The sequence below is a fragment of the Syzygium oleosum genome, unplaced genomic scaffold, assembly GCF_021117445.2.
Source record: "Syzygium oleosum isolate NSW1041296 unplaced genomic scaffold, Sole_v2.1 Sole_v2.11, whole genome shotgun sequence".
Lineage (NCBI taxonomy): Eukaryota > Viridiplantae > Streptophyta > Magnoliopsida > Myrtales > Myrtaceae > Syzygium > Syzygium oleosum.
Genome location: NW_026607495.1, coordinates 4,807,933 through 4,952,111, shown reverse-complemented (window position 1 = coordinate 4,952,111; position 144,179 = coordinate 4,807,933). Strand labels below are relative to the sequence as shown.

The 144,179-nt window shown below is 40.6% G+C and overlaps 7 protein-coding genes, 2 long non-coding RNA genes and 4 pseudogenes across 14 annotated transcripts in view; 9 read left to right on the top strand and 4 right to left on the bottom strand.

Annotated features, from left to right (window-relative positions):
* LOC130139362 (G-type lectin S-receptor-like serine/threonine-protein kinase RKS1) overlaps positions 1-3,747 on the top strand; it is a 4,167-nt gene extending 420 nt beyond the window's left edge. Inside the window, exons 1-7 of the mRNA XM_056316167.1 lie at positions 1-929; positions 1,057-1,182; positions 1,384-1,526; positions 1,594-1,816; positions 1,936-2,173; positions 2,278-2,428; positions 2,975-3,747. The exon at positions 1-929 is cut by the window's left edge and continues 420 nt beyond it. Of these exons, the coding sequence (XP_056172142.1) occupies positions 1-929; positions 1,057-1,182; positions 1,384-1,526; positions 1,594-1,816; positions 1,936-2,173; positions 2,278-2,428; positions 2,975-3,274 (2,110 nt within the window). The 3' untranslated portion in view covers positions 3,275-3,747. The remainder of the gene's footprint in view (positions 930-1,056; positions 1,183-1,383; positions 1,527-1,593; positions 1,817-1,935; positions 2,174-2,277; positions 2,429-2,974) is intronic.
* A 10,789-nt stretch (positions 3,748-14,536) lies between these two features.
* On the top strand, positions 14,537-30,364 carry LOC115673805 (G-type lectin S-receptor-like serine/threonine-protein kinase RKS1). Of its 3 annotated transcripts, none has more exons than XM_056315739.1 (7): positions 14,537-15,869; positions 15,997-16,122; positions 16,282-16,424; positions 28,986-29,196; positions 29,310-29,547; positions 29,655-29,805; positions 29,914-30,364. In XM_056315739.1, exons 1-7 carry the CDS (start codon positions 14,606-14,608, stop codon positions 30,211-30,213), a joined length of 2,433 nt encoding a protein of 810 aa, XP_056171714.1. In that variant the 5' UTR covers positions 14,537-14,605; the 3' UTR covers positions 30,214-30,364. The 3 variants fall into 3 exon arrangements, with proteins under 3 accessions (XP_056171714.1, XP_030451920.2, XP_030451917.1); XM_030596057.2 differs by lacking the exons at positions 14,537-15,869; positions 15,997-16,122; positions 16,282-16,424 and adding exons at positions 26,652-28,197; positions 28,325-28,450; positions 28,658-28,800; XM_030596060.2 differs by lacking the exons at positions 14,537-15,869; positions 15,997-16,122; positions 16,282-16,424; positions 29,655-29,805; positions 29,914-30,364 and adding exons at positions 26,651-28,197; positions 28,325-28,450; positions 28,658-28,800 and having other exon boundaries at positions 29,310-29,548.
* Positions 30,365-34,317: 3,953 nt separating this feature from the next.
* On the top strand, positions 34,318-36,204 carry LOC130139361 (S-locus-specific glycoprotein S13-like; annotated as a pseudogene).
* Positions 36,205-36,307: 103 nt separating this feature from the next.
* LOC130139360 (G-type lectin S-receptor-like serine/threonine-protein kinase SD1-1) lies at positions 36,308-40,275 on the top strand (annotated as a pseudogene).
* A 6,302-nt stretch (positions 40,276-46,577) lies between these two features.
* Positions 46,578-50,121, top strand: LOC130134551 (G-type lectin S-receptor-like serine/threonine-protein kinase RKS1). Its single transcript, XM_056315740.1, has 7 exons — positions 46,578-47,943; positions 48,071-48,196; positions 48,405-48,547; positions 48,733-48,943; positions 49,063-49,300; positions 49,406-49,556; positions 49,669-50,121. Exons 1-7 carry the CDS (start codon positions 46,662-46,664, stop codon positions 49,966-49,968), a joined length of 2,451 nt encoding a protein of 816 aa, XP_056171715.1. The 5' UTR covers positions 46,578-46,661; the 3' UTR covers positions 49,969-50,121.
* A 1,269-nt stretch (positions 50,122-51,390) lies between these two features.
* Positions 51,391-53,715, bottom strand: LOC115664417 (uncharacterized). 2 transcript variants are annotated; one of them, XR_008817424.1, is made up of 4 exons: positions 53,618-53,715; positions 53,530-53,564; positions 52,218-52,283; positions 51,391-51,497 (listed from the first exon to the last, which is right to left on the bottom strand). It is a non-coding gene; the product is annotated as an uncharacterized LOC115664417 (long non-coding RNA). The 2 variants fall into 2 exon arrangements; XR_004003592.2 differs by lacking the exons at positions 51,391-51,497; positions 53,530-53,564; positions 53,618-53,715 and adding exons at positions 52,016-52,141; positions 52,741-53,523.
* A 6,273-nt stretch (positions 53,716-59,988) lies between these two features.
* Positions 59,989-63,292, bottom strand: LOC115664418 (transcription factor bHLH112-like). Its single transcript, XM_030586350.2, has 7 exons — positions 62,720-63,292; positions 61,894-62,479; positions 61,679-61,792; positions 61,453-61,518; positions 61,271-61,336; positions 61,090-61,140; positions 59,989-60,724 (listed from the first exon to the last, which is right to left on the bottom strand). Exons 1-7 carry the CDS (start codon positions 63,067-63,069, stop codon positions 60,569-60,571), a joined length of 1,389 nt encoding a protein of 462 aa, XP_030442210.1. The 5' UTR covers positions 63,070-63,292; the 3' UTR covers positions 59,989-60,568.
* A 19,027-nt stretch (positions 63,293-82,319) lies between these two features.
* LOC115673840 (multiple organellar RNA editing factor 9, chloroplastic) lies at positions 82,320-87,288 on the top strand. 3 transcript variants are annotated; one of them, XM_056316210.1, is made up of 5 exons: positions 82,320-82,798; positions 83,509-83,606; positions 83,705-83,770; positions 83,895-84,071; positions 86,972-87,288. In XM_056316210.1, exons 1-4 carry the CDS (start codon positions 82,401-82,403, stop codon positions 84,068-84,070), a joined length of 738 nt encoding a protein of 245 aa, XP_056172185.1. In that variant the 5' UTR covers positions 82,320-82,400; the 3' UTR covers position 84,071; positions 86,972-87,288. The 3 variants fall into 3 exon arrangements, with proteins under 3 accessions (XP_056172185.1, XP_056172184.1, XP_056172183.1); XM_056316209.1 differs by lacking the exon at positions 86,972-87,288 and adding an exon at positions 84,337-84,497; XM_056316208.1 differs by lacking the exon at positions 86,972-87,288 and adding an exon at positions 84,238-84,497.
* Positions 87,289-88,167: 879 nt separating this feature from the next.
* On the top strand, positions 88,168-89,949 carry LOC115673881 (uncharacterized). Its single transcript, XM_056315837.1, has 2 exons — positions 88,168-89,470; positions 89,666-89,949. Exon 1 carries the CDS (start codon positions 88,348-88,350, stop codon positions 89,455-89,457), a length of 1,110 nt encoding a protein of 369 aa, XP_056171812.1. The 5' UTR covers positions 88,168-88,347; the 3' UTR covers positions 89,458-89,470; positions 89,666-89,949.
* Positions 89,950-90,087: 138 nt separating this feature from the next.
* Positions 90,088-92,457, top strand: LOC115673879 (pentatricopeptide repeat-containing protein At1g55890, mitochondrial-like; annotated as a pseudogene).
* A 3,562-nt stretch (positions 92,458-96,019) lies between these two features.
* On the bottom strand, positions 96,020-125,671 carry LOC115661452 ((3S,6E)-nerolidol synthase 1-like; annotated as a pseudogene).
* On the bottom strand, positions 98,088-100,493 carry LOC130139263 (uncharacterized). Its single transcript, XR_008817437.1, has 4 exons — positions 100,276-100,493; positions 100,104-100,205; positions 98,393-99,949; positions 98,088-98,226 (listed from the first exon to the last, which is right to left on the bottom strand). It is a non-coding gene; the product is annotated as an uncharacterized LOC130139263 (long non-coding RNA).
* Positions 125,672-138,256: 12,585 nt separating the features above from the next.
* Positions 138,257-139,711, top strand: LOC115661453 (uncharacterized). The gene has a single exon (XM_030583727.2). It carries the CDS (start codon positions 138,257-138,259, stop codon positions 139,709-139,711), a length of 1,455 nt encoding a protein of 484 aa, XP_030439587.2.
* Positions 139,712-144,179: the final 4,468 nt, after the last annotated feature.

The following is a 144,179-nucleotide window of genomic DNA, read 5'->3' as shown; positions in this document are numbered from 1 at the left end:
TTCAGTGGTGAGTGACTGTGTAGCTCAAGTTTTGGATTCGGGTAATCTCGTTCTGTTTCAGGATGGCAAGAAAAGTTCAGTCCTTTGGCAGAGTTTCGACCATCCAACAAATACTTTGCTCCCCTCCATGAAACTCGGGCTCAACCGCACCAGTGGCCTAAATAGAATCCTCACGTCTTGGAAGTCTCAGGATGACCCCGGAATGGGAACGACTTATTACATGATCAACCCCAGTGGTTTCCCGCACTTCACCTTGTACAAAAATCAGGTTCCGTTGTGGCGACCGAACCCCTATAACGGAATCAAATTGATTGGGATTCCCGCTGAAGACCAGTCCTCATTTTTCAACTTAAGCTTCGTAATTGATGCTGATGAGGTCGTATTGGTGTCAAATGTTTTTAACTCAGCGATCCTCGTGAGGGTAGTGGTTCAAGAGTCTGGGATTGTGCAACAGTTCACTTGGGTCGAAAACAAATGGGTCAATTTTTTAACCAAACCAGAGGAACCGTGTGACTCCTATGGGCATTGTGGTGTCAATGGAAACTGTGATTCTAGTAGCATGGACCAAATTGGTTGCAAGTGCCTACCCGGGTTTTCCCCTAAGTCCCCGAACAATTGGCGCATGAGAGATAGTTCAGGTGGGTGCGTGAGGAAGAATCAAGAATCAGTTTGCCGGAATGGTGAAGGGTTTGTAAACGTACCTGACGTAAAACTGCCAGACACTTCGGTCGCATCTTTTGACAGGAATAGGACTTTGAGGGAGTGTGAAAGTGAATGCCTGAGGAATTGTTCATGCACGGCCTATGCAGATGCAGATTTTACAAGAGGAGGAAGTGGATGCTTGATGTGGTACGGAGACTTGATGGATACAAGAGAGATCTCAGGCGGAGGACGAGACTTATATGTGCGCGTGGATGCACTTGTATTAGGTAATCCTAAAAATGGGAAAATCAGTAGGAGATTCTAATTTGCTCATATTTTTGTCACTAATATGTTGTGATTGCAGTTGCACAGTCAGTCTTATTTGATAGATAAACTAAGAGTTTCTCCTATCAGCTGAGTTTCAGAAGAAAGGATTTTTTTCGAGGAAAAAGGTGTTGGCAACCTTCATAGGGTTAGTTTCTGCTGCAGCAATAATCTTTCTTGCGGTGTCTATCGTGCTCATGAAAAAGAAAAGAAACGGTAAGAATTATCTGCATGTTTCTTGGACTGTCTACACTACAGTCCCTTCTTTTGCTGCTTTTAAAACCAGAAATATACATGTATCGCACTAAAGTTCTGGCGCTTATAGCGACTCTAGGATTTGGGTCTAGTGATGCCACAGATTCTTGTCACGAAAATTAGTGTTGACTCATACTGATTCGTAGTTCTTTTGTGTGATAGGCTCTGAGGATGGAGAAGAGCTAGATGGAACAACAAAAGATCAAGAGTTACCTCTCTTTGATATCACCACAATTAAAGCTGGCACAGACAATTTTGCCTCAACGAACAAGCTTGGACAAGGAGGATTCGGTCCAGTCTACAAGGTACTATACCATGTCCTAACACTAAAAGTTTTTTGATCTCCCTTTCATGGATATGTCTTAAGGCGAGGCGATATTTCAAGGGCGCTTGACCAGTGGACAGGAAGTAGCTGTGAAGAGGTTATCGAAGAGTTCAGGACAAGGGAGTCAAGAATTCAAGAACGAAGTCATGCTTATAGCCAAACTCCAACACAGGAATCTCGTGAGGCTTTTGGGCTGTTGCATCAGTCAGGACGAGAGGATGTTAATCTATGAGTACTTGCCTAACAAAAGTTTGGACTGCTTCATTTTCAGTATGGCCTCACCTTCTTTTTCCTCTTCATGTTAATCTAATTGCTGAAACGCCTCACCATTGGCATCGATTTCATGACATAACGGGCCGTGAATTCCTTTTTCTGGTTTTGGGTCACAGATGAAGAAAAAAGGACAACCCTTGATTGGAACCAACGTTTCAAAATTATTCTTGGAATTGCCCGAGGAGTTTTATATCTTCACCAAGATTCAAGACTTAAAATCATACATCGAGATCTCAAAGCGAGTAACGTCCTCCTCGATGCTGCAATGAATCCGAAAATTTCCGATTTTGGGATGGCTAAAATGTTTGGAGAAGATCAGATCCAAGCGAATACCAACAGGGTGGTCGGAAAATAGTAAGCTATTCTACACTGTCTAATCAAGTCAATTAATGCACTAAGGGAAGAGATACAAATTGACTATATGTCCAGTGATATTAATGTTGTCCAATTTTGTGTAGTGGTTACATGTCTCCTGAATACGCAATGCAAGGACTATACTCAATCAAATCCGATGTTTTCAGCTTCGGTGTCATATTATTAGAAATAGTTAGTGGCAAGAGGAATACTGATTTCAACAATGACAGTTCATATCTCAATCTAATAGCACAGGTAAGAACATAGAAGAGATAATGTCACAAATAGTTCCTGAAGTTTGGCTCAATGTGCAATTTGATCCCTAAACTTTTAATTCGTTCAATGTAGTCCCTGAACTTTAACCTAATGTTCAATGTGGTCCCTGAACTTTTAATTGGTTTAATGTGGTCCTTGAACTTTTGGTACATGTTCAATTTAGTCCTTAAACTATATGAAAATGTACAATATAATCCCTGAACTTGAATTAATGGAAGGACTATATTTAACATTTTTATAAAGTTCGGGGACTATATTGAACATGTACCAAAACTTCATGGGCTACATTGAACAAATTGAAAGTTCAGGGACCACATTGAACACTGGGTTAAAGTTCAATGACTACATTAAACAAATTAAAAGTTCAGGGATCAAATTGCACATTAAGTCAAAGTTCAGGGACTATATGTGTCATTTTCCCAACATAGAATGAAAAATTCCTTCACCCCGATTTACCTTCAACTGCTTCTTGAAATCAAATTTCATTGCTTAATCTCTAAAAGTCGTTACCTTCAACTTTTGTAGGTTTGGAGCTTATGGAAAGAAGGAAAATCATTAGACATAGTTGATTCATTGATGGCCCAACCCTACAACTCTAGTCAGGTTTCGAGAAGCATCCAAATTGGCCTATTGTGCGTACAAGAATGCGCGGCAGACCGGCCAAGCATGATGGACATTGTCTTAATGTTGGGTAACGAGGCAGCTCTTGCGTCTCCTAACAGGCCTGCATTCATTTTGAACGGAAGCGGCAATACTCTCGACCTTCCACTGATTGCAGCAGCTTCTACAACCAAGGTAACCATAACCGAGCTCGACGGTCGATGATTGCACTGGATGTGACCATTGTTTTATATTTCTATGTTTCGAATCAGATAAAGCATTCCCATGTAGCCAAAAAAAATAATACTAAGAGTGCTCCTTTAGAGGTTACCAGGACAGGATTGTAACAACTGCCAAAATGGAGTTCAACTATCTAAATGCAGAATTCCAGGCAACAAAGACGGATCAACAGCTTGTATCAAGAGATTAGACATTAGTAATAGGAGATGCAGGACGATTCTGTTGCTCTGTGCCCGAAATAACGAACTGTCCTTGTCTGGTTAAACTCATTATCATTAACTTATTTTTATCTTGATTGCACGAAAAATCCCCAATGTAGCTTCTAACTAGACAGATTCCGAAGCACGTGACATTACATCCATAAATGCTCACCTTCTGTAATAGTGAAACAGCAAGCACAGCTCTTTTCCCTCCAACAAAAGTTTCAATTTGACTTAGAATCTTTTTTATTCATCTAATTATTGGAAATCTAGCTTACGACTTTTGAATATCATCAATTAGGAAAACAACATGCTGACTATTTTAGTCCTTTGCCTCGTGCAACTCAAGGTGCTTGAAGATTTCGTCATATAGACATTTGAACTCAAATCCTGGGCGAAATTGGGACAAATGATAATTGTATGGGGTTGAGCAAGACAACTCTACACATATAAGTGGGTAAAATGTAATTTCTGTAACAAGCGATGATGATGATTGTTCACATAAGTTAATTTTACCAAATGTTATCGAATCGTGTGAGCATAAGTCTGAACGCCAATTAGTTAATTTTAGATTAATCTGTCAATGATGTACATGTAAGCTTACCAATTGGAAACAAGACTCTGGTGAATCCCATGGAACTTGGTTTAATGGTCTAAGGAATGACCACTCGATGTGTGGTTTAGGTGTACGATACAAATTGGATTCTTGGTATGTCAACGAAATGCAAATACTTTTCGTATATATTTGGGAAAATACCACCAAAAATCTCAAACTATGCCATTTGTGACAAATTTACCCTGAACTTTTTTTTGTGATACGAAAAATCCCAAACTATGCCACCTGTGATACATTTACCCCACAATACTTTGGCCATGGGTATTTTCGTCTTTTTCCTTTCTCTTTTTTTTTTCCTTTTTTTTTCTTTTCTTCTCTCTGCAGGCGTCAGGCTACCCTCACCGGCGTCGGGCTACCCTCGCCGGTGTTGGGCAACCCTTGCCGGCGTTGAGCGAGGGTCGCTCTCGCTTGGGCGGGCGAGTCGGGCTACCCTCGCCGGCGTTGGGCAACCCTCGCCGGCGTTGGGCAACCCTCGCCGGCGTTGGGCGAGGGTCGCTCTCGCTTGGGCGGGCGAGGGCTGCCCTCGCCGAATCTGGCGAGGGCGACCCTCGCCAGTGTAGGGCAAGGGTTGCCCTCGCCCACCTAGGCGAGGGCGACCCTCGCCGTCATCAGGCGAGGGCTACGCTTGCCCGACACCGGTGAGGGAAGCCCTCGCCCGACGCCGGCGAGGGTCACCCTCGCCGGCAGAGAGAAGAAAAGAAAAAAAAAGGAAAAAAAATAGAAAAAGGAAAAAGACGAAATGCCCATGGCCAAAGTATTGTGGGGTAAATGTGTCACAGGTGATATAGTTTGATTTTTCGTATCACAAAAAAAAGTTCAGGGTAAATTTGTCATAAGTGACATAGTTTGGAGTTTTGGGTGATATTTTCCCTATATATTTAAGCTATTTACCCTGAGTTTTCTCTTATCTCGACAAAAACTATGATGTAAGGGCAATCTATATTTGGTTTCAGAACTACCCCACTTGAGGTGAGGTTGGTTATCTCATCATAAAAAGAAAGAGAAGAGAGCTTTAAAGAATCTTTTCTTGTAGCCAAGGCCTTTTTTAAGCATGACAGGTGTTTCGAAATGGGCGGGCTTGTGATCTTTTCTTATACAATAATCTGGAAGTTTTGAACCCAAAGGATGTAGCTATCGACAAATCGAGTACTGAACCAAGGGCACAAAGTATTTTAGGTATCAGGAAGGAGAAGTTATTTAGTGCGTGTATTAGATATACTAAACCGAATCCTGATCGTCCAATCTAATGCATTCACGTGGAACCCACATAGGGCCTATCAGACTGGATGATCGAGATTTAATCGAGCATATATGTTGCACTCAATGGATACTTGCTCATCCCATTCAAAACTGATACTCTATAACGAGTTAATCATCATATTCGTGTTGCATGATTCTCACCAACTTTGCAATTAAATTTTAAATAGTCATGCCTTTTATAGTTTCATCTATTTACCGGTCATTGTCGCATGATTTAATATAACTTTTTCTTAATGGATGTTCTTGTAGGATCAAAGTCCCATATGAAATTTGAGGTAAATGTGGCACAGTGTATTTATTTGAGATTTTTTGTGACATAAAAATTAGTTTGGATTAAATGTGGCACGAGTATACCAGTTTGAGATTTTGTTTGTATTAAACCTAAATTAAAAACAGGGCCGAGAACTTCCTAAATGTGATACGTTTGGTTTTGAATTGGGCTCCATTGGCACATTCTTTCTCAATGACAACTGAACGATAAGCCCAAGCCCCATTACTTGCTTTTTTTTTTTTTTGGTCAGAAACTATTACTTGCTTGATTGGAATGCTTTCGCTTTTTTTCTGCTTTTGCTAATTTGGGTGTTTCAATCGCATTCGTTTTAATGAATGGTGTGAATTTTATTTTGACTTGAATTTTCTATTTTGAACGGTTCAACTGATGGACTTTTATTTTCATGAGGAGGAATTCTGTTTGACTTGAATTTTATTTCATTGCGAGTGCCCAAAACTTTTAGGAAGTAATATTTGGAGGACAATTCATCACATTATCGCTATTTTAAGAATTACTATCTCATTTCATGGCTAATTTCGCTTCCAGGAGGGGAAAAAGAATGGAAAAAAAGAGAGTACAGAAATGTAGAGAAGGATGCACCATTGAAGCTCGACAGAGAGCCGGTGAGGATTTACGAAAGGGACAACCGAGATGAGGGTCGCGGAGGAGGTGAGGAGATGAGGAGCTTTATGAGAAAGAAGGCAATGAGTGCAAGTAAAGTTGGGCGAGGGCACGGCCTAGCCGGCCACAAGAGAGGTTATCGGCCACAAGAGAATAGGAGTTGATGGTAAAGGAGAGGAGGCGCTAAAACTCAAATCTGGGTTTAAGGTCGAAGACGAAAAGAAAAAAACGTAAAGAAAAAAGAGAAAAATTAAAAAGAAATAAAAAATTGCAAAATATCGTCCAAGCCAGCATCGGTTGTGTCATGTAAGACGGTCAATGTAGACTAGACGGTCATGTCAAGGATTTCTAGCCAAATTTGACCGTAAGAATTATATTGGAAAATCATCAAAAGGTTTAAGATTAAATTTGTCATATTAAAAAGTGTAAGACTATGTTGCCCGCCGTATGATAAATTTAGGATTTTTTGAATAATTTTTCCTCTAAAACACGTGACATATTTCAAATCATTGCTTTGATCTTTTCACGTATGTATAGTCATCTTCCGATCTCAACGATGCACATTCACACTTTGAGAAGGTACAAATTTCGTCCATTCTTTGCCGTGACTCTATTGCTTTGAAAACTAAATAAACACAATAAATACTCCACGATGACAACGGACGAAATCAGTGACTGATTTGTTTGTGTCAAGGACTGTAGTTGAGCTTAACTACTTTTCTAAGGTTTAATAACCACAACACAAGGTCATTCTCTTTGACTGCCTCTAAGAATTTGCATAGCTACCTCAATGGTCACTTCAGGAAGGTGAAAGTCGCCGGTCAATTCTCTCTCGTGAGTTCAAGAGATAATGGCGAGTCAACTGCGGCAACAACGGTCGTCCTGGAACATCTGTCTGCTTCTGGGATAAGTCCTGCCCATAGACTAACTCTTACTGCTAATTTGCGTATTCTTGAGCCCGAAACCTGTCAAAGGGAAACAACAAAAGGACCTCGGAACATTCACAAGAAAAATCTGACGCTTGTATAATGCTACACATACATTACCTCTGGTTGGGTGCTGCTTCGACTGCATACCTGGTACGAGTTCGAAGCCCCTCTAGGCAATTCCCCGATCTCACTTGGGTTATGGATGGTGCACGTTCCACTCGCAATTATGAAAAGATTATGGGTTCACAAATCATTCGTCAAATGATTTAGCATACTTTGTTTTGAGTACTAAAATGCCATATTCTTTTTATTTTAATAAGCAACTATTCATCGTGCACATCACTTTCCAAATCAATTTTGTAAATCTCATAGCATTAACTATTTATAGCTTCTAGCAAAGGCATACATATGTTCATGTTTAGGTTAAATACTTGCTGTCTTTTTCATGCAACCATTTTTCTAAAGTTTGACATCCTATTACAGGGCCAACTTTCAGCAACCATTAGGAAATTTTTTTAAGGCCTAATTTCAAAACGTAGGATGGAGATTGTTAGACGTGACATATGTGTCACACAATTGACTCGTGCCAATTACTCCCCATCTGTATTGTCTGCGTTGACTCACACGGGGGAAGACTCAGTCGAATACAATTGTGGGTGGTTCTAATTTCAACATAAACTTAGCCGTCAATTTTTTGAATTTGTCGTAATTTGTTTGAAATAGTCGAAAGGTTGGTCATATTTATAGGTAGCAATTTAACTTTACAAATCATAATTGACTTGTAACCGTCATAACTCATTTGCATTTATAACTAGTAATATACCTTTATGGACGGTAATCTGATTAAAGAGTTTGTAACATGAAAATGCCTCAAATTTCATTAAGTTATGATACCTGTATATAGTAATTTTCGTTGATAATTGTAATTTTTTGGTAAGTCATTGTAATTGACAATTTAATAACCATCTTTGACATTCAATCATTGTTTTAAAGTCTCAGGTTGAATATCCTAGCATTTATAACTTTCTATGAAAAATTGTAATTAACCTAAACTTATAGTGGATTGGTTTTTCTAATCTTAGTAACTTATGTCGATTATTATAATATTCTTTTGCAGTTTGTAAACTTAAAGTCCCTATCAGTGCATTACTATTTTCATGTGTTGTAATTTTTCTCAATAAATAATGGCACCGGCAATCTTACCGTCAATAATATTTCTTAAATGTCAGTGAGTAGCTATCTTTGCAAAATCAATCAATAGTCGAAATTTAATCTTTCTTAATCTAAAGACCCTTATTGTGCTACCATGTTGATGGATTTTCAATTGGAAAGGCCGCTCATCTATCCTCCATGTGTGTACGCATGGACTACAGGGGCTGTACGTTTGGAATTGTGAAAGCTGATGGGTGACATTACAGGAGGTGGATTTGTCAGAGTCAAAGTCAGAGAAGGCGGAATGATGCAAGAAATGTCAAATGTCCTATTAGATGGAGTCCCTCTCTAACGTTTTCATTCCAAGCAACTATTTCCTTTTGGGAAAAAGGATAAAAGAGTCTTAAGTCTATCATATTAATATCAATTTAGTCATCAAACTTTCAAATAAATTAATTTAGTTTTAAATCTTTTATATTTATACCAATTGAATTTATCTAGTCAATTTTGGCCAAAAATTACTTATGTGAACTCCGGTCGTCCTACATGGCACGATTGGCGCTGACGTGAATATTTTTATATAATTTTTTATTTTATATTTTTAATATTTTGTTGCTTTTTTGTTTTTTCTTTCTTTTTTTCCTTTCATTTTGGCCAGATAGACTCAATTGACACAAATGTAAAATTTTTAGGACTAATTGGTATCAATGTAATAAGTCTAGCACTTTTTGGGTACTTTCCCTATTTCTTTTTTGTCTTTACAACGAGAAACTTCTATGAACTACTCAAGTAATAGAATCAATCAATTTGATTTGAAGTCTTCTGCACATAAGAGGCTGTCGCGAAACTAGATAGGGTTGGGATGAGTCCAGAAATGAAGTTTTGTTGATTGCGAGACTTCAATATCGAAATCTTGTCGAGCTGTCGAGATGCTAGTATATGAATATATGTCAAATGGAAGCCTCGATTCATTAATATTTGGTCTGTTCCTAGCACCTCAACTTAGTCTGAAAATGTAGTTGATAACTATGAACTTTTCTTTTCGGGTAGGATTGGTCCTGTTTTAAGTTAGCTTACGAGTTTTGATTGTGAATAACTTCCAATGGTTGATTTGGCCCCAAAAAACTTGCAGGTAATTCTCTTGTGTGGAGGTGGCGGTCAGATATCATTGTGGGTGTTGCCAGGGGACTTCTATATTTGCATCGCGACTCAAGATTGAGAATAATCATCAGGATCTAAAAGCTAGTAATGCGTTGCCGGGGGACTTCTATATGTGAATGTATTCCTATTTTGAGAATAATAAAGGGAATTTAAGATACACATTGTTGAGAAAAAATATTGGGAATTTCTTTAAGATAAAAAATGAATATTACATATTTCCTCAAAATATCCAGTTACTCTTTTTGTGATGCACTATCATGGATAAAGAGACATCCATGAACTCTTGCCATAAGGAAAATAACACGACATCATATGGTATCGAAAAGGAAAAGGAAGAATTTCCATAAACAGAAGTACATGAAATTAGAAGATGATCTTAAACAAATCACTTGTAAATGGACACGAGAAAACAAATCATTTTACTCTCGAGAATATTTTACACAAATTAACTAGCTAACTTTTTCCAAACCAAGTCGAGGGCTTAAATGTGAAGATTCAAACAAATGCAAGAAAAATATCATTTGTCTTTTTTTTTAATCGGAGGATAAACCTACATGATAGAGTATAGATTTACTTTTACATAAAGATCCACATAATCTTTATTAGAGAATTTTATCAATGCGAATAATTTATTTTGTGATAATTTTTTGCATGGGATTTCTCACACAAAAATTCATGTTGATACCTACATTTAGAACAACACGACAAATATAATCTTCAACCCGTGCAACATATGGGCATTTTGCTAGTAATTGCATAAAAACCTTCCTTGTTATTTCACAAATAAAAATACTCACATTTGCGAAACCATGCGAGACTTATCAATTGTACTCCCATAATCGATGATATTAAAGAAAAATAATAGATGTGATCTTTCATATAGATAAGAGGACGAACACATTTAGGCATATTAATTACATTGGATTGCGGATAATGCATAATTCAAAGCAATGTATGTGCATTGTTAATTGTGAATTATCTTGTTTTTAACATCTCGAGTGCCTATTGTACTTTAGCACATATCTAGAATAATAGAACGAAAGGCAATAAGACTTAGAAATTCAGGGGAAAATAGTGCAAGAGAATATATTACACAATAGAATAATTACTAAATTTCTTTATTGTAACTAAGGGCTATCATTATGAGTTATCTACATTTAGCCTCTAGATTTAATCTTAGCTTTTTCCAATATATGACAAAACGATAGATTATTATGAACTAAAAATGAAAAAGTGATGATCACTTTACTCCTCCAAAAATAGATTAGTAGGTGTAACAAATCAATAACAATTATCGCCCCCAATCAGAATCCTAAAAAGTAGAGCAATAAGAGGTGATAATTTACTATTCTCAAGCAAACTCCTTGCATGGGAACATATCGGTGTTGTTAGAGATAATTAAGATATTTCCTTTGATTTTCCACATCTCTCTTAATTAGGCATATGTCTCTCTTGACTATACATATCTCCAATTGGTTATAATTTATATTATATTTATCTTGTCATCTAGTAACCACTAGGGACTTGCCCTAGTGGTCACCATTCCTACGTGAGAATGTGGAGGTGGGGTTCGAAATTCCCCTTCTCCGGATAGGAGGTTTATGAATTCTTGAGATTTCCCCAAGTGGGCCCACTAGGGGCCAGCCAAGCTCCTCGTTGGGGAGCTCCATAGTCAAGAATACACGTGGCAGACAAAAAAAAAAAGAAGCCTATTGTTCATGTACTCTTCATTATGACACACAGAAATATTAGATTTTACACAATTCTGTGTATTTCCTTTTTGGTTTGGTGCTCTTGTTCCTCAACGTTTTTGTCTTTTACAGAAAAAGTTTTAGTTAGAGCTAGAAAAAATTGTCCAAAAAGTCTTAAATCTATTGTAAGGCGGTCAATTTAGTCATAAAACCTTTCAATTATACCAATTTAGTCCTAAATCTATTGATAAGTTGCCAATTTAGTTCTTAATCCTTTAATTGTGTTAATTTAGCCCTAAACTTTTTGATAATTTGTCAATTTGATTCTAAAATTTTTTATGATTTATCAATTTAATCATTCCAGCTAAAATTGTCCGAAAATCATTGATGTAGGGGTCTAGTCAGTGCTGGCTGTCCTACATGGCACGACCGGCATTGACAACCCAGCGAGGGCTGCCCTTGCCAGCCTCAAGTAGGGACGCCCGCTCCTAGGTTAGCGAGGGCGACCCACTTGGGCCGGCATGAACCGCCCTCGTCTTGGCTGGTGAGGGTGCCAAATTTGGTTAGGGCCACCCTCACCCTCATCAGCCTACACAAGGGTGGCCCTCGCTTGAGGCTGAGCGATGGCCAACGGAAGGAAAAAAGAAATGAAAAGGAAAAAAAGAAAAAATCATAAATTTAGAATATTCCAAAAATTGTCCATGTCAGCACTGACCCTACCAATAAGATAGTCGGCATTGACTAGATCTTCATGTTAGCGATTTTTGACAAGAAATGGCCGGAATGACTAAATTGTCAAATTATTAAAATGTGTAGGAGTATGTTAGCAAATTATCCAAAGGTTTATGACTAATTTAGCATAATTGAAAGGTTTAGAACTAAAGTGGCAAGTTGTCAGAAGGTTTAGGATAAATTGGCACAATTGAAAGAATTAGTACTAAATTGGCTGCTATACAATATATTTATGACTTTTTGGATAATTTTCCTATTAGAGTTAGCTCCAGATCTTTTGAAGTGATGAAAATAAGAAGACAAGTGGAAAATCAGAAAAAGGAATTTGGCATTTGTTTGCTAATTGAACATAAAATCAGGGTAATGATTATCCAGCTTAAAAGCGTTGCTGCTATGAAGTTTCGCCTAGAGAAGTCTAAGGAAACAACTTCTATGTTGACTAATAATAAAAATCCAAATTATGAAATCTAATATAGAAGCTATTTCTTATGTGTCAATATATATATATATATATATATATATATATATATATATATGCGTGTGTTAAAAGAAGTTATGCAACATATAAAGGGTTGCAACAAAGATCCATAATCTATCTACTATTATATTGTATCTATAAGGGTGAATTAGCAATACTTCTTTACATATTACATCAAACAATTTTGAAATATTCTTTTGTAAAATCAATGTTAGATAAGTGGAATAATATCTAAGCTTTTTTTTTTATCTAAGTAATTTAAAGGGAAGTGGAAGGAAATGGAGCTTTTGTGATTGACTTGACTCAACCACAAACCTCTATTCTAACCGACTTTCTTATCATTTGTTTATAGATTATTTTGGTGTAGTTTTGTCATTGGGCTGAGATGAAGGAAGCGCCGTAGTAGACTCGAGAATATTCAATGCCTGACTGCACCTTTTTTGTCCGAAACCTCCTTGGTTGTTATCTTCTATGACTCAGTAAACTGAAGAAGACCCCCGGTTGGCGGGTCAATGAAGCTATGTGAAGCGATACCTTGTTGGAACAAGTTGTCTGGAGTTCAAAGTCTTAGGAACCAAAGAAAGTGACATGAACTACGACACTTGCCGTTGCTGAAAATACTGCATTACATTATTTTCGTCGGGAAATTCACAATCACAGAACGTCTGTACCATTCAACCCCGGGGTGGCTCAATTTAGCTAGGACGAGAAGTGCTCTGTTACAATCTTGTCCCAAGTTGAAATGTGTGGAGCCAAAGAGAAGCCATCAAAATTGACAATAATGAAAAAGAAAAAAAACGCACTCCTAGAGGTCCACACGAAAAAAGCCAAATAAAGTCAATCCTACAGAAGCTGCTGAGTAATGAGTAAGTGAAATCATCATCTTATACTGGAAAAAAAAAAGCAATTGATAAAAAAATAGAAAAATGCACCAAAAATCTCAAACTGTCACTTGTGACAAATTTACCCTAAACTTTTTTTGTGACACGAAAAATCCCAAACTATATTACTTGTGACAAATTTATTCTGAACTTTTTTTTGTGACACGAAAAACTCTAAACTATGCTACTTGTAACACATTTACCCCACAATACTTTAGCCTATGGGCATTTCGTTTTTTCCTTTTTCTATTTTTTTTCGGTTTTTTTTTTCTTTTCTTTTCTTTTCCCTCCACCGGCCATGGCGGAGGGAAGCCAGCGAGGGCGGCCCTCCCCGGCGCTGGGTGGGGCGAGGGCCGCCCTCGCCGACGCTGGGTGGGGCGAGGGCCGCCCTCGCCGGCGTCAGGTGGGGCGAGGGCAGCCCTCGCTTGAGTCGAGGGAGGGTTACCCTCCCCCGCCCAGCCGAGGGTGACCCTCGCCCGATGTCGGCGAGGGCTGCCCACCCTCGCCAGCGTCAGGCGAGAGTCACCCTAGCCCGACTCAGGCGAGGGCTGCCCTCGCCTGATGTCGGCGAGGGTCGCTCTCTTCAGATTCGACGAGGGCAGCCCTCGCCCAACCCCAGCACCGGCGAGGGCCGCCCTCGCCGGCTTCCCTCAGCCATGGCCGGCAGAGGGAAGAGAGAAGAAAAGAAAAAAAAAGGAAAAAAAAATAGAAAAAGGAAAATAACGAAAATGCCCATAGGCCAAAGTATTATAGGGTAAATGTGTCACAAGTGGCATAGTTTGGAGTTTTTCGTGTTACAAAAAAAAGTTCAGGGTAAATTTGTCACAAGTGGCATAATTTGAGGTTTTTCATGTCACAAAAAAAGTTCAAGATAAATTTGTCACAAGTGATATAGTTTAGGGTTTTTTGTGGTATTTTCCCTAAAAAAAATTAAACGACTTAACTTTTTCAGGAAAGGTAGATTCAACGAGATACGAAATAGGCTAAATCACTTGGTTATTTATCAATTGCTTTTTTTTTTTAACTCCAAACATCGAATGTGAGTTTCTCCTTCCTTTCACTCTTCTCCCATGAACTTGACAATTCCCTCCCGGGCGTGGCGGGTCAAAGAAGCTATGTCAATGTTACCTTACGATAATTACAAGTTTTACTGGAGTGAACAAATATTCCAGGAGGTCAACATTTTAATGCGTCAAATAGTTTCTTTTTCCCAATTTGCTTCTCTTATATAAGGGGAAGACCCATTAGAAGAGAGGGCAAGAAATAGCGAAATCCCTATCCAGTGCTGCATTTTGATTCATGCTATTGTCTACTTCTCATATTCATGAATTGGCCTAGCAATCTTCTCAACTTAATTATATCATCAGTTCTTTACAGAGTGTGCATTTCCACCGACCTGATTACAAGAGAGAGTTCTATCGGAGATGGTGATGTGTTAATCTCCAGTGGTGGAGATTTTGCTCTTGGCTTCTTTAGCCCTGGCAATTCTAGCCATAGTTACTTGGGGATTTGGTACAATAAAATTCCAGGAAAAACAGTCGTGTGGGTCGCCAACCGAGACAACCCCGTCAAAGATACTTCAGGACGTCTTGGTATCGACAATCTGAGGAATCTCATACTCTACGACACAAAGAGAAGAATCTCTGTTTGGGGCAGCAATCTTTCGTTATCGTCGGTGGCAAGTGACTGCGTAGCTCAACTTTGGGATTCGGGTAATCTTGTTCTGTTTCAGGATAGCAAGAAAAGTTCAGTCCTTTGGCAGAGTTTCGACCATCCGACTGATACTTGTCTCCCCTCCATGAAACTCGGGCTCAACCGCACCAGTGGCCTAAATAGAATCCTTAAATCTGGGAAGTCTCAGGATGACCCCGGAACAGGAACTGTTTATTACATGATCAACCCCAGTGGTTTCCCGCACTTAACCTTGTACAAGAATCAGATTCCGTTGTGGCAACCGAGCCCCTATATTGGAGTCCGATGGAATTGGATCTCATTGTTCAACTTAAGCTTCACAATTGATGCTGATGAGATCGTCCTGGCGTCAAATGTTTTTAACTCGTCGATCTTTGTGAGGGTAGTAATTCAAGAGTCCGGGAGTAAGCAACTGTCCATGTGGGTCGAAAATAAGAGCGAGTGGGTCAATTATTTCACCAAACCAGAGGACCCATGTGACTTCTACGGGCATTGTGGTGTCAATGGAAACTGTCATTCTGATAGCGCGGACCAAAATGAGTGCAAGTGCCTACCCGGGTTTACCCCTAAGTCCCCAAACAATTGGAGCTTGAGAGACGGTTCAGGTGGGTGCATAAGGAAGAATCAAATGTCAGTTTGTCGGAACGGTGAAGGGTTCGTAAAAGTAGCTGACGTAAAAGTGCCAGACACTTCAGTCGCATCTTTCGACATGAATATGACTTTGAGGGAGTGCAAAAGTGAATGCCTGAGGAATTGTTCATGCACGGCCTATGCAGATGCAGGTTTTACGAGAGGAGGAAGTGGATGCTTGATGTGGTACGGAAACTTGATGGATACAAGAGTGATCTCAGGTGGAGGACGAGACTTATATGTGCGTGTGGATGCACTTGTATTAGGTAATCCTAAAAAAAGGAAAATCGGTAGGAGATTCGAATTTGCTTAAATTTTTATCACTACTATGTTGTGGTTGCAGGTGCACCGTCAGTCTTATTTGATAGATAAACTAAGAGTTTCTCCTCTCAGCTGAGTTTCAGAAGAAAGGATTTCTTTCGAGGAGAAAGGTGTTGGCAACCTTGATAGTGTTAGTTTCTGCTGCAGCAATAATCTTTCTTGCGGTGTCTATTGTACTCGTGAAAAAGAAAAGAAAAGGTAAGAATTATCTTCATGTTTATTGGACTGTCTACGCTACAGTCCTTTTTCTGCTTTTAGCAACTCGAGGAATTGGGTCTTGTGAAGCCACAGATGCTTGTCCCGACAAATGACAATCAGTGCTCCCTCATACTGATTTGTACTTCTTTTGTGTGATAGGCTCTGAGGTTGGAAAGGAGCTAGATGGAACAACAAAAGATCAAGAATTACCTCTCTTCGATATCACCACAATTAAAGCTGCCACAGATGATTTCGCCTCAACGAACAAGCTTGGACAAGGAGGATTCGGTCCAGTCTACAAGGTACTATTCCATGTCCTAACACTAAAATCCTTTGATCTCCCTTTCTGCTTTAGTCTCCGTTGTTCAAGATGTTTGATGTATAAGTATGAGGTCAACAATTAGGTTTCCTTAAGGAAGCCTGAACTAAGAAACAAGGTAACAAAGTAGTTTTCATAGATATGTCTTAAGGCGAGACGATATTTCAGGGGCGCTTGGCCAGTGGACAAGAAGTAGCTGTGAAGAGGTTATCGAAGAGTTCAAGACAAGGGAGTCAAGAATTCAAGAACGAAGTCATGGTTATAGCCAAACTCCAACACAGGAATCTCGTGAGGCTTTTGGGCTGTTGCATCAGTCAAGACGAGAGGATGCTAATCTACGAGTACTCGCCTAACAAAAGTTTGGATTGCTTCATTTTCGATATGGCCTCACCTTCTTTTTCTTTTTTGTGTTAATTTAATCACTAAAACGCTTTGCCATTGGTATCGATTTCATGATATAACGAGCGGCGAATTCTTTTTTCCAACTTGGCGTCACAGATGAAGTAAAAAGGATAACCCTTGATTGGAACCAACGTTTCAAAATTATTCTTGGAATTGCCCGAGGAGTTTTATATCTTCACCAAGATTCAAGACTTAAAATCATACATCGAGATCTCAAAGCGAGCAATATCCTTCTCGATGCTGCAATGAATCCAAAAATTTCCGATTTTGGGATGGCTAAAATGTTTGGAGAAGACCAAATCCAAGCAAATACCAACAGGGTGGTTGGAACATAGTAAGTTATTCCACACTGTCTAATCAAGTCAATTAATGCACTAAGGGAAGAGATACAAATTGACTATATGTCCTGAGATATTAATGTCGTCCAATTTTGTGTAGTGGTTACATGTCTCCAGAATACGCAATGCAAGGACTATACTCAATCAAATCCGATGTTTTCAGCTTCGGTGTCATATTACTAGAAATAGTTAGTGGCAAGAGGAACACCGATTTCAACAATGACAGTTCATATCTCAATCTAATAGCAAAGGTAAGAACATAGAATGAAAAATTCCCTCACCCCGATTTACCTTCAACTGCTTCTTGAAATCAGATTTCATTGCTTAATCTCTAAAAGTTGTTACCTTCAACTTTTGTAGGTTTGGAACTTATGGAAAGAAGGAAAATCGTTAGACATAGTTGATTCATTGATGGCCCAACCCTGCAACTCTAGTCAGGTTTCGAGAAGCATCCAAATCGGCCTATTGTGCGTACAAGAATGCGCAGTAGACCGGCCAAGCATGATGGACATTGTCTTAATGTTGGGTAACGAGGTAGCTCTTGCGTCTCCTAATAAGCCTGCATTCATTTTGAACAGTAGCGGCAACATTCTCTACCTTCCACAGATAGCAAGAGCATCTGCAAATGAGGTAACCATAACCGAGCTCAATGGTCGATAATTGGACTCGATGTGACCATTGTTTCATCTTCCTATGTTTCAAATCAGATAAAGCACTACCCACCCATCGGTGGCCGCGTTGGTTTGCGCTCAGTTCCTTTCACGAGAGGTCCTGAGCTCAAAACTCGCCCATCGGTGATTTAAGTGGGGGGTCGTGGCGGTGGGATGCTGCGCTAGCCCCCCTCGAGGACTAGTTGGGCATCACCGCTGGTTTGAGCCCTAGCTCGCCGGCCGCGCGGACACCTCGATTATCAAAAAAAAAAAAAATCAGATAAAGCATTCCCATGTAGCCAAAAAAAATAATACTAGGAGTGCTCCAGAAGCTACCACGTCAGTATTGTAACTTCTGCTAAAATGGAGTTCAACTATCTAAATGCAGAATTCTAGGGAAGAAAGAGCGATCAACAACTTGTATCAAAATATTAGACATTTGTAATAAGAGATGCAGGACGATTCTGTTGCTCTGTGCCCAAAATAACGAACTGTCCGTGCCTAGTTAAACTCATTATCATTAACTTATTTTTATCTTGATTGCACAAAAAATCCCAAATTTAGCTTCTAACTTGACAGATTCCAAAGCACGTGACATTACATGAATTAATGCTCACCTTCTGTAATAGTAAAACAGCAAGCACAGTTCTTTTCCCTCCAACAAAAGTTTCAATTTGACTTAGAATCTTCTTTTATTCATCTAATTATTGGAAATCCAGCGTACGATTTTTGAATATCATCAATTAGGGAAACGACATGCTGACTATTTTAGTCCTTTGCCTCGTGCGACTCAAGGTGCTTGAAGATTTCATTATGCAGACATTGGAACAATGATTCTGGGCCAAATTGGGACAAATAATATTTTTATGGAGTTGAGTAAGGCAACTCGGCATATATATGAGGGTAATGTGTAATCTCCGTAACGAGAGATGATGATGACTATTCACAAAATTTAATTTTATTAAATGTTATCGAATCATGTGAACATAAGTCAGAACACCAATTAGTTAACTTTAGATTAGTATGTCAGTGATGTACATGTAAGCTTACCAATTAGAAACAAGACTTTGGTGAATCCCATGGAACTTGGTTTAATGGTCTAAGGAATGGCCTCTCGATGTGTGGTTTAGGTGTACGATACAAATTCAATTTCTGGTGTATCAAAGAAATGCAAATACTTTTTCGTATATATTTAAGCTATTTACCTATACTAAATTGAATCCCAATCTTCAGAGTTAATGGATCCATGTGGAAACCCACATAGGACCCATAAGATTGGATGGTCGAGATTTAATCTAGCATATATGTTGCACTCATTGGATACTTGCTCATCACGTACATAACCGATGCGGCATAACGAATCAATGATCATGTTCGTGTTACACGATTCTCACCGACTTTGCAATTAAATTTTCAATAATCATGCCTTTTATTGTTTAATCTTTTTACTTGTCATTGTCACATTATTAATAGAACTTTTTCTTGTTGGATGTTCCGGTAGGATCAAAGTCTCATATGGAATTTGGGATAAATGTGGTATATGTATATGAGTTTGAAATTTTTTATCACATGAACATTTATTTGGAGTAAACGTAGCATAGATGTACTTATTTGAGATTTTTTGTGATCCGAAAATTAGTTTTGATTAAATATGGCACGGATGTATCAGTTTGGGATTTTTGGTGTTATTAAACCTAACTTAGAAACAGGGTCAAGAGCTTTCAAATACATGTGATTATGTGAGAGTGAAGACAAACTTCATGATTAACCAATTTAAATATAATACGTTTGGGTTTGAATTGGGCTCCATTGGCGCATTCTTAATGACAACCGAACCAGAAGCCCAAGCCCTATTACTTGCTTGATTGGAATGTCTTCTATTTTTTCCCCCTTTTGCTAATTTGGGTGTTCCAATCGCATTCGTTTTAATAAATGGTGTGAATTTTATTTTGACTTGAATTTTCTATTTTGAAAATTCAACTGATAGAATTTTATTTTCATAAGGAGGAATTCTATTTGACTTGAATTTTATTTCATTTGAGTGCCCAAAACTTTTAAGTAGTATTTAGAGGATAATTCATCCCATTATTGTTATTTTAAGAAGTAATATTTTATTCCATGGCTTTTTTCGCTTCTTTGATGGAAAAAAGAAAGGAAAAAAAATGAGCGATTACCTAAATGAAGACAGGGATACACCATTGAAGCTCGCCATAGAGCCGGCGAGGATTTACGAAAGAAATGACTGAGACAAGGGTTGCAGAGGAGGTGAGGAGATCAGGAGCTTCATGAGGAAGAAGGCATTGAAGTGCAGGCAACGTTGTTCCACAAGCGAGGTTACCGTTCACAAGAGGAGTTGATGGCGGAGGAGAGAGGCGCTAAACCTAGATCCGGGTTTAAGGATGGAGACAAACGGTAGAGGAAAACTAGAAAAAAGAAAAGAAAAGAGTGAAAAAATTCAGAAATTTAAAAAAAAATTGCAAAATCATCAACATCAATACCGGTCGTGTCACATAGGATGACCAGCAGCCGATGTAGACAGACCGCTATATCAGCAATTTCCGATCAAAATTGACCGGAAAAATTATATTAGAAAATCGACAAAAAAGTTAATACTAAATTGGCTAATTTGAAAAGTGTAAGACCAAATTGGTCGCCGTACAATAGGTTTAAGACATTTTCAACAATTTTCCCTCTAAAACATGTGACATATTTCAATTCATTGTTTGATCTTTTCACATATGTATAGTCGTCTTCTGATCTCAACAATGCACCTTCACACTTTGAGGAGATATGAATTTTGTCCACTCTTTGCTGTCAACCATTAGTTTGAAAAGTAAATAAATATAATAAACACATAGCGATTACAGCGGACAAAATTGCGGACATTGAATATCACTTATTTGTTGTGTCAATGACTATACTTGAGCTGAACAGAAACTTTTCTAAGGTTTAGTATCTTGTTTTGACTCTTACTAACCACAAAGTCATTCTCTTTAACTGCCTCTAAAGATTTCATAGCTACCTCCGTGTTCAGAATCTCATCTACTGGAATTATCCTCAAAAGAGGCAAAATTTGTCTGATTTTGGGAAGGTACTGGTCTTAGACGGATTCTCATTGCTAATATACGCATTCTTGAGCCTGAAACACGTTAAAGAAAAACAACATGCATTGTCTCAGCAGTTGGGTGCTACTTCGACTGCCTACCCGGTGCGAGTTCAAAGGCCTCCCAGGCAATGCCCCAATCTCACTGGGGTTATAGACGGCATGGATTCCCCTCACAATTATAAAGAAATATGGGTTCACGAATCACTCGTAAAATGATGTGGCATAACTTGTTTTGAGTATTGAAATATCTTCCTCCTTTTTAATAAGCGACTATTTAGGGAAAAGTGTCAAAAAAGTCCTAGACCTTTTGTATTGGTGATAATTTAGTCCTAAACCTTTTTTTTTGTGCCGATTCAGTCCTAAGCCTTTTGTATTTGTGCTAATTTAGTCCTTTGACACCTAAATAGCTATTAGCCGGAAGGACCGAATTGACATTAATGCAAAAGGTTTAGGATTGAATTGGCACAAATGCAAAAGGTTTAGGACTAAATTGGCACAAATGTAAAATATTTAAGACTGAATTGGCACAAAAAAAAAGGCTTAGGACTGAATTGGCACCAATGCGAAAGGTTTAAGATTGAATTGGCACAATGCAAAAGGTTTCAGATTGAATTGGCACAAAAAAAATATTTAGGACTGAATTGGCTCCAATGTAAAAGGTTTAGGACCGAATTGACACCAAAAAAAGATTTATGACTAAATTGGTACAAATGTAAAAAGTTTAGAACGTTTTTGACACTTTTCTCCAACTCTTTGTCACACACATACTTTCTGAATCAATTTTATAAATCAATCGGTCATCAACTAATTATAACTTCTGGCAAAAACATACATATATTTATGTTTAGGTTAAATACCGGCTGTCTTTTTCATGCAACCAGTTTCCTATTGTTTCACCACCTTTTTACAGGGGCAATTTTTGGCAATTATATAATTAGGGGGTTATTCTAAGGCCTAATTTCAAAATGTAGGATGGAGATTGTTAGAAGTGACATATGTGTCAAGATAGTGGAGCATTTCCTCAAGCGTGTTGGGTCAATACCCCTTTTTGACTCGTGCCAATTACTCCAATATTGTCTGCGATTGATCCACACGGTGGAAGACTTAGTCGTTCACAATTGAAAGGGCTTCTAGGGTCCATGGGGCGTGGGCGAGAAAAGGGAACCGATCTTCGCCATCAAGTTTTTGAACTATTTAATACCACCCAAAGTCTCAAACTCATACATTCGTGTCACGTTTATTTCGAATTAATTCTTGTATTGCAAAAACTCCTGAACTGGTATAACAGTACCACATTTATCCAAAATTAATTTTTATTTTACAAAAATTCTCAAACTGGTACATTCATACTACATTTACTCCAAACTAATACACATATACCTTATTGACCCCCCCCCCCCCCCCCCCAAAAAATCCTAAGTTTACCACAATTTGATGGTAAATGTGGCACGGGTATATGACACGTATACCCATTTGTGATTTTTTATGATACAAAAATTAGTTTAGGGTAAATATGGCATAAGTACATAAATTTGAGGTTTTCAGTGGTATTAGACCTTTTTGAATTTGTGGTAATTTGTTTGAAATCATCTAGTCATATTTATAGGCAGCAATTTAACTTTATAGATCGTAATTGGCTTGTAACAGTAGTAACTTGTTTGCACTTATAGCTAGTAATTTACCTTTATGGACGGTAATTTAGAATTCGAAACATGAAAATGCTAACACATAGTAATTAACCAATAGAATTGTAACATGCCTCAAATTTCCGTAAGTTATGATACCTATACTTGGTAATTTTCCTCAATAATTGTAATTTTTAAGTAAGTCAGTGTAATTGACAAGTTAATAATTATCTTTCACATGCAATCATTACTTTAAAGTCTCGTAAGGTTAAATATCCTAGCATTTGTAACTTTCTATGGAAAATTGTAAACAAATTCTTACCAAGATAATTACAAGTTCCAACTAATACGAATGTTAGCCTAAATCTATGGTAGATATGTTTTTTTGATCTTAGTAACTTATCTCAATAATTATAACATTCTTTTGCATTTTGTAATTGTTTTCATATGTCGTAATTTTTCTTAATCAATAGCGACACTGACAATCTTACAATCAATAATTTTCATTAATCATCCTTAAGTATCTATCTTTACAAAATCATCCAACAGTCGAAATTTATTCTTTCTTAAACTAGCTACTCATATTGTGCTACACGGGACCTAAGAATTTCCTATGATGTTTGATGGATTTTTAATTGGAATGGCCACTCATTTATCCTCCATGAGTGTACCCATGGACTAGAGGGGCTATATGTTGGAATTTTGAAAGCTGACAATGGACAGGTTTGTCAAAGTTAAAAGTATGAGACGACAGCACGATGCAATAACCGTCAAACATCCTATTGGATGGAGTCCCTCGAGAACATTTTCGTTCACAGCAACTATTTCTTTTTTGTCTTTACAACGAGAAACTTCTGTGAACTACCCGAGTAATCAAATCAATCGAATAAGATGTAAATCATGATGTAGTTAGCAAGAATTGTTTAAGGGGGATGAATAGGTGATCTAAGACTTTTTGATCAATTTTTTAAAGTGGAAACAAATGATCAATCTTAAAGTCTGATAAACAATCAGATTCTAATAAGACTTTGTAACAAATGTGCTAGTGTGCAGTATAAAGGATAGAATAAGAGTTTAGGGATAGAAAAATTGTACACAGAAGATTATAGTGGTTTGACTTAGATCAAGCCTACGTCCAGTCTCCCATACTGACAGCCTACTGGCTGTATTCCACTATATGATAAAAAAGGATTACAAGTTCTGAGCGATATCACTCTGTGAATAATAGAATTTTCTATCTCACACAATCACTCTTACAAAATGTCCCTTAAGATCTTAATGTTTGGCTTAGGAAAGACAAGTAGTAGAATCGAAGTATGCTCAGACTCTGTACTTGTTGATTCTTGATTTCGTTCTCTACTTTCTGCTCCTCGTTAATCTTCTTTTATACTCCTCCACTTCCAAACACTTTGAATAATCAAACACAAAGGCAAAAACACTTTGAAATTCAAGGGAAAATAGTGCAAGAGCATACATTACACCAATAGAATAATTACTAAATTTCTTTATTGTAAATTAGGGCTATTATTATGAGTTATCTACTTTCTCCCTCTAAATTAATCTTAACATTTTCCAATATATGAAAAAACAATGCATTATTGTAAGAAAACCCACTAGGCACACAATCCAATGATAACTAAATTGAGTGGGGGAGGCAAACTAAAAATATGAGAGATCAGAGTTAGAGTAGGAGAGACAAAAATAATACACTATTGTGAACTGAAAAAGAAAAAGAGGTGATCACTTTACTCCTCCCAAAATAGATTAGTAGGCGTAACAAATCAATAACGAATATCGGCCCCCAATTAATATCCTAAAAATCGCGGGAATAAGAGATGATAAATTACGGTTCTCAAGCAAAACTCCTTGCATGGGAACAAATCAGTGTTGTTAGAGATAATTAGGATATCTTATTTGATTTTCCACATCTCTTTTAATTATGCATATATCTCTCTTGATTATGCATATCTCCGATTAATTATAATCAATATTATATTTATATTGTCATCCAATAAAACCTATTGCTCATGCACTCTACATTATAGCACACAAAAATATACAAATATCACACAATTCTCCCTTCCGCATATTTCTTAACTAGTGAAGTGTTCCCGTGCCCCGACTTTTTTGTCTTCTACCAGAGAAGGTATGGTTAGAGATAACTCCCGATCCACTAAAGTGAAGAAAATAAGAAGACGAGTGGAAATAAGATGATGAAGGAATGTGGCGTTTGTTCGCTAATTGAACATAAAATCAGGGCGTTGATTATCCAACTTATAGGCGTTGCTCCTTTGAAGTTTCACCTAGAGAAGTCTAAAGGACACAACTTGTTGAGAAAAGCAATGACAAGAACAAGCGGACCATATTTGGAACATGAACCAACCCATTACCCAAAATCATCTTTAATTGTCATTATTTATTGTCGAAATCAAATTACACAACACCCTTATTCTTCCTCATCTCCAATGAACATCATTGATGTACATATATTTATATTTGTATTTACATTATACTGATACTCAAGAAATAGCTTCTGTATTAAAAGATTTCACAATTTATTTATATTATTAGTCAACATATATAGTTAATTAGCAATGACTTCTTTCCATATTACATCAAGCAATTTTAAATTATTCTTTTGTAAAATCAATGTTAGATAAGTGGAATAACATTTAAGCTTTTTGTTTATCTAATTGGGGTAAAAGGTGATGGTCTCTAAATAATGCAAAGAGAAGTGGGAGGAAATGGAGCTTTGTGATGACTTGACTCGACCAAAAACCTTTATTCTATCCAACTTTCGTATCACTTGTCTGATTGCCTAGCTTCACGCGGTTGGGCAACCAGCACATTTTTTCTCCAAAACCTCCCAAATTGGAATCTTCTATTACTCTTTATATGCGAACTGAAGAATTTCCCCAGCTGGCGGGTCAATGAAGCCATGTGAAGCGCTACTTTGGACTCTTCACCCACTTGTTAGTTGGGACGAGTTATCTGGAGTTCAAAGCATAAGGACCAAAGAAAATGACATTGGACAAAGTCATTTGCTGTTGCTGAAAATCCGGGATGAAGTAGATAATCATCTAGTTCTGTCGGTGCAGGGCATTATGTTCGTCAAGAAATTCGCAATCACTGAGTGTTTATCGACTTTAGATCTATGCTTTACCTGGAAGACCTGCAGTTGCAAAGCTAATCACAAGTCTGGAGTCATCTTATGTCAACTATGTCTGCTCGCAGATAAATCCATGAAGTGTCCTGAACAGGCAAGACAAAAACCTAGAAAAAGACTATAATCAGCAAAAAGACGTCCACATTTGAGCTGGGGCTACACCGCAAAATATCCTTCCAGAGAATCCACAAAGTATCATTTACATCAGGAACTTATGGAGTTTTGTTCTATGAAGGAAACACGTCCACGGACCTCATTCCCCACGTAAAAACTCATCCAAAAATTACGCTTGTTCAGTACAGTGAATCAATGAAAAAAGAACAACGCGCAAAGATGTAAACAGATTCGACAGAGGACAAAGACAAAGCATGGATAATGATGCTTACTATGGCTTCAGAAATTTTGGGCAGATTGATTTGGTATAGATTCAAAGCCGACAGGTCGGTGCTGAACAAATCATCCAGCATTGTCTTGTTTCATTGTATTATTGACCCCCGGGGCGGGTCAATTTAGCTTTGATGAGAAGTGCTCTGTTACAATCGTGTCCCACGCATGTTACGCGTGGAGCCCAAGACAAGCCATCAAGATTGACAATAATGAAAAGCATTCCTGTAGGTCAACACGAAAAACACCAGAGATAAAGTAAATTCTATAGGTGAAATCCTCATCTTATTCTGCAAATATTTCATCTTATTTTACTGCCCTCGCTCATGAGAATGCTTTTGATCTCTAAGAAAGTTTTGCTGTTGTTGTTGATCAGAGCCCAATACCTGGGGAGCCTCAACACAGTAAAAAAATATAACCCATTTAGTATCTAGTTAAACCTACCTTCACTGAAAAAGTAAAGTCATTCAATTATTGTCAATTGCTTCTTCTGTAATGCAGACATCAAATGTAAGTTTCTTTCTTTCACTCTTCACCCGTGAACTTAAAAATTCCCTCCCTGGCGTGGCGGGAAAAAGAAGCAATGTAAGAGCCACCTTACAATAATTACGAGATTGACTGCAGTGAAAAAATATTCCAGGAGGTCAACACTTCGATGCATCAAATAGTTTCTTCTTCCCAATTTGCTTCTCTTACAAAAGTGAACATCCATTAGAAGATGGGCAAGAAAAAGCAGCCAGAAATAGCAAAATCCCCATTTAGTACTGCAGTTTGCCATATGCTATTGTCTACTTTTCATACTCATGAATTGGCCTAGCAATCTTCTCAATTTAATTATATCATCAGTTCTTTTTAGAGCGTGCATTTCCACTGACCTGATTACTAGAGAAAGCTCAATCAGAGATGGTGATGTGTTGATCTCCAGTGGGGGAGATTTTGCTCTTGGCTTCTTTAGCCCTGGCAATTCTGGCCATCGGTACTTAGGGATTTGGTACAATAAAATTCCAGGGAAAACGGTCGTGTGGGTCGCCAACCGGGACAACCCCATCAAAGATACTTCGGGACGTCTCGGTATCGACAATCTGGGGAATCTCATACTCTACGACACAAAGAGAAGAATCTCTGTTTGGAGCAGCAATCTTTCATCATCTTCGGTGGCGAGTAACTGCGTAGCTCAACTTTTGGATTCAGGTAATCTTGTTCTGTTTCAGGATGGCAAGAAAAGTTCAGTCCTTTGGCAGGGTTTCGACTATCCGACCGATACTTTGCTCCCCTCCATGAAACTTGGGCTCAACCGAACCAGTGGCCTAAATAGAATCCTTACATCTTGGAAGTCTAAGGATGACCCCGGAACGGGAACGACTTATTTCATGATCAACCCCAGTGGTTTCCCACACTTAACCTTGTACAAAAATCGGGTTCCATTGTGGCAACCGAGCCCCTATATTGGAGTCAGATTGAATATGATCCCTGCTGTAGGCCAGTACTCATGGTTTAACTTTAGCATCATAATTGATGCCGATGAGGTTGTCCTGGTGTCGACTGTTTTTAACTCGTCGATCTTTGTGAGGGGAGTGGTTCAAGAGTCCGGAATCGCGCAACTGTTTACGTGGGTCGAAAATAAAAGCGAATGGGTCACTTTTTTCACCAAACCAGAGGACCAGTGTGACTCCTATGGGCATTGTGGTGCCAATGGAAACTGTCATTCTGATAGCATGGACCAAATTGAGTGCAACTGCCTACCCGGGTTTACCCCTAAGTCCCCGAACGATTGGAGCATGAGAGACAGTTCAGGTGGGTGCATAAGGAAGAATCAAATATCGATTTGTCGGAACGGTGAAGGGTTCGTAAAAGTAGCTGACGTAAAAGTGCCAGACACTTCGGTCGCATCTTTCGACATGAATATGACTTTGAGGGAGTGCAAAAGTGAATGCCTGAGGAATTGTTCATGCACGGCCTATGCAGATGCAGATTTTACGAGAGGAGGAAGTGGATGCTTGATGTGGTACGGAGACTTGATGGATACAAGAGTGATCTCAGGTGGAGGGCGAGACTTATATGTGCGCGTGGATGCACTTGTATTAGGTAATCCTAAAAAAGGGAAAATCATTAAGAAATTCTAATTTGCTCAAATTTTTGTCACTAATATGTTGTGATTGCAGTCTCCCAGTCAGTATATATGATAGATTGACTAAACGTTTAATCCTCTCAGCTGAGTTTCAGAAGAAAGGATTTCTTTCGAGGAAAAAGGTGCTGGCAACCTTGGTAGGGTTAGTTTCTGCTGCAGCAATAATCTCTCTTGCGGTGTCTATTGTGCTCGTGAAAAAGAAAAGAAAAGGTAAAATTATCTGCATGTTTCTTGGACTGTCTACGCTGCGGTCCCCTATTTTGCTGCTTTTAAAACCAGATAGATACATGTATGGCACTAAAGTTCTGGCGCTTTTAGCAACTCGAGGATTTGGGTCTTTTGAAGCCACATATGCTTGTCACGACAATTTACAATTAGGTTCGACTCATACTGATTCCTAGTTATTTTGTGTGATAGGCTCTGAGATTGGAAAGGAGCTAGATGGAACAGCAAAAGATCAAGAATTACCTCTCTTCGATATCACCACAATTAAAGCTGCCACAGGCGATTTCGCCTCAACGAACAAGCTTGGACAAGGAGGATTCGGTCCAGTCTACAAGGTACTATACCATGTCCTAACACTAAAATCCTTTGATCTCCCTTTCTGCTCTAGTCTCAGTTGTTCAAGATGTTTGATGTAGAAATATGAGGTCAACAATTGGGTTTCCTTAAGAAAGCCACGACTAAGAAACAAGATAACAAAGTAGTTTTCATGGATATGTCTTAAGGCGAGACGATATTTCAGGGGCGCTTGGCCAGTGGACAGGAAGTAGCTGTAAAGAGGTTATCGAAGAGTTCAGGACAAGGGAGTCAAGAATTCAAGAATGAAGTAATGCTTATAGCCAAACTCCAACACAGAAATCTCGTGAAGCTTTTGGGCTGTTGCATCAGTCAAGACGAGAGGATGCTAATCTACGAGTATTTGCCTAACAAAAGTTTGGACTGCTTCATTTTCAGTATGGCCTCACCTTCTTTTTCCTTTTTGTGTACTCACTAAAGCGCCTTGCTATTGGCATCGATTTCATGATATAACGAGCGGTGAATTCTTTATTCCGGCTTTGGGTCACAGATGAAGCAAAAAGGACAAACCTTGGTTGGAACCAACGTTTCAAAATTATTCTTGGAATTGCCCGAGGAGTTTTATATCTTCACCAAGATTCAAGACTTAAAATCATACATCGAGATCTCAAAGCGAGCAATGTCCTCCTTGATGTTGCACTGCATCCAAAAATTTCCGATTTTGGGATGGCTAAAATGTTTGGAGAAGACCAGATCCAAGCAAGTACCAATAGGGTGGTTGGAACATAGTAAGTTATTCTATACTATCTAACCAAGTCATCCAAGCACTCAATAAGGGGAGAGATACATGTTGATTAGATGTCCTGAGATATTCATGTTGTCCAATTTTGTGTAGCGGTTACATGTCTCCAGAATACGCAATGCAAGGATTATACTCAATCAAATCCGATGTTTTCAGCTTCGGTGTCATATTACTGGAAATAATCAGTGGCAAGAGGAACACCGATTTCTACAATGATAGTGCATCTCTGAATCTAATAGCACATGTAAGGACTTAAAACAAAAATTCCTTCACCCTGATTTACCTTCGACTGCTTTTTGAAATCAGATATTAATGCTTCTCTGTAAGATTTTGTTACCTTCATCTTTTGTAGGTTTGGAACTTATGGAAAGAAGGAAAATCCTCAGACATAGTTGATTCATTGATGACCCAACCCTACAACTATCATCAGGTTTCGAGAAGCATCCAAATCGGCCTACTGTGCGTACAAGAACACGCAGCAGACCGGCCAACTATGATGGACATTGTCTTAATGTTGGGTAACGAGGCAGCTCTTGCGTCTCCTAATAAGCCGGCATTCATTTTGAACGGAAGCGGCAATGTTCTCAACCTTCCATCGACTGCAGGAGCATCTGCGAACGAGGTAACCATAACTGAGCTCAATGGCCGATGATTGGACTCGATGTGACCAACGTTTCATTATCCTATCTTTCGAATCAGATCAAGCATTCCCATGTAACAAAAAAATATTCTAGGAGTGCTCCTCAGACGCTAAGAAGCTGCCAGATCAGTTTTGTAACTTTTGCTAACATGGAGTTTAACTATTCTAGGCAACAAGAGGAATCAGCAACTTGTATCAATAGAGTAGACATTATTGATAGGAGATGCAGGTGATGAGAGTTTCAAATGACTGTCATAATTTGTTCGGAATTAGTGCTTGTTTGAACAATTAATCATACTGCTACTAGCTCACTGGATCGCAAGGGCAATTCTATCTTTCCGTGCCCGAAAAGACGAATTGTCTATACCTTGTAAAACTGATTATCGATAACCTATTTTTATCTACATTGGGCAAAAATCCCCAATTCTAGCTTCTGACTGGACAGATTCTGAAGCCCATAAACAGTACATGCATTAACGCTCACCTTCAGTAATAGTAGAATGGGAAGCACAGTTATTCATCTAATTGGAGATATTAAGAAAATAGCATACGACTTTTTGAATATCATAAATTAGGGAGATGATATACTGACAAAAATACTCCTTTGCCTCGTGCAAATCAAGGTGCTCAGATATTTCATCATGCAGACATTGGAACTTCAGATTCTGAGCGAAATTGGGACAAATAATAATTGTATGGGGTTGAGTAAGACAACACTATGAATATAAGGGTGTAACATGTAATTTCATTTAATTTAAATTAAATTTGATGCGGGTGTACCATTTTGGGATTTTTTGTGGTATTAACCCTAACTTAAAAGTAGGGCCAAGAGCTTCCTAATACATGTGATATTGTGGGAGTGACACAACACGCGAAAGAATTATTCAAGTCACGAACTTCAGGACTGACCAATTAAATGTAGTACGTTTGTGTTTGAATTGGGCTCCATTGGCTCATTCTCGATGAAAACTCAACAATAAGCCCAAGCCCTATTACTTGCTTGATTGGAATGTCTTCGCTTTTTCTCCCCCTTTTGCTAATTTGGGTGCTCCAATCGCATTCGTTTCGATAAATTTTATTTCATTTTGAGTGCCCAAAATTTTTAAGAAGTAATATTTATTTAGAGGACAATTCATCCCACTATCGTTATTTTAAGAAGTGATATTTTATTTCATGGCTATTTTCACTTCCCCTATGGAAACAAGAAAGGAGAAAAAGATAGTACATAAATGAAGACAAGGACACACTATTAAAGCTCGCCACAGAGCCGGCAAGGATTTACGAAGGAGACGGCCGAGACGAGGGTCGCGTGGCATGTGAGGAGATGAAGAGCTTTACGAGGAAGAAGGCGTTGAACTGCAGGCAAAAGTTGTGTTTTTCGCGACGACAAGCGAGCTTACCATTCACAAGAGGAGTTGATTACGGAGGAGAGGAGGCGCCAACCCCAGATCCGGGTTTAAGGATGGAGACAAACGGTAAAGGAAAACTAGAAAAAAAGAAAGACAAGAAAAGAGAGAAAAAAGAAAGATATTTTAAAAAAATTTGTAAAATCATCCACGTCGGCGCCAATTGTGCCACGTAGGGCGGCCATCAGCGATGGAGACCGGACCGCTGCATCAGCAATTTCCGATTAAAATTGGCCGGAATGACTATATTAGAAAATCATCAAAAAAGTTAATACTAAAAAAAATTGGCTAAACTGAAAAGTGTAGGATTGAATTGGTCGCCGTACAATAGATTTAAGACTTTTTCAACAATTTTCCCTCCAAAAAATGTGACACATTTCAATTCATTGTTTGATCTTTTCACATATGTATGGTCGTCTTCCGATCTCAATAATGCACTTTCACACTTTGAGGAGATATGAATTTCGTCCACTCTTTGCCGTCAAACTAGTAGGCTTGTTTTTTTGGTTGAAATCAAACTATTACTTTGAAAAGTAAATAAATATAATAAATACTCAGCGATTACAGGGAGCGAAACTCGGACATTGAATATCACTTATTTGTTTGTGTCAATGACAATACTTGAGCTGAACAGCAACTTTTCTAAGGTTTAGTATCTTATTTTGAGTCTTAATAGCCACAAAGTCATTCTCTTTAACTGCATCAAAAGATTTCATAACCACCTTTGTGTTCAGAATCTCATCTACCTGAATTATCCTCAAAAGAGGCAAAATTTGTCTGATTTTGGGAATGGTGCTGCTCTTAGACGGATTCTCATTTGCTAATATGCGCATTCCTGAGACTGAAACATGTTAATGGGAAACAACAAAAAGAACCGCAAAACATTCACAAGAAAGATCTGATTTTTGATTCCTTAAAAACCATACCATATGATTTTGAATAATGCTACACATACATTGCCTCAGCAGTTGGGTGCTGCTTGCGAGTTCGAAGGCCTCCCAAGCAATGCCCCCGATCTCACTTGGGTTATAGACGACGCAGATTCCCCTCACAATTATAGAGAAATATGGGTTCATAAATCATTTGTAAAATGATGCGGGATGCCTTGTTTTGAGTATTGAAATATCATCCTTTTTTAAAAAAAAAATCTACTATTTATTAGGCACGTCACTTTCCAAATCAATTATATAAATCGATCCGTCGTCAACTATTTATAGCTTCTGGAAAAAACATACATATATTTATATTTAGGTTAAATACTTGTTGTCCTAATGTTTCACCACCTTTATAGGGCCAATTTTTGGCAATTATATAATTAGGGGGTTATTCTAAGGCCTAATTTCAAAATGTAGGATGGAGATTCTTAGATGTGACATGTGTCACAGTAGTGGCGCATTTCCTCAAGCGTGTTGGGTCAAAAACCCCTTTTGACTCGTGCCAATTACTCCAATTTTGTCTGCGTTGATCTACACGGCGGAAGACTTAGTTGATTGCAATTGTAGTGGCTTCTAGGGTCCGTAGGGCGTGGGCGGCAAAAGGGGACTGGTCTACTTACTCGGCCCCAATTTTTTGAGCGGGTTAATACCAACAAAAGTCTTAAACTGGTACATTCATATCACATTTATTTTAAATTAATTTTTATATCACAAAAACTCCCGAACTAATACGTCCGTGCCACATTTATCCAAAACTATATTTTATGTTACGAAAAATCCCAGATTAATACATTCATGCTATATTTACTCCAAATTAGTACACCCATACCAAATTTACCCCAAAAAATCCTAGATTGACCATAATTTGAGGGTAAATGTGGCACACGTCTACCAATTTTGGGGTAAACATGACACCAACATACCCGTTTGTGATTTTTTATGATATAAAAATTAGTTTAGGGTCAACGTTGCACAAGTATATCAATTTGAGGTTTTCAATGGCATTAGCCCTTTTTGTATTTGTGGTAATTTGTTTGAAATCATCTAGTCATATTTATAGGCAGCAATTTAACTTTATAGATTGTAATTGGCTTGTAACTGTTGTAAATCATTTGCACTTATAACTAGCAATGTACCTTTATAGAAGGTAATTTGTAGAATTCGTAACATGAAAATGCTAACACTTAGTAATTAACCAATAGCATAGTAATATGCCTCAAATTTTCCGTTAGTTATGATACTAATACTTGGTCATTTTCCTCGATAATTGTAAATTTCAAGTAAGTCAGTGTAATTGACTAGTTAATAATCATCTTTCACATGCAATCATTACTTTAAAGTCTCGTAAGGTTAAATATCCTAGCATTTGTAACTTTCTATGGAAAATTGTAAACAAATTCTTACCGAGATAATTACAAGTTCCAAATCTATCATAGATCTGTTTTTCTGATCTTAGTAACTTATCTCAATTATCAAAACACTCTTTTGCAGTTTGTAATTGTTTTCATATGTCGTAATTTTTCTTAATCAATAGCGACACTAGCAATCTTACAATCAATAATTTTCGTTAGTCATCCTCAAGTTTCTATCTTTACAAAATCATCCAACAGTCGAAATTTATTCTTTCTTAATCTAGAAACTCATATTGTGCTACCTCGGACCTAAGAATTTTTTTTATGATGTTTGATGGATTTTTAATTGGAAAGGCCGCTCATTTATCCTCCATGTGTGTACCCATGGACTAGAGGGGCTGTACGTTGGAATTTCGAAAGCTGATGGTTGACATTATAGAGGTAAGTTTGTCAGAGTCAAAAGTCGGAGACGACGGAGCGATGCAAGAACTGTCAAACATCCTAGTGGATGGAGTCCCCCAATAACATTTTCGTTCACAGCAACTATTTCTTGTTTGTCTTTACAAAGTGAAACTTCTATGAACTATCCGAGTCACCAAATCAATCGAATAAGATGTGTATCAAAACCAATCTGAGTAATTCAAACATGAGATCGTGATGTCCCTAAACCATACTATTGGTCCGTTCTTTATCGACAAAGCCAATAGTGAACGTAATCCATATCTATGCTCTCTTTCCAGGATTTATCCAACAAATTTTTCACTTGGTCTTCCGCTAAACAGGCCGTGTATAACCGCATGCCAGTTTGGTCAAATCAATTTCGGTATGAATAATTCTTTCTGCCATTTTCAAGCTTGTCTAATAACTGTAGCCGCCGATCTTGTTTGAAAGAACACGAATCCGACTAAACTCAAAGCCTGAGCCTCACTATTGCATGTGATTCGCTATCTGGGTTCTGTTTCTTCGATGGAGATTCTTCACTCTCGTCTTCACTTCTTCATCTCCATCACCTTGCTCTCAACAGCAGCAGAGCTTAGCAAATCTGCTGACTCTTGTTTCAGCGGGAACAAAGTTTGAGCTCGGATTCTTCAGCCCTAGAAATTCATCTAACCGGTATGTCGGGATATGGTTCTACAATATCCCGGTAAAGACCATTGTCTAGGTTGCAAACAGAGATGATCCAATCAACGGCTCGTCAGGAGTCCTGCAGATTGGAAGAGGAGGGAATCTAGTCATCATTGATGGAACGGGAAGGGTTGTTTGGTCCACGAACACCGTGAATGTGACTTATGATAACGTGGCTGCACAGCTCCTGGACTCCGGGAATCTGGTCCTGACAGATGAAAGCAACAACGGTTCGGGGAATTTCCTGTGGCAGAGTTCTGATCATCCTTCCAATACGTTACTTGCAGGTATGAAGCTAGGAAGGGACCTGAGGATTGGGTTGAATCGGTACCTCACTTCCTGGAGGGATTCCGATGATCCTTCAACATGAGACTTCATATACTCGGTCGAACTCCAGGGATTGACCCAGAAGTCCCTCCGCAAGAATGCTTTGGTAGTTGAACAAAGCAGGCCGTGGAATGGTATCCAGTTCAGCGGAGTGCTCATGATCCCGAATGCGATCTTCATCCCCAGTTCGTGACAACTGCTCAAGAAGTGTACTATGCCTCTCAACTCATCAACGAGTCCACCATCATGAGGATCTTCCTCACCCACTCTGGCACGCTCCAATGCTGTCTCTGGAATGATAACACGCAGTGGACAGTCGTATCTGAGCTGCCAAACGATTCCTGCGATGAGTATGCAAAATGCGGGCCTAATGCTGTGTACACAATTGGTGACTTCCGGATATGCAGCTGCTTGACAGGGTACACCCCAAAATCGCCCCAGGAATGGGCAATGCTCCTTTGGTCTGGCGGGTGCATTAAGAGGAAGCCCCTGAATTGTCCTGAAGGAGAAGGGTTCCAGAAGCTGAAGGGCGTGAAGGTTCCTGATATGTTGAGTTACTGGGTGAACTCAAGCATGAGCCTCCACGAATGTAGAGCCAAGTGCCTGAAAAATTGTCCTTGCACCGCATATGACAATTCGGACGTAAGCAGGAAGGGAAGCGGGTGTCTGCTTTGGTTTGGAGATCTTCTCAACATCAGAACGCTGATTGAATCCAGAAGCAATCAGGATGTTTTCGTCCGGGTCACAGCATCAGATCTAGGTACATTAAAAATTCAGTTAAGTTGTTTTGTCTCCATCTTGTTGTCTCCCAAGCTGCTCCTAAATTTCTCTTACATTGCGGATTGTAGGCAATCATAAGAGGAAATTGCGGTCAGTAGTGGCAGTAGTCGCTGCATCACTCTCTCTTCCCATTCTTCTGCTTCTTTGTTTCTGGAGGACAACAAAAAAACGTATAGGTAAAATGTCTTTCTTCCTCATCAATATTGACCTTGGTTAGTAATCTCTAGTGCAACTGTTCAGTTTACTCGAGGCATTTTCAAACATTTTATATGTCATTAGGCATCTTTAATGCTTAACTTTGTAAGAATACTAGAATCAGGCTTCATTGGTATTGCTGCAGCATTAAGTGGCAGGTTCATATAGATGAGGACTTAAAATTAGTCAATGGATCAACTGAAATGCATGCCTATTCATACTTCAAGAAGATTTTTTCCTTTAAAAACGAAGTGGACCGAAAAAAAATTTTGAGCTGATATACTGCAAAAGTCTCTACCTTACACAAGTCTTCGACTATTTTTTGGCAGCGAAAAAATCAGAGCTGCGAGCTGGGACTGAAGACAACTTAGAGCTGCCTATACTAGACTTGGAGGACATAACTACAGCGACTAATAGCTTTTCGTATCAGAATAAAATAGGAGAGGGCAGTTTTGGTCCGGTCTATAAGGTTAGGGCCTTTACAGTAATAGCATATCTATAAAGAAAAGAAGACGTGGATATGTACTTACCGAATTAGACATGGATATATGATTTCAGCTTTGTCGTTTTGAATGTTTGTCTTAGTATAAATATTTCAGGGTCCAATGTCTGATGGAGTTCAAATAGCTGTCATGAGGCTGTCGCAAAACTCAAGACAGGGTTGGGATGAATTCAAGAATGAAGTCTTGTTGATTGCAAGACTTCAACACTGAAATCTTGTCAAGCTATTAGGATGCTGTATCGATGGAGAAGAAATGATGCTAGTATATGAATATATGCTGAACGGAAGCCTCGATTCATTAATATTTGGTCTGTTCCTAGCACCTCAACTCAGTCTAAAAAGTCGTTGATAACTTCGAACTTTTCTTTCCAGATAGGATTGGTCCTGGTTTTTAAGCTAGTTTACGAGTTTTGATAGTGAATAACTTCCAATGGTTGATTAGGCCTTATAAAAACTTGCAGGTAATAGAGCAGGTAGTTCTCTCGTGTGGAGGCGGCGGTTCGATATCACTGTGGGTTGCAAGGGGACCTCTATATTTGCACCGCGACTCAAGATTGAGAATAATTCATCAGGATCTAAAAGCTAGTAATGTGTTGCTGGATAGTGAGATGAACCCAAAGATATCCGATTTTGGCATGGCTGGGGCTTTCGAAGGAGATCAATTCCTGGAAAAGACAACGTGTAGTCGGGACTTAGTAATCACCCTTCTAAGTTCTCAGCATACTAAACATTTCCCAATTTCTGATGCATTTATTTAGTGGCTACATTTTAGTTATTGACTACATATTTGTGCGCCAAAATGTAATGTAGTGGATACATGTCACCAGAGTATGCAATAGACGGAATTTTCTCAACTAAATCAGATGTTTTTAGCTTTGGAGTCCTAGTCCTGGAAATAATAAGTGGCAGGAAGAACAGAGAATTTCATCATCACGATCATAATCTCAACCTTCTTGGACATGTAAGCTTACACTCCAAGTTTCCACTCTGCATTCTGATTCTGTAAGATTAAAATTGCCTAAAACTCTGCAACTTTCAGACATGGAAACTATGGCTTCAAGGGAAGGCCATTAAACTCATAGACAAACAAATGGAGGATTCATTTCCTATGTCGGAAGTTATGAGATGCATCCAGATAGGCCTCTTGTGCGTCCAGCAAAGTCCGGAACAAGGGCCATGTGACATCCTGAAATTTGCCCATTTGGAATTTATGAAATGCTTGGTTTTATGAACGTACTCGTAGTTAGTTCTCGCCCGGAACTGATAATTCCTGGGATACTAACCATTAGGGAAAGGCTAATTAGGGATTTAAATTCGTGCGACTAAAGAAAATTCGATCGTGAATTGATTTTTCGACCATAAAATCGTCGAGGTGACATTTTGAGCCACTGTAGGCTGATCCAAGGATAGCTAGAGGTCAGTTTGCCACTGTCATAATAGTGGATCGTGGGTGATTCCGCTGGACCACGAAATGAATTGACGAATGATCCTAAACCTATGCCAAACGATCGTGCCCCTCAGATCTAGTGATCGATCCTCGCGATTAAGTGACAATCGAAGTCGTCACGACCTGAGTAAACTTGCACGTGACTCGATTTATTATCAGTCACGGGTCGAATATGCGAATTTCCCCAAAAGCCGCCCGTTAGTTTGAGAAACGCTCGAGTTACGTTAAATAAGATTCAATTATTAATTAGAGCCCAAATTGGATATCGGAAAATTAGGAAGTCACAACGGGACGTTAGGGCGACGTTGTGGTTGGAACGTACAGCTTTGGATTTTCCCGAATCCTTCAGAAAAATTCAATTTCGGCAAGAAAATGGAAAAGTGACCATTTTACCCTTGGAGGATTATAAAGGGCAAGTGTTAGAGGGGAGGGGCATTTTGGTCATTTTGCCCTAACTTTTGAGTTGGACAATTTTGCCCTTGGAATTTTATGAAATTCCCAAATTGCCCTTGGATATTTTAGAAAAGATTCGATCCGGGTCGTCGATCTCAAGATAAGATCGAATCTAGACCGCTGATTGGGTTTGTGAGTAAAGGGCATGATGGTAATTTAGCCCCCCAATAATTGACTTAGGGATATTTAATCCCCAAATCCCTTTCTCTCTCCTCACACTCTCTCTCATCTCTCGGCTCCATCTCTCTCTCCCCCTCCCCTCACCGCCGATCACCTCCCCCCCTTGGCCGCGCCACTGCCGTTCGCCGGCCATCGCCACCGCGCCGTCGCCGCTCCGTCCGCCGTGCCACCGCCGCCCCCCATCACCGAACCGAGCCACCCCTCACCCTCTCGGTTCCCTCTTTCTCTCTCTCCCATGGCCGTGAGGAACTGGCCCAAGCTGCCGTCGCCGCCGCACGCCGTCCAGCCCACCGCCGCCGTCGCCGTATGCCGATCGTCGCCGCCGTGAGCCGCCGGCCAACCGTTTCCCCCCATTCCGCTCTAGCCGAGTCAGTCTAGGGTTAGGGTAAGTCGCACCCTAAACCTTATTTAGGACTTCGGGTATCGATGGACAATTTGAGGTGAAATCGGGTTTATTTAGACGCGGATTGATATGGTTTTAGGGGCGGAATTGATTAGCGGGCCTAAGGAATGAATTTGGGAGATTTTGGTGGAATTTTAGGGGCCGAGTATATGCTGAAAATTGTTGGTTTGAATGCTGGAAAATGCGGTTCGGTATGTAAATTAGGTATTTAGATCCGGCAACTAATTGTGGGAAAATGTCGTGAAGAGCCGGAACTGGTTTGCCATGGTTTTGATATGGAAAAATGCTAATTTGTATGTTGGTTGTGCATTTGACCTGTAGCTGAATTGTGGTGAAGAAATTGGGTGCACTAGTGTGCAATTGATTAATTGAAATATGCTTTGTTATGTGTACGCTTGGGCCGAATTGAATTAATTGTCAATTGACCGTGTTGAATGCTTATTGAGCAAGAGAAATGTGTGTGAATTGATGCGTGCACGGGCCACGTGTGATTGGCCAATTTATTGGCAAGTGGGTGCTGAGCATGTGCATGAGCGAGAAATTGTGTGTGTTGTGGTATGTGTGATTGTGGAAATCCTTGAGGCGGTACCATTACGCGGGGATATTTATCCGTCCTGAGGCGGTACGACTACGCAGAACGATGCCCGGTATTACCGGAGGACGGCCAACCTGAGGCGGTACCATTACGCGGGTTGTGTCGTAGGTGGTGGGTGTTGAGCCTGAGGCGGTACCACTACACGGGCAAGATACACGGCCTGAGGCGGTACCATTACGCGGGCCCTGGAGTATTGTGATGAGTTGGTCGCAGTGAACCTGAGGCGGTACCATTACGCGGGTCACTAGCGAGTGGTGTGCAAAAGATGTGATGAGATCGGAATGAATGCATGAAACGTAATTAGAACATGCATGTGAGTGGAATGATGTTATTATGGCTAACGTGCAGGTTGCACGCTGGAAAGGCCCATGTAAGTATTGATTGTGTGCCTGCGATGTAATAGCTGAGTGTGGTTGTTTGTCGTGGTTGTATGGAGGTACGTGACAGCCTAGGTGGGGTTTAGGGTGTGTGCTTGCTGAGATGTATTCTCATGGTTGTTTCAACCAAACATTTCAGAACCCTAGCCTGAGCAATGGATCCTCCGCCGCCGCCACCTGAGCGTTTTGGAGTACCGGTGCACACCGACCACGATGTTATAGAGTACCCTGTAGATGAGTTCATGACCTGGGTTAAGCATACCTCGGTAGTCTGGGTAGATGTAGGATTACCTCTATTGGAGGCCCACACCTACACCGCCTGGTTCTTCAGGGACGGGATAGACGAGTTTGGACCCGTCCGTGGATTTGATGTCCCCTTTGATAGAGTTGGGGACTGGGACCCGTCTGCTATACCTCCCCCGGATGGCGAGCTGACTAGTTTGGAAACTAGTCTAGCGCAGTCAGGACTACAGTCGGCGCCCGCAGCACCTGAGTCTTCGAGGGCCGAGCAGGAACTAGAGCCTGATGAATCGCAAGCGGGGTACGATCCGATGGATGTGGACCTCGAGCCAATCCCAGTGGAAGAGCCAGAAGAGGAGGGACCCGAGGTGGAACCTGAGGAGGAGCCTGCTGAGCCAGAAGAAGAACCGGTGTACATTCCCCCGTATGAGCAGTGGATTGACCCCGATTTCGTGCCAGAGTACGGGTATGATGAGGAGTCCGACTCGGAGGAGCAGAACGAGGTTCCAGCGGAGTCGGGTGACATAAACCACCCGATCGAGATTGAGGCCGAGCCGGAGTCCTCGGAGGAGCAGACTGTTCAAGGGAACTCAGATTCAAACGACAAGGAATCAGACTCAGAGTGGACGCCGAGTAGAGGGCGTAGGGGCTAGTTTTAGGGGTTGATAATAGGCTTTTTGAGGAGTTTCATTTTTTGTGATAGAATATCCAGGTCATCGATCGTTTTGAATATCGGTGGTTTATAGTTCGGTGTGCATATGTATATGGCGGTTTGTAAATTGTGAATATTATATAAGTTTGAATGAGGAACGAGTATGTTTATTCTCCTTGTTTACCCCAGTTTTTAATTGTCCGGGTATTTGTGGTTTTCGCTGATCGTTTTAAATCTCTGATATTTATAACTGAGGTCGGCGATACTCTAGGATGTCGCATTAATCGACCAGAGAAGTGTGTCGCGCGCTCGATGGGTTCGAGGCGTGACAAGCCAACTATGTCATATGTGCTTCTAATGTTGGACAGCGAGGGCACCTCTCTGCGGCAGCCCAAGCAACCGGGATTTTACACGGAGAGGTTTCGCGATCAAATAGACAGTGAAACAAATGAGTTGACTGTCACCTTAGTCGAGGGTCGGTGACTTTCCACGAGATTTTGTAGGAATAAAGTTAACATTGCACAGTCAATGGATTGGCTGTTTACGTTGTAAATTAAGACTCTAGTAGATGGTGTTGTCTCCATAAAAATCAGAAATACATCTCTGCCTTCTTTGACGAAGTACTTGCTCTTGAGAGTGCACCTGGTGTGTACTTCTCCTTACCTATATGTATGTAACTCGATTCATATCGAAAGAGCAAGTACACACTGGACTACAGTTTTCCATTCCCCCTTTTGATTGAAATCATGGGTGTTACTGTTTCTTTATTTCATTACGTGGAAAGCAGGTGCAAGCATACGCAAATAATTCTCATGAGAGAATAATCCTTGTTTGATCTTGCTTTTATCTTCATGCTTTGAGTTGCAATATAATCAGCAAGGCAAAAAATGACACAACAATCTCAATTGCTGTAAATAATGAATGAAGTTCTACAGGAGGTATTAGATCAAAAAACAGCTTAAGGTGTATGGACGAAATCAGAGAGTATTTTTTTGACAAAATCCCTCATCAATCGGTTGAGACTCAATTAACGACTCTTCACTCTTCATATGGTTTAAGGTGCTTCTCTTAAGTCTCATATTTCTGATTTCAATGCTATTATCTCTGAATTAAGAAATATTTATGTTAAGATTGAACATAAGGATCAAGCTCCTTCATTGTTAATTTCACTACCTCCGTCTTATAAAAAATTTAGAGAGAACATGATTGTTAGTAGAGAAACTATCAATCTTGAAGATGTCAAGACTAGTCTTCCAAATAAGCATAAACTAGATACATAATTGACTTTTGAAAGCAGTAATGATCATGGGTCTGGTTTAGTTGCTAGGGGAAGGTCGGTTGAGAGAAGTAATGGTAGAAGGAGCAGATCAAAATCGAAACATAAGAATTTGACTTGCAACTACTATAAGTCTAAGGGATGTATCAAGATAAATTGTCTGAAATTGTAGGCAAAGCAGTAAAGAGAAAATAATCTCAATTAGCAAAATCAAGGGAATGCAAATCAGCATAATAATCAAAACTAACACAACAGACATAAATAGGGAAACGAAAATCCTACTCAAGCTGGTGTTGCTAAAGAAGAAAATGAAAATTGGTTATTTGTTGCACATGATAAGGACAAATTTAGTGATAGTTGGATACTTGATTCAGTATGTTAATATCACATGTGTTATAATCATGATTGGTTTTAATGGTGGAGTTATCTAATGAGAAACAATGCTAAATGCAAAGTAGTTGGGATTGGAACTGTTAGCATTAAGATGCACGACGGCATGATCAAAACTTTGGAAAATGTCAGACACGTTCTTGATTTGAAGAAAAATCTTATCTCTTTGGGTACACTTGAAATTAACGATTGTAGATTTACAGATGATTATGCCGGTGACCTTGATAAGAGGAGAACTTTGACTAGGTACATTTTTTTTATTGGAGGTTGTGTAGTTAGTTGAAAAGCTACTTTACAACATATGGTTGTTTTGTCTACTACAGAGACAAAGTATATGGCTATTACAAAGGCAGTTAAAAAGGTTATACGGTTAAGAGGTTTATTTGGAGAGCTTATAGTGGATCATGGTGAAACTGTTATCCATTGTGATAATCAAAATACTATACATCTTACTAAAGATCAGACGTATCGTGAGAGGACAAAGCACATTGATGTGAGTTATCATTTTATTCGAGATATTTTTGCTGATGGCTATACAAGGTCTATAAAATAGATATAGAAAATAATTCAATCGATATGTTACGAAGCCCTTGCCTATTGCCAAATCCAAGCAATGCTTGGTTTAGGTTAATGTTTGTTGCAACTGAGTTTTACTGTAGTGGGAGGAGAAGATTGATTGTTGCTTATGTCTAATTCAAGCCAAGGTGGAGATTTGTTGAGTATGTTTTGAGTTCTCTATGGGCTTAGGCCAACGTGAGGGCTTGAAAGCAATATAAATATTATTTTTCTCAAGTTATTAAGTTAAGAAGTTGAGACATAAAGAATTTTAAGTTTTTGAGCCACATTTATAATTCTTGAATTTCATAATGGATTATGCTTCCCATCTTCCCAAGGTTTTTCCCATAAGGGTTTTCCACATAAATATGTGTGTTCTTTATTCTTCCCAGTTTTAATTTCATTATAGTTTCTGCATCAGTCATAACAATAGCTTCTATATTAAAAGATTTCACAATATTGTCAAAGATCATATAAATATAATTTATATTCATATTTATATTTAACTTATACATAAGAAATAGCTTCTATATTCAAAGATTTCACTTTTTGTGTTTATATTATTAGTCAACATATATAGTAAAGGGTTAATACCACGAAAAACCCCAAACTGGTATACCTGTGATAATTTTACCCCAAACTAATTTTTGGACCACCAAAAACTCCAAACTGGTACACATGTGACAAATTTACCCCGAACTATTTTTTTGACCACCAAAAATCCACACTGATACACCTATGATAATTTTACCCCAAACTAATTTTTTGACCATTAAAAACCCTAAAATGTACATTTGTGACAAATTTACCCTCCGTTAGTGTCTATTAAATTGGATTAATATCACGAAAAATCACAAGTTGGTAAAGTTGTGATAAACAGAGGGGTAAAATTCCAAACTAGTACACCCGTCAACTACCACGTGTCATCAAACTTAGCAATTTGACAGTAAAATTTAATGGAAACTAACATAGGGTAAATTTATCACAAATATACCAGTTTGGGGTTTTTAGTGGTCAAAAACTTAGTTTGTGGTAAAATTGTCACAGGTGTACTAGTTTTGGGCTTTTGGTGGTCAAAAAATTAGTTTGAGGTAAAATTATCACTGGTATACCAGTTTAGGATTTTTTATGGTAAAAAAAAATAGTTTTGGGTAAATTTGTCACAGGTGTACCAGTTTAGAGTTTTTCGTGGTATTAACCCAATAGTTAATTAGAAATGACTTCTTTGCGTATTGCATCAACCAATTTTAAAATATTCATTTGTAAAATCAATGTTAGATAAGTCGAATAACATTTAAGCTTTTTGATTATCTAATTAGGGTAACAGGTAATGGTTTCTAAGTACTGTAAAGAGAAGTGGAAGGAAATGGAGCTTTGTGATGACTTGACTCGACCACAAACCTTTATTCTATCCAACTTTCTTATCACTTGTCTGATTGCCTAGCTTCACGCGAATCATCTTTTTTCTCCGAAACTTCCTATATTGGAATTTCTTTTACTCTTTGTATGTGAACTGAAGAATACCCCCAACTGGCGGGTCAATGAAGCCATGTGAACCGCTACTTTGTATTCGTTACCCACTTCTTAGTTGGGACAAGTTGTCTGGAGTTCAAAGCATTAGGGACCAAGGAAAGTGACATGAACAAAGTTATTTGCTATTGCTGAAGATCCGGGATGAAGTATATAATCATCTAGTTCTGTCAATGCATGGCATTCTGTTCGTTGGGAAATTCAGAATCACCGAGTGTTTGTCGACTTTAGGTCTATATTTTACCTAGAAGACCTGCAGGTGCAAAGTTAATCACAAGTCCGGAGTCATCTTATGTCAACTATGTCTCTATTCTCAAAGTTGAAACTTTTAGATGAAAACATGATTTAATATTTAAGAATCACGGTTTAATATTTAAATATTATTTCACTCTCACGCTTGATCTGGTATTTTTTGCCTAGTACTAAGCGTGAACACATTCAATTGAGAAGGCAAATGAGGCCCTTAAATATTTGAAATCAGGACTTTCATGCTCTAATACCAAGTGAGATTTTGTAGGATCATTGTCAACCGTTCTAAAAATTTAAGTTTTTAGATGAAGACATGATTTAATATTTAAATATTCTATCAAAATCCAAGAAGTGTCTTGAATAGGCAGGACAAAAACTAGAATAAGACTATAATCAGCAAAAAGTCATCGATATTTGAGCTAGGGCTACACTGCAAAATATCCTGCCAGACGATCCACAATGTATCATCTACTTCAGCAATTTATACAGTTTTATCCTATAAGGGAAACACTTTGATGGACCTCATTTCCCACGTAAGAACTCGTCCGAAAATTATGCGTGTTTAGTACAACAAATCAATGAAAAGAACAAGGTGCAAAGATGTAAACAGTTTCAACAGAGGACAAAGACAAAGCATGGATAATGATGCTTATTATGGAATTCAGAAATTTTGGGCAGATTGATTTGGTATAGATTCAAAGCCGACCGGTCGGTGCCGAACAAATCATCCAGCATTGTCTTGTTTTATTGCATTATTGACCCTAGCAGGGGCGGTCAATTTAGCAATGATGAGAAGTGCTCTGTTACAATCATTTTTTTATGCATGTTGTGTGTGAAGCCAAAGAGAAGCCATCAAGATTGACAATAATAAAAAGCATTCCTAGAGGTCAACACGAAATAGACCAAATAAAGTAAATTCTATATAAATTAGTGAATAATGAGTAGGTGAAAATTTTCATATTATTCTGCAAATATTTCATCTTATTTTACTGTCCTAGCTCATGAGTATGCTTTTCCTCTGGCCTGATAAGAGATGGTGGTGATCTTTTGATCTCTAAGAAAGCTTTGCTGTCGTTGTTGATCAGAGCCCAATACTTGGGTAGCCCCAAGCTCAATTATTATCTAGTTGAACCTACGTTTACTGAAAAAGCAAAGTCATTCAGTTATTATCAATTGTTTCTTTTTATTTAAGACATTAAATGTGAGTTTCTTCGTTCTTTCACTCTTCACACGTGAACTTAACAATTCCCTCCCTGGCGTGGCGGCTACAAGAAGCAATGTAAGTACCACCTTACAACAATTACAAGATTGACTGGAGTGCATACAGGGGGTCAACGCTTTGATGAATCAAATAGTTTCTTCTTCCCGATTTGCTTCTCTAATAAAAGTGAGCACCCATTAGAAGAAGGGGAAAGAAAAAGCAGCCAGAAATAGCGAAATCGCCATTTAGTACTGCAATTTGTTTCATGCTATTGTCTACTTTTCATACTCATGAATTGGCCTAGCAATCTTCTCAATTTAATTATATTATCAGTTCTTTACAGAGTGTGCATTTCCACTGACCTGATTACAAGAGAAAGCCCTATCAGAGATGGTGATGTGTTGATCTCCAGTGGAGGAGATTTTGCTCTTGGCTTCTTTAGCCCTGGCAATTCTAGCCATAGGTACTTAGGATTATGGTACAACAAAATTTCCAAGAAAACGGTCGTGTGGGTCGCCAACCGGGACAACCCCATCAAAGATACTTCAGGACGTCTCGGTATCGACAATCTTGGGAATCTCCTACTCTACGACACAAAGAGGAACATCGCGGTTTGGGGCAGCAATCTTTCATTATCTTCGGTGGTGAGTGACTCTGTAGCTCAAGTTTTGGATTCGGGTAATCTCGTTCTGTTTCAGGATGGCAAGAAAAGTTCAGTCCTTTGGCAGAGTTTCGACCATCCAACAGATACTTTGCTCCCCTCCATGAAACTCGGGCTCAACCGCACCAGTGGCCTAAATAGAATCCTTACATCTTGGAAGTCTCAGGATGACCCCGGAACGGGAACGACTTATTACATGATCAACCCCAGTGGTTTCCCACACTTAACCTTGTACAAAAATCAGGTTCCCTTGTGGCGACCAAATCCCTATAACGGAATCAAATTGAATGGGATTCCCGCTGAAGACCAGTCCACATTGTTCAACTTTAGCTTCATAAATGATGCTGATGAGGTCGTATTGGTGTCAAATGTTTTTAACTCATCGATCTTCGTGAGGGTAGTGGTTCAAGAGTCTGGGATTGTGCAACAGTTTACGTGGGTCGAAAATAAGAGCAAATGGGTCAATTTTTTAACCAAACCAGAGGACCAATGTGACTCCTATGGGCATTGTGGTGTCAATGGAAACTGTCATTCTAGTAGCATGGACCAAATTGGTTGCAAGTGCCTACCCGGGTTTTCCCCTAAGTCCCCGAACAATTGGCGCATGAGAGATACTTCAGGTGGGTGCATGAGGAAGAATCAAGAATCAGTTTGCCGGAATGGCGAAGGGTTTGTAAAAGTAGCTGACGTAAAACTGCCAGACACTTCGGTCGCATCTTTTGACAGGAATAGGACTTTGAGGGAGTGTGAAAGTGAATGCCTTCGGAATTGTTCATGCACGGCCTATGCAGATGCAGATTTTACAAGAGGAGGAAGTGGATGCTTGATGTGGTACGGAGACTTGATGGATACAAGAGAGCTCTCAGGCGGAGGACGAGACTTACATATGCGCGTGGATGCACTTGTACTAGGTAATCCTAAAAAAGGGAAAATCAGTACGAGATTCTAATTTGCTCATATTTTTGTCACTAATATGTTGTGATTGCGGTTCCAAAGTCAGTCTTATTTGATAGATAAACTAAGAGTTTCTCCTATCAGCTGAGTTTCAGAAGAAAGGATTTCTTTCGAGGAAAAAGATGTTGGCAACCTTGATAGGGTTAGTTTCTGCTGCAGCAATAATCTCTCTTGCGGTGTCTTTCGTGCTCGTCAAAAAGAAACGAAAAGGTAAGAATTATCTGCATGTTTCTTGGACTGTCTACACTACAGTCCCCTCTTTCGCTGCTTTTTAAAACCAGAAACACACATGTATCGCACTAAAGTTTGGCGCTTATAGCGACTCGAGGATTTGGGTCTAGTGAAGCCACGGATGCTTGTCATGACGAATGACAATTGGTGTTCACTCATTCTGATTTGTAGTTCTTTTGTGTGATAGGCTCTGAGGTTGGAAAGGAGCTGGATGGAACAACAAAAGATCAAGAATTACCTCTCGTAGATATCACCACAATTAAAGCTGCCACAGACAATTTCGCCCCAACGAACAAGCTTGGACAAGGAGGATTCGGTCCAGTCTACAAGGTACTTTACCATGTCCTAACACTAAAATCCTTTGATCTCCCATTCTGCTTTAGTCTCTGTTGTCCAAGATGTTTGATGTAGAAGTATGAGGTCAACAATTGGGTTTCCTTAAGAAAGCCTGAACTGAGAAACGAGGAAACAAAGTAGTTTTCATAGATATGTCTTAAGGCTAGATGATATTTCAGGGGCGCTTGGCCAGTGGACATGAAGTAGCTGTGAAGAGGTTATCGAAGAGTTCAGGACAAGGGAGTCAAGAATTCAAGAACGAAGTCATGCTTATAGCCAAACTCCAACACAGGAATCTCGTGAGGCTTTTGGGTTGTTGTATCAATCAAGACGAGAGGATGCTAATCTACGAGTACTTACCTAACAAAAGTTTGGATTGCTTCATTTTCAGTATGGCCTCACCTTCTTTTTCCTTTTCGTGTTAATCTAATCACTAAAACGCCTCGCCATTGGCATCGATTTCATGACATAACGGGCGGTGAATTCCTTTTTCTGGCTTTGGGTCACAGATGAAGCAAAAAGGACAAACCTTGATTGGAACCAACGTTTCAAAATTATTCTTGGAATTGCCCGAGGAGTTTTATATCTTCACCAAGATTCAAGACTTAAAATCATACATCGAGATCTCAAAGCAAGTAATGTCCTCCTCGATGCTGCAATGAATCCGAAAATTTCCGATTTTGGGATGGCTAAAATGTTTGGAGAAGACCAGATCCAAGCAAATACCAACAAAGTGGTCGGGACATAGTAAGTTATTCTATACTGTCTAACCAAGTCAACCAAGCACTCGATAAGAGGAGAGATACACACTGGTTAGAAGTCCTGAGATTCATGTTGTCCAATTTTGTGTAGTGGTTACATGTCTCCAGAATACGCAATGCAAGGATTATACTCGATGAAGTCCGATGTTTTCAGCTTTGGTGTCATACTACTGGAAATAGTCAATGGCAAGAGGAATACTGATTTCTACAATGACGGTGCATCTCTGAATCTAATAGCACATGTAAGGACATAGAACGAAAAATTCCTTCACTCCAATTTGCCATCGACTGCTTCTTGAAATCAGATCTTATTGCTTAATCTCTGTAAGATGTTGTTACCTTCAACTTTTGTAGGTTTGGAACTTATGGAAAGAAGGAAAAACCTCAGACATTGTTGATTCACTGATGGCTGAACCTTACAACTCTCGTCAGGTTTCAAGAAGCATCCAAATCGGCCTACTGTGTGTACAAGAACGCGCGGCAGACCGGCCAACCATGACGGACATTGTCTTAATGTTGGGTAACGAGGCAACTCTTGCCTCTCCTAATAAGCCTGCATTCATTTTGAATGGAAGCGGCAACATTCTCGACCTTCCACCGATTGCAGGAGCTTCTGCGAACGAGATAACCATAACCGAGCTTGATGGTCGATAATTGGACTCGATGTGACCATTGTTTCATCATCCTATCTTTCCAATCAGATAAAGTCATGGAAAAGCTCGAACGACCTTCAACAAAAGGGTACCTATACCCGAAACCGACACAGGTTCCCGTGTAGCAAAAAAAAAAAAAACTAGGAGTGCTCCTCAGATGCTAAGGGTGCGTATGGTAACACTTCTATTTCTGGGAACAATTTCTTTTCAGAAATAGTTTTTTCTATTTCTATTTCCTGGAAGAGTTTCTGAGCAAAATAAGACTGCACAAAATTTCTATTTCTAGAATAGAAATGCGTTTGGTAACTGCACAAAATTTCTATTCCTGGAATAGAAAAAGAACATAAATGCGTTTGGTACAACCAAAAAAATTTCTATTTCCAATTTTTTTCATTCAAGTTTATATCTTTTATTTAAGTGTAAGTACAAGTTATAAATGAAAAAAACCAAGAAGCATTGTTTATTGGTTTGTCTAATCCTTTTTAACTCACACTACTTTTTATACCATAATTAATTATCGTAATCAACCAATTATTATGAATACCATATTTATCTATTTCAAAAGTTTCTTCACAGTCGCTATTATAAATACTATTTATTCTCATATTAAATTACCAAAAGATAAAAAAGAATACTTACATCTTAACCATGTGTTAGTTGTTTTTATTACCAATAAATAAACAAAACAAGAACTCATCCTACGAATGTGAAGAACTCTCTAGGTCAACATTGACAGTGCTATAATTTACAACAGATGACGTCACTAATTTTTGTCACTTAAGAAGATTATACATTTCTTTCTCTTTATGAACTCTTTCCTATGATGCATAGAATTCTTTGCCGCTATATGTATATAAAGAACATTCGAAACTCCATATACGACATTATAATAACACGTGGATGATGCCGATTTTAGTTGGTGCTTGAATATGATCCATTCGCTTTATTAATCACTTAAATAGTCACAGTAACTTTGAAAATTGATTTATATAGACATGAATCCTTCATTTTCTTATAATGATTAAGTTTACAAAATCAATTTAAATTTGATTGTGACTTATATATATAAATATTTACATCTTGTTTTCATCCAATAAAGTTGAACATGTAGGTGGAGGAGTAGTCTTCATTTGCAGCAAGAAAAATGTAGTTGAATTGCAACACTCCAATGAGATTCTCTATACTCCTAGTACTAAAATATCCCATCAACTCATGCTTTGCCAAATATTCAAAGCTTGCCAAACCTCTGTTTGAAACGCTGCACAGGCTTTGGATTTCAAAAATACAACAATAATAATACCTGCTAATTAACAAAATGTTGCCAAATATTTATGAACAACATAACAAAAGTCAGAAACATAAAGTCATGGAATCTCAGGCATATTGTGATTCCTTGTCATTTGATTTGCAATATTTTTCCTAAGCTGTAGTTTTCCAGCTAGAGGATCTAGTTGCTCTTGCTTCTCCACTTCAACTGTTTTCCCCTTCTTATCAGCTACTTTTGCCACAAACTTCTTTAGCTGCAGGTGCCTGAGCTCAACAGGCAGCAAGTACCAATTTAATCAATGCAAAGTTAATATGAGGAGTTGAACAGAACAAGCATCACAAACAAATTTGTCCTCTATAACCCTTCCTCTTTGTTCTATTTTCCTCCAAAAACCACACAAGAAAAGACTAATAGACACAAGAAATATCATGCTTCACAGGGAGAATCCAATCAAACAAACCAAGTGCAATTGAGACAAGGAATAATGTAGCGTCCATACACAAGAAATATCATTCTTTTTTTTTTTCAGTTTTAGTTAATCAAAATGAAAGATCACCAACAACAACATAATCACATCCCAAACCCACCCACAAGAAAATGCTCAACAAGAGAAGCATATATACTGTGCTTCTTATCTCATTCAAATCATTCCCCTGGAAACTTACTAATTGACATTCAGATGAGATGGACATACATTTCAAGATTAACAGGCAGCAACCTTAAGGAAAACAATAAATGGCTATTTAACGTTTTGCCTGGAGCAATAAGAAGCACAATGGCCCATAATATTTGGAGGGAGGGATGGAGGGAAATGAAGGGAGGCCAGACAACAAAGGGAAAGTTAACACAACAGAATACCTTGATTAGCATATGGAAGTCTTCCTTCATTTGGAGAAACTTTTGAATCCTACAGGTAGAAAAAAACTTAGTGAATAAGGCACTCGTAAGAATTATCTTGCTCACATATAGCTAAAACAGAGTACCTTTCTTCCGGGAACAAAGTCGACAGTGGGACCTCCAGTGACTTCTACTGCAACAACTCCTGCTAGCTGAAACAGGCATTTCACTCATAATGATCAATACTTGCAAATTGATAAATCATTTTTAATAGTAACCACTAGAATCGATCAGCTATATATAACATCATCCAACCACTAATCAACCAAGAACAATACCAGTTGACCTAGACAGAGGAGATTTCCTACAAGCAACTGAGAACTAAATGCCCAAGGGATTGAAAACAAGATAGATAAAGATTTGCTCTTAAAGCATCTGAATATGGAGAACATGTGGGTTATGCCAATTAAGGGCTTCCATACGTGCATGCACATTAGTTTTAAAGATGTTGCATGCTGGAAGGAATAAAACTTCAAAGTTAAATGGCAAGAATTCGAAGTCTTTTTCAAACTAAGCTAGTCATATCAACAGAGATTTCGTCCACCTATTGGGAGAGGCGACTCGTAATATGTAAGATGGAAGAACAAATCCTTTAAACAGTCTTTTCACCTGGTATAGATCTACGTATGTAATCTTTGGACACTTGGACTTCACCTCCTCTGTATCCAACAGAAAAGCAAATGTAAATATACTGACTGAAGTTATATCTCAACTCCATTCACAAAAAAACTTGATTCGTCAAAGCTATGACATTATCCATGATGGGTTCGTACAGTTGTATAATTGAAACTCTTATAATCATAACATATCTACAGGGTAACTCATGTAAAACATATGCAAAGGTCTTAGAATTTCCTTGGTCGACAATCATGGAAGCATTAGACTGAATACTAAACCACCCATCTTAAGCATGCTCTCATAAACTGAACATAAGATAATACATATACCTCAACTTTATGAAGACTGTAGGGATTTCTTTAAAGAAAGTATCAATGTCTAAAGCAACAACTATCTTCATGCATTCTATACTGATGAATATTGGAAATATATCTAAATTTGGTTAGATGAACCTAACACTATGCCACAGGCAAGTAACAAAAGTAAATCAGAGTACGCAGATTAAATCCCGTTGATAAGTCCAGAGTATAACGTTAAGCCAACTAAAATTGCAAACGCACTGCTTGGCCCTTCAAGAACTTGTAAGTACATAGCATCATGTTAACAAACTTGTTAACTGTCTTCGACATAACAGACGACGCGCCCCGCACGTGTGCACTAAACATCGTAAGATGATTAAGTCAACCATTACTCATCAAATGACACAAAACATAAGCAAAAGCAACTCCTCCCACAGCAGCAAATGAAGGAAAGCTATAATTGAAGTATTAGAAGACATACGTCCATGGAAATTGGACTCTCAAATCTCCATGCACCTACATATATTTAGTATCAAACGAGCATGCAACGGGACTCGCACAATCACAACCTACAATTGCATGCTCGTCCTCCAAACTGCCGTCGATGCATGAATAGATGAACTCCAGAAACTACTTCAGGCACGGATGTCGAAGAGACGTAGACACCGCTCTGCCAAAGGAATCAACACCGCGAAGGCAGAGAAATCTAAAGGCAGGTAGCTCAGAAAGAGCAGGGAGCGCTCACCACAGAATTTTAGAGCGATCTTCAAGCCAGCATTGGCACCGTGGGAGTACTCTTCCTTGTTCCGAATCGAGCCGTTCGGACCGGCGGTCTTCATCCTCGCGTCGTAAGTCTCGGCGTCGTGCTACCTGCAAAGACGAATCGCCAGAAACCGCCAGACATCAGAAACCGCGGGGGCTAAATCCGATCGACGGACGTCCATCGCCGGCCAATCGAGGCGGGGATGGAACCGTAATGCGCGTAATCGGGAGCTCGAGACCCTCGAACCGGGAACGAACGCCGCGCCGGCCCTCGAGGAGCGAGAAGGAAGGCCGGAATTGCACCTCTACCGCGAGTGACGAGGGTGGTGGCCGGTGCTCTGCAGACGACGGATGATGGAGGAGCCGAAGAAGCCGCTGCTCGAAAGGAAGAAGAGGTAAGAAATAAAAATTTTAGGGTTTACATAACCATTTTTACTTTTCTATTTCTATTTCTATTTCTGAGAATAAAGAAGTAGATATTTTCTACTTCTTATTTCTGCTTCAAATCTATTTCTTGGCCACCTTTTTATTTTTGGGAATAGAAAATTAAAATGCGTTACCAAACAGGTTTCTATTCTTTTTTTGTTCCAGGAAACAGAAAAATAGATAAATAGAAGTGTTACCAAACGCGCCCTAAGAAGCTGCCAGGTCAGTATTGTAACTTCTGCTAAATGGAGTTCAACCATTCTAGGCAACAAGAGGAATCAACTTCTTGTATCAATAGAATAGACATTAGCGATAGGAGATGCAGATGATGAAAGTATCAAATGAGGGTCATAACTTGTTCGGAATTAGTGCTTGTTTGAACAATTAATCATACTAGTGCTAGCTCAAATGATCCTAAGAACAATTCTATTCTTCCGTGCCCAAAAAATCAAACTGCTTGTACCTTGTAAAACTCCATATCGATAACCTATTTATCTACATTGCGCAAAAAACCCCAATTCTAGCTTCTGACTAGACATAGCATGTGGAGACATTGAAGACATAGCATACGACTTTTTGAATATCATCAATTAGGGAAGCGATATACTGACTAATTCACTCCTTTGCCTTGTGCGACTCAAGGTGCTTAAAGATTTCGTCCAGGGCAAAATTGCGACACATGAAAATTGCGCGATTGACTGAGACAACTCTACAAATATAATGGGGGAAAAATGCAATATTCCCTAACGAGAGATGATGTTGGGCGTTCAGAAGATTTATTTTTTAGCAAATTGGTGCCGAATCGTATGAACATAGGTCCGAAGACCTATTAGTTAATTTCAGATAAAATTTTCAGTAATGTACATGTAAGCTTACCAATCGGAAACAATGTTTTACTGAATCCTGTGGAGCTTGGTTTAATGTGTTCTTGATGTGTGGTATAGGCATACGATATAGATTCGACTTCTCGTGAATTAACAAATGCAAATGAAAGAGAAGATGATTTTAATGAATCTTTTCTAATAGCCAAGGACATGGGCCAATGGGCTTGTGCTCGTTTTTTTAACGCAGCAATCTAAAAGTTCTGAACCCAAGGATGAAGCCAAACTCATGTGAGTACTGAACCAAAGGCACTGGAGTATTTCATGCATCGCTTCATAGAGCTTTTTTTTTTTTTTCTTTTGGTCGCTGCTTCAAAGGCGCTAGTGAGTGTATTATATTTAGGAGTTGAATCTGAACCGTCAAATTTGGTGGATCTGTGTGGGACCCACATGGTACCCATCTAGCTTAACGTAAAGATTTAGTTTGCTCATCATGTACAGGACCATAGCGACATGACGAACCAAATGGGAGCTACAAAATTTACATATGACAAAGAGGCCAAAATCAATTTACACGGGCAAGTTGAGATAGTGTTATATATGCAGCATTAGAATTTTTAGCAAATTAATATACTTACACAGCCATTTTATATTATTAAATTCCAAAAAAAATTTCCCCCCAATTGGAGGCTTGCAGATCATCTTTGAGCATAGTCAAAAAAAAAGAGAGAGTTAATACCATGAAAAATAATAAACTGGTACATCTGTGATAAATATACCCAAACTAATTTTGTTACCACAAAAAACCCCCAAACTGGTACACATGTGACAAATTTACCCTCCGTTAATTTCTGTTAAATTTTACCATCAAATTATTGAGTTGGATGACACGTAATAATTCACATGTGTACCAGTTTAGGGTTTTACCTCTCTATTTGTCACAGGTTTATAAATTTTTGATTTTTCATGGTATTAATCCAATTTTACGGATGGTAAATTTGTCACGATTGTACCAGTTTGGGATTTTTGGTGGTCAAAAAATTAGTTTATGGTAAATTTTGTACAGATGTACCAGTTTGGGTTTTTTGATAGTAAAAAAATTAATTCGGTGTAAATCTATCACATGTGTATCAGCAGTTTGGAGTTTTTCTTGATATTAACTCTAAAAAACAAACAGTGTTTGGAGTAAGACCTAATGGATCGGATTCAAAGGTACAAAGAGAAAGACAAAACCCTTTTTCCCAAGAAAACAAGCTTGCCGTAGAAGCTACAAACTCAGCGTTGTTGTGCCACTGATTAGCCAAGACAAAGTAAAGGCAAAGTCTCTCCCATCGAAGCATATATAATTGTAGCTGCTTGGACAGCGACTTTGAGTCTTACTTTATTTAACGCGACAATGATACCAATATGCTGCTTCCTTTCCCCACTTTTCATTATTCTTTCTATAATTCATCTTTTGATTTAATTAGACGAGAAAGAAAAAAAAGTCTCAATTCTCTTAGAATGCATCAACTTTAAGTCAAATTCCAATCCTGGCTGTACTCTTTTTGTCTCACAACAAAACATCAACTTTAGGTCGGGTCCCTATTCGGACCGAAAACCACCATCTTTAGGTTGGACCTTAATTTTGGCTGGACAATTTTTTTTTCATGAAAAGGCATAAACTTTCAGTCAATACCCAAATCCAACCCCCGCCAAATGAAATGACACATAGAGTGAAAGAGATATATATACACACATAAATATATATACACACACACTTAGAATGACATGTCAGGTTTTTAGTGGCATCAACCGGCAGAAACTTGATGGGGGCCAAAACTTGGGTACCAGATGAAAGTTCATGCTTTATTATGAGGAAAACAAAAGGTTTGGGCTAGAATTTGGACGACCTAAAGTTGATGTTTATTTATGGGACCAAAAAAGAAAGTTTCGGACTAGAATTGGAACCCGATCGAAGGTCGATGTAAAGGAATTTAGGAAAAAAGAAAAAAAGAAAGAATTGAATTCAGTGAATTGCACTACTCGAGAGAGAGAGAAAAGAAATACTGATCCCGATGCTTTAGAGAATAATTAATAGTATAAAAATGATAGGTCGATTAATTCCAAAAGTCGCCCAAAAAAGGGGGGGGGGATGATAAAGTTGGCGCCGGAAGATTCCAATCAATAAGATATTTTTATAATTATTTGACGTTAATCATTCATGATTAGTCACTTGTCAGTTGTCTCATTTTAAGTCTTGTATTCTAAGCTTCTTCGTGGACTTCAAGTGTTTGCTCACATGTCCATATCTCTGGTACCATATTATATGCATCGATTAGATTTATTTATTATACGGTCCATGTAGAACGAATAAAATAAAATCCCTAGAAGCATCGTTAATTGCACTAACTTGTGAAAGTAGTCAGTTCCAATGAGACAACGTTTACGTTGACAAATGGCAATCAAGAATAAAAGTAAATTTACAGATCGGATGTGCTATTTCCACCCTTATTTATCACTAGAATCGCCCCTTTGTACGTAGTGGGCCAAACTACCCGTAAATTAAGATTTAACTTTTTAACTGTCTCGGTTTATTTTTCTTTGTGGCAATATCTCACTCTCCCACCTTCGTTAAGTTGATACTTTTGTTGCAACTTGAATTTTTTTTTTTTCGGCTCGATTAAAATGAGCAAAGATGCGCATAAGAGAAGATGGCTCCTGAAACAATTTTGCAAAATCTCTTGATGCCTCAGAGCTTCAAGTAGACTCGTCCTCGCCCCTACCCCATACCGAGCCCCCCACCGCATGCCGCCACCATCCTTGACTCTCACATGATGTCATCATTGCCCGCATCATGCTTCGAATCTGAGGGAGAATAGCAATGGTCGTATTGTAACGGCAGAGGCGAGGAGAAGAGCAATGATCATGTTGTGACAGTAGAGGCAAGAAACCAAAGCGTAAAATTTGCAGCGTTGCCGGCATGTGAAAGCCGGGGATGGTGGTGGCATGCAGTGGTTGACTTGGCATGGCGGTAGGGGTGAAGGGTGAGTCTACTTGAAACTTTGAGGCATCAAGAGAGTTTGAAAAACCACCCGCCTGGGTGGCGTCGCTGGAGCGGGCGCTCTTCCTCTCGCAAAAGATTGAGTGTTCGAATCCCGGGCGCCGCAGGGTGACTTAACCGGTGGCACGTGTGTGGTGGCTAGCACGTGTCGCCCCCAGGGTTTACCCCCCGACTGTCGGCCGTGCGAAGATTCCCTGGGTTACCAAAAAAAAAAAAAGAGTTTGAAAATTGTTTCAGGAGCCATTTTCTCTTAGGCTCATCTTTACTCATCTCGGTTGAGCAAAAAGAGGTACTTTGGGGTTCATTTGAATAATAAGTTTGCTATAGTTGTGGTTAAACTGTAACCGTGTTATTCTATAGTGGTACTATGAAGTGCTCTAAATAATAAGTTTAGTAATACGGTTTTTAAAATTACAGCACCTCAAAGTTTGGTGAGGCAACTTCATAAAAACTGCAATAACTTTGGAGATGTAGCTATTGAGGTGTACGTTTACCAAACAACTTTAAAAGTTACAACACCCCTTTTCACAACTTAAGCTACAAAAAGAAATATGTACAAAATAGCCTCTAAATAATTCTGCTAAAATTTATTCCCAAGTGAACATTGTAACTTGCATTGCAAGTACCTTCTTTTCATAGTTGAGGCATATGATCACATCATTGCTCTAAAGTAGTTGGTCCAATAGGGAAAAAAACCCTTTCTAATACAAATTAAGTTGTGTTTGTTTGAATGAAATAAATCTTTCGCGAATTAATTTTCCACACTTTCAAGCATTTGGTTATTGAAAATAATTAGTCAAAGGAAAATCATTTACAATAAAAGAAAACATGCATACTTAAAGTGAGGAAATGAATTCCCTAATATGAAAAGTGGAAAACATTTTCCTTAAAAATGATTTGCAAGAAAGACATTTTTCTTTATCATGAATTTTCTTCGAAACAAGCACACCATAAGTATGAGTCACCTTATAAAGTAGTAGTATTCTTGAAGGCAAGTCGATTTAGGGTTTTCCAAAAATGCCTTTTTTATTTGAATTTTTTGGTCCAGTATTATTTATAATTTCGCATGTAGTTCTTACTGAGTTCAAGTAGGATCATGCTTGGAGAATTTCATCTTAGTATGCTACACCCAAGTTTAATTGGGATAGATGAATTGATTTCCATTTGATGTGTGTGTCGCTCCAGGGATGCTTAGGATATGATAATTTTTGTGACATCAAAGCGAACTTGTTCAATGAGACTTAGTTTTGCCCTTTATCTTTTGTAGCGGGTCTCGATTTTCACGCTAGTGTCCTTATCATGACATGAGCGATCTATCATTTGTCAATCTTATATTTCTTATATTGTCACGTCGTAAAATTTTGTAGAATGCACGGTGACCGAATGAAAATGGGGCGATTGAATAAAATCCAAGACATTAAAATCTCATGTGTCCACAATAATTTCCTGCTTGAGTTAACTCAACTAGATGTGGATGGATGTAACGTTATATCGGGATATCATCTCATTGTGATGCTTCCATGGCTCCATGAAAACCACACTTGGCATGCTTATCACGTTATAATGCGCAAAAAGAAATATGTAGAATCGCATGCTTGTCATTGTTATTTCTCATGTTATGATGAAACTCTAAAAAGTAAGGCAGCAGTGGGCCGTCCTATGACTCCCACTGCCACATTCCGGACAATTATAGACTTAACTTGATTTCCGCAGTTCACTCTCCTGATTATCTTGAACTGAACATTTGAATATGCAAACATCCCTTGGATCTATCTCATCTTCTTCCATAGTTTTTCAAATGAAACGGATTAATTAAAGGGTGGTACCAAGACCATTGTACAAAAGATGTGAGTAAGAACAAGATAGAGGCACAGCAACAGACCCCATCTTCTGCTCAAATTCAGCTTCCCACTATGAACATTTGATTAAAGCCAATAACAACAACAGCTGAAATATTCTAGTTTTCTTTTGAAATAAAGGTCAGCTTTTCTGGTTGAAATCTAACACCTGTTCCTGTTCCTAACCACAACTTTTCTCCAACAATATTCTTCTTCTCCTCCTCCTTTTGCTTCTTCTTGCTCTCCAATGGTCGCTAATCATTTCATGCCCCCCCCCTCCCCCCCCATCATTCTCCTCTTTTTTTGTGGACCATCACTGTCTCTTTATTATCTCTATGGTCATTTCCTTCTCTCTCTTCTGTTATATATCTTCCTTTTTGCACATTTGTTTTTGCTTGTTTAGCCTTTTCTATTTTTATATCTTTGTGGGGTTTCCAGGATTGGTAGAGCCAAAAAAAAAGCAATGCTGCTTCTCTGTCTTTACTAAAACTGAAGTTTATGTATACACATCTTTTTCGAACTCTTCTTTTTTGTTGGGGTTGGAGTCAGATTCTTCCTTGTTGGTCTGTTGAGTCAGCTACCCATGTAACGAGTCAACTCGGCGCTTCCTTCTCTCTTCCCTCTCTATCTCTATCTGAAACTTCCTCCGAACGTTGGAGTCCAAAAATCAACTGGGGTCTCATGAGCCACTGGGAATGTGCTTGAGATTGGCACTAAGCATAGCCCTCGGCTCCTCAGGTCTTGCTTTGGCCCTTCTGATGCATAATCTTTCGGTTTATCACAACCCTGAAAAAACCATATAATATGCATCTGTTACTACATGAAACTATTCATTTACTCCGTGGTCTGATAAATCTTTTGAAGAACTGATTAATCGGACGAGAATAAAGATAGAGTTTTAACCCTACGACAGAAGGAATAGGAAAGGACCCTATCAAACTATTTTAAATTCCTCCGTGGTCATACAAATTAATCGACTATTTGGAACAACAAGAGGGAGAAAACCTGGCAGAAGATAATTTTTTCGACATCTGCAGCACGCCTACTAAATATTGTGGAACTTATTAGGGCATAGGTAGTGTACACCAGACTAGATAGTAGAAAGCTCGTAAAGGAATTAATGTAGAATTTAATTAACCTTGTTAATTTACCTGTTGATGTTGGCTGGGAGCTCCATTTCTCATGTATGGAGTACTCAAAACCTGAAAGTACAGACGCACAGGACCAACCATTAACATTACTTGGCTTCGAATGTAATTTTGTCAAAGCTCCTTGTCCAGTTTAAGATTAACTTCTAAAACACATGAAAGTAAAAGGCGTGACTGTACTTACATGGACTTGATCATGTAAGAACTTGATGTACTCGATGGCTTCATGAAGAACAGATGCTGTATCAGTCTGCACATTTAACGAAACATCAACTTTTTTTTCCAATTTAATGTACTACACTCAGAATACAACTTCAGCAAAAACAATTAAAGCCAGAAAAGTGGAGGAAAAATCCAATAATTCACCTTTCCAAAAGGTGAAACCAACTGCTGCAACGCAGTGATTCGGTCCCCTAACTTCTCTTTCCGAACCTGATAACAAAATGCGATAGTAACTCGTTATCTCCTCTTCACTTTCTCGTGCCAACAAGTTGCAGAAAACTTTCACCACAGATGAAAAAGACATCACTTGCAAGCTTGGTTGCTCCTCCAAGAACAAGAGTTTCAAAAATCAAGAAAATTATCATCTCACCTTAAAAGTCGGCAACGGTGACGGGGTTTCAATTCTAGGCCTTTTGAACCCGGATTCAGCAGAGCTGCTTTTCTTTACAGCGGAATCCACTTCCCGTGCATCATCGCAATTTCGCTGAAAGATTGGCAAATCTCTCTAGTCGTAAATAACCCTAGTGAAGAGTATATCCATGAAAATTTAAAAAACTTCAGGATCAAATGGGTGAAGATCTGTACCTTGGTGTTTAGTGTTGCACAACTTGGTTTTTGATCATATATGGTAGGAGGTGACGCGGCAGTCCAATCCAAGCTACTCATTGGCGTCGAACACATGGCGATGTTAGACAACGGCAACCTATTGGGTTGGCTATTCACCGACGACGGTTTCAAGAGGGACGACAGTTTGGCGAAAGAAGGGGGCGATTGATCATCGGAGTTCATGGTCTGAGAGAAGCTGTTCACCGACCGTGCTCGGGTGTTGAGGATGGATTGATGTTGGGGTTGAAAATCCGCAGGTTCATCAAGTAAGCTTTGTATCAAAGGGAATCCATACAACCCCCCACCGGACAGTCCTGATCCCATCGGAAACCCAGCTGAGAAACCCTCACAGGTGGCTGTGGTGGTCGAACTAGTTGTGATGGAAGTCAATTCAGATTGGTCCGAAGAGAATTCTTGATTTATTTGCTTGAACCCATTCATGGAGGAATCTTCCACCACACAACTTGAATAGCTTTTGGGGCTCCAATCCTTTTGGATCCTTGAACTCATGTCTTCGTTCAATATTGAACCATAATTACTCTGAGCAAATTTTCCGCCGCCACCACTGCGAAATGGTCACAAATTAAATCATAAGTTCTTTGTTGTGTTGGGTAAATTCAAGTTGACCAAAGCTTTTATGGTCATGAGCTGAATCAATGGGAAAGAACATGCGTGTGTTGAATTATATGTCAATCCAACAATTGTATGGTTGAAATCAAACGATCTCATGAGATGACTTTCATTACAAAATAGACTCTACTTTGTGAAAATCTAAAAAATCATCATGACAAGCATATACACTTACAGTAAAGCTTGGTTCCAATCCGGCGTCATCGGCGACGAGATCCCGAATCCCGTGACCTGCAAGTCGGGGACGACCAGTTCGCCTCTGCCGCAGCCACGCACGGCGCTCCGCGGCTGAGCCTTGTAGTGGTTGTTCTCGAAGACCATGGAGCTATCGGGGAGTGAGTAATCGCTGTGCTCGAAAGACCTCGCTTTGACGTTGCTCATTGCCAGGTCGGCCGCTACCCAACCAAACCCTCCTCCATCGTTGGCCGCCGCCGAGCATGGCGACGCACCGCCCGTGAAAGGCACGCCCCTGAGTGAGCTCCAACAGCTCTCGCCGCATATCCCGGCCTGGAAATTCTCCGCCATCGCCGAGATTACGTGATGAATGCAGGATCTAAATATCGACTAACCCTTGTGGCTATCTATAATGTTATTCCTTTCCGTTTCTCTCTCTCTCTCTCTCTTCGCAATTGTGTATGAGAATGAATTATGAGGAGTGTGAGGCACTATTTATATAAGAAGGGAACGGTGAGGAGACATGGTGAGAGTGCGGACATTGGTAGAGAAGAGACCGGAACCTGGTTGACATTTCAGGGAACGATTGGACAAGTGAGAGATGGAATTTTTGAATCGGAACAATTTAATGTTTTCTCTCTCTCTCTCTCCTTCTTTAATTGTGCTAGCTTTCCACGTCTTTTAAGCTCCGTTCGGAAAATATTTTCCAGATTTTCCGGTGTTCGGGGGCGGAAAACGTTTTCCGTTGGAAAATATTTTCCTTCCCCCCCTCACAAAATAGCCTAAGTCTACGGAAAATGACTTCCGCTTCTTCAAAAGCGAAAATCATTTTCCGGAGCTTCTTCTTCTTCTTCTTCACTAAGGTCGCCGGCCGCCGCCGCCGCCGACGCCGCCGGTCGTCGACCGCCGCCGCCGGTCACCGGCCGCCGCCGGACGACGGAAATTGGCCGTCGGTCGCCGGACGCCGGACGTTGGCCGCGGTCGCCGCCGCCGCCGCCGGTCGCCGCCGCCGCCGCAGCCGGTCGCCGGCCGCCGCCGGACGTTGGCCGTCGGTCCGCACCGCGCCGCCGCCGCCGCCGCCCGCTGCCGCCGCCAGTCGCCGGCGAAAAATATTTTCCGAAACTTTTTCATATTGATCGCCGAACACCGGAAAATTATGTTCCGGGAAAACATTTTCCAGGAAAATGACTTCCGGAAAAATATTTTCCAAAAGGAGAATATTTTCCGCCAAACGAACGGAGCCTAGTCTCTCTCTGTGTGTGTGTCTCTCTCTCTCACTTTTTTGGTTTGTACCTTTCTCACTCTCCTGCTCAATTATTTTATTAGAGCTACTTGACTATATCATTAGCGTGGCTCAACCCATATGTTAAGTGTGTATGGTCAATCCTTTGCTCGTGAAACATTTATAGACACTCACTATGCAAAGTAGGGGTAATCGGCTTTAGGATCAGAGTAGGTCTAAAAATCGGCTGTGACATCTTTCTTTTTCTTTTATTTTTCTTTTTTTTCATATTCCTTGCAAGACTGCGATTGTTGTTGCATAGTCTAAACTCTCATTTTTTTTAGTGTTTTGAATCTTTAATCAATAAAATTTTTAGTGGAACGATGCTAAAGAGGTGATAAATTATGATCAAGTATAATTAGCTTGCTAAAAAAAAGTATCGATTTAGTCCAAGTGGTTCAGTCTCCACTTGGAATCGGAAATCGGAACGACAATCACTGGTTCCAAATTTTAGGAACCGGGAATCGTCCAGAACCAGTCCGTTTCCAGTGCTCACCCCTAATGCAAAGTCCATCCCAGTTTGACTATAGCTAAAGAAGTACCTACAATTACATAGATATAAATTTCAAGTCTAGAAATAAGATAAGAGAACTCGTAACAAATACTATAGATATCAAACCTATGGATTCACAATCTCTTCTTAGATTCTTCTCTTCAAAAGAAAACTCAATTATTCCAATGTGACAAGACTGCTTCACTAACATAGTCACGAATCACTTACATATATTGAGAGTCTACTGCCAATCAATTATCGACTCTAATACCATTGTCTTAGAGACTACTTTATTCTAGCTATATAAAGATTGTTCAAGCAAGCATACCTTATCTTCCATTCCTAAGTGACATATCCCTTTAGTTGATGAATGCATGTATATTTGCTCCTCTAACTCACCGTAGAGAAAAACTATCTTACGGCCCAGCTTCTCCAACTCCGAGTTGCCTACCACAACCAATCTGAAAAAGCTCCCTAAGCTATATTCACACAACAACTATAATGAAATCTTCTCCGCTACTAGTGACACAGATTCAACTCACGTACAATCTAATTCAGAAGTCGTATTCAAGATTCTTTCATTGAGATAGTAATCAGACGCCAGCACATATTGAGAGTCTACCACAATCAACTATCGGTTGTGAAACCAATTTAAGGGTGCACAACGGAAGCTTGACACCTTCGCTAGGGAAAATTACTAAGAGAGAGCTTAAGTCCTAGTCCATTAATATATCAAGTTGGATACATTTTTACTCAAAAACTTAAATATATGAGTGAGGAGCTAAATAGGATATATTAACTATTTTACACCACACAATCTCTGATATAGGACTTTGCTAATACCCCTCACACGTGCACCTTAACAAATCTTATCTTTTGGCATTTGCATTTCCTAAACTAATGAGAAAGAATATACATATGTAATTTGCTAACTTCACGACTTGATTTACTTTGTCTTTGTTTGGCAACTAGCTTGTGCAAGGCACCACTTGACTTGGGGTAAGGAAAACATTATCCTTATTTTTCTTGGCTCCGGCATTTTGATCGATTAGGAAAATAAATCAAACGGAAAATTTTTGCTTAATTCCAGAATATTAATTTTCTCTTTTAAAAATCAAAATTTCGAAACTATAACTAGATATTAGCAATTGGCTCAAAGACCTCGGCGTTTGGGTAAGGGGATCTCAACACTTGTGCTCGGGTCCTCAGTGGTTAGGCCTAGGTCCTAGAGGTCGGGCTCGGGTCCACAAAGGTCTGGCCTGGTACCTCAAGGCCAAGCCCGACCCCATGCCCGTGCTTAAGTACCTAGCTCCCGCACCCAATTCACAGGTCCCTGCGCCTGGGACTATCAAGATCGGGCCCGATTCCATGGAGGTTGGACGCGGGTCTCTCAAGGCCGAGCTCGAGACCTTAGTGCCTATGCTCGGATCTCGTAGGTCCTTAGTGGCCTTGCTTGGGTATCCGGCTCTTGCACCTAAGTCATTGGTGTCCTAGCCCAGGTTCATCGAGGCTGAGCTCAATTCCTTGGTGATCGGACTCGGGTAAACAAGGGTTGGGCCCAAGTCCCTCGAGGTCAAGCCCGAGACCCCGATGCTAGTACCCGGATCCCTGGCACACATGCCTAAATACTCGGCTCCCTTGCTCGAGTCCACCAAGCCTAAGTCCCCTGTGCTCGTGCTTAGAATCCCAGTGAGTGGGCTTGAGAAAGCCTGACACCCGGGCTTAGGGATCTCGACAACTGGGCCAGAGTCCCCTGAGGCTGGGGACTAGTCCCTAGCACCTAGGTCAGGGTCCTTCGTGCTTGAGGCCGGATCCCTCAAGACCGAGCCTAAGAACTCACGCCCGTGCTTAGGTCTTCAGCGGTCATCCCCAAGCCCCCGGGACCCAAACGGCCAAGATCGGATCCCATGTGGCTAGGTCTAGGATCCCGACACCTGTCCTTGAGTACCCCAAGGCTGGGCTTGGACCTAAGAACTCAAGTCTAGGTTCCGTAAGAGAAAAAAAATTTGTTTACAATATATAAAGGTACTTATGAAAATGTAATTTGAAAATAATTTTTTTCAAATCCGATGATATAACATGTGTAGCCTTTATATCACATGAATGGTAAATGTCTCTTTAAAAAATAAAAACAAATTCTCCTTGCTAATTGATGGAAAATAATTGCCAATTCATTTTCAGATTTCAACAAAATATCAAAAAATATTGTCATTTATCCAAAAATTAACTTCTTAAAAAACATTTTCCGAAATATCAAAATTTTCCCGAAACAAACGAATCATTGACCATTTGTCTTTTTCACATGTGCCACCCAAGAGTTGTATAACTTTGATATTCTTTTGTATGTCATTCGCCTTTTATACTCATTCAAGCCATGCTTATCAGGACTTAAAACTTTTTCTCAGTTCAAATTTCATACTTAGGGCCGACAAATGACTTTGTGACTTTCTTGAGCTAACTATATTGGGGGGATAATTGTGAAAAAAGTCTTAGATCTATTACATTTGTGCCAATTTAGTCCTAAATTTTTTAACATAGTGCCAATTCAGTATTTCTAGCTAATTTTGGCCAGATATTGCTAGCATGGATGTTGGCCAACTTACATGGCATCGCCGACGCTAACGTGGATAACTTTTAACAATATTTTTTTAAATATTTATTTATTTTTAAAAAAAATTCTTTTTTTTTTCCTTTTTTTTTTGTCCTTCTCTTCCTTCTACCTCCAACCGGTTGCCAAGCCAATGACCGGCCAGAGGCTAGGGCCGGCGAGGCTTGAACCTCGCTAGATCCAGTGAAGGCGAGCCTCACCAGCCTAGCGCAAGGCGCCCTCGCAGCCATCCGGCGAGGGCAAGCCTTGACAATGGCTGGCAAGGTTGACCTCACCAGCTTTGGCCTTTGGCCGGCTAGAGGAAGAAGGAAAGGAAGGAAAAAAAAGAAAAAAAGATTAAAAAAAAAAATAATTCGAAAAATATTAAAATATTATTTAAAGTTGTCCATGTCAACGCCAGCAGTGCCATGTAGGCCGACCGGCGTCCACGTCAGCAATATCCGGCCAAAATTAACCAAAATGACTTAATTGCACCAGGACTAAATTAGCACAAATGCAATAGGTTTATGACATTTCTAACACTTTTCCTATGGGGTTCCAAATTCACAGTTTGCTTATTGCTTGTTCTTTTCAGTTCATATTTTGTTTTCTATTTTTTTCACTTTCTAATTCCAAATTAACTCCTTCCTAATCATAGCGCAAAATATATTCCACTATTTGGACCAGGTATAAAGAACAATAGTTCACTATTTTAAGCAAAAGGGTAACAGCAGGTTGATGAATGAGGAGTCCTTTTACTTCAGATTGGCGCATCAACTTCGACCTTTATTCCACTATTAAGTTAATATCATGAAAAATCTCAAATTGGTACATTATGACAAATTTATCCCAAACTAAGTTTTTGACCATCAAAAACTCTAAATTGACACACCTGTGACAAATTTATCCTCCGTTAGTTTTCGTTAAATAGATGAGTTAGAAGACATATGACAGTCGACAAGTGTACCAGTTTGAGGTTTTACCCTCCGTCTGTCACAGATGTACAAATTGGTGATTTTTCGTAGTATTAATCCAATTTAACAGAAAATAATGGAGGATAAAAATATTTAAAAAGTATCAGTTTTGGATTTTTGGTGATCAAAAAATTAGTTTGGGATAAATTTATCACAGATGAACCAGTTTGGGATTTTTAGTTATAAAAAAATTAATTTGACATAAATTTATCAAATATGTATTAATTTAAATTTTTTCGTGATATTAACCGCCTGCTATTTTGACCAGGTACAAAGAACAAAGTCTACTGTACAGGGTAACAACAGGTTGATGAATGAGGTGTCCTTTACTTTAGATTAACGCGGGAACTTCGACCTCGGTCAACGAGAGAGTCAATACTCATCATGAGGACCAAGTTGGAAAGGAATATGTTAGGCTCAGCATGTATTAGGCTAGTCCACTGTATTTCTGTAATTAGCATTACTAAATGACATTGTTAGGCATAAATAGTCAACTGACACTGGTGTTTGATTAGGTTTAGAGTCAACTTAAGGAAACCAAATCACACTCTTGTTGACTACTTATCTAAATTGCTGAGACCCAGAAAACGAATTAATCAAAGTCTCGCTTATCCCTACCGATTTATATATTATATTAGGTCCGTCAACCGTGAAGAAAGTATAAATTGACTTCCTCGCACATGCATAATAAGAAAGATTGTAGTGATCAAACAAAGTAATATTGGTAAGATCAACAGTACTTGTGTGAAGATTATTATTTCAGTAAATCGGCGTATAGTGATCCGCAGATAAAATTTGATTTAGAATGAGACTAGGGCTGTTTACAAGCATGCCTAAAGAAAATATAAGGAGACATAATTCACTAACCCATTCATGCACTTTTGGCTTCTATTTTTCAATATTTGATAGATGGAAACTTTGAGAATTGAGATAGTTGACCCTAGAGGCATTAAGAAGTAACAAGCAAGTTAGGTGAAGCGCAAATGGGCACTGCTTTTTCCTGGAAATTGCAGGGGACAAGACGCACCATAGACTATATTTAACACTCCAAGCTTTGACATACACACACTCCTTTTTCAACTCAAAAGGGATTTTGTCAACGGTTCACGTGTTGAACCAAACGAAACTATAGCCATTGCTTGTAATTCTCACCAAATAAGCATAAGATATCATAGGATTTTAAGGGGGAAGAAGGTCAATCTACACCCAATTCGTCTCAAAGAAAAAGTTAACATAGAGCAACCAACTTGGTTGTGTCCATTCATTTTGGCTATCATCTTTCTATTTTCGTTTTGGTTTCGTGCCTATGCTAATTAAGGTGACATCGTAAGCCAACTTACAATAGACCTGATCAATGGTCGGGCTTGAACTGGTCGAATAAACTCGAGCCTGGAAGTTCTTATCCAACCCTGCCCATGATTTAGAAAACATCTAGCTTTTATTCATAAAATGATCAGACCCGGTTGACTCGAGCGAGCATGTGCGGACCCAACGACAAGTCCAGTTTAGAACACCACATTCATATTCAGACCGTCCATGTGAGGAAACCGTGCAAAACTAGTATGAAACACAACATCTTTAAGTTCTTCGAGCTGCGAAATCCTGATCACCTCATCGACTCCCGACTAATCCCACGAGATTCGTTAGCCTTCAAACTCGAGGACAATTATTCCAACAGCCGCACACATGTTGCCAAACGTTATTGAAATGTTTGTTTCTCTTTCCTGATCTAACTCATCACATCATGGAGCATCACCTAATATATATCTATATAATTATGAGGCTCTTGAGAGATTGGTTGAATGATGCAATAGAGTATAATGAAGAAAATCTCATGGCTGGAGGGTCAACCTTCTCTACGTCTGCCGTTGAAGACATCAGCCATCGAGAAGAAGGATTGGGTAGAGACCAAAAAAGTCAATACCGACTCTTTTTTTTTTGGGGGTCAACTCGCTAACGTCCAATCTCGTAAGCCTAACATTCTGTATATCTGATCTTCAGAGGTCAACGCATAATTAATTTTTTTGAATTAACCTTTCTTTAAGGTGCCGTTTTTTTTTAAAAATTTATTTATTTCCCTCCTTAATATCGACGCGCTATAAATTGTGTCGTAGTAGGAGTTTACTAAATTATAATTGAATATCTAGAAGCTCAACTAGAACAAGAGCAAGAAGGGTTTCGTCATTCCCCAAACAACTACACCCGTTCCTAGTGTCATCAAATTGCTATAAACATGAGATCATGTTCTTAAATTCCTGTATACTTCCTTCTTTTTTGCGGAACTTTGCATGAATCTTTCATCAAGAACTCTATGCATCAAGTTACGGCAGCACGCGTATATATAACAGTCTACCGATATTGCGTTAAATTGAGTGAATCCTTTCAAATTGAAGAGAATAATATGGTGTTTGTCGAGATAGATCGTATATATCCTATTCGGATAGGGTTAGAAGATTGGAACAAATGGTTAAAGACATTTTGTCTAATTGGGTATCAAAGCTCGGGTCAAGAGCTCGAATCCCGACACTTCCTCTCTGATCTTTCACCTACTTGTAACCCTATTATTCCGCATGTTTTCAAGATAGGTCATATATATCCTGTTTCGCTCTCTCGGTTTCTCAATGTAGATGCAGGTCTTGATAATCGAGCCATGAATACTCTTTGTTCATGTTTTAATGGCTATTTTTTCGGAATCAATCTTGTGGCTGTCGCACAGTTGATAACCCTAACGAAAACATGTTCTTGCTATTTACCGAGGTAAAGCCTAGCCTAGGGTCATGAAAACAACGGAAAAAGTGCCATAACTTTTTCTAGGGTCGTGAAGACCCTAGACAAAGAATAAAACAAGGAAAAAAAAGATATCACAAGTGTCATAATATTTGTGCGTCGTTCACTTGAGTATCATAATATGTACGGGGCTTACTTTACTATCATAAATTTTGTTTTTTCAATCACTTGAGTACCATACAACTTCTCAATCCATCACTTGAGTGCCGTAAGTTTTTAAAAAACGTTCACCACAAGCGCCATGCCACGTCGAATTTCCAACACTCGAGTGAACGGTATTAAAAATTTAAAGTACTCAGGTGATCAATTGAAAGTTACCGCACATGAGTGAACGTTTTTCTTTTTTTTCAAAAGCCACGATACTCAAGTGGTCCAAGAAAAAACTTCGGCTCTCAAGTAAGTACTGTACAAAAATTATGACGCTCTTGATATCTCTTATCCCTAGAAAACAAGCAACTGCGCAACACGAGAGAAACGGAAAAACCGTTAGCTTCGACAACCATGGAAATTAATTAAGATGATAATGGTCATGCGTGTGTCGAGGAAGAAAAGAACTCATCAAACGCAAGAACAACAACAACAACGACATGCTCTTGTTGAGAAAAAGCTTCGACGGGGTCAACGTGTGGGGCCCAGGGGCGGCGTGCACGCGTGCCGCGGCCGGGGCGGGGCGGGGCGGGGCGGGGCCCGCTCGGCGGGGGTTGTGAAAAAGCAGTCAAACGGCGACTGACCGTGCGTTTCCGGCCAAGTTGTTCGTGTACGGCACTCGTGTTGGGTTGGGGGCCCCCTCCTTTCATTCTCAACCACAAGTTCGTTTTGATGGGGGATTTGTTTATTCCCCTTACCTATAAAAAAAAGAAGAAGTGAAAAGCAATTCCCTCTTCTTTTTCCTCATTTTTTCCTATCATGGAAATGTAAAATGATATTTGAATTTTAAGCTCCGCGGAAAAAATTATATGTGAATTAACGTGACGGTATTTGCCCGCGGCGAAAGCTTCGAGTCGTTCGGAACTAAGCAAATTTGAGGTGTGCGCGCAGAGGAATTTGATTGAAAAAAAAATTGAAAAGGCCAAAGTAAATATCACATGAAATAAACTTTTGAGTTCTAGATTGTCGGATCCTTTTTTTTTTTATATGAGGATAAGGATAGGAATGGACAGTGAGGGTACTTAAGAATATTTCGAACTTTGTATATCCAACGTCCATATAGAATTTGGCTCGACAAAAGTCGATCAAGGGACTTCAATCTCTCCGGTTCTTTCCAAATCCAAAGATCTGAGATTGACAAGCCGTCAATCAAAGTTACGCCGGCATATTGAAAGGCGTAGGGTCGCTTTGCGCGAAATATGGCAAGTGTTCACGAAACAAACTATCGAGAGGTTTATTCATAACACGTATCGAATTTGTAATCCCGTAGTAGATGTGAGTAAATTCTTCACCATCCGGCTACTGTGCTCTCACAATGATCGTTTATTTACTTACAACATTAACTATAAATATGATGTGTTTTTATCTTGAATATGATTTCAGTATCTCCACCACATCTGAAAAGTTCAATTGGATGAGGAAAGCTTGAAACATGTGGATGAAATGTGCAACAGATGGAAGAACTTGTAAATTAGTGGAAGAGATGTATGACCAATCAAATTCTTGACAATAACACCACCCAGCCATTTGATTTAAAAAACTTCAAACTTCAGATCATGAAATACTCCTATCTGAATCTTGTGGTTATTATAAGACATAAGCTCTAAAGTTACTAGACATAGCAATATCTCACGAATCTTTGAACCTCTATCACGATAAAATCCATTACGCCAGTGATTTTCGACTCAAGATTTCACATGTTTAAGAGAGGGGGAACCCTCAATTTCACGTAAAGTTCTTATGAAATGATGCCCGATTACAAATGGAATGAAATTTTGTGATTCGGTCACATTTCACTTCGTAACAAAAACTCATTGCATGGTCTCCTATGGGGACTAAAGCTCAAGGAAAATGGAGTGTAATTTTTTATGGCATTATGAACAACCTTCCTTTATCGAGATAACTTATGTGTTTAATATCTACTCTTATCAAATTCTCTAGTTAATATTCAAGGTGATCATACCCAACATAAAAAAAAAAAAAAAAAACTAACCAAATCATAGTTCATAACCACTCATTCATGAAACCAACCATATATCCATCCAGCACACGGAGTTTGAATAAATTATAATACAACTTTAGTTAAAAGCTAAAAAAAAATTCAAAATTTGTGCTACACAAGTCATTTCATTAGTAAGAAAGTGTGCAAGTACGAAATGTACTCCTTTATGTTTTGTTTAAATTATACCACTAAGTTTGTGTCGTGCCCGCTAAATATTATTTCTCTTTAATTACGCTGAGCTTGCACGTTTTAGTTTTAGAAGCTAAGTACACGTATGTAGGCGAGCGAATTAAATTCATGTATGATTTTTATGTGAAATAATGACAATATCAGATATTATCTTTTCCTATCTTTATGTTATCTTACCAACAAAGAGGATATATATTATGTGACATTTACGTACGAACTAAATAAGGATGTAATCAAGAAAATGTGTAGAGACAATCTTGTCCTCCAAAATCATGGAATTGGGATGGGAACCCTAGCTTTTGAGAGTTTAGTCGATTTTGAATTATTTTATCTTGATAGAATACATATATACATACATATTTATATACATATATACATACATATATATATACATATTCAATGCAAATGGATGATAACTAGCTGGCACCATCCACTACTTGGAAACTTCTACTTGTCTTGTTGTGCCCAACGGAATGTTGCCTCTTCGCAGAAATTGACCATTTTGTCCCTTACCTAGTTGTTCATGTCATGTTTCATGACTCCTCATACCATCTCCCGAGAGAGAGTTGTTCAACAATGCAATTATGTGGAGCAAAGACTGATAAAAAGGACAAAAAACAAAAATTGCCCTTCTTTAAGGACAATTCTCCACCAATTCGTGTCCTTACATGTATATATACCACTCCTTTCACTTCAATAATCACATCATGAATTAATATTATCTTAATATTAGTCTTCGTTTGTTTTGCGAAAAATGAATGATTTAAAAAATATATTCCTAAAAATAATCTATTGTATCGCTTGAAATAATTAGTCAATGAAAAATATTTTCATTATCGACAACAATTTATATCTAAACATTTTCGTTTTTCGTTCATTTATTTTTATAACCGATACAAGTGGTCATTTATAGGCTAATGTTTTCTAAATCATTTGTTTTTCGTGAAACAAATAAAGCCTAAGTAAAATCACATTAATCGTACAATTCAAATGATTTTGCATATTAGCACAAAAGGGGTTTTCTTAAAATGTGTCAATTCTCACATTATTAAGAGGGAAAAATGGTTTGAGATTCTAGATCTAGTTGTTGAGGTTGGAGATGAATTGAATTACTTTCATGATTAATAATTGGCACAAAGGATGTGTGTATATACATGTACATATATATAATTTTTTTATACAAGACCTAACTTATCATTGTAATCGTTACTAATGGTAATTTTCATAAGTAACTACATGTGTAGATTATGGTGATCGAGATAGATTGAGTTCAACGTATAAAACCTCTACATAAACGTCGAAATGAGAATCCTTTTATGGGAGGTTCATAACGTGGTTTCAAATATTTTTATAAACATCATTGATGGTTATGGATTTGCTATGTGCATTACAAGTAATACGTTCGTCTCGCATCATAGACTCATACCCTAATTACTTTATGAAAACGATTTCTCTAAAATAAAAATGGGTCGGTAAAGTTAAAAGATCTATCTCAAAATTTTGAAATTTAGCATCTGTTTCAAGAAAAATGCATTTAATGTATAAGATATATCACACGTCGCAATCAAAATATGAGTTTCATTACTTAACAACAGAATCTTCTCGTACTGTAATATCACAATGCACAAATTAATTTCATTAAGGAGTGATTAATTGTTTCGAATGCGGTTTTATGACCTCACTAAAAGAGAATTTCGGATCCTAAATTATGAGGTAATTAGAGGTGAACCTTAAAACGTTTCATTTAATGAAGTCATGCTGGTGTCATCATGAGGCGTGGGAAGGTGACAAACAACAGGGAGACACGTGTAGACCAACTCGGGCTGCACTCACGTGCCAATCGATGTCGACCGAGAGACACGTGCGAGGGCCCACGTGGCGGCACGATAGGCGAGTTCGAATAAAACAAAAAAAAGAACAGGAGGGCAAGGGGGGGCACACGAGTGTTGTCATTTCATGTGGCCACGGGTTGGACCATGCGAAAATGTGAAATTGCTAAACTCGAGTTGTTTTTTAAGGTTAGGACATGTTATTATGATCCACATGTTTTGTAAAACACCAAAAAGTTTTCACAAGAGGAATGATTGCAAATTAGAAAAATGCCCACTCGAGATTTAAAAAGAAAAGAAAAGAAAAGAAAAGAAAAGTTACCGTCCTTTTTATTTATTTATTTAATTGCGAAGAGGAGAGCCGACGTCGCATTTGAGGTGAGCGGGTCGGTTGTCGTTCGTGGAGTTACTTCCCATCGAATTGTATTATCGATAATTTTCGATTCCGTTTATGAAGTTTTGAATGGCCCTCGATTAGGTGATTTCGAGCCCCTCTTGTATAATTATGGCTTTTACGTGATTGTAACCCGTATGTTTTTTAGTGCATGCTTTACAACTACCCCATGCTAAACCTGTGCGTAACGGTTTCTTAAAAACTGCTGAAAGCTATTGTTGCTTTGGAGATATTGTGATCATAAAGTTTTTGATCAACACCTTATAAAAATTAGGGTTAATATGGCAAAAAAACCCCCCAAACTATGCTCATTATGACAAAAATACCCTAGATTTTTTTTTTGTCATAAAAAACCATAAACTTGCTCATTGTGACAAAAATACCTTAAACTTTTTTTGTTTCATAAAAAACTCCGAATTTATACCAATATGACAAATATACCAACTAAAAAAAAAGGGTATATATGTTACACATGTATAAGTTTGGGTTTTTTCATGACAGAAAAAAGGTTGGGGGTATTTGTGTCATAGTAGTAAAGTTTAGGGTTTTTGGTGACATGAAAAAAAAGTTCGGGATATTTTTGTCACGGTGGACATAATTTGAGATTTTTCGTAGTATTTACCCTAAAAATTATGTCATTCTTTTCACGGTTGAGATTCCCATAGGAAAAACTGTAGCAAACATCCTGCAAGTCTACCACCCTTAAAAAATTAAATTAATAACGACTTGGCATGTCAAAATGTATACATATAAGTCAAGTGTCACGCTAGTATCCACTAAGTATCGTGTCCTACTTTAAATACTTTTTCAGTACAACGAGTGGTCTATGTTAAGAAAATATCCTAGATTTATTTTTTGTCATAGAAAATCATAAACTTGCTCATTGTGACACAAATACCTTAAACTTTTTTTGTCATAAAAAACTTCGAATTTATACAAATATGACAAATATATCCTGGATGGAACTAAAAAAAAAGGGTATATATGTTACACATGTATAAGTTTGGGTTTTTTCATGCCAAAAAAAAGGTTAGGGGTATTTGTGTCACAGTAGTAAAGTTTAGGTTTGTTGGTGACCCGAAAAAAAAAGTTCAGGGTATTTTTGTCACAGTGGGCATAGTTTGAGATTTTTTGTAGTATTTACCCTAAAAATTATGTCATTCTTTTCACGGTTGAAATTCCTATAGGAAAAACTGTAGCAAACATCCTCCAAGTCTACCACCCTTAAAAAATTAAATTAATAACGACTTGGCATGTCAAAATGTATACATATAAGTCAAGTGTCACGCTAGTATCCACTAAGTATCGTGTCCTACTTTAGATACTTTTTCAGTCCAACGAGAGATCTATATTTAGAAAACAACTCCTTTAGCTTAGAGAGTCTAGGGTTCATCATTAGATAAAATGAATGTCCAAATTTCGATTGATTATCCAAATATGAGATTTCTTTGCATTTGGTCAATTATGTTTGAGTTTATTCCCGGAAATAAGTATGTACACGAATGTATCTCAAAGACAGAAAACTGACCATAAGCTAGTAATTTCTGGCCTAATGAAATCCTCCACTATTCTCGAATTAGGTAATATGCTAGCTGAAATTTGATTGAGTTGTTGGAATATGAAATTATTTGTACTCGAGGACCTTTGGGCAGATCAAATTGGATAAGTGATAAGCTGAACGCGTTTGTTTTAGATGTCCTTGAGTTTGCTCCGTGTAGAAGTGTTATTTTTTATAGATTGCTTTGTTTGCTATTTATTTTAATAGAGAACACGCATCAGGCGGTTCCGTGATGTGATTGGCTTTATGTTCTTAAACTAACCACCATGCTAAGTGAGGATATAATTAAAGATGGCATTAGGGTTAGCAGACTTGCCTTTCTCGCATCCTTATCTCCCTACCCTAATTGTTTTAGGAGTTATTATTGGTGTCTAACTCTTCATCATTGGTCACCTGTTGAAATCCTTGTCAAGCTCACCTACCCTCCCTCTCTCTCTCTCTCTCTCTCTCTCTCTCTCTCTCTCTCTCTCTCTCTCCCACATATGTGCAATTTGACTTCTTAAACTTGAAAGTTTCCAAACATTTTCCACCCAAGAGAGAGGGTCTATCTTCCAAAGAATGACAAGTAATTGTAATCATTAACTACATGGAACTTGTGGATTGTGTCGCCCCCAAAGCAAGTCTCTTCCTCCTTGGTAGGGTTGACAAAGGGATATGATTGAGTACTGGCATTGATCATCCTCCTCTTGCAATTTCTTTAATTCCTCCCTAACTGGGTCCCACATCTCATGATGTCCCCACCAAGAGAATTTCATTCTTTCTTTCTAGGTTTGAAAGTGTGTTTTGGGACATTTGAGTGTGAGCGTGGGTCATCATATGCCTTCTTTGCACAACCTTAATTATGTTGCTGCTTCTTCGATGACTAATCAGGGAGAGACCCATCTGTCTCCAATTTGGAAGTGTTACTTGATTTCGGCTCTTCCCATTGTTTAGGCTTTTTGAAATGGTGGGGCTTTGATCATTCTATTCTAATAAGATGCCACAAATAGGCATGTTATGTTCATGGATTGGTTGATTTTAATGGAAACAAGTGGATTGAACCCAAAAAAAAACATTTGCATATTCGAGCACTGTAATTTTTTGTTTTCAAAGAGTGACTATTGATTCATGAAAGGGTAAGGGCCATTTTCTCATCACCTAAAGAACTGATACATTTACGTTACATGCTAAAAAAGCCTACTCTTTCTCGATCTCAACACAACCCCCGGGTGGTGCCGTCGCTCGGCTTTGGCAAAGCCACAGCTGGCCTCTCAGCGTAACAATTGCTGCCACTCGTCCCCCCACCCCCCTTAAGTCCTCGTGCGCATACGATCCAAATGTGATCATTAAATGGGTGAAAGAAATAGATGGGTACAAAAATGGTGATGATAGCCCACCGCCCGCAACGTATGAGCTGAACATCACATATAAAACGGTGAAATATTATCGTTGGTTCCTGTACTTTTGTCCAAACTTCAAAGCCGCCCCTCTACTTTCTTCGGTGCAAAACCATCTTATACTTTCTAAAAAGTGTCACCATTCTTTCTTGGATCGATCTTGGGATAGAGTCTGTCGACATGGTTTTTACGTTGTTGGAAACTTGTTGGCACGAATTAACGCGTTAGAAATATGTTGACTTAGATTTTTATTTTATTTTAATATTGACTTTCTCTTTCTCTCTGTGCAACTAGCATCTTCTTTCTCTTCAAGTCAAACCCCACCAAATCCAAACTAAAGCCCACAAAATCTAATATCTTAATATATGCAAAAATTCCAGCAGCTATGGTCGCGAGCTCGAAGAAACTTGAGTGGCCTTGGCCCCGAAATAGGCAAAGCTCTATGTACCATGGCTCAACAAAGCTCGAGCAGACATGGTCCGAGCTCAAAGAAGCTCTGGTCGCCATGACCATGAGCTCAACGAAGCTCAAGCCGCCATGATCGAGCTGTAGGAAGCTCAAGTGGCCATGGCCAAGCTCGGAGAAGCTCGACTAGCCACCCTCAGCTTGACAAAGCTCCATCAGCCATGGTCACGAGTTTAGAGAAGCTCCAGCAGCCATGCCCGAGCTCGAGAGGCCACCATGGCCACAAGCTCAAAAAAGGTCTAGCGGCCATAGTTGCTCAACTATGGCCGCAAGCTCCAAATATATATATATATATATATATATATATATATATATATATATATATATGTGTGTGTGTGTGTGTGTATGAACTTATGTTGGCTAATGTGACGATGCCCAAAAAAATAATTTTATGAATCCAAATAGGACAAATTTAATCTCATGTCTGACTTAGCAATCCAGTTCTCCACGTCAGCTAAAATCGACCGACTATAGAAAAATTATTACCAAAACACCACAGTGGCAAATTTTAAAGAGTATAGTGACAGTTTTGAATAAAAAAAAAGGTCAAGGGGCGATTTTGATTTTCGGGCAAACATAGAGGGACCAACAGCACTACACAATAGTGCATTATGCTATATCCATAACTATCAACACTAGTCATTTTAACTTCTATAATTGTATACCCACACCTTCTGATTGGTTCCCTGCCCCCTCGATTTGCTATAATATTTTTTATATGCATAAGGGTGGAAAGAAGTGACCCCCTTTGATAACTATCTGGGGTTACCATAGGGAGGATGTATGAGTAGTTGACATTGTTTCTATGGTTCTTCCCTCTAATTACATTGTCCATTTTGTTAACTGAGTCTTTAACTCCACATTGATGGAAGTTAATGATCATTTCACAATCACGGAATGAGGTCACTGGACAAGTTGCAAAATTGCTAATGAGTCACAGTTGATGACTCTCCAAATGCTTGGGTTTTGGGAATTTGGTGAAGTTGGGATGATTAAGTGAACTTGCTCTATTCGACAATAGAGACATACAGAAACAAACATAGAGCAGGGATATGTGCAACAACTTTTTGTACTCATGTGACTCAGAAATATCTCATGAAGTGATAAAGAGCAGATATCACTGTCCCTTCAAGTCAACATTACCTGACATAACTGCTAATCCTGTTATTAGAGTCAATTGCTTCCCTCCAAGAGCAATACTCCAAGAGACCCACAGAAAAAAACAAGGGTCAAAACTGCTCTTATGATTCCAAAACATTGATGAAACAGTTCAAATCAGGGTTAGTGGTACCAAATGTTTTGGTTAGAACACATTTACCAAGTGGGAATACTTTATAGCAGTTGGATTACTTGAGTGCAAAAAGATTTATCCCTGAGATTATAAGCGTGAAAACCTCTATGTAAGTGATTAGACGATGTGTAAATCACATATATACGAGACCTTTAGTTCTGTTACCGTCTTGAACAGACTTCAACATGACTAAAGTCGGATTATTAATGAAGCTATTCATGAAATAATCGACAAAAAAGCAGTCTTCCAATCTAGTTTTCTCCCTTAATCTTGCACAGTTTCTTTTCGTGGCTCGGAACACATCGTTGACGTATCTGTAGTTTAGTTATGCATATATTTTCTCGACCTGCATAAACTTTCATTTCGTACCCATCATGTGATGCAATGTTCACCTAATCCTTGTACGTACTCAACCATGCATGCAGAAGAGTTTCAGCCGAATACATATAAAAGTCCTTTTCTCAAACATCATTCGCTCACGCACATGAAAATTCTCCAAGGGAGGAAGGATCTAGGGTTTTCAGATATCGATGAAGAGGAGATCGTGGAGAGGATAAACGAAGGGGGGCGTTAGGTGGGGACTGCAGTTGACTTACGCAGAGAACAGCTTAGGCTCATATTTGCTCAGCAACTACGTAAGAGGAAAATTCACAAGAATCTGTAATAATATATAGAAATGGTACTGATTTCTTGTCTGAAGCAGTTAAGACTAATCCAACAGAATCGTTTGGACGGTTATTTATGTGTATATAGATGTTTTTGGGATGTTAACAGCACGTCATAAATGGCACTTTGAGATGTCATCACGACCATATATTTATTATATATACGCGGGTGTATGTCTACATAATATGTGAGTTATCATGCCTGTAATCGCGCCGGTTCAACACGAGAAGCAGACCGAACCCGCCTTACCTAGGGGATTCCAAGCCGGTTCACATGGGAACCAATTTAGTTCAAAGGTAAAAAACTGAGTAACCAGCTTTGACAGGTTCAGTTCCCAATTCTTGGCATTTCAAATCCAAACTCTACAAGTTTCTTAATCGACAAATTTCGGTAAAAATAATGAGGTTAAGCATTCCAACATAAAACAGGCCATCATGTTGTCATAAGTGAGAACTTTTGCGAAAATTATACACACGACAGAGCAATTAATTAAAAAATGAAACAGAAAAAAAAAAAGGCAAATTCCCAAGTAGACCCGGGAACCGACCGGTTTAGTTTCAAATCCGTTTTTCGGTCAACCGATTTGGTTCTCGGTTCTTAAAATCAGGAACCGACTCCTTTTGGAACCTACCCCACCTTAGAGCCGATAACTCCTAATTTGGTTTATGGACAATTCGATAGTCGATTTAGCCAATTTAATGGTTGCATGCACAGAACAAATTAATTGGGATAGCCATTAGAAAGCTCATAAATATGTAAAATAAAGTTGGTCCAAAATAAAGGAGATCGACTCATGCTCATACTACAACTACATGGCCCGGCCATGAAATTTGGAAGGCCCCCGAAACTTGCCCTTGTCCTTTGAAAAATTGGGCTTCCGGCTGGCTTGTCATCCTTGCTACTTCAAGGCCCGCTACTTAACCCCGAAAATGCATACATTTATAGCGCAAATGAAATTATCGAAAAATATTTTCCTCACTTTTTCGATGTTTGGCATAACACGAAAAGAGAAATACCATGTTTACCATATGTTGGTTACAAAATTTGGTATTTTAATTGACGTGACAAACTGTTATAAGACATCGAAGGTGGCCCGATTGCTTAATTGCCCGTTCGAATTTTGTCATGTCATTTAGCATGCCATTTCGTATACAGGTCTAAGCATACCTAGCAGTGCTCGAATAATAAAGCTGAACTTTTGCGGACACATTATTTTCGCCTTGTTACAAAGTTCACGGATTGAAGTCACCCAATAGAGGTTTGCTTATTTCGCGAAAGGTACTTCTTCAAGAAACGGGCTCGGGCATGGTGCACGACCCGAGACCCCCACGACATCCGGACCCTCGGTCGACCTCGACGGCCCCCCCTACCTCGGGGGTGAACTTCTTCCCTCGACCCGGGTCCACGAGCACTCCCCCCTCGGTCGGACCCGAGACCTCTACCCGACCCGACCCGGAACCCGACCCGCCCTCGGCCTTTTCGAGCTTCATCTCCATCAAAGCCCAAGCCCATACAAAATGGGAAGAGAGAGAAGTAGCTCAACCAAAATATCTCAACACCGGTTCAAACGGCACTCCCCTAAACACAAAAAGAAAGCCTTATCTACATTTTTTCACCCCTTCTTCCCCTCTCGACGGCGGCAATGGCGACGTTCACCGGCCTCTCCCTCCCACCCAAAACCCTAGCCCCTCCCCCGGCTCGGCGCCCTCCCCTCGCCGCGGCGGCGGCGCTAGCCCCGTCGCCGGCCCTCCGCCTCGCCGGCTCCGGCGGGCTGGGGCTCTGGGGGCGCCGCCGGGAGCTGCGGAGCGGCGAGCGGCGCGGCGGCGGCGGCCGGGGGCCGCTTGTTCTCGTGGCGGCGGCCGTGGATGGGGAGTACTCGTCGAGGAGGAGCAGCAGCAGCGAGCCGAGGGAGACCATCATGCTCCCCGGTTGCGATTACAACCACTGGCTCATCGTCATGGAGTTCCCCAAGGATCCCGCCCCTACCCGGGAGCAGATGATCGACACTTACCTCAATACTCTCGCCACTGTGCTCGGAAGGTGACACCCTCTCTCTCTCTCTCTCTCTCTCTCTCTCTCTCTCTCTATCTCTAGCTATGCATGGATGTGCTTGTAGTGGTGGGATTTGGGTTTGTTCCTGCGGTTTTCGTGCTCTCTGCAATTGATGATGGGAATGTTGTGCGCGTTTCGTGGATTTTGGAATGTTGTTGAGTGGAATTTGCTGAATGATGATGCTTATTTGATTAGTACTTCAAGTTGAGTCTAGACGATATTCGCACATATGAATTTGGAAGAATCGCTGCATAGAAGGAAACGTAGGTGAATTATTGTGGAAATCCGGGGAGTTGCCAATTTGCGAGGAACGCTTTTGCTTATAGAAAGTTTCAGTCCGGATGACCGAAAAGGCCGTGTTATGGATGTTTGATCGGATAAGTAATTGATGAGGGAAACATAAGAAATGAGATTCATGGGATTACTATCTTTTTCAAGTATAGAAATGTCTATCTAGAGAATGGTTTGGTTTCGCTCCTCGTCTTTCGTTATAAGTGGCCGCTACTACAATATAACACCAAACAAGAGGTTGTGATTAATTTGCTGCTTATCATTCTTTAATTTCTCTTGAGTGTGATTATGGGATGTGGGTTCACTTTCTATTTCATATAGTTTCAAGTTTAATTTCAAGTTTGTTGATTGAAGTTTGGTAGATTGCGTTTTGACTCTTGATAAGTACATTGTGTCATTTGTCTCAGCATGGAGGAGGCCAAGAAGAATATGTATGCATTTAGTACCACAACCTATACCGGGTTTCAGTGTACCGTGGATGAAGCCACGTCTGAGAAATTCAAAGGTGGGGAACTATATTTGAACTGTGTGAATTAGAAATATAGCTTTTGTTCGGATTTTCCTTTGAATTAATTGCCGATTTGTGATTTCCGTCCTGTGTAGGTCTGCCTGGGGTTCTGTGGGTACTCCCTGATTCATACATAGATGTGAAGAACAAGGATTATGGAGGTCCACTACTTTACACAATTTTTTAATCTAGAGACATTCTTCAATATGAGTTTCTGTGCCTTTTTCCTTTCGAGAACAATTTCTAGCTTAACGTTGTCCTCTGTAATTGCTGTACCGATCTCAGGGGATAAATACATCAATGGAGAGATCATTCCTTGCCAATATCCTACTTACCAGCCAAAGCCTCGAAATAAGTATAGAAATGAGAGTAGGAGGTATGAAAGGAAGAGAGATGGTCCACCGCGTCAAAGGCCAAGACCTAAGCAGGAGGCAACCAGCAATGAGTCATCATCTGCATGAGGTAATGGAGCTTATCAGTCATGTTATCTCTATATTCATTAAATGACTTGGCGAAGGCCAATATTTTCCCTGTTCTTTCAAGCAGTCAATCGTGAAGTTTACTGCATATAGGATTATTTTGCAAATCCTTTTAATTCATCTTCTTTTTGATTCATGTTTTCCCGTAGGTGCATGAAGTTTTTGATTTCCGGTGGACGGCCTTGTTATAATTTGTTGCACATCTTCAATGTCCTGAGCTGATAAAAGATGATGCTCGGTCTGTGTAGGCTCATACTGGAAGATCCTTTTTGTGTAGCAAGTATTGACAGATGCATGCTTTGTGAACTTAGAAGACAGTACAATGGTCCCATCTAAGGAACATGGCGTTTTGTTCTTGTGTTCCTCCTGCTGAGTTTGGACAGAGATAAAGTTTCTTGTTATTTCCTAAGTACTTCTCGCATGTCTCCTTATAGTGTTGAAATCAGTATAGTTTTTCAAATTGCTTGTATCTCAGTTGCATTTGTCATGCTTGCACGGGTATATCTTTAGTTTCAGATACCCTCGACATTGGCATTCGGCTCCTCTATTGTATGCTTTGACGGCGACGAAGTAGATTGGTTTGAAGCTGTGCCGTAACAAAACCCAGTTGGTGTATGGGGCGGCAGTGTTGGAGGTGGTAACTGGTGGAGAAAGGTGGAGGGCGTGGATTATTGGTTGTAGTTATGGCTTCTGTGGGGATTAATATAGGGCTGTGCTTTTTTCACTCTTAGTTTGGCTAAAATACTCCCAACAAAATGCTGTGACCATTTTATCCATTGTGGGTCCCACCTTTCAGCATCCTTTACATTCTCTTAGTGTCCTTTTTTGCGGGTCCCACTTTCCTTAATCTTCATCATTCTCTCTTTCTCTCTCCTTTTACTTTCTTTTCTTCAATGTTTGAGATGGTTTTTGCATCGTTTTTCATGGTGAGTGCTGGATAAATTGATTAAACTCAGAGTGTTGGTTAATGTTGAGTAATGTGGTAATTTTCCTTATGATGGGTTGTTTGAAGGTACTTTTTCTTCTTTCATCTTTTTTTTTTTTTATGTTTGGGAAAAATGGGTATTGATTTATTGCTTATTTACTATTGAATCTGATTAAAGTTTATGCCTTTTTGGCATTATTGAGTTTCTCCTTATGCTATTTTGTTGATTAAAGTTTTCGAAATTTGCCTTCTTTTTTTTTTTTTTTTGCATTTATCCATTAACTTCTAACGATTGAACTAACTAATTTCTTTAACCATGTTGGAATAGAGCCTGCATTTGATTTTTTGAATGGATTTTGAGTATTCTTTTCATTGAAAATTTCCCCAAACTGTTCTCATGACGTGGACCTCTTTCTTTTTTGCAATCTGTTTGGCAAAATGATTTCAAGATATACATTTTGATATCCTGTTGTGATATTGGTCTAGTTATGGTCCGGATTCAGTAAAGCATGAAAGGTTTTTATCCAAAAATTTTCAATTTTCTTCTCATTTCAGTAGGATTATTGAAACATTTTACCATTTTCTTTCCGGTTCTTGATAAAGTGGTGGGCATGCCAAATGCATTTTCGTATATTAGTTAATAAAGTCTATTGGTGATGGTGCAAAGTCTAGGAGGATACCCCATTTGTATTATATTTGCTTGGTTTTGAATGAAGAAGAGCTTCCAACACAGACACCAATTAGACTGAGAAAACATCATTCCACTGAGTTCTTTGCTTTTACGGGGTGATTATGGTGGCAATTTTTCTGCAAGAGAGAAAGAGATGCTGACAGGTGGGATGAAGAGAGAAGAAAGTGGGACCCGCAATAAAAGAAAACCAAAAAAAGACGCCAAGGGAAAGCTTAAGATGTTGAAAGATTGGACCCACAATGGATGTAATGGTCATGACACTTTGCTGAGGAGCGTTTTAGCAAAATTAGGAGTGGAGAAAGTATAGCCCTTAATAGATGGAGTGGAAGTGATGGCAATCAAGACTGACAGTAGATGGAAGTTGTATATGGCCCAAGGCCGACTGATGGTGGAGGTGATGGGGGTTCAAGGGGTGATGGCGGGAAACAACAGTTGCCAGTGGTGGCAATTGACATCGGTAAGCGGACCCGAAATTTTAAACACAGGGGATGAAGTGAGAAATCCGGTAAAATCTTGGGGCGGGATTGAGAAACCCTAAATGCAATCTTGAAAACAACTTACATAGCAGTTGAGGGCGATCCTTGGATCTATTGTGATTGGTGGTGGTTTGAGCAAATTTTGTTGGCAAGATGCCGCTCAAGTTTTTTAAAGGGTTAACACCGCGAAAAACCCAAACCTGGTACGTATATGACAATTTTACTCTAAACTAATTTTTTGACCACTAAAAACCCAAAACTAGTATACTTATGACAAATTTACCTTTAGTTTATTTTCGTTAAATTTTATTGTCAAATTGCTTTGTTAAATAACACGCGACAATTGACGGATGTACTGATTTTATGTTTTACCTTCCGTTTGTCATAGGCGTACCGGTTTATGATTTTTTGTGGTATTAATTCAATTTAATGAAAACTAACGGAGGGTAAATTTGTCACAAATGTACAAGTTTGGGGTTTTTTATGGTCAAAAAATTAGTTTTGGATAAATTTGTTACATGTGTACCAGTTTGGGGTTTTGCATGATAAAAAAATTAGTTTTGAGTAAAATTGTCACAGGTATACCAGTTTGAGATTTTTCGTAGTATTAATCATTTCTAAAATGACTTGCTTCTTAAAGAAGTGAAATTGGTATTCACATTTTACTTTTTGGTCAAAGTTTCCGAAATCGAATACGCATAATTACTCGATTGGAGTTGTATTTCCTTTGAATGAGTTTGGTGTATTATCGGCCAGTTCCTGTATTAATAAGCATGAAACTTCATGTGTAGCATGAAGTTTCGGATAAGCAGATCACTAGGAAAATGCGAGGGGAACTATATAACCCAAGGTCATACTGACTCGGTCGCATGAAGGCCTATCTATACAGGATTTTAGAGTCCCAGTCGGTGGTCTTTCTTTATCTTTGGGCGAACTTGGCAGGCCTCGTACGCAAAGCAATAATGTTGAAATAATTAATGATCATATGTCTTTTTCCCTAGGAAGTTTGTTGGCACCCTTTCCAAGGTCGCTCTTATATCAAATGTCTTTTTCCTTAGGTAGTTTGTTGGCACCCTTTCCAAGGTCGCTCTTATCTCAATCCCTTTCATTGTCGAGTGTTGTCCTCGAAAGTAAAACTTCACCAATCGTGATGACGTTGGAAACTCCTTTTGTCTTGTCGTAACATCAAGGGACAAATCACATGGGCACAACCCTCCACTTGCAAAAATCTGTGGAAATTGGTAAGAGATTGTCTCACTGTATGTCTTGTGAGGGTGTCTCTCTCTCTTTCTCTCTGAAAATGAATTTTACAAGATCACTCCATTTTGATCTTGTTTACACTAGGATCAAGTTATGCAATTCTATTGGATCAATGCAGCCGTCTCTTTTGTTAGAGAGATCGTTAGGAGAAAGCTTTAAACTGAACCATCAACGTATCTTATTGAATTCACGTTAAGTTACAAATTTAAGTCAAGATAGGTCAACAAGTGCATCTCAACAAAACTCTTCCTTATGCATGAGCTTCCTGTGTCACGCGCGTTTTTCCTCAATTCATATATCATTGCGCTATGACGTTTTCTCAACTTGAATCTCCAACATTTGTCCTTCAATCTCTACCTCAATTGCCTTGGCGCGGCTACGTTTGGCAGGAAGCCGGATGACACCATCCGCCACCTTAATTGGGAGTCACATTTGAGATTCCTTCTTTGAGATACTCACAAGATGTAGATCCACACATGTTGGGCCGCACCCATTTAAATCATCGGCCATCATACCACTTATTCGGTCAATGCAGTCGAAGTTCAAATCATCTGCCTAAGGAGATTTTTTAAAAGGAAGCTCAAATCCAAACCCATCAATTTGACCTACTTACACTCAAAAGTTCAAACTAATTAGTTACGAGCGAGACCGTTTTCACTTAACATTCCCGAACGTGCACTCAAACAAATTCAGTGGATGCTATCTAGTGACGATAGATAAGCATTGGGTGGTTGGTGGGTGCAAAAAGACAGAATCCCACCCAATTTCTTATAAGTGTGACGTTGGCAAAAGCAACCAGTTGCTTTCTTCTCTCAAAGGAAAGTTTCATCATCTTTTCTTCAAGAACTTACTCTCAACACCAGAGGCCAATGTCCCTAATCGAGCTGTAGAAGCTGAGCAATTCACGATGAATTTCTACTACAACAATTACTATGACTCAGACCATGGTGATGGTGGGTATCATCCAAATTCTTATGATTCCTCCAGCAATTTCGCTTTTTACTCGGACCATGGTGATGGCGGATATTATCCGACTTCTTATGATTCCTCCAGCAATTTCGCTTCTTACAATGACTACAAGTCCGATGGTGAGACCGAGTTCTTCGATCAGGTCCCGGCTCGATACTACACACCTTATGGCTATGTTCCTCCGCAGCCCACACTTTCATACTCTGCCTCCACTTTCAGCCACTCTGACCTGATCACGATCCACCCAAATGCCTACTATAGCGGTTCTTACGATCCGAAGTCGACCAGTTTCGCAATTAGTTACTCGAAGACAGAGTTCAATGAGCCTGATTTCGAAGAGTATGATCCAACACCTTATGGCGGTGGGTATGACCCTTCTGTCACTTATGGGAAACCCCTCCCTCCGTCTGCAGAAATCTGTCATCCTCATTCCACAAGGGCTCAAGATGCGCCGGCGCTAGGCGGTGTTCAAGACGGAATTCCTGAATTGCCTATTGCTACGGTGGAAGATGAGCAAGCAAGAAAACCTGGAGCAGGAAGCGAAATCGTACCGGCCAAGATTGATCAGGAAGTGCAAAACTCTTCCCATCAAACAGAAGAAGACTCGGGCAAAGATATCGACCACCGCCATGAGGATCATGAAGAGAGCGAGCAAAGTTACAATGAGAATTCGGGCTACTCTCCTTGGGGTGTTTATGGAGGCGGGTTCCAGAGGATGGTGCCCCCGGCTCCGCCAGGCTGCGGGTTGGATGCTTGGGATATATGCGATGGCGTATTCGGGTATTGGCCTTGCTTGTCTAGGGACAACAGGAGAAACTACGGAGTTGAGCGAATTGCCGATAGAGAATATTGCAGAAGGAATGAAGATCAGTGGCAGGGCACTGCTGATTTTTTGTTTGGAAGTACCAACCCTTATGCTGAACGAAAGCATGATTCACAAGTGGGTTCTGGGCACTACTATGCGCATGCAAATGAAAGGCAAAGTGAAGGTCAATTGTATTATGAACAGGTTGAGTATGAGCACTATGGGGATTCAAATCCATGGTAGGTCGAACATTAAGGTTTGTCTTCGCAGATCGAAATGAATCTAGAATGTTTATTCTGTTTATTCTGTGAGTCAATTCATCGAGATGACCATCGTGAGGTCTTTTTCGCCCTTTTTCTTACGGCTTAAAGCTTGATGCAACTGGAGTAATATAGTCTAGAGATATGACTTCTTCAAAACCTTTTCTTGGTTTTCTTATTGCAATCTTTAGGAGAACTGATGGCGCAATGAATCAGCTGGAGGAACTTCCTGTCATCTACTCTTTTATCCCACTTATGATTGACCCTTTTTCCAATTGCCACTCCTCTTGAAGATGCTCTCACTTCATCAGGTTTTCTGTTGTCTGCAAATGTTGATTTGAGCTGTTCCACCATGAATTATGTCTTGAGATTGCTTTCCTGTACTGCACTAACGTGGAAAGAAATTTAGGTGGTGGAGACATTAGGGATTCAGTAATATTCTGGCAATGAAGCATCTTGAGCACATTGTTTTGAATCATGAAAGGAGGAGGTTTATATCACACAGCGTACACTAGTTTTAAATGCATCACCAATTCATCGTAACGCGGAAGAGAGAATTGTGTAATTTTTGTATATTTTTATAATGAAGAGTAGCCTATTTATAAGCTTTACAAGATGACTATCTAAGCTAACAAGATATTATAATTTTAGTTATAATCAATTAGGATCGATTAAGGATATACACAACAAAGGGAGGTGATGCACAATGCTGAGAAATATGACTCTAAAATTAAAAATATAATCTTTAAATGTGATCAAATAATAAGTTAAGAGTGATTTCTCTTTGCATTTTTGTTCTTGTTCACTATGTCCTAGCACAAGACACAGATCTATTTCGGGTACCTAGATTATACCCGCACACGACCCGTCTTTTAATTATATCAAACGAGTAGAAATGAATTCAAACTTGCTAACTTCATGGCATGTGCACATCGTTTCCTGCGTCCAGAAGCTATATCGCCATCCTCTATTCATGTGCAAGTTCTGATGAGCCATTATGTTGCATCATATTCCACACTTTTAAGCCGATAATAATGGCAGTAAAGGTAGCTAGAGAACTGCACTCATGCCCTCTCTAAAATCGACGATCTACAAATCTCGTACTTGCCTAACAGTGACAGCCCGCCAGGCTCGAACCATAAACCGGGCGGACTTTGGGCAAGCCGTTCCCTCTTTGGCCGGCGGGCTTGCGAAGCCGGGCACTCCTGGCACCGATCACCCTTATATATATCGTAATTTAATATTTCCCAATCACGAACGGACCTAGATAAGGAATTTTAGGCCCGAAGTCAGATTTTCGCCGGGCCATTAATCCTATCTTTGATTCTTCAAGCCCAAGCCCGCAAAGATCAAACCCCACCACAAAACCCTTCGCCATTTTCGCAGTTGTTCAAAGGTCACGTCCGTTCATTCCTCACTGCAGAGTCTCACACAAGCCTCAAGACGCAGAGCATGACCACCACACCCTCCTCGCTTCGCCTCCTCAGGCGCGCATTCTCCACCTCCGTGCAGGGCGGCGACCCGGCGGCCGTCGCCGACGCCACCCTCAAGTCGGCCCACGATTTCCTCTACAGGGAGCGCAGCCTGAAGCGCCTCGTGGCGCAGTTCAAGAAGTCGTCGGCCTTCGACCATTTCCGCACCAAGATCGGGACGTACCAGTACGCCGTCCGCCGCCTCGCCTCCGCCAGGCGCTTCGACATGATCGAGGAGATCCTGGAGGAGCAGAAGAAGTACAGGGACATCGCCAAGGAAGGGTTCGCGGTCCGGCTCATCAGCTTGTACGGTAGGTCGGGCATGTTCGAGAATGCCCAGAAGCTGTTCGACGAAATGCCTGAGCTGAGCTGTGAGCGCACGGTGTTATCTTTGAATGCCCTTTTGGGTGCTTGTGTCAATTCCAAGAAGTTTGATAGGATGGAGGAGCTGTTCCGCGAGTTGCCGGGGAAGTTGTCCATCGATTCGGACTCGGTTTCGTATAATATTGCTATAAAGGGGTATTGCGCGATGGGTTCTTTGGATACTGCGATTCGATGCTTGATGAGATGGAGAAGAAGGGCTTGGAGCGAGGTTTGGTCACGTTCAATACGCTTCTCTCTGGGCTTTATCTGGGTAACGGAGCTGCTGATGGGGACAAAATTTGGGCTAGGATGGAGGAGAAGAATATTGTTCCTGATGTCAGAAGCTACGATGCAAAGTTATTTGGATTGGTTTCGCAGAAGAAAATGAAGGAAGCTGTTGAGACGGTTAAAGAAATGAGGATGAAGGGAATCAACCCGGACATTTTTAGCATCAATGCTCTGATTAAGGGTTTTGCCCAGTGTGGTAATCTGAACGATGCTAAACTGTGGTATAGTGAAATAGGAAATAGTAATTTCGACCCAGACAAGACGACATTAGGGACGCTAATTCTGCTTGCTTGCCAGAAGGGAGATGTTGACTTTGCATACGAGCTGTGCGAAGAGATTTTCAAGATTCGTTGCCTTGTCGATGGGGCAGTATTGCAGCTTGTTGTTGATAAGTTGGTGAAGGAGTCAAGGATTGAGGAAGTGGAGAAGCTTGTGCAGCTTGGGAAGGTAAATAAGTACCGCCGTTATAGCTTGCAACTTCCAGCCAGCAAGTAAACATAGTTGTAGGTCTCTCTGTTTTTGCTCATTTTATTTGAAATTGATAATCTCAGTGCAAATTTTAAGGCTGAAAAGGAATTTCTTGGCGCTAGCATCTCGATGGTTTAGCTTTGAAATGAAGTTTGGCGATCCATCACCGTACTCTTACTTAACAGAAGTATTCAATACTTTGATGTTTTTGTATCTAGCCAGTGTAATCTCTTTTTGTATTTCGATAGTACTAGGAGCAGGTTATTTGTTGGTGTGATATCAAGATTACAGACGGTTGTCCAAGATAGTGTCTCCTTGCTGATTAGTTGGCAACATTTGTTCCTAATGGTTGCTATTTAGTTCCGATGCAGTCTTTGAAGTATTTTTCCTGATACTTTACAATTTTGAATTGCGTATCTCCTAAATAAGGTTGCATCTACATATGTACATACGTAAGTATGGTCTATGTCATAACTTGATGATCTAATCTGTTGTCGACTCTACTTATCCTATATTGGTTCAAAGAATATTAAGAACAGGATTAATTTAAGTGCCCATACTTTGCAGACCAAATTTATTGTGCATCTTGAGCTGATAATACCTTCATTGGCACAGCATAATGTTTCGAAGATCTTTTTTGTGGAGCAGGTATTGACAGATAGATGGTTTTTACTTAGAAGACAGTAGACTGGTCCCATTTATGGAACATGGCATTTTATTCTTATGTTCCTTCAGTTGAGTGTGGACAAGATAAATTCTCTTGTTGTTTTGAAAATACTTCTCACCCATCTCTATGTAGTTTCTACATTCAGCTCCTCTATTGTTATACCACTTAGTAGTATTGATTATTAATGGTGCTTTGACAAAAGCCAATCAATCCATGTGGAGGTAGTGTTGGAGGTGGTAATCGGTGGAAGAAGGTGGAAGCATGGACTGTCGGTGGTAGACATAGCAGCTGTGGGGATCAATAAATGGTGAAAGCAATGGCTATGAAGATCGACATAAGATGGAAGTGGCATGGCTAAGGCAGACTAATAGCTGAGGTGGTAGGGGTTTGGGGGAATGGTGGCGGCATTCTATGACTAATTGCTGTAGTTGAACATTGAAGATTTCTTAAACCAATCTATGACAAATCCCACGTGTCAAAATATGTGAGGACATCTCTAGTAGGGGTGAGCATCCAGGCCGGTTCACGGCGACCGGTTCGATGCCTTGAACCGGTTAGCTCTACCTAGGAACCAGGGCCGGTTCTTGGGTAGAACCAGTTCTTCGATGCCACATCACTCTCTCTCAAGCTTTCTGTGCTTTGCAACCGAGATTGCTCTCATCATCTTCTCCAATAAAGGAAAGCTGTATGAGTTTGGAGTAGTTCGAGGTTTCAAATTATCTCGTATAGCCTCCCTCACTAGCTCTGTTGGGTCATCTTAGATTCTCCAGTTTTTTGGTTATTTTAGCCTTTTTTTGTCTGCTTCTTTTCATTTATGTCAGTTCGTCCTTTTGGGGTGGTTTTGCTGGGTGTGGTGTGAGATGGTTTCTTGCTCTTTCCAGTCTGCTTTGAAAATTCAAAGGAAATGAAGATGCTGTGTCTTTCTTCCTCTCTTAGATGTTTAGGATTGGGTGTTTTAGTCTGTTTCAGTTTTAATAAATGCTTGGCGTTTTCAGAAGGTTGAGTATTGCTTTGATGTTAGATCTGCAAAACGGGAACCGTGGAAAGAAGCTACTGAGTCTTTTGTAACTCCTTGTTCCGTGTAGTTATTTGCCTGAAACCACGAAAAAAAAAAATTAAAGCAAGCCGGTTTTGGGTCTGGGTCGAACCCAGAACCAGACGGCCATTTCAGTTCCAGGATCGACTTGTTTGGATCCGTATCGTTGTTCCCAAATTGTAGTTTACCCCTACTCGTACACTAATAATTGATAAACCAGTTCCTATGTGGTGTGATGTGAAACGAAAAACTAGAGTTCATAATCCATTCATCAAACAACAAATCATCAATGAGACACAAGATATAATCGACATTATCCAAATTACTTTTAGCAAAAGTTACAATATTATCTGTAGACTCGACTGTATTTCCCTTACTTTTTTCATTTTTCAGCTCAGGACAATATCTTCTAAGATGTCCACCCTTACCATAATTCCAATAGACAACCCCACTAGTCCTAGACTGATTACGTCTGCTCAAGTTTATATTATCCATGCTAACACGAGTACTAGTTTTCTACTACTTTCACCTACTAAAGCAGCAGTCATAGGTTTACCATGTTCTTTCTTATGGAAGTACTCACTCACAATCAAATTGCGAAGCTCATCAAACGTCAAATTTATTGACTCAGAGGGATTAATAACAACACAATAGTATTCCAACTATCAGACAATGAAGATAATGAAATCAACGCACGCACCTCATCTTCAAAATTAATCTTAACCAAACTCAATTGATTAACGATCATATTGAATTTGTTGATATGTTTTGCAATTGATGTACTTTCGCCCATCTTTTTTTTTTGTGGTTGGGTCTTTCGCCCATCTTAAATGAAACAGAACTCACATCAAATAGATGTTGTTGATTGCACAGGGTTTCTCGTACATGTTTGACTCGGCATTCTTCAGTCTCGTAGTGGCCTTCTCTTTCGTGGTGTTAAACGCGATGTTATGAGACAACACTAGCCTAATAACACCCATTGCTTGTCTATTTAGTAATTCCCAATCACATTCTCTTGCCGAATATATTTTCCCCCCAAATAGAGGTAAGTGCAGAATCATCTGGTATATGTACTCATCAATCTGCATCTTTCAAAAATCAAAATCCTTCCTGTCAAATCGGTCTATTCTCACATTTTTTCTTCCATCATTACCGATTCACTTTAGGTTTTCCCAATCTAGCTCTAATATCAATTGTTATGAATAAAGGACAAGCGAATCGAATAATAATGAAATAGACAAAATGAAGGAAATAATATTGGACGCCGGATTTACGTGGTTCAGTCAGTGTGACCTATGTCCATAGAGAGAACACCACAAAATTACACTATAGAATAAACGATACATTGGAGATTACGACACACTCAAGTATTCAAACAAACTTAATATTGCCCAGCTTTCAATTACACATAATAACTCACACATTGTTTAGCATCTCACAATTCCTAATGAAATAACTCTGAATCTCACAAAGGAATTACAAATTCTAATTACACAAATTTAATTGGCTAAATCACTTGGGTATAATTACAACATAAAAACCACTCTGAGTATTTTGGAAAAGAACACTCTACACATTTTCTTCCATCTCTTCTGGGTAGTCTCAGAGTTCTCTCTCACTGTCATCACACTTCCTCTTCCTGTTTTATAGGGGAAGCTTCATACACGCCATCTTTCCCCGTGCTTTGCTTGAAGAAGTCCAACTTGGATAAGTCAAAGAAGAGATGGGCGGTACTGAAGAAGAAAGGAAAAGAGAGCTTTCCCGGTGCATGCTGATTTCTTGCTTTCTAGTTAGTTGTTAAGACTGGCTACTGTTAATTTTGCTAGCACACGCTCCTCTTTTTGTATTAAAGCTTTGGTTTCACAGTATGGTTCCCCTTGCTCAATTTGCTGATGTTATGAACAAAATTTAATGAAAAAAGAACATCAAGTTTCCTGTATATTTTTCTTTAATTGAAGGCTTTCGTTGTATCTTGATCAATGTTGTTTTCATTAATACGAAAATTTTCTAAAGTAGTCGGATTTGGGAGTTTTTTTTTCCTTTCTCTTGATTGGATTTGGGAGGTTATGATGATTAGAATGGTATTTTTTTAAGGGGCAACATATAAGGCATATTTGTCATTTACATTGATATGTAATTCTTACCAAATAATGGATATGATAGGATATGAAAATATCTAACTTTATAACTGCAATTATCAAACAGTGATCATGATATATCAAAGTCCTTGTATTTCATATCGTATCCTCTCTAGTTTTATATTAGTTAAAAATCTGGACGGCCAAACATAGCTATACAGTGTCTAAGTTAATTATAAAGATGCAAAACCCTTAACAGGAAGGACCTCTAAAGAGCAATGACTTCATGTGGTGCTCAAGGAGAGGGAGTGAATGGTTGTCATCATAATTGTACATCAGCGGGACCATCCTGGCCGTGTTGAGGGCGGCCTTGGTGAAGGACTTGGTGAATGGGTGAGGATAGAGGCATGCCTTGTTGAGTCTCTTCCATGCTTCTGAGATCATCTTCTTCACATGGTCTCTTGCCACTTCATCTGAAGAGCCTTGGAACTCTTGCTTGTAGCATTCCACATAAGACCCATCTCGGCCATCTTGGAACTCGTCCTGTCAACATGGTCATTGCGATTTACTCGTTACACAACCAAAGCACATCAATTACAAAAACATGAGAATTCAGTGATATTCGGTGACATGCACTACAAAAAAATAAGGTTTTAGCCACGAATTTTGCCACGAAAAATTTAGAAAAATTCGTGGCTAAAAGAATTTGAGACGAAATTAGCCACGAAAAAAAATTCGTGGCTAATTCGGCGTCACAAATTTTTGCGACGAAAAAATTTCAATTTTCGTCGCTAAATTGCGACGAAAAAGAATTCGTGGCAAATTATTCGTGGCAATTTTCATCGCGAAATTAGCCACGAAAAGAGAATTCGTGGCAAAAATCGTGACTAATTATTCGTGGCAAAAATCGTCGCTAATTTGCCATGAAATTTATTCGTGGCAAAAATCGTCGCTAATTATTCGTGGCAAAATTCGTCGCTATTTGCCACGAACTGTATTCGTGGCAAAATTCGTCGCTAATTATTCGTGGCAAAATTCGTCGCTAATTTTGCCACGAACTGTATTCGTGGCAAAATTCGTCGCTATTTATTCGTGGCAAATCTCGTCGCTAATTTATCACGAAACTGTATTCGTGGCAAAAGTTGTCGCTAATTTGCCGAGACACTTTTTTTTATAGCTAAATTGTAACGAAATCTATTCGTGGCAAAATTCGTCGCTAATTTGCCAGGAAATTTTTTTTTTTGTCAGTAAGTTTGCGACGAATATTGTTTAGGGACGATTTCGATTTTAAATCTAATTAGCAGCAAAATTAATTGCTAAAATATATATTTAACATTGATTAAGGCCTATGCTTGAATCAATTGTTGCGTGATGATGGAGGTACTGTAGCTCCAAAAAGAATCTACAATAGTGGAGTTCCAACATAAACAGCTCTCCGAATCAGCACATTTTCCGAATTTACGCCCCACAATGATGTTCATACATGTTTCAAGCATAGAACACCATTTGGGCAATCAAATCTTGTATGACCATAGAGGTAGGTACGCATTAATGAACATCATGTAATACATTCAAAACAATCAAAGGACACAAAACAACCATAGAGGTAGCTGGTAGTCTGCAAAAGATAATGATATATGCAGAGTTGTACAGTCTCACATGATGCTATTGGATATCCAATCTTGTAATTCATAGAGGTAGCTAAGCATTAATGAACATCATTTAATACATTGAAAGGATGCGGGACAACCATAAAATGTGGGCAGCTTTGGTACTCGGCAGGACACCAGGAACGATCACTTTTGTCGACACCTGATGAAATGTGGATACATAAATAAAGATATTCATCAATAGCTAAAAAAGTGTACCTATTGCTGCTTGCAACACAAAATCAAGGGCACTTGCCTTAATAATTAGGAAGTAGCTGTGTATATGCTTGGCCGCCAATCACCTTTCTGTGCACTGAGAATCCCTTCTTGGTCTTTGGAGAATGTTAAGTGGACCTCCCAATGCAGTGATTTAAGTAAGTTCTCGATCTCCCCTATTGCATTGGACTCATCTGGACTATTATTTTACCTCCAGGTCTCACAATTTGATCAACTTCTACCATTACCGGTGCAAGCTTGCACCTTCAACAGACAAATTCAAGTAGAGTTTAAGAAAGACCACGAGAGAGAGAGAGAGACAGAGTGTGGGGACTATGGGATCCAGTTGCATACCTCTTCCTAAGCTTGGAGAAGAGATGATCTGCATGCAGCGGATCATAGGTTCTAGGGTACGTGCTGAAGGACTCGCACCAATCGTGGGAAGCGTATCTGGTGAGTCAACATTTACCACGTTCAGCACCCACATCTGGAGATCCTTCAGTGCAGCAGCAAATCTGCAAGGAAGCGAGCGAAAGCTCTCATGAGACATTCATCTGAATTTTACCTTAAAGAAGATTAAAATATAAGCATATCATACCCGCTATAGACAGCTCTCATGTCCATAACATTTCTCACGCCGGACCAACTAATTCCAAGCCCCGACATGTACATGCCACTCACTACTTGTTTCCAGTGTTCGTAATCTGCAGAGAAATCTTGTGGGGCTGGTTTCCCACAGATCCCAATCTTGGAGATGTTCAGCCAGTAAGGTGGCATCCGCATTCTGCGTGGCCAGACCAATAACTGTAAGTCCCTGCAAATCACCAATAGCTGTAAGTCCCAGCAATGCAAAAATTAAAATCCAGAACTTCTATGTTGTAAGTCCCCATAAAAAGGAACACTTCATACAGAATTTCCACATCCACACAGATTTGCAATTGAAGGAAACATCTAAATGTAAAGGAATGCTATTAAGACATTGAGAGTCTTAAGACTGCCCTACCATCTAAACTAACTAAATCCATGTTACAGAAATTAAAATCAAGCGAAGTAAGTACTGAACACTTCAAAACATATAAATTCTAAGTTACCAAGACAATATAAAATCAAAATAATTACGAGAAATAATATTGATATTAAATAAAGTAAACTGAAAGCTTCAAGATACAAAAAAACACGTACCGTTTCCTTCTTTAACTCTCTATCTCATCCGAAGTAGACGCATGAAATTTCTCTGCATAATACCTTTCCTTCTATCTAAGCTCCCCTAATCTATACTGACTTCAAATGATAGTGTATCAAATTTAAGAATTGATTATTCAGCATGTAAAGCTTCTCATGTTTTACTTTGAGATATTATGTTACTGACAATGGATATAACTCATCCACAAGAATGACCTATCAAAAGTCAAATTTCTCAATTTGTGTGGCCACTCAGAAATGTAAAAGATAGATCATTCTCTTCAAAACATTTAAAAATTAGCATCTTTACTCGAAACATGTCCACTTGAGAACATGCAATAAAAGGAATCACAGTTCAATTGTACAACATGTGAAACTTAGCTTCTCGCATCTGCAAATATGATCAAAATTTGAAATCAAATAAGGCATGTATTTCTACAATGTTGAACTATCATGATTTTCTAAACAAAGAACAGTGACTTTTGTCAAATTTTTAATTTTTCGCAAGCATTGTACAGACATGTAAGAAAGTTGTGCACAGAAAGTAATTGTTGTAAGTTAGTCCTTATAAGCTTACCCCCGAAGAGAATGAACTAGCAAGGACTGCTAATAAAATCATCATCATCATCAGCAGCAATCTCATTATCATTGTGTGGCTCATCATTGTGCCCATCACCTATTGGATTAATGTGAGGTACAGGAGGAACCTCATCGTGATCGAGGTTGAGGTGTCGCAAGATCAATTGCATTTGTTGTTTCATTCCTCTTATTTCTTCGTCCTTCTGTACAAGTAAATGTTTGAGTTCTTCGTCCTTTTGTACAAGTAAATCTTTTAGTTGGCTCAATTCTTGGGTCATTTGCTCCTCATGTCGTGTCCTCCTTGAAACAGCCGCATTGGAGGATGAAGTTGCATCAGCCTTCGTTGTGTATGCCCTTGACAAGGATCTCATCCCAAATATTTTTCCTCCTTTCATCCCACCCGATGCCTCCAACCATAATGCCATACTGTTAACCGATGGCTCAGACGCAGCAACACCATCACCACCATCACCACCACTAGCAGTGCTCATTAAAAGTTCATCATATTTTTCCTACATTAACAGTATAGATGAAAATAAAATAAATTCATATATATAACTACCATAAGTATTAAAAGCATTCATGGTTTTCATTATAGTTTCCATAAAGTCCAAAGTATAACTTTACATACCTTAATAGCTTTTGCTCGATCGCCAGTCCACGTCTTGTCTTTTTTCTGAAATGTGCATTCAAATGTAGCTGTAAATGTCGGTTTCGTCCTCAATTCATCTGCCTACAAAATATAAACATAAATGAGTAATCATTGAATTAAATTAACTTACAACATGTTTAAACAAACTTACCATTCTTTTTCTATGCTCCCCGATGTTGATAGAGCCCCCAGCATATGTGGCAGACGCAGACCCTTCACTAGAACTAGAAGCTCGATTCTTCTTATTCTGTTTACTTATTTGCTTATGCTTCTCAGTTTCCCAAGTTCTCGTAATTTCCGTCCAATTGTCAGCTGTAATAAAATCCGGCTTTCGTTGATTTCTCTTTGCTTTATTCATCACATTTCACATGTGATGTCACGCCCCGTACCTTACGAAGCGCTAACATCCCTACCTTGGTCGATTATGGTGCGACGTCCTAGGAAGCGTCGCCGACCCACGCCCAACAGAAAACAAGCACAAGCGAAAGCAATTAAATAAACAACCCTGACAATAGCTATAAGAGACAACGGATAGCCCGACTACAATCCATCGATTCTGATAATATGTACATTTTATATTACTATAGAAAACTTTTATACAATATCCATTTATACAACAAAAACAAACGATACAAGCAGTTAACAGCCACTAGGTCAAAAAGGTAGGTGGCTAGGGTGAGTTTGACTAAACCTATAAGGAGAACTACAGTAAAAAAGGGACAGTCCACCCTACTAACTCTGGCCTGCTCTAGGGCTCCCAATCAGAGTCTGAAGACTCCGAAGAATCACCCGACGACTCCCCTGAAGAGCTCTCAGGAGGCTCAGACTCCTCGGACTCCATCTCCTGCGTTGCAGCCCACTCATCCTCTAAGTCTATCTCAAGCTCCGGGTCCAAATATAAACCTAACTCCTCATCAGACACCATCTCCTAGTCCGATCCAAGCTCAGCAACTTCTCCGTCCTCATCCGGGTCCTGATCCATCGGTTCCGGCACCTGCTCCGGCTCAACCTCCTCATCATTAGCCTCTGGGTCCTCATACCATACTCCTGGCTCTTCTTCCATGGCTACGGGCTCGTCTGCTGCTGGAGGGTCCACGATCTCGCCATCGGCCATCTGGGGCATCATCACCCCGCCTATATCTACCGGAACGTCAAATGTCCGGAGGGGTCGCCCGATGTTTCCGTCTGCGTCCTTCAGGCACCAGGCTACATACTCTTGCGTCTGATAAAAATACTCACCCACATTCACGAATACTACAGAGTGATATCTTACATACGATTCCCCATTCCCAGTTGGGTATACTATCGTAGTCGAATGGATCTGAGTGGGGATCCCAAAAAGAGGTGGCTGCCTCGGCATGCTCAGGGCTGGGGGTCTGAAAAGTTTGGTTATTACAACCGTGAGACGAATTTCAGCGAGTATAACCCCTAGACCTAGGCTAGGCTAACATGCATTCTCCTGACCAGCAAAACAACGCAATATACAAACAATGACCTAGGCCCTCGGCCCAGATCGATCATACAATTGACCCTGCAGGTTAGGCATTTCATAAAAATACTCACGACACATACGCGAACACACCGGTCACACGTACGCCATACGCATGATCATACTCATTAATGTTTGATTCGCATGCCAAACACCGAGTCTCGCACACTCGCACATTAGCCCATGCACTCTTATGCATGTAAATGTCATTATCATGCCATGTTCATATTGGCTCACACTGCACCCTGGCATACAGCCCATTTTTAATTAATAACTGATCCAAAAACCACGGCCCGAAGGCTCACAACACTCCATGGCCAGCGTAAAAACGCCCCCGGCCCAGTGTCTCTAGCCTGCTACAAAGTGCATGAGGCGCAACACCGATCTCCTTACGAACCGAGCCCGCTACAAAGTGCATGAGGATGATCGTCTTCCTGATATACGGGCATCGTCCCGCTACAAAGTGCATGAGGACGGCACGACCCGAAGGCCAATATGTGATCACACGGCACACTGCCAATTTTTATCTGAACCCCGCGTAAAACGCATCAGGGTATAATTAGGTAATCACATACTCATGACAGGCACGCATTCTAGCACAATTTCATCACATGCCTCATTCTCGGCATACACAATGCGTGGCCATGAAATGCAGCATAATGCACCATGAGCATCAAACATACTGTAGACAACCAGTCAAATTTATGCCACAACAATGTGCCCACTTGGCCAATTAATACCGTGCTGCCCAATGCACAATGTATAGTTCAATAATTTGATCAAGCCGTCAATTGGCCAATCACACTCCACATGAGTCGGCCACCCGAGCACACGACATGGCATTATTTAATTTCCCAAAATTGGGCACAATAATCATAATTCAGCCAACTCGGGCATACTCGGCAGTCCAGTCACCTAATCCTCAATCAGTCCCGGCTAGTCCAATAGTCCACTAATTAATCTCACATTAATCCACAGATATTAATCCAGTAATTTTCCTCCACCAATCGATTCACCAATTCCTTCCAGTATACACTAATAATACCCAAACCAGTCCAGAAAACGCACTATCAGTCCTAATCCGGGTTTAGGAGGTACACTCACTATTTCTCAATCACGACGACGAGGAACGGCGGCCGATCACCGGTGAACGGTGGAACCGGCGGCGGCGTTCCGACGGTGGCGACGATGGCGGCTCACGGCGGCCAGTGGTACGGACGGCGGTCCTTTGGCCGAACCGTACGGCGGCGAGGACGGCGAAGGCGAGGCGGAGGTGGAAAAGTGAGTCGGTGAGGGTGGCGGTGCCGGCGGCGACGGCAACGGCGACGCTCCGGCGGTCAGATCGGCTTCTCGGCGGCGGACGGCTCCGGCGTTCCTTGGCCGGAAGGGAGAGAGAGAACGAGAGAGAGAAAAAGGTGGGACGGGATGGTGGTGAGGCTAGGCGGCGCCGGCACCAGTAACTCCGGCGAACGGCGGCTCCAGCGACGGCGGCTTGCTCCGGCGTCCTTGGCCAAGAACGGAACGGACCTAGAGGAAGAGAGAAACGATCGTGGGAGGGGGAGAGAGAGAAGGGTCGGCCGAATGAGGGGGAGGAGAGAGAGAGAAGGTCAAACCGGTCAAATATGGTGGGCCAAGGGTGCCACGTGTCGCCGATCCAACGGTTTTGACCAAAATGCCCTTAATCCAACGGTCTCGATTGATCTTATCCAAATAATTGAGGGGCAAAGTGGTAAATAGGGCCAATAATTCAGCTGATAATTAACTTTAATAATCCCAAATATTTTCCCAAAAATTCGGACAAAAAATAGGCCATGGGCAAAATGGTCATTTTTCCGGTCCCGGGGTGAAATTCCAATTTTTGGCTACCCCAACTCCAAATAAGTGTGGCCAACATAATATGGCGTCGGAATCACGAAAATAACCTCTTAAGCCCTCGAAAATCGACTGCAAAGTCCTAGGAAATAAAATAATATTATTTTTCACTTCCGAGCCAAAATTCCAATTTTTGACCGAAACAACTCTAAATGCCCGTGGCCACCCTAAAATGACATCGGCCGCGAAAAATAACCTCAGACGGCCTCAGAATTAATGTCGGTGTCCCGAGGGGCAAAATCGTCATTTTTGACTTTCGGATCGAAATTCCATTTTTCAACCGGACTAACTCCAAACGTGTGTGGCCAGTATAATATGACGTCCGAATCGTGAAAATAGCTGTACAAGTCCTCGAAAATCGGTACCGAAATCCGGGTCCAATCTCGTGACCAAAACCCGCTAAATTTCCAATTTCAGGATCTCTCACTAACAGGCAGCTGATTAGAGGTTACGCGTATCGACCTAGGGTTATCCGAGTCGAGACGATCTCGATCGCTGAGAGAAAGAGAGAAATTATCGCTAGTTCCAGAGGTCGCGATCGTTCGGTTCAGATTCAGGACTGATTGGCCACGTGCACTTTCGGTCATGCAGAATCACCTGCGATCCGATTGTACATCGTTGGCCTTGGCCAAACCAAATCCGTCATTTTTCCTAAGATCGGCCCACGTTGGCCCAAAATATTCCCTCATCATTTCTCGTGATCGGTGCCCGATTCATGATCGGGTCCCTGATCCATGTACCATTTTCCCAGTTAGCCATACCCTATTGGTTAGTATCCCGAGAGTGATCAACTCTGGGCGAGACTCACTAAAATGAAATGCGAAATAATGTCGATTTTATTGATCCCGGAATTACATCGAAATTCGGGCTGTTACAGGTGATCACCAGCTTTCTTTTTAAATATTATTCTAACTTCATTCTCTTCCATTTCATCCCACCTAAACTTCCGCTACAATCAATAGAAAAACAACCGAAAGTTATTATGAGGGTCACAGGTCACATATCCATTACTATGCACCAGATAATTCGTGACAAAATTCATTCTTGACCATCAGTATGCTACACCGAACTTAGGTTGTGAGAAAATAGAATGACGAAACTTACCTTGAACTCATTCCACCACAAATTCTTTACTTCTTTTGGAGCGCTACTGAAACTAATATATTGCCCCATCCAACAGTTATTGATTATTTTATTAAGTTCCCTCACAACATAGGTAGCATCCGTGAATCTGCAAACAGGTTATAATAATATGGACAATGAAACAATGAAGCATAGAGATAATTTGCAGTATGGACAATTCAGTTGACATCCATAATTACATATACGTTAAAAAATGAAGTACTTACGAATCTCCACATGGTCATATCATGAATCGGCTATCTTCTTCATCATTCGAGTGTTGCACTGAAGAAGAAGGTGGAACCGAAGGAGATGCAATTGAAGGAGATGGAACTGAAAGAGATGGAAATGAAGTAAATTCAATTCGCATTTCTCCAAGTTATCCCCTAATATGTTCTTGAGGTTCGAAGGATGGGCCAATGTGTCCATGTTGTCCATCAACATGTAGTGGTCGAGGGTTAGATGAAAGGGCAGGGGAAGAGGACGAGGAAGGGGAAGGGGCTGGTCTTCTTTGTGATACCGCACCACACATGTGACCTCTACGCTTATACTGACAAGTAAGAAGGTTAAACAAATATATTAAAAAATATGAACATGTATTAGGGACACAAAATGACGTACGTCATGAAGCTTACCATTTTGTTTCAGAGAGCAAGAGATAAACTTGAGAAAATGAAACAAACTTGCTATCGCCTTTGATAAATACCAAGCTCTGGCATCGAAGGAACCTATTGAAATCTTGACCACATCAGATTCCACGAAAAATAAAGGGGAGCATATTACATGACATGATATACTTGCCTATTTTTTGTTGGTTTCAATTTTCAAACCTAGATATAAATATATGAGAGCATATTTGGCAATAAAAAAATAGAAACCTCTGTTCTAAATAAAGCAAGGCAGGGAGAACTTTGATCAACAAACTACAATACCAGAGAGACTAGCTTGTTGCCACAACTAAATTTTACGGAGAGAGAACAACGATTCCTCCTTCCGAACACATTCACAACATATATGTCCTGTTTAAAGCAAAGCTCCAGCGCTAAAACAACAGGCCGGTGAATGCTGAAAACATATATTTTTTTTTCTAGGGGGGCTGTATTGCATCTTGTGGATCAATAAGCTACTTAATGTACTGAGAAATCCATTTGAAACCATCACCATAGCCCATTTTGCGAACGATGCTGCACATGAAAACCTCCAGGGGACAGACATTTGAGTCTCCTAGATTTACCTTTCCCTTTCCAGTTGTAAAGTTGGTCAAACGAAGATGGTATCGCAGTTCATCTTCAGAGGTGAACAAGTCTAAAAACAACATGGAAAGACAAGCAGCCAAAAGGTACCAATCGTAACATATTGGTCCTCATTCTAAAATTTTTATTTGTTTCTTAGGCAACTAGTATCAATCATAAACAACATAGTGATCTGTTTCTAAAAAAATTGAGAAATAACAAAATGACAAAACTTTTCCACGCATTGAACCCTGCCAGGACTTGTAGGGAATGGCGAGTTGGGCTGAAGATTGGGAATCCACTGATTTGGACCATCTATTGTCCTTGTTGTCAGCAAGTGGAAATCGTGTTGGTTGTAAATTTCTCTTAGAGGTTTTCGATAAATTGTGGGACGATTGCTTCAGTGACAAAAACGTAGGTTACTTTAACGATAAGTACAATGGGAATAGAATACCCTTCAAATCTTCATTCCTAAATAGCATCTGTGGTGTTCCATGGGTTGTTTCAAGCATGGATGACAAACTTCACTGTCCTAAGGACTTATTCTATGACTGTGATGCAGTGCAGTCTATTTTGGGTCCTTTCGCTCCTTATGTTGTTCCATTATGGATTTGTTTTTGCTGATTAACTACGAAGTGAAATTTCTTTGAGGAATTTCATCAAACATATGTCCTATGCACAGACATTCCAATGAACATAACTAATAACCTCAACAGCAAGTGAATCGAAACAACAGAGAAAAAAATCCGTGGCTACCAATGAAAAGATTCGCAGCTCTCCTTCTTCCAAACCCAGAATAGCACAAAGAACTTGAGGGCAGAGACGAGGGCATAACAGCACACGAACACGAGGGTGACGCTTGCCCGGGCCCAACTAGGGCAGCCCTCGCGCAGATTGGGAGGGATGCTCGTCGATCTGCGCGAGGGCCGCCCTAATCGGGCTCGGGCGAGGAGATGAGTGACACAATACGATCGTGCGAGACTCACCGGGTGGACGGGAGAGTGAACTGAGAGCTACGAGAGAGCTGGCGGGTCACAGGAGACGAAAAAAATCGAACGAGAAGCAAGAGCTGCCTGCAGTCGCGCCGGAGTGACGAAGGCCTCAAAAGCTAGAGGTGATGTAGCGAAGCGAACACCAGCTAGCCACAGGAAGTGGGGACAAACAGAGCAATTGCTTGAATGAGCCGAGCGAGTGATGTTGGGGTAGTTATTTTGGGGGTAGACAACTGCAAGAGAAGACGATGAAGACGAAGATGATTGTTAGGGTTTCTGAAGAGGGGAAGCGAGTGATGTTGCTCAAAAGTGGCTCTTGTTCTAAGAACCGGTTCTTATTTTTATCTTTTGCTCGCAAAGACTTTTTCGACGAATTTTCGTGGCGGCATTGCGCGGAAATATTTGCCATGGATTTCATTCGTGGCTCATTAGCCATGAATTTAGCCACAAAGATAAAATAAAGTCAGTCACATTCGCAGCGTCGAAACTTTATTTACGTGACTAATACCGTGGCTAATTAGCCACGAATTTAGTCATGAAAATAAAGTTTCGACGCCTTTTCGGACTTTATTTTATTTTCGTGGCTAAATCCGTGGCTAATTAGCCACGTATTCATTTCATGGCTAAATTCATGGCTAATTAGCCACCGATTTAGCCACGAAAATAAAGTTTCGTTGCCTTTTCGGACTTTATTTTTTTTTTGTGGCTAAATTCGTGGTTAATTAGCCACCGATTTAGTCACGAAAATAAAGTTTCGACGCCTTTTCGGACTTTATTTTATTTTCGTGGCTAATTAGCCACGTATTTATTTCGTGGCTCATTAGCCACGAAAATAAAGTTTCGACGCCTTTTCGGACTTTATTTTATTTTTGTGGCTAAATTCATGGCTAATTAGCCACCGATTTAGTCAGGAAAATAAAGTTTCGACACCTTTGCGGACTTTATTTTATTTTCGTGGCTAAATCCGTGGCTAATTAGCCATGTATTCATTTCGTGGCTAATTAGCCACCGATTTAGCCACAAAAATAAAGTTTCAATGCCTTTTCGGACTTTATTTTATTTTCGTGGCTAAATCCGTGGCTAATTAGCCATGTATTCATTTCGTGGCTAATTAGCCACCGATTTAGCCACAAAAATAAAGTTTCAATGCCTTTTCGGACTTTATTTTATTTTCGTGGCTAAATCTGTGGCTAATTAGCCATGTATTCATTTTGTGGCTAAATTCGTGGCTAATTAGCCACCGATTTAGCCACGAAAATAAAGTTTCGACGCCTTTTCGGACTTTTTTTTATTTTCCTAGCTAAATCTGTGGCTAATTAGCCACGTATTCATTTCGTGGCTCATTAGCCATGAAAATAAAGTTTCGACGCCTTTTCGGACTTTATTTTATTTTTGTGGCTAAATCCGTGGTTAATTAGCCACGGATTAAATTCGTGGCTAATTAGCCATCGATTTAGCGACGAAAATAAACTTTCGATGCAAAAACGGACTTTATTTTATTTTCGTGGCTAATTTCGTGGCTGATTAGCCACGACTTTAGCCACGAATTTAATCTGTGGCTAATTAGCCACAGATTTAGCCACGAAACCAAAAAATAAAATAATGTCCGTATTTACGTCGAAGCTTTATTTTCGTGGCTAAATCCGTGGCTAATTAGCCACAGATTTAATTCGTGGCTAAATTCGTGGCTAATTAGCCACCGATTTACTCACCAAAAAAAAGCCTCGCGGCACTTACCCTACTATTTTCCTCTTTCGTGGATAAATCCGTGGCCAAAGTTTTGACCACGAAAATAATGTTTCGACGCAACTTTATTTTATTTTCGTAGCTAATTAGCCACGGATTTAGCCAACAATAATAATAATTAACAACAACAATAATAATAACGATAATAATAACAACAACAACAACAATAATAATTATGACAACAGCAATAAACATTTGTCGCAATAATAATAATAATTACACGTAATTATTAAAAAGTCTAAAAATTCATAATCTTCATCTTCACCTTCGTCTTCATCTTCATATTCATCTTCACCTTCGTCTTCTTCATGAGCATCATCATCATCATCTTCATCCTCTGTCTCAAAATCAGATTCTGCAACACCTTCTAAATTTGATTCGCGAATTTCAGTTGGATCCACATCTATCATTGCTCCACATGGATCTCGTAAATTTGGAATGTTATATTCCTCAGTTTCAACCGTGTTACAAACTTCCTCTTGTTGATATGCTGTATCCTTCTAATGTTCCTCGATTTTTTTTCGTGCTTTGGTTTTACATACAGCCCACCAATCAGCTTTGTCACGTTTCAAACTAGGATATGATGCATAATATACTTGAATTACTTGTTGTGCCAACACAAATGGTTCATATTTCATATACTTTTTCTTGTGATTTATTTCAACCAAATTAAACTTCGTATGCACCTTCATTCCTTTGACGGGGTCAAACCACATGCACTTAAATAACACAACCCGCATTAATGGTTCATGGTACTCTATCTCTATGATTTCATCTAACAAGCCATAAAAATCATCTTGTGAACTGTCACCATTGGATGACTGAACACAAACACCACTATTCATTGTGGCTTTTCCCATTTCATATTCTTGAGTGCGAAAATTATATCAGTTTATGAAATATGCTGGCCAACTTTGTACTCTTATCTTTGGACCCCATGACAGATGATATAGCAATCCTTGCTCTTCAACTTGATCATGATTACTGTGAAACTAAGATCACACACGCAAAGTCAATAATATATATTTTAATAAGTGATGTATTAATAACTTGGTTTTCGTCCATAGGCAACTTACATATGTTTTGAACCATGCTGCAAATTGTTCATCGCACAAACGGTCAAACTCATTTGATGATAGTCCATACATTGAAGTTTGAAAAATCCTATTAACAAATACCATTTATATATTAGCAAATATTTGACACACAATGCATATATTTGTCAATGTACACTTGCTCAAAGTATGGCTCCACTTCTGGACAGTTTAGTAAAATATATGTATGGGCTGCCTACCATTCTTCGCCTGTTAAGCAACGAACCTTACATGCGCCGCTTGGTCGACCGAGATAATTGAAAATAAAGAATGATTTGCAATTGAGATCAATGGGGCCCTCATCATTTCTTCCTACTCTCCGCCTCTTGCACTGCACGTGCGGCTCAAAATAGTATGATGCAAATGTTGTCACTTCTTCCACAATATATGCATTATAAATTGAAGCTTCAACACATGCCTTATTCTTCACTTTTTTCTTCAAATGATATAAGAATCTAGTTGCAATAGAAAGAAGTTTATCAGAACATAATATATAATAAAGTAATTTGAAATTTATTTTAAAAAATATCTTACCTCTCAAATGGGTACATCTATCGAAATTGGACGGGACCTACAACTTTGGTCTCATAAGGCAAGTGAACTAAGAGATGCTCCATTGAATCAAAAAAACGATAAAGGAAATATCCTTTCTAAGTTGCAAAGAATAATTGGAATGTCTATCTCTAATTTCTCCATGTGTGATACTTTTAACACCGTTGAGCAAATATCATGAAGAAAATTACTTAACTCTGTAATGGTGCCCCATACAAAGTTTGGTAGAAGTTCCTTGAAAGCTATTGAAATTAGTCTTTCCATAAATATGTGACAATCATGACTCTTCAAACCTGTCATCTTGCATTCATTCAAATCAACACATCTCCCGATGTTCGAAGCATATCCATTAGGAAACCGCACAAATTTCAACCATTGACAAATGACCCGTCTCTGCTCCTTGTCCAATGTATAAACTGCTTTGGGTTTTGGTCCCCTACTGCTTGCATCGACATCTAGTGTTGGCCGATCACAAATATCTCTCATATCTTTTCTTGCATTCAAGTTGCCTTTTATTTTTCCAGTGACATCCATCACAGTATTTATGATATTATCGAAAATATTCTTTTCTATGTGCATGACGTTAAGATTATGATGAATAAGATGAGCCTTCCAATATGGTAGATCCCAAAATATACTGCGTTTAGTCCACTTATGTGTACTTCCATACGCAATAGTTGTGCCATGAGGGTTTTCAACAACAGTTGGAAAGTCCTGCACTCGCTCTCAAATTTGATGACCAGTCAACCTCAATGGTGAACGTGTTCTTTCAATCCTATCCTTGATGAACTCTTTCTTATTCCTTCTCAATGTATGATTTATCGGCAAAAATTGTCTATGACAGTCTAAATAGCTGGGCTTCTTACCATGTCTTAATCTGAATGACTTTAATCGCTCTAAACATATCGGACATCCTAAGATCCCAGCTGTACTCCATCCGGATAACATTCCATAAGCTGGAAAGTCATTTATTGTCCAAAGAAGAGCAGCCTTCATTACAAACCATTGATCAGTAGAAACATCATATGTAGGGACACCTTCATCCCATAGCCGTTGTAACTCTTCAATCAATGGTTGCATATAAACATCTATCAACTTTTTCGGATTTTGCGGTCCAGTCACGATCAATGTCAAAAACATATAAGGTGTCTTCATGCACATACTGGGTGGAAGATTGTAACATGAATAACTTTTTCCTGATTTCTCAAATGGGGCAAATCCATCAGCACATAGACCTAATATGATGTTTCGAGGCTCTAATGCAAACTCAGGGTATGTTCTATCAAAATGTTTCCATGCCTCTGCATCTGAAGGATGACACATTAGACCCTCTTCTGTTTCATGATTTGCATGCCAAGTCATGTGTTCAGTAGTGGCTTAAGACGCATAAAGCCTTTGCAATATGGGGATTAAGGGCAGATAAAACATTTGCTTGCATGGTCTATGCTTCTGATTATGACCCTGCCTTCCGTTAATCTTGTACCTAGGTTGGTTACATAATTTGCAAAATTCTGCATTTTCATCATCTCTCCAATATAACATATAACCCCTACTACATACATCAATCCTTACAACTGGAAGACCTAAGTTATCCACTAACTTCTTCATATCGTAAAAATCATTTGGCATGATGTTATCAGGAGGCATTGTTTTCCGCATTACTTCAACAAAAGAGTTGAAGCAATTCTCAGACACATTATGCTCTGCCTTGTTATTTAACAGTCTTGATGTCGCTGATAACTTAATGTGGTTGTCACAACCTACCCATAAAGGTTCATCTGCTGCTTTCAACACTTCCCAAAATTGATTAGATGGAAAATTTCCATTACACATTCTCATCAAAACCTGTTACTCCTATGTCTTCTAATTGTGATGCATGAATAGTACCCACTTGTTCAAGTGTAGGAGTAAAACTAGTACTTGCATGGTTTGATTCTGAAATAAAATTCTGACCAGCTGCATCAATCACCATCCTCTGGTATGGGTTCACATTCTTCCCTAACTAAAAATTGGTCACTTCTTCCATATCTTTCATCAGATATAATTGGTTTACCATGGCAAGTCCAATTATAGTAGTTCGGAGTAAACCCAAATCTACAAAGATGTTCTCTAACTTTATCACACACATGAAATTTATCATTACTGCACTTTTTACACGAACACCTTAACTTATTTCTATCCATTAACTCATATTTACTACTAGCAAAGTCCAAAAATAGTTCCAACCCAGTACGAAACTCATCAGTCAATCCTCGACATCCAGGTAAGTTCTTATTATACATCCAAGCCCTGTTTCTTTGCATTGTGTTTGTATAAAAATAAAAAAAATCTAATAAAATATTAAAAATATGATATCTACTGTTTAATATTCTTAATTAAAACTATAAAATTCTAAAAATTAAATTTTTTTTATGACGAAACAATTACTTTGAAATTGAAAAAATTACCATGTCAAGAAGACTTACCCAAGTATTTGACTGCAATCTTTGTAGTAGTGGCCAATTTGATGATAATTTCAATGTTCACTTGGATTGCGAGACCTCAAATCGACACGTACCTAAAAAAAAGAAAAATTACTTAAGATTCATTTTTTAATATTTTTTATTTTCTTTCCGAATTTTTTTTTTCTCTTTTTGTTTTTTTTTTCCTATATTCTTCGCCGGTCGCCGGTCCGGTGACCGGCGATTAGCTGAGGCCGGCAAGGTCGAGCGGCCTCGCCATGGTCGTCCAACCTTGCCGTCGCCATAGATCTAGGCGACGGCGAGGTCGAGCGGCTATGGCGAGGCCGCTCGACCTTGCCCACGTCTGGTCGAGGTCGAGCAGCCTCGCCCACGTCTGGTCGAGGTCGACCGGCCTCGCCATGGCCGCTCGACCTCGCCAATCTGGGCGACGGCGAGGTCGAGCGGCCATGGCGAGTTCGAGCGGCCATGGCAAGGCCGCTCGACCTCGCCCACATCTAGTCGAGGTCGAGCGGCCTCGCCATGGCCGCTCGACCTTGCCCATGGCCGGCGAGTTCTCGTAGGTCGCAGGTCGCCGGTTCGGCGCCCGGCGACCGGGGAACAAGTTAGGAAAAAAACGGAAAAAGAAAAAAAAAGTCAATAAAATAAAAAAAAAATCGAATCTAGCTATGAATAGTTTTGCGACGAAGCATTTTCGTCGCCAATTAGTCACGACACTTACCGGTGAAAAAGCTTTATTGAGACTGATTTGCACAAGTGCAAAGAGGTTTATCGAGAAAAACGAAAGAGGGAGAGGAAGGGCGAATAGCGAGCAGGATATGACGAATCAAGAGAGAGAGAGAAATTGGAGATGGGGTGGTACATAACGAAAGTTATTTGCCGTCACAAATTTAGCAAGGAATTCCGTATTCATTGCAAATTCCGTTGCAAAATTAGCGACAAATTCTTTTTAGCCATCGCAAATTAGCCACGGAAAATTTTTCGTGGCAAATTCCGTCGCAAAATTAGCCACGAAAAACTTTTCGTGACAAATTCCGTCGCAAAATTAGCCACGAAAAATTTTCGTCGCAAATTCCATCGCATATTAGACAAGGAAAATTTTTCGTGGCAAATTAGCGACGAAAAATTTTTCGTCGCTAATTTGCCAAGAATTTAGTTTTCGTCGCAAATTCCGTCGCAAATTTTCCGTCGCAAATTTTTGGTCGCTAGACATTTTCTTATGTTTATGGGACGGATGTTCTGACCATCTTGTTGGTGAGTTCACGAGTTATAATTGACAAAAAAGGAAAGACCATGTGCTACCAACACGCGAGCGGAATATTACGAACTTGCACTGAAATTGTTGCGGAAGCCAAGCGATCGAACAATAAATTTTGATAGAATAAGAAAATAAATCGGATACCAGATTTACGTGGTTCGATCGTAGTAACCTACGTCCACGGGGAGAGCAGCACGGAATTCCACTATAGATCAAGCGATACAACGGAGATTACAACCACAGTCGAGTCACTCAAACACTCTAAGTGTTTCTTAAGCCCCAATTACACCCAATAACTTATGCAGTGTTTAGCCCCATAATTTTTCACAAAATAATCTCTCAATCTTGCGAAGAAATTATACATAAATTTTATCACAAGATTTAATCTGCTAAATCACTCGTACTTTTTCTTCAATATCACGCACGAAGAAAATGCAGGGATGTAATTCCACGAAGATTCACGTCAAGCACTCGGTTCGGCGCTTTAGTTCTTCTCTGGACAAGGACGGCACGAAGACCACACTCTGCACTCTTCTACTTCTTCTCTCCAGAGTGCCCACAATAGAATATAATATATGTGCCCAATAGTTGACCGAGTCAAGATCTGAGTCAAAAGTCCAATATTTCCAGTTTGAGAACAGAGACTCCGACGTGCATTAGGAAAGTGAATTTCAAAGTCTTTTATTTCTTCACTCTGACACAATTGGAAACTACTTTCGTTTCTTTCACGGCTTGGCCGACTCCAATTCGGCAACATCCAAATCCAATAGGCTTTCCAGATTACAGAAATCATATTCTCAAAAAATATGATTTGGATATCTACGTGTATTTTTAGATCAAAATCGTCCACAGGCTCAAACTCGAGACATATTTTAATAATCTCCACCTTGGCTCGACGTTTGAGCCAAATCACAATCGCTTTGATAGAATCCGAATTTCTCTACTGCTCTCCCATAGCCCTAATGGGCTCAACCGCCACAGACGTCTTTCAAGTCCAAGCCTCGCTTGAACTTCGCCATAGCCCTGGACCTCATCAGAATACCAACTCCACATGCAACTTTAACCGCTCCACAAGGATTTTTCGACACAACCTCCTCAATTGCAGATAAAGCAAAACCATCGTTGCATCCATATCTACAAGGAGACCGAATACGCACCTTGTCAATATCAGCAGTTACAGCAACCGTTGGCTCAATAGGCTCCACCTCGCTTCAAGCACCATCCGTGTCGATTATTTCGCTAGCACCCGTTACCTCAGGAGTTTCTGGTTGCAACTCCACCTCAAGCTGAACACCGTTCAGATCCGTGTGAACACTGTTATAAACACTCCTAGCCAGAAGTACTGTAGACTCGTCAAATGTAATTCTCTGCTGATAATAGGTGAATTTAATTCCGGGCACCACAACTTATAGCCCCGCTCACCTTGTGCATAACCTAGGAACATGCACTTCATTGCCCTTCCATCGAGTTTACCATCACTAACTCGAACATAACACGGGCAACCAAATATTCTAAGAACAGAATAATCAGCAACGTTACCTGACCACACTTCTTCGGGAGTCCGACATTCAATCACAGTCGATGGGGATCTATTCTTTAGGTAACTTGCCGTACTAAGGGCATCCGCCAGGAATCTCCTAGCCATACCAGCACTAGAGATCATTTTATGGGCCGTCTCTAGTAATGTTTTGCTCATCAACTCTGCAACCTGTTGTGGTTCAATGACATTAGTGCGGTGTTTCATTATGTCTTCCTTCATGCAGAATTCGTTTAATAGCTTCGAGCAAAACTCCATACTATTGTCAATCCGCGCATGCTTGATCTTCTTACCGGTCTCTTTTTTTATCAAAGCTCTCAACTGCCTGATCCTGACAACAGCATCAAACTTGTGCCTTAGCACAAACACCCAAGTCTTCCTCGAGTAGTCATCAACAACTGTTATCATAAATTTGGCACTCTTCCTCGAAGGAAATCGCGACAACCTGCGAACATTCAAGTGAATCAATTCTGCAATATCTGTGGTTTTTCTGACAATCGCACTGAACTGCACTTTTCGCTATTGATCTAAATCACAGCACCTGCATACATTCAATTCGTCAGCAACATAACCACATAGCAAATTCCTTTCACTTAGAACCTTCAGGCTTCTCTCGCTAATGTGCCCCAAACGCATATGCCACAATTCAGACTCTCGAATCGATGCATTCGACGTTTCCGCAGTGAATTCCATCACCGTCTCACCTTGAAGCTTATACATGCCACTATGCTTGATTCCTTTCATTATCACCATGGCACCTCGAAGAACTTTCAGAACTCCACATTCTAAAGAATACCGATACCTAGCTGAATCTAGGGCACTCAAGGAAATCATATTTTTCTTCAACTCTAGAACATGCCTCACTCCAGTCAATGTCCACACGATACCATCATGCATTCTGATTCTGACATCACCAACACCTACAAATCGCATTCAGCGTTGTTCCCCAACTGCACTTTACTACTATTCGTGCACTGATAAGTAGTAAACCAGTTCCTGTTTGGTGTAGCGTGAAAAGAACAACCAGAATCCATAATCCATCCATCAAACGATGAATCATCAGTGACAGACAAGACAAAATCAGCATTATCCGAATTACCATCAGCTATAGCTGCAACATCATTTGCAGGATCAACTCTAATTCTCTTACCCTTGTTGTTTTTCAGCTTAAGGCAATCCCTTCTAATATGCCCCCTCTTGCCACAGCTCCAACAGACAATACCACCAGTCCTAGACTGACTTCGTCTATTCGAGTTCATACTACTTCTGCTAACACGTGTGCCAGTTCTTCCTCTATTTTCACCTACTAAAGTAGCAGAAACATGTTCACCAGATTCTCTTCTACGGATGTCCTCACTTAGAATCAAATCTCGAACACCATCAAACGTCAAACTTGTCAACCCAGAGAAATTACTAACAGCAGTAACAGTAGTATTCCAACTATCAAGCAATGGGGATAATAGAATCAAAGCACGTACCTCATCTTCAAAGTCAATGTCAACTGACCTAAATTGACTAACGATCACATTGAATTCATTAATATGATCAGCAACTGATGCACCTTCGCTCATCTTCAAATTAAACAGACATCGCATCAAATAAACTTTGTTGATCGCAGAGGGCTTCTCGTACATGTCCGACAGGGCTTTCATCAAACCCGCAGTGGTTGTCTCTTTCACGATGTTAAACGCGACATTACGTGCCAACGTCAGCCGAATAACACTCAAAGCTCGTCTATCCAGCAATTCCCAATCAGCTTGCTTCATCGTCTCTGGCTTCTCCCCAGACAAGGGCAAGTGCAGTTTCATCTGATATAGATTATCCTCAATCTGCATCTTCTAGAAACCAAAATCTTTCCCATCAAATATGTTAATTTTCACTTTTCCTTCTTCTATCGCCATTGATTCGCTTCAACTTAAGCAAGTCTAGCTCTGATACCAATTGTTGCGGAAGCCAAGCGATCGAACAATAAATTTTGATAGAATAAGAAAATAAATCAGACATTAGATTTACGTGGTTCGGTCGTAGTGACCTGCGTCCACGGGGAGAGCAGCATGGGATTCCACTATAGATCAAGTGATACAACGGAGATTACAACGACACTCGAGTCACTCAAACACTCTAAGCGTTTCCTAAGCCCCAATTACACCCAATAACTCACGTAGTGTTTAGCCCCACAATTCCTTATAAAATAATCTCTCAATCTCGCGAAGAAATTATACACAAATCTTACCACGAGATTTAATCTGCTAAATCACTCGTACCTTTTCTTCAATATCACGCACGAAGAAAACGCCGGGATGTAATTCCACGAAGATTCACGTCAAGCGCTCGGTTCGGCGCTTCAGTTCTTCTCTGGACAAGGACGGCACGAAGATCACACTCTGCACTCTTCAACTTCTTCTCTCCAGAGTGCCCACAATAGAATATAATATATGTGCCCAATAGTTGACCGAGTCATGATCTAAGTCAAAACTCCAATATTTCCAGTTTGAGAACAGAGACTCCTACGTGCATTAGGAAAGTGAATTTTAGAGTCTTTTATTTCTTCACTCTGATACAATTGGAAACTACTTTCGTTTCTTTCATGGCTTGGCCGACTCCAATTCGGCAACATCCAAATTCAATAGGCTTTCTAGATTAAGGAAATCATATTCTCGAAAAATATGATTTGGATATCCACGTGTACTTTTAGATCAAAATCGTCCACAGGCTCAAACTCGAGACATATTTTAACAGAAATAATTGATGTGCTTAGTTACACAACAAAATCTTGTTCGCCATTCCATCAACCGATTTCCATTCAAAATCAACCGTGGCTTTCTAAACTATTTTTAATTGCAAACTGCCGTGCTCACCGTAGGTCTAAAAGAGTAAAGGGGATTAGACCCCGTGCCACCGACACAACCTTGCTAAGATATTATGAACTTACTTGAAGCATCTAGCAAAAGATAGAATGACATTTTATTTCCCATTCGACCAACCGACAAGATCTTGCTAAGATACGATGAAATTATCACTCACCTTGGCACTTCCCAAGTCGTCCCAAAGGCGAAGAATAGAAGCCGTGGAAGATACAATTTCGGGTGTGTTCTCCAAAAGATTGACACTTTGGGGGTTGATTCTCTCACCCAAGAGGAAGAATAAGTGGACCAACAAGACGTGCACTCCGGAGCTGACAATTGCGTTGTTCAAGTAGTCTTGTGTTGTTGGGTAGTGACCACTGGCGAGCCATCTTGCCTCCACCAAGAAGGCACTTAACAGACTCACCCACCAGCCATGAATTGGAGACAAGAGAATTACCAAAAAAGTCATAAACCTATTACAATTGTGTCCTAAACTTTTTGCATTTGTACAAATTCAGTCCATCTGGTTGCTGACATGGAGTATCCATCCTACGTGGCATGACTGGCACTGACGTTGACATTTTAAAATAATTTTTCAAATTTTTTTTTCTTCTTTTTTTTTTTCCTTCCTTTTTCCCTAGTTGGTCGCCGAAGTCAGAGGTGAGGGCTGGCGAGCTTGACCTCTCCAGCCTAGCGATGGCAAGCCTTGCCTTTGGCCAATTGCCGATGTCACGCCCTGAACCTCATCGAGCACGCGACACACTTCTCTGGTCGATTAATGCGATGTCCCAGGGTATCGCCGACCCAAGTTGACTTATCAGAGATTTAAAACGATCAGTGGAAACCATCAATATCCGGATCATTAAAACCGGGTAAATAGGGAGGATGCACATATTCATTTCTCATTCAAACTCATATAATATTCACAGTTTACAGACCACCATATACATATGCACACCGTACTATAAACCACCGATATTCAAAATGATCGATGACTTGGGAATTCTATCACCAAAAATAGAACTCCTCAAAAAGCCTATTATCAACCCCTAAACCTAGCCTCTACGCCCTCTGCTTGGCGTCCACTCTGAATCTGATTCTTCGTCGTCTGAATCTGAGTTCCCCTGAACAGTCTGCTCCTTCGAAGTCTCCGACTCGGCCTCAATCTCAATCGAGTGGTTTATATCACCTGACTCCGCTGGAATCTCGTTTTGCTCCTCCGAGTCGGACTCCTCATCAGACCCGTATTCTGGTACAAATTCGGGGTCAATCCACTGCTCATACGGGGGTATATACTCCGGTTCTCCTTCAGGTTCAGCAGGTTCATCCTCGGGTTCTGCATCGGACTCTTCCTCTTCTGGTTCTTCCTCTGGGATCGCCTCGAGATCCACGTCCATTGGATCGTACCCCGCCTGCGATTCATCAGGTTATGGTTCATGCTCGGCCTCCGAGGGCTCAGATGCTACATACGCTTGTTGCAATCCAAACTGCGCCAGACTAGTCTCCACACTAGTCAACTCGCCACCAGGCGGAGGTATAGCAGACGGGTCCCAGTCCCCAACTCCATTAAAGGGGACGTCAAATCCACGGACGGGACCAAACTCATCTACCCCGTCCCGAAAGAACCAAGCGGTGTAGGTATTGGCCTGCAAGAGGGGTAGTCCTACGTCTACCCAAACTACCGTCGTATGCTTAACCCAGGTCATATTATCATCTATAGGAAACTCTACAACGTTGTGGTCGGTGTGCACCGGTACTCCAAAACACTCGGGTGGCCGTGGCGGCGGAGGATTCATTACTCAGACCGGGGTTCTGAAATATTTGGTTGAAACAACCATGAGAATACATCTCAGCAAGCACACACCCTAAACCCCACCTAGGCTATCACGTACTTCCAGACAATCACGACAAACAATGACACTCAGCTATCACACCGCAGGCACACAATCAATACATACTTGGACCTTTCCAGCGTGCAACCTGCACGTTAGTCACAATAGCACCATTCCACTCACATGCATGTTCTAATTACGTTTCATGCATTATTCCGATCTCATCACATCTTTTCCACACCACTCGCCAGTGACCCGCGTAATGGTACGGCCTCAGGTTCACTGCGACCATCTCACACTTACCTTGCCAGTGGCCCGCGTAATAGTACCACCTCAGGCTTACTGCTACCAACTTATTCTCAACTCGCCAGTGACCCGCGTAATGGTACCGCCTCAGGTTCACTGCGACTATCTCATAACAACACTTCAAGGCCCGCGTAATGGTACCGCCTCAGGCCGTGTATCTTGCCCGCGTAGACGTACTGCCTTAGGCTCAACACCCACCACCTACGACACAACTCGCGTAATAGTACCGCCTCAGGTTGGCCATCCTCCAGTAATACCGGGCATCGTCCCGCGTAGTCGTACCGCCTCAGGACGGATCAATTCCCCGTGTAATGGTATCGCCTCAGGGATTTCCACAATCACGCATACCACACCACACACGATTTCTCGCTCGATAAGCATTTGACACGGCCAATTGACAATTAACTCAATTCGGCCCGAACGTGCACATAACAAGGCACATTTCAATCCATCAAATCACAGCACAACAAACACACAAGGCTACTTACGAGCCCAGAAACACAGCCACATTCAAACACACACAATCAACCTAGAAATTGCCATTTTTCCACATCCAAACTACGGCAAATCAATTCCGGCCTTTCACGACATTTTCACACAATTAGTCGCCGAATCCAAATACCCAATTTACATACCGGATAACACATCATAGCACACATTTCAGCCAATCGCAGCCCGCTGTCGGTCTCTAATTTTCCACCAAAATCTCCTAAATTCATTCTTAAGGCCCGCCAATCAATCCCGCCCCTAAAACCATACTAATCCGTGTCTAATTAAACCCGATTCCACCTCAAATTTGTCCGTCGATACCCGAAATCCTAAATAAAGTTTAGGGCGCGACTTACCAAACTCTAGACTAACTCGGCTAGAGCGGAAAGGGGTGGCGGTCGGCGGTCACGCGGCGGCGACGGCAGCGGTGGCTTGAACCGGCTTGGCTTGTCCACGGCCAAGAGAGAGAGAAAGAGAGAGAACCGAGAGAGAGAGGGGGGACAGCGGTGGTACGGCGTGAGGGTGGTGGCGTGGTGGCGGCACGGCGGACGGGTGGTGACCGGCGGCGGCGGTGAACGGCCAAGGGAGAGAGAGAGAGCTCACGGTGAGGGAGGGGGAGAGAGAGATGGAGCCGAGAGATGAGAGAGAGAGAATGAGGAGAGAGAGAGTGTGTGTCTTGGTCTAAATTGTCCAACATTTGACCACTTTTGGCTAATTACCATCTTGCCCTTCTCTCACAAATCCAATCAACGGCCGAGATTCGATCTTATCTTGAAATCAATGGCCCGGATCGAATCTTTTCCAATCCAAGGGCAATTTGGGAATTTCATAAAATTCCAAGGGTAAAATTGTCCAACTCAAAAATTAGGGCAAAATGACCAAAATGCCCTTCCCCTTTAACACTTGCCCTTTATAAACTTCCAAGGTAAAATGGTCACTTTTCCATTTTTTTGTCGAATTTAAATTTTTCTGAAGGATTCGAGAAAATCCAAAGCTGTACGTTCCAACCACAACGTCGTCCTAACGTCCCCTCATGACTTCCTAATTTTCCGATGTCCAATTTGGGCTCTAATTAATAATTGAATTTTATTTAACGTAACTCGAGCGTTTCTCAAACTAACGGGTGGCTTTTGGGGAAATTCGCATATTTGACCTGTGACTGATAATAAATCAAGTCACGTGCAAGTTCATTCGGTTCGTGACGACTTCGATTGTCATGTAATCGCGAGGTTCGATCGCTAGTTCCATCGAGCACGATCGTTTGGTATAGGTTCAGGATCATTCGTCAATTCATTTCGTGGTCCAGCGGAATCACCCGCGATCCACTACTATGACAGTGGCGAACTGACCCATGGCTATCCTTGGATCGGCCTACTGTGGCTCAAAATGTCACATCGACGATTTTATGGTAAAAAATCAATTCACGATCGAATTTTCTTTAATCGCACGAATTTAAAATCCCTAATTAGCCTTTCCCTAATGGTTAGTATCCCAGGAATGATCAGTTCTGGGCGAGAACTAACTACAAGTACACTCATAAAACCAAGCACTTCATGAATTCCAAATGGCCAAATTTCAGGATGTCACAGCCGAGGTCTAGCAATTGGTTAGAGGATGGCAACCGGCTAGAGGAAGAAGGGAAGAAAAAAAAAGAAAGAGAAAAAAAAGAAATATAAAAGAAATAAATAAATAAATAGAAAAATTATTAAAATATTATTTAAAAATGCATACGTTAGCACCGACCGCGCCACGTAGGACGGCCAAAATGAGCCGAATGGACTGAATTGACACAAATGTAAAAGGTTTATGACTTAATTAGCAAAAAAAGATTTAAGACTAATTGGCACAAATACAATAGGTTTATGACTTTTTTTGGTAATTTTCTCAATGGAGACAGCAAAAACAAAACATAAGGGCACACCAATTGATTATATGGGAATCCACGCATCAAAATTTGCATGCCGTAAAATTTTAAAATATCATCCAAATTTTAGTAATTATAAAAAAAAAAGGGTTAATACCACGAAAAACCCCAAACTGATACTCATGTGACAATTTTACCCTAAACTAATTTTTTGACCGCAAAAAACCCTAAACTGGTACACCTGTGACAAATTTACCCTCAGTTTGTTTCCGTTAAATTTTACTGTCAAATTGCTTTGTTAAATGACACACGACAGTTGTCTGATTTGCTAGTTTTATGTTTTACCCTTTGTTTGTCACAGGTGTACCAATTTGTGATTTTTTGTGATATAAATATAATTTAATGGAAATTAACGGAGGGTAAATTTGTCACAAATGTACCAGTTTGGGGTTTTTAGTATTCAAAATATTAGTTTGGGGTAAATTTATCACAAGTATACCAGTTTTAGATTTTTTATGGTTAGGAGAATAGTTTGGAGTAAAATTGTCACAAATATATCAGTTTGAGATTTTTCATGATATTAACTCTAAAAAAAATTATATGCTAATTTACGTGCCTATGTTTACTTGTAAATATTTCCGGCTTCTTGGATCAAGAAAAAGCAAAATTTGTGGGACGTAAAATTTAAGTTAAGCAAAAAATAATAAATAAAAGTCAATCCAGATACGTTATGATTCGTTTGTGCTTCGAAGAAGAAAGGGAAAGAAAAGGAGAAAATATGGAGAGAGAGAGAGAGAGGAGAGAGAGAAAGAGGTTGTACCGCTTTCCTTAAGGAGTATAATGGGATCCACCCATGATTTATGTACACCGCCAAGCTGATTTCATTGGTAATATCATCCGAAGCATGAAAACACATCATCATGTAGTCTGGTATGTTATCCTCTTCAGTACATTCCCATCTGACAGATCAAGAACATCAAATCAGCAACAAACCAATAGAGTAAGAACTGTTTAATGCATCATAACATGGCCTAATCTAGTAAACACACGAGAACTTCAACTATGCGTACTTTCTAGTAGGCATGTGCAAAAAGAGACTTTCACGGATGGTGCTTGTCGCAAAAGTCCAGAATGTTTTACCTGTTGATGACAACCGTGAAGGAGGTGAGTTCATCGATTGTGCCATAGACATAAAAAATGTCGTCGATGATGTAGATGAATGAGGTGGCTTTGGTGAGGAGCACTCTCTCCTGGGACAAGCCATTCTTTGGGAGGATGGCCATTGGCCACATGTACCATTTCAATGGCTGGTCTCTTGCGTACTTCGACTTCTTTGCCATGCCCAGGTCTTTCCACCAGCTGATAACCACATGAGAGTATTAGTCAAGCAAGTCACTTAATCAGAAATATTACTGAGTAATTTTACAGGAAATGTGATGAGGGGCCACATGATATTTCACTTTCTTGTAACCTTGAAGTTGAAATAATCTTGCAAGCAATTTAAACTTGACGTTTTGATGATAGTGTTTTATATTTTTCTAGTTTTGGATCATGTGTACTTACTTTGAGATCTGGAGGATTTCACGTTGATGCACAGACCTTACAATGTCCCAGTCCAAATGGGCCAATTCCCATAAATCCTTCGTCCAACTATAAGAATGTCCCACAAAATTACCCAAATATCTTCAGCTGTGAACCTGCTAGGCTCTTATGGAACGGATTGGCAAGTGAATTTCTCAAGAATCTAGCTTGAAGACAGTCAAGGTCGGCTAATGATGCATGGAGGCGTTGAGCAGTTGACTCTCCAACTTGATCAAGAACATCTTCTCCTTCGGTGCTTAGGTGGGAAGCTTCAAATAAACTTGTCAACCCCAAAATGTCACTGTCCTCTGGCTTTCTTTTCTCAGTCCCATGATTGATTTTGTGTAGAAAACGTTGAAACACATCTGCTGGTCAGATGCAGAAAAGCCAAAAAATATCATTGATTGGTAATGGACAACAAGTAGAGATGGTGTCCCCTCCCTCTTGTCATCTGGGTCAAGTGAAGGAGATTTCGTTAACCTGAAGGAACAGGATAGCCAAGAGCCGAAATCGAAGTGCTGCTTCATGCAGATCATTGGCATCGTTGTGATGAGAATGAGATTCAGAGGTGGATATCAGAAAATGCCTTTGCAAAAGTGCCTCAATCTCATCCTCAAAACGGTAGTCAATGGCAAGGCGTCGGAGAGCATCCACCATTACCGAACTTTCAAGCGAATCTCCTCTTACTCGCTTGAATAATCTCTTCACTTCTTCTAACCTCCTCCGGTACTGCCCTTGAAGATCATCCTGAAACATGAAAAATACGAATTCGGCGTCTTTATTTTCATTTCAAGATTCAAATAGAAGATGAACCTAGCAATGTTTTTCATTGATTCTAATTGTTATATGATAACAAACGAGTGAAACTTTTAATTGTTGGTGTACAAAATATGAGAAAAAAGGGACAAGCAAACCTCAACGGAAAAACTTCTCTTTCCGGTCGGGTCAATATAGTCCTTAAAATGAGCAGAAACCAAGGTTCGACGTTGCGAAACACTCCATCTGTTGTTCGTTGAGGAGAGAGAATTTCCATTTTGGAGATGCTTAATCCCGTTTGCTTGAGAGTCTCCTTTTGTAGCCAATGGAGTTTGGAAGGAAGCAAAGATTGCTCCTGACAGGGCCATTTTGGAAGAGAGTCCCTCAAAGAGAGGGATCAGAGATGATGTGATGGGGCTACTTGTTAGTTCATAATGATCCCGTTTATTGTCTACGTCCTATTTATAAGCAAGAGGAAACATGCAAATCAGGGAAAAGAGAGCATGACCGTGCTGTTATTTGACTGTCCTTCCTCCACCACATATTTCAAAATGCAAAAGACTGAAAAACTCTAGCAACCGGGCTTGTCTTACATTCGGAAAGTTTGGCCTAAGAGTTTTAGACGGGCAATATTAGGCAAAATAAAGGAGTACCTCTAACTTGCTACTGAAAGAGGGTGCCACTGGATTTAGTGGTAATTGAACTCACTAGATTAAATTTGGCCGAAGAGTTTGGCCTAAGAAGGTACCACCAGATATTAGGAACCCAGGGACGTTCGGCGCATGTGTCGATTGTGGTGAACTCAAACTGCACCTGAGGAGGAACGAAAGCCGTGAATGCATTAAAAGAAAATGAAAAAAAGCCAAATGAGAGTTGATGATTTGATTAGATGAGAAGTTAAGACGAGGGTAGGGTGTTGGCCTTATCTTTTGTTCGCACGTATCTCTCCTGAACTTTGGAAGGTTCTTCCTTTTCGTCAAGGAAAAATAGAAACGAGTGTTGTCATCCATTTGGTAGGATTCTTGTGGGTGGCTCTGGTCTGGTTTGATGACAAATCATTGGTTGTGGTTGTTCTTATAGTTGATGCTATGCTAAGCTTTGATGTCTGAACTTATTAGAATTTGGTCAAGTCCACAAGGTGAATTCAAAAGTTTGTAACTTGAGGATCCGCGTGGAATGCAGTGTTTGATGTAGCGTGAATCCCAACGTCGAGTTAAAAGATTGACATATAACGTGCCATCTCTTCCCGAAAAGAGTCATCGTTATAATAGTTAATCAGAAAAAATGAACAATAATAATAACAATAATAAAAGTCGGTATGTTTCTTTAGGTAATAGTCGCATTCTAGAAGACTATGAAACTACATGTTGAATTTTTTAGTATTAGCTCATGGGATTCATATCCCGAGACTTACTAACGAAGACATGTAATAATCTTTATCCAACATCGTAGCGGGTTATTTATCGCATTTTATTCTGTACTTCCCTTTCATTGCCGCTTTTGATGTGTTTTTACTATTCTTTTATGTTATTTCCTTGATTATGTTTTTCTTTTTTCCTCCAGCCTAGATGGATGCTTATGCTGCACACTAAGATCATAATCGACATAAAACATCTCATGAACACTTAGTAGACAACAATTTTGGGACTCATAATTTGACAAAAGACTGTATGTGACACTTAGTTAACAATTAATCAAGTTAGGGAACCAAAATGGCATTAGTTGAATAATTAGTGTAGTCAAGTTCCCATGCCTAGATCTCTCTGGTAGAGCAGAAAGTGAGGTATTCTCATTTATTTCACTTGATTTCTAGTTGATCCCAATAAGCTAGTGGTAACTCAATACATAGAATTCTCATAAGGTTAATCGAGTTAAAATGAATCTTCCAACGTCGTACAAGGTAAGGGTTTGGGAGAGTCTGCACCGATTAAGGACCGTTGGTCCCCAATTGGACATTACCTCTAAATCGTTTCCCCTTCGGAGGGTCGTGACAATCCCACTCATGTAAATGTAATGGACCATGTTTCTCTCGTACTCTTGTACCCTTGTGAGTGGTGCTCGAGGTTATCGGGTGAAGAGTGACGATGCAGAAGGGATGAATACAACCGGATTGTGGGAGTGATGTCAGGATGGTTGGTGTTAAGAGTTCTAAGATGGAAAGAATAAAGCCTCAGAAGCTTTGAAGGCAGGATTGACCTCCTATGCACAAATTGGGCAGGAGCTGATGCTACTCTCATGATAAGCCATGGCAGGCCAAAACCAGTTGTGATGCCTAAAGTATTTTTTGTGTCTCGCTCGATGGACTAGACGCTCGAGCTATGCTGAGCGGGGTATGATCCGATATGAGGAAGTTATTCGCCATATTGTTCTTTGGAACAACTAATGAACGAGGGATGGTCTGGTGTGAATGACCCGCCATGCGCCACACGGGCTATTCCGCGGCTAAAGAATTGCCGGCCCGTGAGATAAAACACTTAGGCCAAACTTTTGGGTGGCACTATATCTAGTTGTACCATCTTATTCCAAACTCTAGGGCGAAATCCCCACTAATTCTGGTGGCACTATAATCTGGTGGCACCTTCTTAGGCCGAACTCTTGAGCCCAATTTAATTTAGTGAGTTCGTTCACCACTAAATCCAGTGGCACCCTCTTTTAATAGCAAGTTAGAGGTACTCCTTTATTTTGCCTAATATTGCCCGTCTAAAACTCTTGGGCCAAACTTTCCGAAATTGACAAAACCGGTTGCTAGAGTTTTTCAGTCTTGCATTTTGAAAGGCAAAAGTACACCAGAAGTGCCACAACTTGTGTACGGCAATCACTTTGGTGCCATAACTTTTTTTCGGATCAATTTGGTGCCAACTTTTTTGAAAAAACGATCATTTTAGTGCCAATACTGACGTGGCTCGCCGGAAATCCGATGTGGCGCTGACACGGCTCGCCGGAGAGGTCCAGTCAGCATTAAAAACCAAAAACGACGCTGTTTAGCCCGCTGACGTGTACTTTTTTTTAAAAAATTAAATTATATTAAAAAAAAAGGCCGCAGTAGCGGCGAGGGCCGCCAACCCACCGCCGCCGGGAAGGGCCGGCGGTGGTGGGCGCAGTGGTTGGCGAGGGTCGCCGGCCCCTGGTCGGGGCCCGGCGACCTTCGCCTTGCCCAGCGAGGGCGGGATCCGGCAAGGCGAGACCTCGCCGTCGCGACCCGGCGACGGCGAGGTCTCGCCTCGCCCGGTGAAGGCGAGGCCGACCTTGCCGTCGCGACCCGTGCGACGGCGAGGTCGGCCTCGCCTTCGCTGGGCGAGGCGAGACCTCGCCGTCGCGACCCAGGCGACGGCGAGGTCTCGCCTCGCCGGATCTGGCCCTCGCTGGGCGAGGCGAGGGTCGCCGGACCCCGGTCAGGAGCCGGTGGCCCTTGCCGACCACTGCGCTCACCACCGCCGGCCCTTCCCGGCGGTGGTGGGTTGGCGGCAGCAGCGGCGAGGGCTCCCTTGCCGCTGCTGCAACCTTTTTTTTTTTTTTTTAATTTAAATTTTTAAATTTTTATTATTTTTCTAAAAATTAAAAAATTCGAAAAAAAGCCACATAATTTTCACGTGTACAAGTCAGACCATCGTTTTTTAAATATAAATGCCAAGTCAGCTTTTTGGCCGAAATTTTGGCCAGAGTCATTAAAGTGATCTATTTTCCTCCGACTTGGCAATAAAGTGATCCGAAAAAAAGTTATGGCACCAAAGTGATCGCCGTACACAAGTTTTGGCACTTATAGTGTACTTTTGCCCATTTTGAAATATGCGGTGGAGGAAGGACAGTCAAATAACAGCACGGTCACGCTCTCTTTTCCCTGATTTGTATGATTCCTCTTGCTTATAAAATAGGAAGTAGTCAATAAACGGGATCATTATGAACTAACAAGTAACCCCTGTTGACACTTAAATTTTGCCCAATCATTTAGGGTTTTATCGCATAAAAAAAAATTAGGGTTTAATTTTTAAACCACTAAACAAAAAATATTTTCATTAAATTACATGGCATATAGACATTAGGCACATTTGCATTAATAGGGCCTATTAGGACACAAAATTAAAAAAAAAAAGGAAAAAAAAAGATTTTGGGGCTGGGTTCGTTGGCCCATTCTTTTTTCTACTTCTTTTTATTTTTATGCGGCCCATTTTTATCTTCTCCTCCCGTTTCAATTTCCCACATGGGCCGGCCCTCTTTCCTTCGGCCCGGCCTGCGTCTGTTCATCTCCCCCCTCCCCAGTCAACGTTTCAGAACGTACGGGGGAGGAACAATGCAGAAGAATAGAGAAGCCAGAGGGGTGCGGGGCACGCCGGCGTGATCCTCGGGTCGGGAGCAGGCTGGCCACGGCAGGCTGGCGATGGCAGGGGCCATGGGCGCCTGCCGGCCGGCTCCGCGTCACTGGCCGTCCTTAAATCGGAGGAGAGAGAGAAAAATCGGGGAGAACAGAGAGTTGGGGAGAGAGAGAAATCCGAGAGAGAGAGTGAGTTCGAGAGCGTCGGAGAGTGAGATCCGAGGGGCGAACGGTCTCCTGTCCGCGACCGTCACGCCTCAACCGTGGCCGATGACGCTCCGGTGCATCCCGTTCCATGCGATAGGTGACGAATCCGAGCCACCGTTGGGTTTTGTTTCGTGTGACCCGGGGCCGATTTCCCGAGGATTTTGGCTCGGAGGCTTGCGAGGCGACCGAACGTAGTCCGATCTGTCAAGTTCGCCGCTGTTCGCCGCCATCGAGCCGGATAGGGAGTGCCACAGCCCCCTCCCCTGTTTTTCTTCCTTCCCCTGTTTCTGCCATTTGGTCTTGTCTTGGGCTCACTGGCCGGAGTTTGCGGCCGTCCGGCTAGCGCGAGTTCCGGCCCGTGACACCTCGAGCTCGATCCTACTTGTCTATGCATTGTTGTGTGTGAATTTCGGATGCTTTTGAGCCTCGATCGAGCCTAAAATCTGTCGTTTTCATCGTGCGCACCAACTGTTCGACATTTTGCACGAACCAAATTTATGTGGTTTGTCTCTGTTTTGGTGCGTTTTTGGGAGTGTCGGACGGTCTCGGCGTACCGCCGGTGGCCACGGCGGTCCGGGCGTAGCCGCGAAAGGAGGCAGCCAGCCGGTCCCTCGCGCTGATCTGGCTGGTTCTCGGCCGGCCAGCCTCTCGTCGAGGCTTGGACGGTCCTAGTCAGCCACCGGTCGCCACGGCGGTGACACGGGTGGAGCACGCTCGCCGCCCCTCGTTGGGGCGGCGACACGGGCTGAGGTGCAGCGTTGGCCGCGGAGGCCGGTGCTCGGAGGAGGCCCGTCGCGACGGCTTGGCCAACCAAGGCGTTGGGCGGCCGCAAGTCGGGTCGGACGCGCGGGCGAATCGGGTAGGGTTTCCAGCGATTCGGGTCGGCGGCCGCGAACCGAGTCGAGTTCGTGGGTTGCAACCGGGTAGGGTTTTTGTTTAGTGTGTGGGCCGGTTTTAGGGTTTTGTTTGGTGTTGGGGTTGGTTTTAGATTTATTTAGGTTTATTAGGTTTTGGGCTTTTTAGTTTAGAATTAGAACAATTTTTCGGTATTGGGCCTTTCGCGGGTGGGCCAAATTTGGTTAATTTAGGCTGAAGTGTTATTTAGGTTTTTATTTATAGTGGGCTGGGCCTAGGTGCTTTTAATTAATTGTTTTTGGGTTATAGTTTTTTTTATTCCGAAGTGGGCCTTCGCCGTGCCCACCTCGCGGCGGGCCCGGGCCGGCATACCCAGGTCAATCCCGATCCTGGTCGGATGTGGAGATCCGACCCAGATCCGATTTTTTTTTATTTTATTATTTTAATATTTTAAAAAATTTTAAAAGAAAAATTATTTAAAAAATATATATATTTTATCCGGGTCGGATGTGGAGATCCGACCCGGTCTGTTTTATATTATTTTATTATTTTAATATTTAAAAAAATTTCAAATTTTTTTTTTTAAAAAAAATTAATTAAAAAAATTTCGAAAAATCAGAAAATTTATTTGGAATTTGGAATTAGCTTTTCTTGCCCTTTTGGCATGATTAGTGTCATTTTTTATTGCATGTTGCTTGTTTCATACACTTTGAATTGTGCGTTTAACTTAACTTCGCATGTGGTCGATTATGCATGTTAGGTTTAGATATTGATTGTTGCTTCCCTTAGCTTAGTTAGGAATGGAATTTTGAGGCTCCCGATTAGTGTGAACATGTATAGGCGGTAATTGAACAAGGTTAGGTACCGAAAGGGCACTAATTGGTCAATTAGTGTAATCAAGTCCCCGTACCCATTGAATCTCTGGTTCGTAGAAGTAAAACATTTCTCCCGTGCTTCACTTGGGTGTTTAATTGACCCACCAAAAATCGATTAGTGGCGACTCCAAGATGAAATTGATTTGCATGTTAATGACTTAAACTTAAGTTGCGAATTGGTATGGGCTTGGGAGAGCTCGAGCTAGGTTTAACTTAGTAATCCATTAGCCAAACCCCTTAGGCGGCGGGGCCGGCTCGGGGAGGTCGCAACAGTTTGGCGACTCCACTGGGGACCTTTTAGAGGACTTAGGCCATTTATCTTGTTCAAATACATCCCTAACGTGAAATGTTCTTGCCATTCACCCTTTATTTTGCAGGTTTGGGATTTGAGGAATGAATGTTTATTTTTTCGGATGCTTGAAGCATTGTTTGCTTATAAACTGTTGTGCATGCTTTAAATGTTTTAGCACTATACTGTTGCACACACAACCATGCTGCCGGACCTGGGCTGCACTAGGAATGTTTAGGATGGTATTGAGTTGGATACGACTTCGACCGCGAGGCCGCGTAGTAGAGGTTGCCCAACTCAATCCCGAAAGCTTCTTTCTTGGTGTCAAGAATGCTTACCTTTGCCCGCGAGGCTGCGTCGCATCGGGGTATCATTCTTGACCGAGCCGGAGTTACGAGGACTTGGCTTAGTGCGCGAGGCCGCGACTAGTCATCCCACCCTCGTGGCTCCAATTTGTTAAGCCATCCAGAGTAGAGGTCGAGCCACACGTTTCATGTGCATGTCTATGTAGTTGACATGGTTGTTTGGTGAAGTAAGTTTCACACCCTTTACTTTTGCAATTTACTTACCTTTATGCTTTGGCTGGTCCATGACAGTTAGGTTGGTCGAGTCTTGGTCTATATGCAATGGGAAGATCCGACATTCGATTCATTCCTACTCCGAAGGCCAAACTCAAGCATTGGTGGGATCAATTGGATCGTGAGGGTTGATCCTATGTGGAGAACAAACTTGGTCGCCTTTTGCCTCTTCTCGACATCGACATCCAAAGTGGAGTCATGCAAGCAATAGCCCATTTTTGGTGTCCCTAAACGTCCACGTTCATATTCCATAAGCATGAGTTGACTCCGACTTTGGAAGAATATAGCGTTGCCGTAGGAAAACCTTTGGATTTGGAGCTAATCGATCCACCCCTTGGGTTAGAGCCGGAATCGATTTTATCTGACTTTCTTAGGATGAATAAGAACCAAATAGGAATAGTGCTAAAAGATAATTGTCACGCATGCCCACTCTCCTTCTTAGGTCAGTGTTTTATGAACGCCGCGCCCCTTTTGAAAGGAAAGATCTTTCTTCTAGCCTTCTTTGGGTTCATAATATTTCCCTTTCGTAAGAATGCTATCGATCCTTCTGTCGCATGGGTGGTCAGACAAATATGTGGTGGAGTTAGCTTTGTCAACACTATTTTGGCCGAAACATTTTTGTCGCTCACCCGATTTAAAGAAAATGAAGAAGAGGTTTTTCGTACTCCCGTCGAACTTTTACAAATCTGGTTTTTTTCCCATATAAGTAGGTTCGGTATTCACATGAACATTAGTGACATTGGTGAGACTAATCACCCCATTCAGGCATTTAAGAATCATCAAGATCAAACCCCGAACCTTTCTTTCTCAGAATGGGTGAATTTGTTGAAGAATCCAAAAACTAAGGTTTTCCTATGGCAAGCTAAATGGTTCCGACTTCGCGAGTCATGTCTCTCTCATGGCGATAATGAACCGATCCCGTTGTTGGGAATTACTAGCATCACCTCCTACTACCCACTCCGAGTGGCCCTCCAATATCGGGTTGTCCAAGATCTATCGCCTCCTCTCAAGCTGGATTCGTTTCAAGTCTGATTTGTTAGAAAGGAAGAAGATTACAAAGGAGAGCTTCGCCGTGTTGAACGAGCCTGGCTCGCCTGCCGTGCTCGAAAGTTAAATTGGCCCGAAGACGAGCTCGAAGGGAAGGAAAAGGCATACTGTGCTACGACCCGATACATCCGTCGGCATAAGATCCCGACCGAGTTCCTCCCAAAGATCCCGGATGTGACAGAGAAGCCAACTCGCTAAGCGAAAATCAACTATCTTAAGAGGAGGGCAGAGAAAGCTGAAGGAAGTCTAAAGCGTGTTGCTAAGGAGAATAGGCAATTGCGTCGAGTATTGGCTTCCCATTCGCATATAGAACATGACGAGTTCATTTTCTAAGTTCATTTGTCTTAGGATTTTATGTTCCTTTCTTTTCTTTTCTTAGTGTTATTAGCTTGATGTTTAGGGTCTTTGAGTTTTCAATTCCTAGTTTACTTTTCGAGTTTAGGAGTGTTATTCAATTAAGAACTGTTTAATGAATCAATGAAAGCGACTAGACCATTGTCATGGACCGGTCTTCTATATGAATCATGCACTTATGTATCCTCGCTTATTTATGATTCAGGTGATCACAAATTGTCTGTATTTGAGCTCGTTCAACACGCAAAGAGAGGAATCGAGAAACCAAGAGGCCGGAGAGTGACTCCTTCCGACAATCACTGTATCAACACCGAATCTAACGGCCCGCCAACACTCCTTTCTTCCACTAAGTCAAAGCTACGGCTTCGAGGCAATCGCCAATTCGAACACGATCAAGGGCCGCACAAATGAATATTGAGGAGCAAAACGCCCGTTTCGCCGCTCTCGACGACAAGGTCAATGATCTTGCGACTCAGCTCACTCAATTCGCCAATGATATGAGGGCCGCGTTGGCAGCACCAAACGCTGGTCAAGTCGCATCTTAAGCTGTCCCCGAGCCCGTAGAAGAACCTGTGAGAAGAAATGTTATTGAGGAGGCATTAGGTTCTACACCTGTAGTGGTCGAACTAGACCCTACTTCGGAAGCCGTCACCGCCCGTTTGGAGGAAGAACACAACAAAAGATTCACGAAGATAGAAGAGAAACTCCGTGTGCTACGAGGATACGAAGAGCACATGATCGAGGATCTGTCTCGATATGCACAGATGAGCTTTCCCGAGAAGTTCAAGATTCCCGATTTCACTAAGTATGATGGGACTGGAGACCCAAAGATCCACTTGAAGTATTATTTGAACAGGATGGCGAGGTATGCCCAAAATGTCCCATTAATGGTTCAGACTTTCCAAGAGAGTCTGACGGGGCCTACATCGCAATGGTATGTGTTGTCGGAGCCCGAGAAGTTCGAGAAGTGGGAGGAGTTAGCTGAGGCGTTCGTCCTGCAATACAAGTACAATACCGAGATAGCCCCTACGCGCGAAGTGTTGACTCGAACTGAAAAGAGAAGAAGTGAGTCCTTCAGAGCCTTCGCTCAAAGATGGCGTACTCTCGCCGCTCAAGTTCGACCCCCGCTCAGGAAAAAGGAGCTACTGGATCTTTTCCTCAAAGCCTTACCTAATGAATTCTATTTAAAGTTGGTGGGTTCTGGATGCTTGACCTTCTCTTAGCTGGTAGATGTCGGAGAGAGGATAAAGGAGGCCATGCACGATGGTAGATTGAACGAAGGGACTAGTCGGAAGGTCCCGAATAGAAAAGAAAAGGATGTGGAGATCGCATATGTACAAGCGCCAGTTGCGACGAAGCCCCTTGCCTTATCCTCTCAAGGCCCCCATGTGTTTCGAGAGAGGGCATATCAGAAGCATGAATTTAAAAGGAGAGCACCGAGGCAGTTCACTCCCCTGGCTAGGCCACTATCCAAGTTGTTGTCCATGCTGTTGAGAAGGGGGATGATAGCTAAAGAAGTGCCTCGGAATAATCCTCCAAGATTCCCCGGGTTTGATTTATCAAAGTCCTGTGAGTTCCATAGAGGCGAAAATGGTCATGATGTGGACAACCGCTTCACTCTTAAGATCAAGGTTTAGAATCTGCTCGACAAAGGCATTTTATCCTTTAAGGATCCAACCCCTAATGTTCAACAAAACCCGTTGCCTAACCATGCTAAGAATGTCAACGTGGTTATTGAGAAGGGTGGTGAGAGTGAGCAGACCTTTAATGTGGATGTTCATAGACTCTATAAATTACTAGTGTCAGCTGGACACTTTGAAGATGGGGAGGATATTCCGATGGAAGAAAAATTGAAATGTATCAGTCGGATGGTGGACATGGGAGTAATCTATAGTATGAAGGAAGATAGTATGACGGCCATGACGGCTGTTATTGATTCATTTTATGAGAAGGAGTCGGAGGAGACACCTGCTCAACCTATAGAAACGAACGAGCCAACTAATGAGGGTGTGTCAGAGAGTCTAATTGTGACCGACAGTGAAGGAGAGTATTCGTACGATGATCTTGGGCCTCAAGCTAGCAATGTGGATTGGAATCATGAGTTCATAAAGCTCGCTCACGAGAATGGGAAAGTGGTTGACACACTGGGTCAACCTAGCGGCAAATTCGACTATCTTGTGAAGTATTCACCGCCACCCAGTTTCTTTATTGATCCCAAGGATGTTGTTCCTGATGGGTGGGGAGGTATGGACGACCCATTTGAGCCTGAGGAAGAGACGATCAACATGATCACCGCCATGGTCATCGACCTATCAGTCGAAGAAGATCTATCAGATCTCGATGAACGAGATGCCGAGCGTGTAGTCATCGACCTTATGGCCGAAGAGTTCACTACTCTAGAAATCGAGGATTATGCCGCGGAACCGATGGCTATTGAATTCCCACCCGAGGACGAGGAAGACATAATAGTGGAAATGGCCCCTAGTTACGATGCTAAGGCAGTCCTTTGGAGTTACAAGGTGAATGAAATCGGTGTTGTCACTCGCTCTGGTCGATTCTATGATCCCACCAAGGTGGTTGAGAAAAAGGCTGTTTCAAATGAAGAGGCCGAACAGTTTTTAGCAATTATTAAGACTAGCGAATTTGATGTTGTCAATCAGCTGAGGAAGATGCCGGCCCAGATATCACTCCTGGATCTTTTCAAATCTTCCGAGAAACATAAAAATGCACTACTCGAGGTTCTAAATGAAGTGCACGTCCCCGAAACCATCGATGACACCCAATTGGAGGAGTTTGTTGGGTCTATCTTGCTGAAAGATCAGATTTCTTTTGCCGATGAAGATTTTCCTCCGGAAGGTCGCAATCATACTAAGGCGCTACTCATCTCGGTAAAGTGTCGTGATAGAATGGTGGCGAGAGTGCTGATTGACAATGGATCGGCATTAAACATTTGCCCACTTGCCACCCTTCGTCGTCTGGGGGTAAATGAAGAGAAAATGTTAGTATCTAAATCTACCGTTCGTGCTTTTGATAGTATAAAGAAGGAAGTAATTGGTGAGGTTGAGCTTGAACTGCTAATTGGTCCAGTCCTTTTTCTGGTCAGCTTCCAAGTCCTAGATATTCCTAGTGCCTTCAATTTTCTACTCGGACGACTTTGGATACATATCGCTGGAGCCGTACCCTCGAGCTTGCACCAAAAGGTCAAATTCATCGTGGATGGGAAGCTAGCAACTGTCCATGGAGAAACTGATTTTAAGGTCTTTCACGACACTGCGATCCCATACGTAGAACCCGAGAACAAGGCTAAATCAAGTTATCAAACTTTGGAGTTAGTCTCGATGGTCCATGTGCCCGTTGGAACCATCACGCGAGACCTAGAAATGGCTAAGCCTTCAATCATGTCGAGAAAGGTGTTGCTCGAAAATGGTCATGTCCCCGGAACCGGCCTGGGACTGCATGGACAAGGTATCAAAGAACCACTTCAGGTCTCCAAGTGGCGCAAAAGGATAGGCCTAGGTTATCATGGAGGCAATTCTGGTGACCGAGATAACCATGGAGGACGAGGCAGTATTGGAGGTCGAGGTCAGCATGGGGGCCGTGGTGGTCGTGGAGGCCATACTAATTATGGTGGCCAAGGAAGCAATAAAGACCGTGATGACTATGGAGGCCTAGCTAATCATGGAAGTTGCGGAGGTCATGGGAGTTTATTTGGTTTAGGAGAAGGTCGGAAGGGCTTACTTCTTCCGGAGTTGAAGGAAATCTTCCCGGGTCCACCCAAGTTGCTACAGTAAGAGGAGGCCATTCTTGGTCTCGTTGATTTATTCGAGGGGGAGTTTGCTTGTGCTATCACAGAAAATGAAGAGGCCGAGCCTTATGTTGCCACCGCCAACCCTTCCGAGTAGGGATGCCGCTTTTCTTTCCTATTTCGCTTTGTTTAAGTTTATGTTCACCCCTTCCATGGGAGGCCTGTTTAGGTCTAGGGTTGTTTCTCTTTGTAATCAAAGTCTTGGACTGCGAGCCGTCGGTCCCATACCTCGAGTCATGTAAACGACCTCATCTTGTTAATGAAATCATGATCATGTTTTATTAAGAACGTGTGGAAGTACCCAAACCAGACTGATGATGATGCTTTGAGGTCTAGACTTCCGCACGCTTCCTAGTTTCCGAAATTATTTGCGAATAGGGACGTCTAAGGATATGAGGACGGATCCTGCATTTTCAAAGACTCTTTCAAAATGATTTCAAAACGCATGCATATCATTAGTTGTAATAACATTTGCCAATTTAATCACTAACCTTCTTTGTGGCATCTTAGGCATAACATTTCACATGATCATGATAGGTGTATATGTGAGTCGGATTTACTTGACGAAAATTCCTCTGGGACCGATGACGACAAGGATGACCGTGATCGGAAAAGCATCGAACAAGATTGGGTTCGGCACGAGGAGTCCAAGCCGTTGAGTCCAAACATGGAGAGGACCACATCGAGGTGTTGCGGAAGTTGTTTGACCGACTTCGAAGGTTCAAACTAAGACTTAACCCCGCCAAATGTGTGTTTGGGGCAAAGTCTGGGAAATTATTGGGGTTAATGGTTAGTAGTCGAGGCATTGAAATTGACCCATCGAAGGTTAAGGCCATTTGTGATTTGAAGCCTCCTTTTACTGTCAAAGAGGTTCGGAGTTTGCTGGGGAGACTGAACTATGTGGCGAGATTTATTTCTCAATTGTCTGAGACTGCTAAACCATTTTTCAAGCTCCTGAAGAAGAACGCCAAAGTTAAATGGGATACCGATTGTCAAAAGACATTTGAGAAAATAAAGCAATATCTTTCTCATCCGCCGGTCCTGGTGCCACCTGTCCCCAGAGTGCCATTGATACTCTATTTGACCATTCATGATGAATCGTTGGGAGCCTTGCTAGCCCAAAAGAGACCAAGCGATGACAAAGAATGTGTGATATACTATCTCAGTAAGAAGTTTACTTCATCCGAGATAAATTACCCAGGAGTTGAAAAAACGTGTGTGGCTTTGGTGTGGGTATTACACTGCTTATGCCAATACACACTCCATCATTGGATCTTGCTCGTAACTGAGAATGATCCCATCAAATATTTGCTGGAAAAACCTGCGTTGGTCGGAAAGTTAGCAAAGTGGCAAGTTCTGGTGTCCGAATTCGACGTCCACAGTATGACGCAGAAATCCATCAAGGGAAGAGCTATAGCTGACATGTTGGCAGAAAACGTCGAAAGGTCGGAAGACCATGATCAATCAGATCCCATAGAGGAACGCGTTTCAGAGATAGTGGGTGATAAGTGGACTATGTACTTCGACGGTGCCGTTAACCTGGTTGGTTCTGGGACTGGGGCAGTTCTTATCTCCCTGACGGGTCAACATCACCCTGTGGCCGCCAAGTTGGTATTCCCTTATACCAACAATATCTCAGAATACGAGGCTTGCATACTGGGATTGCAATTGGCCGTCGACATGAAAGTTAGGAAGCTGCAGGTTTACGGCGATTCTGCCCTCATCATTCTTCAAACAGAGGGCCAATGGCGAACCGGTGACTCCAAATTGATTCCTTACCACGAATTTCTCGAGGAGTTAATAAAGGAATTTGAGGAGATTTCTTTTAAGTATTTACCCCGATCGCAGAATCAGTTTGCCGACGCCCTAGCCACGTTATCATCAATGCTACAAGTCATGGAAGGGTTAGACATTGAGCCACTGAAAATCGAAATACTGACATGTCCGGCTTACTGTTCGGCGATCGCAGATGAACCTGATGAGAAGCCGTGGTATCACGACATCATGAACTATCTTCAAAGGGGTAAATATCCTCCTGGAAGTGAACTAACAGATCAGAAATACATAAGGAAGCTAGCGTCGAAATTCTTCATCAGTGGCAATGCTCTTTACAAGAGGTCCTTTGACTCAATTTTGTTGAAATGCGTCGATGCCAAAGAAGCTAGTCACTTGATGAGAGAAATACATGAGGGCGAATGCGGTCCGCACATGAACGGTCATCTTTTGGCCAAAAAATCATGAGACTGGGGTACTTCTGGATGGCTATGGAAGCTGACTGTATTCGGCATGTTCGTTATTGCCATCGGTGTCAAATCTATGCAGATAAAATCAACGTACCGCCAAATGAATTGCGTCAAATGTCCGAGCCATGGCCCTTTTCAATGTAGGGGATCGATATGATTGGGCCAATTAATCCTAAGGCTTCCAATGGACATCGCTTCATCTTGGTAGCCATCGATTACTTCACCCAGTGGATCGAGGCGAACTCATATGCCAATGTCACCGCTAAGAATGTAGCCAAGTTTATTCGCCGTGACATCATCGCTTGCTATGGAGTCCCAGAGGCGATCATTACTGATAACGACTCGAATCTGAACAACAAGGTGGTGGATGGCTTACTCGACGAGTTTCATATTCGTCACCTGAATTCCTCACCTTACCGCCCGCAAATGAATGGAGCCGTGGAGGCAGCCAATAAGAACATAAAGAAGATCTTGTCGAAGACTGCCGATAATTATCGAGACTGGCATGAACGTCTGCCTTATGCATTGATGGCGTATCGAACTTCGATCCGCACTTCGATAGGGGCGACTCCTTTCTCGCTCGTTTATGGTATGGAAGCGGTTTTGCCCGTGGAAGTCGAAATTCCTTCATTAAGGATACTCTCACAGGCTGAGCTTTCTGAGGAAGAATGGACTCAACAGAGATATGATCAGTTGAACTTGATCGATGAGAAGAGACTAAAGGCTTTATGCCATGGTCAATGTTACCAAAAGCGAGTTGCAAAATCCTTCAATCGCAAAGTCCGGCCTCGACATTTTGAAGCTGGAGATCTCGTGCTAAAGAAAGTGCTGTCCATCACACCCGAATTAGGTGGAAAGTTCGCCCCAAATTATGATGGTCCGTATGTCGTTAGAAATGTTCTACCTGGGGGTGCCTTAATTCTTGTTGAAATGGATGGCCAAGAGTTGCCAAAGCCTGTAAACGCCGATTCGGTGAAAAGTATTTTCCTTGAATGAAATCCAAGGCCCGAGAGCCATTTTCGATGCAATCCGAATCACTGTAGGTTATTCACATCATGCATATCATGCATACATGCACACATGTTTACTTTGTAGGTCCCAAACAATCCGCAAATTGATCCATAAACGACTGAATTGTCTTGGCAAGCATCCAACAAGCCAAATGCGAAGGAGGGGGTTACCAAGCCATTAGGCCGCAGGTAAGTACCCTTTTTCTTAATACCAAAAGAAAGTCGAATGGAAAATTTGTTTTTTTAAAAAAAAAAAAGGGTTTTTGATAGGTTTGAAAAAACAATTATAAAAGTTGAAACTGTGAAAATAAACTTTTCACAAAATTTTTGAATATCATCCTTGTCCAAAGTTGTCTTGATGCTTGATGGAACATTCATTTTGAATCAAAATTCCCTATGATGATCAATCAACTCAGGTGATCTTGACAAAACAAGAGGAAATATGTTAATCATGCCAAGCGAGAAGCACTTAGAATGAAGAAAGGCGAACCATTCCCAAACACGTCCTATAAACACTTTGTGAGTTGAGTGCAAAAATCGTGTTTTAGGGCGAGAGATTCATTCGCAAATTGTACATGGATCAAAATGAAAAGAGGCATTTCTTTCATCTATCCTACACACTACGGGTACTCATAGTTAAGCTCCTTCGAGCCTTCTCATGTGAAGAATTTCTACAAAATACCCCTGTCAAGAACCACCCCACAATGGGGCAAGCTTGGAGGTTTTGGTTGACATTCTTTGGAGGAAAAGATGAGAAAGATTTATTTGCTCTCACTTGCATCAATCGTTTTGTGATAACTTCAGGTCGATCCTTGTGGCAGCTCGAAGCATCCCAAAATGAAGAAGAGCATTTCTTCCTCTACCCAAACACTCATACCCTTTGTTTAGCCAAGTTGAGCCTGAACATTCATTTCAAAAGCCCGAGTGGCGATTATTTCCCCAGACTGGGGCAAGGCACATGATTTTCCAAAGCAATGGGCACTCGTGCGACAACGTAAAAAAAAATAAAAAAAATCGAAAGTCCTGAGAGTTTAAAAGGTTCAAATGAGCAAAAGAAAGCTAAGGGGCATAAAAAAACAGTGTGCCCGGTAAAAGCAAGGCCAATGCTAGTTAAAAAAAAAAAGGTGTCAAAAGAAAAATGCTTGCATTGGAAAAAGAGCAAAGCTCTTATGTTGAAATGATTTGCTGATGGACTCTCGAGACGAGTTAAGGAGTCATGCGCCTTTTGAAAAGGCAAGATGATATGGTAATGACACCATGATAATCAACAGCTCTTAAATCTTTTCTGAAAAACCCGAGCCTTTCGAGTCTTTAACCGAACCAATGTTACAACCCTTTCCAAAGTCTCTTCTAATTGGGATGGTTCGAGCAGAAGTTTGGACTTCCAAAGAAGCTACGGCTTGAAAAGTGGGGACGAGGTTATCTTATCTCATCTTAAGGTTTCTTGACTTGTAAGCCTGGCGGAGATGATGATCCACAATTATTTCATTTCTTAGCCGATAATACTTATCCTTTGTTGAAACCAAGACCAAACCTGCATTACAGTCCTTAAAAGACCTCTCCGGTTGGTCATGTGTACTTATTGCGAATGATCCTCGAAGCCTTTGACACTGATAGTGTGAGGTATATAGAGAGAACATGCCTATCTCCCGCATCAATGGATGGGAGCAAACAGTCTTCTTTGAGAGCTTGCGAGAAGCCCTTTCTGACTAAAGAACTCTTGTTTGGCATATTTAACGAACCCTTTTCATGAGCCAAGGGCTTTTTGACAGAGGTTTATCTCCTAAGAGAATTTGATGATTAATGACATTTCCTAAGCCTAATAGCAATTTTGTGATAATGAATGATGCTAAATGTTTTCTAAACAATTGAAACTAGTTTGATTTGCTCATGCAATCAACACTTTGTCAGTGATGCTATTCTTTTGATAGTGTCCTTCATGACGTCTGAATGATATCAATCTCGCCTGGTATGCTTTCCCTACCAGGACATCTGTTATAACATATTCCGTTAGATGTGCAGTGGCCATTTCGGAATCTTCTTGATTGATAGGTTTACAGCCTCAGAATTGCACGGTGAGCTTTTACAGCCCGGAGCACTCTTATTGACCTGGCGAGCTTTCGCAGCCCAGAGTCTGTCTTTTTCCTTGCCCGGTGAGCTTTCGCAGCCCGGAGCACCCCATCGACCTGGCGAGCTTTCGCAGCCCAGAGTCTTTCTCTTTCCTTGCCCGATGAGCTTTCGTAGCCCGGAGCACCCCATCGACTTGGTGAGCTTTCGCAGCCCAGAGTCTTTCTCTTTCCTTGCCCGGTGAGCTTTTGCAGCCCGGAACACCCCATCGACCTGGCGAGCTTTCGCAGCCCAGAGTCTTTCTCTTTCCTTATCCGGTGAGTTTTTGCAACCCGGAGTACCCCATTGATCTGGTGAGCTTTCGCAGCCCAGAGTTTCCTTCTTTACATAACAAGACTTCATGTACTCGAAAGCCCGTTCTTACAAGGTATGGCGGGTAAAAAAAAATCAATCAAAAAAAAATCAATCATCTCTCATGCATCTTCCCATGCCCTCTGTGAACAAAATTTAAGTGTCTCTTATCTTTGAAAGGAACCTCTTCGAGCTCCCCTTCAAAGAGGGGCAGCTGTTGACACTTAAATTTTGTCCAATCATTTAGGGTTTTATCGCATAAAAAAAATTTAGGGTTTAATTTTTAAACCACTAAACAAAAAATATTTTCATTAAATTACATGGCATATAGACATTAGGCACATTTGCATTAATAGGGCCTATTAGGACACATAATTAAAAAAAAAGGAAAAAAAAAGATTTTCGGGCCGGGTTCGTCGGCCCATTCTTTTTTCTACTTCTTTTTATTTTTATGCGGCCCATTTTTATCTTCTCCTCCCGTTTCATTTTCCCATGCGGGCCGGCCTTCTTTCCTTCGGCCCGGCCTGCGTCTGTTCATCTCCCCCCTCCCCAGTTAACGTTTCAGAACGTACGGGGGAGGAACAGTGCAGAAGAACAGAGAAGCCAGAGGGGCGCGGGGCACGACGGCGTGATCCTCGAGTCGGGAGCAGGCCGGCCATGGCAGGCTGGCGGTGGCAGGGGCCATGCACGCCTGCCGACCGGCTCTGCGCCACTGGCCGTCCTTAAATCCGAGGAGAGAAAGAAAAATTGGGGAGAACAGAGAGCTGGGGAGAGAGAGAAATCCGAGAGAGAGAGTGAGTGAGTTCGAGAGTGTCGGAGAGTGAGATCTGAGGGGCGAACGGTCTCCTGTTCGCGATCGTCACGCCTCAACCGTGGCCGACGACGCTTCGGCGCATCCCGTTCCATGCTGTAGGTGACGAATCCGAGCCACTGTTGGGTTTTGTTTCGTGTGACCCGGGGCCGATTTCCCGAGGATTTCGGCTTGGAGGCGTGCGAGGCGACCGGACGTAGTCCGATCTGTCAAGTTCGCCGCTGTTC

Excerpts from the sequence above, each read along its gene's own strand:
- LOC115664418 (XM_030586350.2), bottom strand. The coding sequence starts at position 63,069 with ATGGCGGAGAATTTCCAGGCCGGGATATGCGGCGAGAGCTGTTGGAGC. Across the intron at positions 61,793-61,893 it reads GTGCAACACTAAACACCAAG|CGAAATTGCGATGATGCACG; the intron begins GTACAGATCTTC and ends CCAATCTTTCAG. Across the intron at positions 61,337-61,452 it reads TGGTTTCACCTTTTGGAAAG|ACTGATACAGCATCTGTTCT; the intron begins GTGAATTATTGG and ends TTAAATGTGCAG.
- LOC130134551 (XM_056315740.1), top strand. The coding sequence starts at position 46,662 with ATGAATTGGCCTAGCAATCTTCTCAATTTAATTATATTATCAGTTCTT. Across the intron at positions 48,548-48,732 it reads GATTCGGTCCAGTCTACAAG|GGGCGCTTGGCCAGTGGACA; the intron begins GTACTTTACCAT and ends ATGATATTTCAG. Across the intron at positions 49,301-49,405 it reads AACAAAGTGGTCGGGACATA|TGGTTACATGTCTCCAGAAT; the intron begins GTAAGTTATTCT and ends AATTTTGTGTAG.
- LOC115673840 (XM_056316210.1), top strand. The coding sequence starts at position 82,401 with ATGGCGACGTTCACCGGCCTCTCCCTCCCACCCAAAACCCTAGCCCCT. Across the intron at positions 82,799-83,508 it reads CTCGCCACTGTGCTCGGAAG|CATGGAGGAGGCCAAGAAGA; the intron begins GTGACACCCTCT and ends CATTTGTCTCAG. Across the intron at positions 83,607-83,704 it reads CACGTCTGAGAAATTCAAAG|GTCTGCCTGGGGTTCTGTGG; the intron begins GTGGGGAACTAT and ends CGTCCTGTGTAG.
- LOC115661453 (XM_030583727.2), top strand. The coding sequence starts at position 138,257 with ATGGTTAGTAGTCGAGGCATTGAAATTGACCCATCGAAGGTTAAGGCC.
- LOC115673805 (XM_030596057.2), top strand. The coding sequence starts at position 26,916 with ATGAATTGGCCTAGCAATCTTCTCAATTTAATTATATCATCAGTTCTT. Across the intron at positions 28,451-28,657 it reads CGTGAAAAAGAAAAGAAAAG|GCTCTGAGATTGGAAAGGAG; the intron begins GTAAAATTATCT and ends TTTGTGTGATAG. Across the intron at positions 29,806-29,913 it reads CTCTGAATCTAATAGCACAT|GTTTGGAACTTATGGAAAGA; the intron begins GTAAGGACTTAA and ends CATCTTTTGTAG.
- LOC115673881 (XM_056315837.1), top strand. The coding sequence starts at position 88,348 with ATGAATTTCTACTACAACAATTACTATGACTCAGACCATGGTGATGGT.